Source organism: Zalophus californianus, chromosome 4 (assembly GCF_009762305.2).
Source record: "Zalophus californianus isolate mZalCal1 chromosome 4, mZalCal1.pri.v2, whole genome shotgun sequence".
Lineage (NCBI taxonomy): Eukaryota > Metazoa > Chordata > Mammalia > Carnivora > Otariidae > Zalophus > Zalophus californianus.
The window spans coordinates 45,329,402-45,473,580 of NC_045598.1; the positions used below are offsets into that span (position 1 = coordinate 45,329,402).

Here is a 144,179-nt window from a genome sequence, read left to right on the forward strand (position 1 = left end):
GTTCTAGCTCATGATATTCCTAGAATCTGTCCCTGCTTCTATATATCTCCTCTGGGTATGCCTTGGCAAAAAATCTTATCCTTCTCTTCTGGATTAGTAGAATAGCCAACCAATTGTCTCATTTTTTTTTCTTTCTCTCCTACTTAAGCCTCTATTCTGTACAATGTCCATAAGAGTGATCATTTAAAAAGTATTTTTAAATTGTAAAAGCAACACATTCATTCTAAAGATATGGAAAGTATAGAAAAAATGAAAAATTGAACAGAAATCATCAATAATCCTACTACACAAAGATAAGTCCAGTTATTTATTTATTTATAGTTTCTTCCCCCCTTCTTCCCTCCCTCTTTTCTTTCTTTCTTTCTTTTCCTCTCTCTCTCTCTTTCTTTCTTTCAAACCAAAACCAGAACCATCGTATTTAAGCTCTGTATTCTTCTTTTTGGGTTGACATTTTCTTATGAATGTTTCCTATATCTTTCATTGTTGTCAAATACATTCGGATGCTTTAAAATATTACATCAATTGGATGTATTATAGTGGATTTAATAATTTTCCAATTATTTAACATTTAGATTGTTTCTAATTTGATTATTATAAACGGTCTTCAATGTGCATTCTCACACATAAACTTTTGTCTTTATCTCTGATTATTTCCTTATGATAAATTCCTAAAAGTAAAATTATTAGATCAAATGATATGAATGTGCTTAAGTCTCTTGACACTTTTATCAAGTTGCCTCAGAGTAACTTTTAAAAAAATGCAAATCTAAACATATTCTCTTTATTTTTTAAGATTTTTAAAAAAAATTTTATTTACTTATTTGAGAGGTGAGTTCCAGCCCCATGTTAGGTGTTGAGATTACTAAAATAAAATAAAATAGAATGCTCCCCTTAAATATTTGCAGTGAGTCAGACCTTATGCTAAAAATTCATGTCATTGAATCATCAGCCCATTTCATATAGTTATATTGTCTCCAATGTCCAACTGAGGAAGTGGAGACTCCATTAGTGGGTGGCTTCTACTGTTAAGTGGCAGAATGGAGACTTAAACCCAACTCTCTCTGCTTCAAAGCCCACATTCCTTATCACTGTATATAATTTGCTTCCTCTCTGAACTTCTTGCCATTTGGATTCCCCTTCTCTGGGTTTCCATAGTATCCTGGGCTTACATCTGTCTTTCTGTTTGTCCATACATCAGTCTCTCTTGCTAGACTGTACATTCCTTGAGGGAAGGAACTATGTCTAAGCCATAGCATAGGAGCTCAGTGAATATCCATTGAATGAATGAGAAATGAATCAACAAACACTGGTTGTACTCTAATAACTCTGACCTCGGTTTTCCTTAATTTCCTTTGCTGTCACTGATGAGGACTTCATGAGCTTGTCTCCTTGGGGGATCACCACTCATTTCCTCTGATGTCTTGATTCATGCTGGGGTCCTCCAACTGTGCAGAGGTGACATCATGGTCATGGAACTCCTGCACCAATAAAGGTGGACCCCCAGACAGCATCCCATGAATCAAGGAGAAAGAAAGATGTCGAGTGGCAGCGCAGGTAGAAAGTTTCTGTTTGCCCACACATGCCAGAGTAATGAGAGGAAAAGACGCACAGAAATAGAAGGCAGAGGTTTAATGGGATGGAAAGAGGCCCCTGTGTGCGGCAGGAACTGGCCTCAAAGGATTAAAAAGAAAATGAAAAGTGAAAACCTGGCACATAAGTTTCAATCGGCATGAAAGAGATCAGGCCCACAGGAACCATTGTCCACCGAGGCTGTCCCATTGATGTCAAAACTCATTCCACCCCTCCTCCTAACACCCTAAATGCAAAAGCAATGCAGTGTTTGCTTAGGTAGAATGGATTCCACCCCCATAACAGGCACCTTCCATAGGGAGAGTTCTGACTGAGAGCTGCTCAGACCACATATTCCACAGTTTGGTCACCAAAGTGGCAATTATCCTTTATTTCCCTTCTCCACTGTCACCGCAAACATCACAGCATCTCCACAAATGCCACCTAACAGTTTGTGTCCCCCACTCATAAGAAGCAGTGTAAATATGGACATACACATATTTGGATGCACACACACATACTTGCATGCATATCCGGAAATATACAATAATGTATTTGCAAATACATATACATACTGGCTCATATAATCACCCCCCCCACACACACACAACTTCCACATAAATAAGCTAAAAGAGGGACTCTCTAGTCATCTATTCAATCAAAAATTATTTATGGAGTTTCTACTCTGTGCTGGCCTCCGTTCTCCATCCTAAGGAAAAAATAAGACATTGTCACTGCCCTCAAGTTCTCAGTCAATACGTGAGATAGAGAGACATATGGTCAGTTGCAGAACAAGAAGGCAGTTGGAAGGCCAGAGAAGCCATCCAACACAACCTCTGGGCTCAGAGTTTTTCCAGAGAGGGTAGAGGCAGATCCAATTCTTGAAGATGACTAGCTAAATATGTAGAAGCAAAGTAGTATGAGTTTAGGAGACTTGCAAGCAGTTCAGCATGGCTGGATTTTAGGGGACAAGGGAAGAAGTAAATACACATTGGAAAAAAAAATAGGGGTAGAGGGATAGGCAAGTCCCAGATCACGAAAGTCATCCCATGCTGAAATTCCAAATCTAGCAACATGGCAGACTTCACTAATATAGAACTATTTCCCCCAGAAAAAACACGTAGAAATACTGAATAAAATATACTACCTCTCTCCGGTGAATAAAGTATAATAGTTCCATGCCCCCATTAATCCATGGACCAGATCAGCAGAAGTTCCCTAAATCTGAAATGAAAGAAAAGTATAAAACCAAGGTAATACCTTGAGGCTGAAGTTGATTTGAAGAGGTAGATAGAGGTCAAATCCTGCAGTCTTGTGTATCTAAGAAGTCTCAACTCTTTCCTGCAATCCTTCTTTGGAAATTTTAAAAAGAAAATAATATGATTAGATTTGCATAGCCTAAGGCCTATGAAATCCTTGGGGCTCCCTCCCAGCAGGAGCAAAGACAAAACTACTTTTAAAGACCAGGGCACATGGGATCCCTACAGAAAACACAAGCCCTGCTATAGATAAGCTCAGCATAAAAAATTATAAACAACACAAGCTCAACCTATTAAGTATCCAAAATGAAAACTAAAATGCAAAGGGATTTTACTTATTTATACTTATCAGATTGTTAAAATTTAACAGTCCAACAATGCCAGTTGTTGAAGACGAAAATCAATTGGAATTCTCATGTGCTGCTAATAATAGTATAAGTTTGATACAACTACTTCTGAGAGTATTTTGGCAACGATGACGTTAAAGAAAGGATGTATATACTCTACTGTCCAGTGATTCCATTTCTGTGTATATCGGGACTCAAACTCACTTACTTGGACAAGGAGAGAGACATAAGGGCGTGCATTGCTGCACTGTATATAATAGTTAAAAACTGCAAACAACTTGAATGTCCTTCAACATCATAATGGATTAATAAGGAATGGTTTACCCATACAGTGATGCTACAGAGTGGCTAAAATGAACATTCTAGATTTGTGTTCCTTCATATATAAATTGCAAAAACACAATGTTGAGTATTTAGAGCAGATTATAAAAATATATACTATTTTGATAATTTTTACATACATACATATTTAAAACTCATAAAACAGTTCTATACATTACTCACGAATGCATCCATATATTGGGCCAACTAAGTTCTGATATGAAAGGACTAGCATTCAGGATAATGGTTACCTTTGGGACAGACTGGGGAAGAAAGGGACTGAATTTAAATTGTATCTTACAGTTTGTTTTTAAATTATAACAATATTTAATCTGGAATAGGGTAAAATGCAAATTTGTTATATCTGAGGGATAGTCATATGGTTTCTATGTAACACTGTATTACATTACATTTTTAAAACAAATTGAAATTTTGAAATAAGAATAAATAACAATAAAAAAATTTAAAGGAAAAAAAATAAAATAAGAATAAATGCCATGCAAAGGATTTTATTCCCTGAGCAGAGAGTGACATGGTTAGTTTTGTGCTTTGGAAAGCTCCCTCTGGCCCCTATGTGGAGGAATTTTTATGAGAATGTAGGCGGAGGCAGGGTTATTACAGGAGACGAAGAAAGAGTTAATGAGGCCTGGCCTAAGTTCATGGTCAGGGAGTGAAAGGAAGGGATGAGTTTAAAAGCTATTTAGGAAGTAAAATTACCAATATACTGTCAGTCTTTTTCTTTACTTTGGTATTTTTTGTTTGTTTTTACAAACTTTCCTTTTTCCCTTTAGAGTTGAATTATGACATAGCAATAGACAAATGCATAAATCATAAGTATACTGATTAATAAATTTTCACAGTGACCACCACCCAGGGCAAGTCCTCTCCCAGTCAATATAACCCCAAAGGTAATCACATAGCTGACTCTGTCACCAAAGATGAATTTCATCTGTGAATTGAATTTATTAAAATAACAGAGGCATTTAATTATCACACATCATGAGAGTCTAGATCCAGGTGATTTCAGAGCTAATCCATCCAAGGCATAGGGTCAATGGCTCTCTGAGGTTCTGGCTTTTTCCTTATGGCTGGCAAGTTGGCTGCCATAAACCCAAACATCATACCCCTCACTGGACAATGCCAAAGGAAGGAAGCAGCAATAACCAGGTTAATGAGATGTCTCAAGTGTCTTCCTGTTTTCTCAAATACACAGAACATGAGCAGCTGCAAGTTGGCTTGGAAAGCCAGTGGCCCTCTTTTTTAGACTCCATGTTGGAAGATAGGTTAAGAACAATCTTCTTAGGTTGGGTGCCATTATGACAGTCAAGTAATTTCCTTGGTTTCCAACCAGGCCAATTCAATGTTAGGAATCAAGTAGTACAAATATTTATTTTGGTTCGAGAGTCTTTTTCTAAGGTATAATCATTACTCTGGAATTTTCTGTTCTTGTTGAGCTCCTTGAAGTATTGTTTTTGTTAGGTTGGTTTTATTTTTTTGTTGCTGCTTTCCAGTTTTGAGATATAATTGACACACAGCACTGTGTAAGTTTAAGGTATACAACATAATGATTTGACTTACATGTATCGTGAAATAGTTACCACAGGAAGCTTAGTTAATATTTATCATCTCATAAAGACAGCAAAAAAAAAAGAAAGAAAAATATTTTTTTTTTCCTTGTGATGAGAACTCTTAGGATTTTCTTTAATAACTTTCAAATAAACCATACAGCAGTGTTAACTGTAGTCATCATTGCATCCCTAGTACTTTTTATCTTATAGCTGGAAGTCTGTGCCTTCCACCACCTTCATCCAATTCCTTCTCCTTCCACCTCCAGCCTTGTAACCACAAATCTGATCTCTTTTTCTATGTGTTTTCTTGCTTATTTTTTGACATTTCATATAGAAGTGAGATCATACAGTATTTTTTTTCCTCTGATTTATTTCACTCAGCCTAAAGCCCTCAAGGTACATCCATTTGTAGCAACAAATGGCAGAATTTCCTCCTTTTCTATGGCTGGACAATATTCCATTGTACATATATTCCACACCTTCTTCGTCCATTGACGACATTTAGGTTGTTTCCATGTTGACGACATTTAGGTTGTTTCCATGTCTTGGCTATTGGAAACATTGTGGCTCAAGACGAAACCCGAGAGGGAGACAAACCATAAGAGACTCTTAATCTCAGGAAACAAACTGAGGTTTGCTGGAGTGGTGGGGGGGGGGAGGGATGGGGTGGCGGGGGGGGTGGGAGGGATGGGGTGGCTGGGTGATGGACGTTGGGGAGGGTATGTGCTATGGTGAGCGCTGTGAATTGTGTAAGACTGATGAATCACAGACCTGTACCTCTGAAACAAATAATACATTATATGTTAATAAAAAAATTAAAAAACAAACAAAAACCATTGTGGCAGTGACATGAGGTGCAGATATCTCTTTGACATAGAGTTTTTGCTTCCTTCAGATATCTTCTCAGAAATGGAATTGTTGGATCATATGGTATTTCTATTTTTAATTTTCTGAGGAACCTCCATACTGTTTTCCACAGTGGTTGCACCAGTTTGCATTCCCACCAACAGTGTAAGAGGGCTCCTCTTTCTCCACATCCTCACCAGTGTTATCTCTTGTCTTTTTGATGCCATTCTAACAGGTATAAGTGATATCTCATTGTGGTTTTGGTTTGCATTTTCCTGATGATTAGTGATGCAGAGCATCTTTTCATATACCTGTTGGCCAATCATATATCTTCTTTGGAAAAATGTCTAGTGAGGTCCTTCGGTGTTTTTTTTTAAATTTTATTTTATTATGTTATGTTAGTCACCATACATTACATCATTAGTCGTTTTTTTTTTTTTTTAAGATTTTATTTGTTTGCAAGAGAGAGAATGAGAGACAGAGAGCATGAGAAGGAGAAGGGTCAGAGGGAGAAGCAGACTCCCCGCCGAGCAGGGAGCCCGATGTGGGACTCGATCCCGGGACTCCAGGATCATGACCTGAGCTGAAGGCAGTCACCCAACCAACTGAGCCACCTAGGCGCCCTACATCATTAGTCTTTGATGTAGTGTTCCATGATTCATTGTTTACATATAACACCCAGTGCTCCATTCAATATGTGCCCTCTTTAATACCCATCACCAGGCTGACCCATGCCCCCACCCCCCCTCCCCTCTAGAACCCTCAGTTTGTTTCTCAGGGTCCATAGTCTCTCATGGTTCATCTCCCCCTCCGATTTCCCCCCCTTCATTTTTCCCTTCCTACTTTTTTTTTTTTTTAACAAGCTGGGTTATTTGTTTTTTTACTGTTGACTTGTGTGAGTTCTTTATATAATTTTAAATATTAACCCCTTATCAGATATAGGATTTGCAAATATTTTTTCCCATTCCATTGGTTGTTTTTTCATTTTGTTGATCATTTCTTTCACTGTGAGTTTTGCCTATTTTGGACTTCATAAAAATGAACTCACACAGTGCATATTCTGATGGGCCTGGTTCCCTTCACTCTATAGTCTTTCTGTGAAATTCACTCATATTGCTATTCATAATGGGGGGTTGTTCATTTTCATTGTTAAGTAGTGTTCCTCGTGTGACTACTTAATTATCCACTTGATTGTTGATGAGAATTTGAGTTGTCTCCAGTCTTAGATAGTGCATCTGTAAGCATTTTTGTACATGTCTTTTGGTGAGCATACATACATCCTTCTGTTGGGTATATATTTAGGAGAGGAATTTCTGGGGGATATTAGTGGCTTTAGTAGATACTGCCAACATTTTCCAAAATGGTTGTGCCAATTTACCTCCACACTTGCAGTGCATGAGAGTTCTAGTTTTCATGTCTTCACCATGTTGTACTATCAGGTTGCTTTTTTTTTTTTAAGTTAGAAAGGTGGTCACAAGTATATAGTGATATCTCATTGTAATTTTAATGTGCCTTTCCCCATGACTAACAGAGTTCAGCATGCTTTTATGTTTATTTCCCATTTGTATATCCTCCATTATGAAGTTTTAAAAATGGGTTGTCTCTTTTTCTTTTTTTTTTAAAGATTTATTTTTAGTGAGAGAGAGTGTGTGTGTGTGCTTTTGTGTGCATGAGCACAAGTGTGGGGAGAGGGGGTAGGGGCAAAGGGAGAGGGAGAGAGAATCTTAAGCAGACTCCTTGCTGAGCACAGAGCCTGACACAGGGCTCGATCCCACGACCCTGAGATCATGACCTGAGCCAAAGCCAAGAGTCAGACACCCAACCGACTGAGCCACCCAGGTGCCCCTTTTTTTCTTCTTATTATCAACAAATTGTTTTGGTGTCAAAAGAAAACTACCAGGGCCTACCTGTTACTAACATTCATCTGTCATTTCTGGGGCCATTCCTTCCACGTCTTCATTTAAAAAGAGATGTGGGGAATCCAGTTGTGATTGTGTGCGCTCAAGTGTTTTTGAACAGCTTTGCAAAGGGGCTGTTAAAGGCCTGATTATCATCATTGGAAGGGTTCTCACAGAAGCTGGCTTTTTTTTTTTTTTTTTTTAGGATTGGATGTTCTAGAAGGGATGCTTATATGAGGTGGGGAGAGGGTCCACATGAAGGGCCTCAAAGTCTTTCTGATTCATTCATGTTCCCAGAACACTTTGTACAGGTCCCTCCGTCCCCTATCACACCACTGTCATTATTTGCTACTCATTTGTCTCTTCTAGACCTGCATTTGGCAGGGCTCTTCATTTTGTTGAGGCAGGGAGTGATGTAAACAGGCTTTGGCCCAGGGGAGCTTCCCACCCTCAGATAGGACCCCTCACAGCTTCCTCTACTTTCTTCGTAACACTCACTCATCTTGGGGTGTATGGGTGTCTCTGTCGTTTGAGCGTCTGATTCTTGATTTCGGCTCAGGTCATGATATCAGGGGCGTGAGATCGAGTCCCGCTCAGGCTTCATGCTGGGCGTGAAGCCTGCTTAAGATTCTCTCTCTGCCCCTCCCTCTGCCCCCCACCCCACTCTCTCTAAAAAACCAAAACAAAACCACTCACTTGTCGTAGTTCTTAATTACGAATGTGTGTGATTATTTGATTTTATAAATTCTCCTTTAGCCTATAAACCTCTTAAAACTGAGATCCTGTTCCTTTAAACCACTATCCTACCTTCTGTGTTTGCTAGTGCTCAGTGCACAGTAGGTAATGAATACTAGTTGACAAGTAATTGAAATGCTTTGGATCGGAATTCCAGAGTGGCCCGTACTATGGCATGGCTCCATTTTTCCTTAAGTCTCCGGGAAATCGGGTTATTTCTTCTTGAGACTGGTTGAGTCTATCAAGTGCTACTGGAAAGTTGTGATGGGAAGACTGGAGGATGAGCAGTATGGGGACATGGGGACACGTGGGGTCTGGTTTCCCAGTCCGTCCCCTAACTTGCCGTGTGTCCCCCTTCACCCCGCCCCCGCCCCAGCAAGTCATTGTGCCTATCTGGACCTTTGTTCCCCTCGATTTGAAGGGAAAATTTGGATTCTGACCTCAAGGATCTTCCTGGCTGCATCCTGGAGCCCAGTGAAACATTTCTGCTTACAGGAAAATGCTGGGCAAGTGCTAAGCTAGTGTCAGGGCCTGAGCGGGCTTGTCTAGAAGTGAAGAGCAGACTGACCTGGGCGGCAGGAGCTATGAGCCACATGGGCTTATTCCCGTGGCCTGAAACCAAATGAAGTTTGCCTAGTTGGATTTTGAAATTGCTTGTGATCCATGGCTCCTTTTTTTCCTTCCATTTTCTCTTTTGAACAAGAATGTCTGTTATTCTACCCCTGTCCCATCACTGAACTTTGGGAACAGCCGACTTGTTTCACAGGCTCACATGGAGAGTGATTATGTCTCAGACTGGATTAAACCCAGAACCTCATCCTTATCTAACTTAGATGATTTCGTTTCAATGATGAGATCTGAGACTCTGAAGTTAAGATTAGGTAAGATTTTGGATCTGAGTTGATGCTGCAATGTGTTGTAACTCTGTGGGATGTTGGGTTCCGGTGAAAGTATTCTGCATGTGTGCTGGATGTGAACCTCTGGGGCCTGGAGGGTGAACTGTGGTAGGCAGCAGGACCCGCCCTCCCCACAAGATGTCCATTTTTTTTTGTTTGTTTTTGTTTTTTTAATTTTATTTATTTATCTGACAGAGAGACACGGCGAGAGAGGGAACACAAGCAGGGGGAGCGGGAGAGGGAGAAGCAGGCTTCCCGCTGCGCAGGGAGCCCAATGCGGGACTCGATCGCAGGACCCTGGGACCATGACCTGAGCCGAAGGCAGACGCTTAACAACTGAGCCACCCAGGTGCCGCGAGATGTCCATGCTCTAATCCCTGGGGCCTACGCATGTGCTATGCAACGTGCCAAGGAGGAATTAAGGAGCACAGGGACCGAAGGTTGTGAATCAGCTGACCTTAACACAGGTAGAGAATCCTCGGTTATCCAGGTAGGCCCAACATAATCACCAGGGCCTAAATGGGGGAGAGGTGGCAGAAGCGGAGAATCAGAGAGGCAGAGTGAGCCGGACGTGGCCCAATGCTGCTGCCTTTGAAGATGGAGAAAGCAGGCCACAAACCAAGGATGCAGATGGTCTCGAGATGCTGGAAAAGACCAGGAAACAGCTTCTGCCCTAGAGCCTCCCAAACTGTCCGATACTAAAGTCTGTGCTGTTTCAAGCCACTACGTTTGTGGTAACTTGTTACAGCAGCAATAGGAAATGAACACAGGTCCCGGCCAGCAACTGACTCCTCCGGGATCTTAGACAAGTCATTTCATCTTTGCATTGCTACGTATTCCTCATTTCTCAAAATAAGAACAGCCGATGAAGGGGAGATTTCCAGCTTCCCGGCTTCTCCCAGGCTGGGCCGACACAGGGACAGAAAGCAAGGGCCAACTGCCATCCTCCCTGGAACGCCCTCCACCCTCCTTCCTTTGATGTATTAAGGGCTCCCTTGGGAGCCCCCCAAGCACACCTTATCTGGAGTCCTGCTCCTTATCTGCCTTTGGGGGACCCACAGCTCCTCCCTCCTCGACAAAACCCCTTTAGCATACAAAAGCTCTTTAGAACTGCCTGAGACAGAGCAGAGCCAGAGCCTCGCTGGGCCAACAGGCGTTCAGAGATGAAAGAGCCGCCCAGAGAGCCATGGCTATCCATGGCCACCATTTTTCCCACTGGAAGGATCGGTGGCGCCCTGAGGTGAGGATGGCCCATTCAAAGACCTCAGATCGCTCACAGTCCTCCTTCCTCCCACCACACACCTGACACAGCACATCCCTAGGAACATTCTAGGATTCCAACTCCTTCGTTAGTTGTGTTATGAGCTTTTATTTAAAAAGCACATTTAATACAAGGATAGTTTCGCAGATACAAGTTTTCACTTTGTATTCTACAAAAGTCTTTGAATATTATTCTCTTTACAAAAAATGGGAACCTTACAAAAATACTGACACTTTAATGTTTTTATACAGTTTTCTCTAGTTGCAGTTATTTCTTTCATTGTAAAACAAGGTCTACCACGGAACTACGATATTTTAGTTGATATTAAAAAAAATTAACTCAATGCTTTTTTTAAGCAGCTAATGTAAATAACACAGGTCGAGACACAGTTTATAATCATAGTGGATATAGCTACAATTGTTTCAGAAATAATATCTTACATAGTTAACTTTTAATGTTTTATACATTATTTATATAATATTTATATATAAAAATCATAGCTTGCTAGGAGTTGAAATGAAAGGACGACTTCTGTAGTGGGGATGTGCATGTGGTTGATCCATGTGGTTACATTTAGCCCTTTGAAAGGTCTGCATCCGCCATCGGAAAGCCTTTCTTCCTTCCTCCTTTCCTCAAAGGTTCAGTAGAAAGGATCCTTGTCTACTGCCTAGAGTGGGGCCTTGCTTAGAAGGACACTTATGGAGAGAGGATGAGAAAAACTCTACGGAGATTGAACCCATGTGTTCTGCCCAGCAGAACCTACCAAGAACTGCCCTAGAGATCAACCCCAAGACAATAGTGCTTTACACAGCTTAGCAAGAGCAGCCCCCACAGAGACCCTTGTCAGCTCCAAGATCTGGAAGGGTAGCCTGTCAGGCATGAGACCGTCTGCTACTCTGGCTCATTCTGACGTCGAGTAGCCAAAAAGTTGGTGGGTTTTTCATTCTTGCCCCTTCGCTCCCACGTCTCTTGTGCGTAAGGCTGCTTTCCATCAGCTGGTGGCAGAGCACGCCTTTGCTCTGTCGGGGCCCTCCCAGGAAACCCTGGTGGGCACACAGCAAGGGCTTCAAGGGAGAAGCAGTGAGCGAAGCTAACTAAGTGTTGCCGAGAGTGTGCGGGTGCTGGGTGACTGGTGAACACAACAGCGGCATCCCGCAGCCGACGTCCCCCCATCACAGCATGATGCGGCCAGAGAAGACCAGTGAGGGCCAGCACCCTCGATCTCTTCTGAAATTGTGCTATTTGTGAAATTCACTCATCCACAAAGAGTCTCCTAATCACTAAAGTGAGGGGCTGTGGTTGCTGGCCTGTGGGCCGGGGGCGTGAGGGCTGAGGCCTCAGGACGGGGAGCTTGGACTCAGGGTCAGATCACCTGGCTTAGAAAACTTGCTCCTTCCTTGTATTTAACTTCCTGAATGGAAGTCACAGTACAGAATAGAGTGGTGTGGACAGAGAGAAACGAGAGGAGCCCCCCAATGGCTATTTTCTTGATTCAGTGCTATTTCTGGCATTGCGTGCTACAGAGTGAATTTGAGCTTCTCCCACAGGCCTGGGATTCCTCGGGTCACAAAGCTGACTGGCAGACTCTACACAAATCATTTTAGTGTTTGTTCCAGAACAAGCCCGTGTTCACTAGAACATGAACACTTAAAACCAATTGCACATCCAGGATTTCGGCACTTGGTGTTAGTTTGCTGCTGTTTCCATATAGGTGAACGCTACCTATTTTGGAAGGCCACAAAGTAAGACTTTTTTTTTTTCCTTTTTAAAATTGGTCGGGCAAAAACTTTTCCCTACATTCTACTGTCTGATGAGATTGGAGAGCAGCAAGAACTTGCTGTCAGCAGTCATTTTATAAAACAGCTCAGGAGGTGGGCGGCACCTACACCATGTTGTGGTGATTGTTCCTGTCAATAATGTCCACAGGTGAAAGAATTTCCTTCCGGAGAGCCGGGGGAGGCAGGGACAGTGTCGTCTTGGTCTTGAAGAGGTCGGACACAAAGAAAACCTAGAAGCACAAAATCAGACATCCAAATCAACAGCCGACATCTGGGGTCTGGGGATAGGCAAAGGGAAGGTCATAGGAGCATGGACTTTGGGAAAAGGGGACCCCCAAACCATAGATCTTTGACTAGGAAAGGATCACATAAAAATCATGTGTGTGTGTATACACACACACACACACACACACACATATATATATTCCAACTTGTGTTATACAGATAGGGAAACTTGAGCCCAGGGAAGGACGGTGACATGCCCCAGGTTGCACAGCCGTGATAGGAGTAGAACTCAGTTCTCTGGACTCTCAGTCCAGTGCTCCATATCCGAAATCCTACTTCCTTTATTTCTCAAGGCAAAAGAATAGCGATGAAAAATAAGTTCCTAAACAAGGAAGCAAGTTGTAATTAGGCACACTCATTAATCCACGATACTTTCCCTTTCCTCATAAAGAAATCTAGGGTGTGACCACAAGAGATCAGCGGACATGAATTCCTATCAGCAGGACTGGAGAAGGAAGCAGTTGTGACCACGTTTTCCTGAAACCCAGGGAGCTCAACAATTTGATGGGGGTGAAGAAGCCGGGGTTTTGTAGTTGAGGGAGTCAGCAACTAACCCGGAGGAGAGGTCAATGAAAACTCCTATCACTCCTTCCCAAAGTCCTTCCTCCTGGTGAGCATTAGACCTCACCCAATCTTAGAATCACTGAGGAACATTTACTGAACACCCAACCTGCAAGGCTACGGGGATGGCTCGCACATATAGTTCCTGTCTCAATTAGCTGACGATGACAGATTCAAGAACTTGATGAGTTGGCAGAGTAAGAAAAATTTGTGCTTTGTATTAGATGGCAAAGTAAACATGCAGACATCCATTTGAGCCACTCAGCAACAGGAGTTTGTATTGAGTAAACCATAATAAGAGGCAGCTATCAGTCAGCTCTTTTAATAGGAAACACATGGCTAGAATGGAGACTAGAACACAATTCCAAATTTCCTTATGTCTAGCAGCTTTCTGGATTGAAAAGTCCTTGTCCCGCAGTGGGTCACACACTCACTAATAATGATGGTACTTTGACTTCATTCTGGACACAGCATAGGCTAGCAAGTGAAGTTCTTAATTTAATAAGACTTTGCCAACACCAAGGCTTGGAGAAGCCAAGGCCCAGCTGTAGTAGCAACTTGGATCACCTGTTGAACCAATTTCCAAAATGTCTTTTCTGTAGAAATACAGCAATCAACAAAAGGACCACAAAAATCACAGCAAGAAACTGGCAATGCTGGTTATTCAGGAGCTGAAGTGAATAGAAGACAAATGGGAAACAGAGACCTACCAGCCACTACAAAACCATGACACCTTTTACATTTTGTTCCCGTGCCATAGATCATCTACTCAAACATTTGCAGTCCAAGCTCTACTGAATATGCCATTTTACAAAGGAAAAAAATTAAGCCTTCTGTCCCTTGCTTTTCCAAGGAGGTATAAACAGTGAAAGAACTGAGAGCCAAGGCAAGAAAAGATTGGTACCCAACCCTGCTGGGAGGTGCCAGGCCCCCTGGCCGGGAATCCTTTATACACACTGGAGAAGAGGCTTTCAAGTGTTCCCGGGATAAGGAAATACTAATGAACATGATTAAAGTTAAACGTGGAGACAATTAAACTTTTCAAGTCTTGCCTGACAGGTGCAGAGCCAGTGTCCCCACCTCTACCTGGAAACCACCCTCCCCTTCCCCCTTAACTTTATATCGGAGGAAGGCGTTGATCAAGCCCTCCATGGCTGGCTCTCAGCTGCACTTATTCCTGCCCAGCAGCTGGCCGCACCAAATAAGGGCTCTTACTGCTCTCGTTTCTCAGAGATCTTTCTCCCAGCTTCATCCCACCTGCCGAAGACAAATATAGCAGGGGACAGGCCCCCAGCCCCTAACAAACATCTTCCCTTCAGAAAGATTCTGACACCACCTTAATCTATTGGCTTATTTCCCAGTTTAATTTTCTGAGCTCGTATCTATTGCATATTAGGGTTTCCGTTTCCCAGCTGCAAGACAGGGATAATATCGAGGTTCAAGGCAATAATGTACTTGAGGAGACCTAAACCTGCGTCTGGAACATACTTCAATAAAAAACGTTCCTTTCTGTGATGCTCTGGGCCCCAAAGGAATGACCTAACGGGCCTTGAATAAGCCACGCTCCTCATGTGTCCCAAACCTTGCTTGTCAGCTTTTCTTCCTAGATGGGAGGCCTCTTGGGGATGGAATCCGGGCCCTAATGATCCTACATCACCCACAACACTTAGCATTGAGCCTTGCCCACACGAGGGGCTCAGTAGGTGTTTGTTGTTGAATTTCTAAACTCCTCTCTACTGGAAGCAAGCACTCTAGCCTTCGATCTTATTGGCACAGGCAAATCCCCCGGACTTGAGGGGAACCATGTGCTCATACCCTGCATGTGCGCGACTGGGCAGCGGGATGAAAAGTTGAGTGAGGTCCAGCAGAATCCCCCTTTAAGCTGCATTTTCGCTTTCAGCATGAGCTTGAGCTCACACAAACACTTTTTTGGGATCATGAAACCCGATCCTATCAGGACTCAAAACAGGGCTCAGTCTTTCTAACACTTGAACAGCAGAACACAAAAAGGACTAGCAAAAGTGAAAATTTTGCTCGGAGGGCAGCTCCATTTCCTGCAGAAGGTGATCTCCACCCAAAAAGAAAACCTAGAGGCCCAGGCGGGGAAGGGTCTACTATACAAATGAGGTAGCTATCTGATGTCTAGGGGACTGCTCCCAGCCTGCAGCCCCGCGTCCACAGATTTCTGTGTAGGAAAGGGCACAGTAGATAATAAACAACAGTGTTGGCAAGCCAGACATCTATACCCTATGCAACAAGAACAGTTCTTGTTTGCACTGCCCGAAGCATTTGCCTTCAATTCCATTTCTCCGATTCTTCGCATTTTATAAACTGCTTTTTCACAATGAACACCTGCTCTGTGCCAAGCCCTGAGATTATAAAGATAAGTGTACGTAAGAGTCCTTTGTCCTCCAAAAGCTCACAGGGCAATGAGGAAGAGATCCAGGCAAACAGACAGACAGCTACAATGCAGTGTTAAAGATCATGATAGAGGGAAGCCAGGGTGTTCAAGCAGCCCAGAGAACGTGGCATCTAACCCAGACTGAAGGGGACGGGAGGGGGCTTTAGAAGGCTTCCCCCAAAGGAGGTCTATTAGATGAGCTCAATAAAGGTAAGTGGGAGTTAGCCAGGTGCTGAATGCCAGGAATGTTGTTCTAGGCAGAGGGGCACAGGAGTGAGGGAGGACAGCACGTTCAGGAGCTGCAGGAAGGAAGCTCAGTCTGGCTTTGGCCAAGCAGTCCGTAAGGCTGGAGAGGAGAGAGCCAGATCTTGAGAAGCCTCCCAGGACACGTTAAGGAATTCGGACCTTACCCTCATGGGCCTCAGGAACCACTGTCAAGGCTGTCGCAGGGAAGCAGCCTGTTGAGAAGACCGTATCTAAGAGGCAGAAGGAGTCTAAAAGAGAGCGGGAAACCCGAAGGCAAGGGCGCCAGGTAGGACCTGCAGCATCTAGGGGAGGGTGAGTCCATGGCCTGGCTCTAGCACAAGGGAAGACAACACAGATTTCTGAACCACTGAGAACGGACTGCGGTTGACAGAGGTGCTGTGTATGTGTGTAGGTGGTTATGTGTGCAGGGGAGGCGATGCTTTCCTTTCCAGTTCTGCATTTAACTCTAGAAATCTGTGCACTCGTTCCCACCAAAACTCTTGGGTAACCACACCCAGGGAAGAAAATTCTAGCTCTGCTTTCCTCTGCCTTCTAATATTTGGGGTCCCCCTAGCAGTATCGAGGACCCAAGCCCTCAGGACAGTGGAGTCGTTCGACCGAGAGCAAGACTACACGCAAACAAGGCAATTCTAGGCGAGAAATCCCATTCACGGTTATGAGGTTAGAAACATACAGTCTCCTTGCAAATGGTGACTATCCTTACTGGACCATTGTGTACTGGCAACCAGCTTTGCCCACTAGAGCAAGACAGACTGGTCTTCAAATCCAAGCTTTACCATTTTTAGTAAAATACCTAAATGAGGGACACAGTACCCACCTCCGAGCATTCCTCTAAGGATGTGCTGTAACAAAAGGCACAAGCGTGACAACGTGCCTGGGGCCCAGTGAGAGGTTAAGAAATGGGATCCACTGTCACTGGCTTGTGCGTTCAGTGCCTACCTATACAAAGTCCCTTCTCTTCTCCCGCCCCTTGTGGGGGAAGGCAAGAAACAAGGGAAGGAGCTAGAAAAAAGGAAAAGTACAGAGAAGGGGAAAGAAGAATGATTCAGAATTATAAGCCAACAGGTAGAAGTCAAGCCAGACAGGAAGACAATATGCAGGTGGGAGTTTTCCACAAGACAGATAGAATCTGATCTTGAAGTCCTGTAATTTCTGAGGCTATTTCGGGGAATGAGTCAGCACAATCAAAAAGGAAGATGCCTCTGATATCCTGTCGCCGGCACTCTCTGGCTCGAGACACCAGCCCCCTGGAGCCCACACAGTCCAGCGCTGCTGGGGTGCTGCCTGGCTGGAGCTCACCAAGAACCAAGCCAGCCAGGAACAAGCATTCTGGTCTGTCGCCAGGTTTCCACTCCTGTTGCTGGGAATGGCCAACTCAGCGAATTCTGAGGGTCATGTTGTTAAGGGTAGATTATGATGACAAAATTGTTCTTTACATGTTTCTGGAGTCCTTGAGTGCGTCAACTTCTGAGAATGCGTAAGTGAACGCCGTGAAAAGAGGAATCGCATCCTCATACATTGAGATTTTTATAAGCACCACCCCCCCCACTCCGAGCTTAGATGCCAGCACAGGGTGGATAAATATAAAAGGCGAAGAATGTTGGAATCCTACAACCAGAAGAAAATGGCAAGGTGTCCATTCTGGTATTTCTCAGAGTGTCATCCTCAGATCATCTATTTCAGAATCAGCTGGGGGCCTCTTGATAGAGCAGTGGCCTGGACCCGCCCGAGACCTACTAGAAGTGTGGCCTGGAGTCTGCCTTCAATAGCCCTGTAGGTATCTGCTATGCAGACTCAAGTGAGGAGAACCATCAGTGGCCACTACGTGCACATGAACAGATGGGCTCAAATCCTACATCTGCTATTTAATGGCTAAACGTCTTACACATCTTGTCATTGCTTTGAGAGCAGCTCCTTTATCTGTACCCTGGATTTCGTGATACCTTCCTCAAGCTGCCCGTATTTTCTCTTTGCTACCCACACAACTTTCAATGACCTTCCGTCTTAGCCCTAGGCATAGGCTTTCAGGCATAATGCTACACGGTATTTCCATTTTAGACTATGACCTACTCAAGCCCATGAACTACTCAGAGCCCAGCAACTGTAGCCCTCAATAAATTCGAATCCACCCCACGTGAGGATAGAGACCATGTGCTGGTTTGGGTTTTTTTTTTTTTAGGATTTTATTTTTAAGTAATCTCTACCCAACATGGGGCTTGAACCTACAACCCCGAGATTTAAGAGTCACATGCTCCACCGACTGAGCCAGCCAGGCGCCCCTGTGCTGCTGCTTTTGCAGACATCCCCATGCCTTGGCACCTGGATTTCCTTTTGGCATCCTGCTCTATCATAATAAACAAACTCATAGATTAAAGGAATCGTTTTCTTTGCAGGAGAAAGCCTTGGGACCTGGCTCAACCTCATGCCCTAAGTGTAAGTGCTGTCTAAAGAAAAGCCATCCTTGGCAGCCCTGTCTTTTGACTAAATGAGAGTGACCCAGTTGCAATCATCACTTTTTGACCTCAAAAAGGGCCTCCAGTGGCTTTTGGTACTGGGAACTTGCCAGCGTCTCTGTTGAATGATTTCCTGGTCTATCTGCGAGGGAACTTGACAGGGTGGAAAGAGTGTCACGCTCGGAGTCAGACAGCAGGATCTGGTCCCCAAACTGCTCCTGCTGTGTCACCCAGGCCAAGCCACACTCTTGTCGGGGCTTGAATTTATCCAAAGCAAAGAGGTTTGTGACTTCAGCTGATGGATCTGCCTTGTACTTGTGTGCAAACATTTTTAAAAATTCACCGTCGCATAATTATTGTCAGGCTTCCATGGAAGAATTTATGTGAAAACATTTTCTACCCATAAAGGGTCATTCATATGCTGCCTCAGTTACCATGGTTCACGGCCATCCTTGCTACCGAGGGATGTGGAGGAAGTTAGTCCCACAAAAATAAGGAGGGCTCGGAGCAGCAGAGTAGAGACGGTGGGTGCCGTTCTGGAGGAGGAGAGGGATCTGTGGCTGCCCAGGGGCCTTCCAGGAAGGCACTTCTAGGTTATGATGAAGGAGGGTTTCTGGGAAGGGGGTGCACCGGGTGGACAGCTCTATCCAGCAGGAGCCGGGGTTCAGGAACACCATACAGAGACACATGACAGAGGCTGGAAAGAGGCAAGGGCCCTCACTTCCAGAAGTCCTACCTTTTGAAGTTTTCTAGGATCAGAAGACACACCGGATTCTCACTGTTCTCATCCATCCCTGTGTCCCTGCAACATTCCTTCTGTGTGAAATGCCTTTCCTTCTCCTTTGTAGCTCATAGAAAATGTCCCCTCGTCAAGGTTCCGTCTCCTCGACAAATTCTCTCTAGCCTTCCAACACCCCCATGAAGAACTAACTATCCCCTCTTGTGTGTGCCTGCTGTCCTCACCAGATCAGTGTTTTTTAAACTGCACGTCACAAGTCATTAGTTAGTAAGTTACAAAATCCATTGACTGGGTGGTCACTACCAGCATCTTTAAAGGTTGAATAAAAAATATTAGAATGCATCACACACAGTAAGGGTAAGTCTTATCTGGTGAAATGTTTCAGTTACGTGTGGGTGCCTCTATTGGGTTATGATGGAAAATGTTCTTATCATGGATCATGGTCAAGTCTGGGGAAGCTCCTGCATGAAAGCTCTTTAAGGACCAACTCTTCTTAGCTCCAAATCTTTAAGACAAAATATAGTACTTCCCCATGACACACATTACATCTGTGTTGCACGTGCTAAGCATGAGCATCTTTTATTCATTGAATCCTCAATCCAAAGATCATGGGAGGTATGATCCTCCACACATCACACAGTGGCTGAGAGGAAGTGACATGCACAATATGCCTAATTAGCAGATGGCTAGTGAGACTCCCCTTTTGGAGTCTCTGCCTCATCATTCATCCCATTCATCTCAGCGGTGCAATGAGAAAGGAGATTTGAGAAGGACACTGCAGAGGGTGGAGGATACAGTCATCATCTGTTGGGGCCAAAGCTTGTCTCCACCTTAGCTTCCTTTTCTCAGGCATATCCACGGTCCTGGCACCCCTACCCACCTGAGAAGGCAAGGTCTCAGCCCCAGGGCCTACTGGGCAAAGAGCTAGACTCTTGCTGGGCCAGAAGAGACCTACAAGGTCATTTCATCCATTTCCCTGTGCCCAGGCAGCAGTGGGATAAATCCAGTGCAAATAGATGGGAATCTTCCATTAGAGAGGGAGATCTCACAGATTCCTGGCATAGACCAAGCATGTTTGGAGTTCACGGTCGTAGTCCTGTGAGAGAGAATTAAGAGGGCCGGGATCTGGTCCCAACTCTGCCCTGTGCGTCCTCGAGCGTATCACACCCTCTCTGCACCCATTTCCTCTCTAGGGGTGTCACCACGGAGCTCTTCTTCACACTCCTATTCTGCTTGTCTCTTCTCCCAAGGTCACCTCACTGGGGCAGAGACAAAGAACACCCTCACCCTTGCCTACATCCTGGAGGAAGACAGCAGCACACAGAAGAGCAACTGTTAGCGGGGCTACACCCCCAGGGAAGAGGAAAACCAGGAAAGCCTCTGCTGTGTGTTTATGACATTCGGGCGCAGCTGCTTCCTCTGCCGACCCGATGGCAAGGGCGGCCTGGCCCTGCCCTGCCCCGTAATTTGCCATCTGCCAGAGGGTCAGGGAGGAGGTGACCAGATAGGCAAGTTGTCACCAGACAGGAAATGAACTGATGTTTGTTGCCTTGTCTGAGTCCCTGGGTTACTCCAGGCGTGGGTCTGGTAAGCTCAGCTGTAGAGCTCCTGTGTTGGTGCTGTAGAGCTCCTGTGTTGGTAGGGATGACTCCGTGTGTGTGTGTGTGTGTGTGTGTGTGTGTGTGTGTGTGTGCAGAGCTCCTGTGTTGGTGCTGTAGAGCTCCTGTGTTGGTAGGGATGACTCCGTGTGTGTGTGTGTGTGTGTGTGTGTGTGTGTGTGTGGTTCTCAGTGCTGGTGAGAGAGAGAGAGAGAGAGAGAGAGAGAGAGAGGATGGCCATCTATGAGTCTGGGTGCTACTGGGTCTGTCCATGTGCCACTGGGTCTCCCTACCTCCGTTCACATGTATGAAGAAGTACATCAGTGCACAGGCCTATCCAACCCTACGTGCCCACGTTTCTGTTCAGTCCCTGATGCCACCACAGAGGCTTTCTGTTTGTGATGAGTGCCATCATCTTTCCTCTCTGGAAAGGGTTCAGCGAGTGAGCAGTTGCGGGGAGGAAACTGAATCGGTTCCTGCTTGGCACGTGGTTTTTGTCTAGACATATTTGCTTGCTGGGACAGGACTTACTCTCCACAGACCTGGGTGAAAGTGCTAAGCTGTCATGGCCTGTTGCCTGAGGCTCTGCAGTGACTCAGCCAACATTCTAGGGTGATGCACTGCACCCACCGGGGACTTAGAGACAAGTCCCCATCCCTGTGTAGAGGTCCCCTTCACGGGCACTGCAGGGAGACGGTTCCATCTGAGAAGGGAGGTCGAGCTTAGCTGCTACAAAGTCAGCCACACCTTTGAACTTCTGTGGGAGAAGGTCACAGAGCTACGGGGCCTGCAACACCCATTCGCCGGATAAGGAAACTAGGCTCAGAGGGGAAGTGTCTGGCCTGAGGTCACAAGCTCATTCATCACTCATTCTTCAACCAAGGCTCAGCAAGCGCCTATTGTGCCGGCCGCTGCACTAAGCCTGAGAAGGAATCAGCAGAAGGTGAAGCCATGGGTTCTGCTATTAAGACACTGGCCGTCTAGCTGGGGACATGGACATCTGGGCCGTCAACCACAATAAAACCAGGCTGAAGGCCACAGCAGGAAGACCATGCAAAGGGCCATGGGAGCAGGAGGAGAAAGCCAGACAATTCTGTCTTCAGGGAAGAGGGAGGGGGAGGTTTGGCAGGTGAACAATGGCCCCCGAAGATGTCTGTGTCCTAATCCCCAGGACCTGCCACTATGTCACCCTCCATGGCCAAACAGACTTGCAGATGCGATGAAGTTAAAGACCTCAAGATGGGCAGATTCTCCTGGATTCACTGGACAGACCCAATGAGTCACCAGAGCCCTAAGAGGGAGGCAGAGAGTTGGAACCTCAGAAGATGTGGTGATGGAAGCAGAGGCCAGAGAAAATGAAGGAAAGATCTGAAGAGGGAGGAAGGCGCCATTGGCTAAAGAATGCAGGTAGCCTCCAGAAGCTGGAAAAGTCAAGGAAACAAATTCTCCCTCGAGCCTCCAGAAGGAACACAGCCTGCCAACACCTTAATCTTAGCCCGGTGAGACCTATTTTGTAATTCCAAACTCAAGAACTGCAAGAAAGTAAATCTGTGTTGTTTTAAGCCACTAGGCTGGAGGTAATTTGTTGCAGCAACAACATGGGAAACACAGAAGGTTGCACCAGCGATGGGGTGAAACCGAAGCCATGCTCCATCAAAGGGGGACCGCCATCTAAAACAGGAGCTCAGGGTGTGGGAAATGTTGAGAAGTCTGGTGTGCTTGGAGGTGAGGCGTGTAGAGAGGAGGAGACCAGGCCCTGGGGTCTCACAGCACTGGCTCTGTCGACCACCTGCGGACAACCCTGTCTTCTCCACCCTCTCTGTGGCATGACATCCTTCGCGTCCCTTCCTCGTCTCTTGAGAGAGGATGATCACGGGTACACGGTAGAATGGGACTTTCAGGGGACTGAGGATGATCTGTGAAAAGCGCTTATCATCATGGCCAGCACACGGAGCTCTCAATACATGTTTCCAAATGTTACTTCTCTGTTAAGGTGATGGGGAGTCCAGGGAAGCCCGCTCAGATGATCAGGCAGAGGGGGAAATGGATTCTGGGGTTCTTGGCACCCGGGCAGTGGCCCTGTACCACCCTGTGCTACCTCCTCCAGCTGCTCCTCACCAACCCCAGGAGATGCTCCTGTGCTCTGTGTTTCAGGATCCACTCCATACAGCCACATTCAGAGAGGAGTGCTTGGCTTTTCCTGGGATTCGCTGGGACAGCCAGCCCTGGTTCTTGAGGGGAAGTTTCTGCCACAAGACACAAATAGAGGAGAGGCCGCGGGCTCTGGCCTAGGCCACGAACGCCACCACCGCACAGCTCCAGGAGAGCACTGAGGCACTGTGCCACCTGTGGGGCCACGGCCCACCACCTGGCCCCTCCCCCGGCGAACACAGGGTGCTCTCATGGCCTCTGGGTTGCCCAGACCCATTTCCAGCTCGGGCCGGGGTTGAGCTTTGCATGTCTTCCTCACATTCAAAGCCAGGATGACAGCTCTTGTGATGGGCAATCACCCACTGCCTTCTCTCCTCCATGCTGAGCACTCTTGAGCTCTTGGGCTGACTAGCCACCGCGTCTTGCCCTGGCCTCTCTGATGGTGTCTGTGAAGGGGATCGCTCCGTGTTGTGATGCCAAGCCTGTCAGGACCACAAGCTCCTGAGTACTAGGCCAGCTGTTAGGCATTTGGAGAAAAATAGTAAATAAGACCAAACCCCTGCCCTCATGTGTCCACAGCTAAGTAGGCCAAAAACAGGGAAAGGTATTTATCAACCCTTTCCAAACCATCTTTATATTGTCAAACAGGCTTTTAAACTTGAAGCAATGGGGGTTCCTGGGTGGTTCAGTCAGTTAAGTGTCTGACTTCGGCTCAGGTCATGATCCCAGGGTCCTGGCACACATCAGCCCCACACTGGGCTCCCTGCTCAGCAGGGAATCTGCTTCTCCCTCACCCTCTACCGCTCCCCCCGCTTGTGCTCTCTCTCTCTCTCTCTCTGTGTGTGTCAAATAAATATATAAAATCTTAACTTAAAACAAACAAACAAAAACCCAAAAAACTCAAAAGCAATGACCAGATCAGCCCAAAGGGTAGGGAAGGGCCCTGTGACACCCTTAAATGATGCTCTTTAGGCAGTTGTCTATGCTGTTCTGTCTCAGGTTAACCCTGGCTGGCCCTCAGCTCCAGCGACTACCCTTCCTTGCCCAGTGCACAGGGCAAAGCTCTGGAGTCAGGGGTCATGTGAGGACAGCCGTTGACCAGTTCTGACCTTGGACACCTTGGCTCATCTCTCTGGAGTCTCAGTTACCTCATCTGTAAAATGGCTCCGTGTGTCTAAAAGGATCCAGTAGGTAAATGATCTAAAATGGTGCCAGCACCGAGTCGGGGCTTTACAAACGCTAGGACCAAATTCCTATCCTGAGCTACAGTCAGCCAGAGCCAAACAGGACAGAAGTCAGACCCCTCGCTTCCCTCCTTGAAAACCAACCGGGTCCTCCCGGACACCGTCTCACTGCACACGGAGAGTGCTCTGGGGTATGCAAGAGGGCGGTTACGAAGGACGCCCTGCACCTCTTCCAGCTGGGGGTGCAGGAGACTAACGAAGGCAGCATAGCACAGAGAGGGGAACACAGCAGCGGGCCAGGGGGCCGACGGCCTGCCGAGAGCACGGCTCAGAAGGGCCCAGTCCGCAAAGGGTGACCTCTCCCTGCAAACACCGGACCCCTGCTGTCACCAGTGACAGATGCCCCCATGAACGGTTTGCTCCCACAATTTCGCTCCCCCCTGGCCTTGACTGGAACAAAAAGAAGAAGAAGAAGGAAGAAAGAAAGAAAGAAATGAATGAATAAAGCCATCGAAACAGGCAGTCCCTTGGCAAGAAGCTCCAGACGCGACCTTCTCCGTGGCGCCCGCTCGGATGGCCCTGGCCCCCCGCCCCCTCCCTTGCCTCCGCAGCCCGCACCCAGCCCCGGCCATGCTCTGTGTTCCAAGTGCTGTGCTGGCCGGCCATGCGAGCAACCAGACTGGGATGTCCTCGGGAGCAAGGGCCCTGCCTTACTCATCCCTCCGCCTTCAAAAGAATGTCTCTTGCAGTGCTCTCAAGGAAGACAGCCACCCATTGATTCTCGCTTTTTGTTGATTAAAACACACATTTACTTACTCTGAGCTAGACTGCCTGAGAGGCGCTGGTGAGACAGGGAGAGCAACACGTACGTCACCTATGGTCCCTGTCCCCGGGGGAACTTTACAGTCTCAAGGGAGACACACATCTGCTACATCAGCACAGGGTGACAAATGCCATTAGAAGGAGTGCGAGAGGCTATCGTTGGGAGACATGGGGCCGCAGTTAGGCTTAGAAGGGAGGAAAGGCCGAGGGTGCGTCTAGATCTCTGGATTGTTCAGGAGTCCTATAGTCAGTGGGACAAGGATTAAACAAACAACACAGCCCATGTGTGGGGTGCCTAAACATCCAGCCATTACTGTGCTCTGGGATTCCCACGGGCCTGGCGTGAGCTCCCCTGAGTGGGGCCCAGGGAGGCACAGGATCAGAGCAGGTGCTCCTCACGGTTGCTGAATAAGCCCCTCAGAACTTTTCACAGGCAAGTAAAACAGAGATTCTTGAGGAGATGGAGGCTCAGGGAGGTGAGATGCCTTATGCCGCACTCACTGAGAGTCAGGGATGAAGTGTGAGAAAAGGGTAACCCGGTTACCTGGGGCAAATGAGAACCTGGCCCATCCCAAAGCCATTCTCTAGGCCCTTCTCTTGATGGACAAGGCCCTTCGGGCCAGCCAGGGGATGGCTTAGCCTTGACCTAAGCCCCTCTTTTCTAGCCAACACCAGGTTTAGAGTCTGACCAAGTCACCCTAAGGGTCACAGTGGTTAGGGTAGAAGTTTCCCAAGAAGCCGAGTTCTAGTGAATTTAAGTGTCCACCAAAGCAGCATGTGAGCACCAGATGAGTCAGAGACCCAGACTCCGCTAGTCACTTGACATGTGACCTGGGGCAAGCTACTTCCCCTCTCAAACCCTAAATGTCCTCACCAGTAAAGTGAGCAAGGTGGACATCTAAGAACTCTTCCAGCTGCAATGTTTTATGAGCAGTGATTAGAGAGAAGAGGACTTTCAGATTCTGAAGGAAAACTCACAGGCTGGATGGAAACAGAAAGTACTGTCCTTTTACTGAAGGGGCCCTGGGGTGGGGTGACCTCTGATACACCGGGCAGAGAAAAGGATCGAGAGCTCGCTAGCTTTGGTTGCTGAGCTGGAAACATGGAACAAGCAAGCCATCCAGGGTGTCCGGGGCTTTGCTTGTGGACTGAGAACAAGATGCTACTCACTATGCAGCAGGCCACCAGGGCTCCTTGAGCAAATCCTGCCAGCACATCACTGGGATGGTGCTTGTGGTCGGACACACGCGACAGTCCCGTGTAGAAGGCCATCATGATCAGGGTGAACTGCAGGAGGGGCCGGAGCAGGCGGGCCCCTCGCCAAGTGAAGCGGGCCTGCAGGTACAGCTGGAGAGAGGAGAGAAAAGGAACAGAAACTAAGTGCATTAGAACACCAGGTCCGCCCCCACTCCATTTCCACTAAATGGAACCATCTGGACCGTCGGTGGCATGGTGCACAAAGAGCATTCAACCTGGATATGACCTCAAGTCAGTTACTTAAACCTGGAGCCTTAGTCCCCATATTAAAAAAAAAAAAAATTAGAAAAATGAGAAGAGCTGAGGAATGCCTTAGAGCCCACTGCCTGGCACATTCTAGACACTTCATAAACGTGCGTTCCCTTTTATCCTCTTCATGATTGAAACAAACGAAAGCATAGTAACCAGGGGAGTAAAGGTTTCTTTTCTGCAATCCATGACAACTCATGCACTGCATTTGTGTGTTTCCCTGGAGATCAGGGCAGCACCATCCCTACACTACGTGCTGCTTAGGACCTTCTTAGAAATAAAATACAGGATCGACAGGAGAGGTTCTCGTGATAGTCCCAAGGGGATGTTTCTGCTTCAACAGAAAGCACCTTTACCAAAGAACACGTTTCTAAGTCACCACTCCCAACTACGGATTTTTGCGTTCGAATATAAGGAAACACATAAACCAACCAGACAATGCCGGAGCGCTTTCACACAGAGGCTGACAGACACTGGGCTGGGTGGAGTAGAAGAGTAACCTGAAGAAAAATGGAAGAAAAAAAAAAAAAAACCACCTCTGGCAGAAGCAAAGAAGTTGAAATGACGTCAACTGAGCATTGTCCCTCAGAATTATCTTGCTGCAGTTTCCGTTCTAACCTCTGGGCACAACCTACTTCCCAGGTTCCTGTGGGAACTTGGGAAAGGAGGGGGAAAAGGCAACTGGACAAGGGGAACTTCCGACGACCAATCAAAGGCAGGCACTGGGGGAGACCAGGAGAAAGGGGAAGAGAGCGGAGGGGAGGAGCTGATGGCTGGAAGATAGACCTGGGACAGAGGCAGAGGCAGGCCTCAGCCCTTCCTGAGACAAAGGGACACCTTCCTTCTGGCGGACAGGAAGGAGCAAGTCAGTGACTGGTCCTGAGGCGAAAGACAAGTGGAAATTTCCGGAGCCACCCTTGCTAATCACGGCTCATAAAACATTGCAGCTGGAAGAGATCTTAGATGTCCACCTTGCTCACTTTACTGATGAAGACATTTAGGGTTTGAGAGGGGAAGAAACTTGCCCCAGGTCACATGTCAAGCGACTAGCTAGGGGGAAGACTGCGTAGCACTGACTCCTCAAACTACCTGGAAGACGATTTCCAAACCTAGGCCTACACAACAGCAGACAACTTTATAATCATTATGAAAGTCTATGAATGCATTCTTGGGCAATCTAAGAATAACAAATGAAAAATAATAATAAAGAATGCACTGATGTTAGCTGCTAAACAAGCGATAAAGGTCAACAGTTTCTCCCATGTAAAACATAACCGGTTAAAAATCTACAAGAAGAGGTAAAATCCTCACAGCAGCCGACGTGATTCTATAAACAGTAATTAGCTTACCAAGAACTACATGGGACCCTGTATGAAGTAAGGGACATAAAGGACAAGTTGAACAGACAGCTAGAATTTTTATTTATAAACATTCAACTTAAAAGCTCCTGAAGTTGATACATAAATCCCATCAGATTCCTAGGGACGTCCTAAAAAGATCTGGAGGAAAAGACTTGAAAGAAATTATGCTAAAAATCATCTAAAAGGCCAAAGCTGTACAACTAGCCAGAAAACCAACCAACCAACAAATAAGCCAGGCACTCCAACAGATGCTAAGGACACAGAAATGGGAAGCTGTAATTCCTGCCCTACAGAGCGTTCATTCATTGGGGGAATCCATGAAAACAAGCAAGGGCACTTACTGGTTTCCTAGGAATTACGAAGAAAATTGGGGAACCAAGGTCAGTCACAGGGGAACAGGCACGTGACTTGAGTCCTAAAGATGAATCTGCATTTGCTAGGAGTTGAGGGGACAGCAGTGAGGGGTGTGTATTCCAGGCAGAGCAATGGCCTAGAAAGAAGCCAGAGTTCTGGAGAACCTCACAGCTTTCATTACAGCTCTTCAGGGTGGGGGTGGGGGAACTGATAACCACAGGGCTACAGAGGCAAAGGGGGGCTCAGGAAGGGTGTGGATATCAAACTAAGGAACCTGGCTTTTACTTAGCAGGTCAGTCTTTCTCAAACCATACTCCATGGAACACTAACGGTCTTTTAACCAAAGATGGTAAATGCTCTATAGGAAATCCTTAATTTTACTACTGACAATACATGACGTTTACAGAGTATCTATCTATTGAATCACAATTGGGAAACGTTACTGTAAGCAGATGGTGAAAAATTAAAATGATTTTAAGCAAGGCCCTCAGTACTGTAAAAAATAACCTGTAGGTCAAAGGCTACCCCTCGTTTGTGCAGAAATGAGCCAGCAGTGGATTCTGCAATCGTGAATCAAAAGATCCTCTCCTTCCAGGAGCGGGGATGGGAGGATGCTGGCGTAGCTCCCGCTTAACACAAGTCTCGGGGCAAAAGCGACAGCCTGTTTGCATTGTGCCTACCATAATCTGGCCTTCCTCCAGCATTTTGGCAGCACGCAAGGGCCGGGTCGGGGACAGAAAGAACACCAGGTGCTCATCAGAAAAATCTCACTGAACCTTAGGTCTTCTCACAAATACAATAATCTGCAGATCCTCAGAAAAGGCTTGTTTGAAATCCCCCCCCCCCCCCCCCCCCCCCCCCCGCCGCCCCGCGCTGAGTTTAGGTCATGGGCCTTGGAAATCAGGGTGGGGCAGAGGAAGGGTGGGTTTCCCAACCGGACATGGCACACATCTCCCCTTCCACTGACTCAGATACTAAAGGCTGGAGCTTAAGAAAAGAAAAAAAATGAATACAGGAGAGGACCTTGAGGAGGGAGGAAGAGACCAGTCACCAGGAGAGCTTCAGGAAGGGAGTGCTTATGAATGAGAACGGAGCAGGGGCCACGGGCAAAGAATGCGCCGCAGAAGCCGTCAGATATGGAACGGCCAGCAGCACGCTGAAGCTTGCTCCTCACTACCCATCAGCAACCAACACGTTGATCCAGGTCAAGGTCTCAGGACTGACCTTGGCGTCTGCAGCCGGGGCTTCAGGGGGGAGCAGAGCAAGAGTAGCATGAATTTGGCGGGGGCGGGGGGGGGGGGGAAGCAGCCCTGACTCTATCACTTCCTAAGTGGGTGGTCCCTCAACTTCTCATCTGGGAAACAGGTACAAGAGTATCTCTTTCTCGGGGTTGCCAGGATCAAATGAGACTCACAGGACTGGGCATTCAAGGTGCTCTTAGGAAATCTGTATCACCCTTTGCCTTGGTGAATGAGATTTACTCATTGACTGTGTTTGATTTCACCAAAACAAGATTACTAAAGCAAAAGATTGCACAATGACCTTCCACATCGTGCCTACTTCTGATCTGAGAAGCTGGTCGCAATAGGCTTTGAGGTTGACCAAAGGATCTGGTAAGTCCTTCCATGCCCCACCAATCCTACTGCTAAATGGATTGGCTTTTGCTGGTTCATAGCTCAGTTCTTGTGAGGCTCTCCGTACCAGAGGCTTGGGCCTCACTATGACCGGAGATAACTTTCTGGAGCACCCTGCTCCCTTGGAAACCTGCACCTGGGGACAGGACAAGGGGCAGGAGACTGCATTCGTTCCCATTGCACAGGAGAAAGTCACGCTCCGGACCACAACTATACTGCGGCCCTTGTCCTGGACCAAATAGTAAGGAGACTTGCCTGGAGTCAGAATTTCTGCAGGGCCTCAGGAAAAGTCCTAGGCATCCTGCAAAGGGTGGTTAGGAAAGAGCTAAGCAGAGCTGGACAAAACCAGAAAGGCTGAGTTGCCTTGACCTCTCACAGAGGTCAACAGCCCTGCAGTCCTGACTTATCTGTCTTTACTTCCCCATCTGCCTGAAGGTCTCTGGGTTGGCAGAATCCACTTCTAAGCATCAGTGTGACATTGCAGAAAAGGGTCTGATTTAATCAGAGCAAAACTAAATTTGAATCTTTTCTCTGCTCCATGCCATCTGTAGGATGTCACCCTGCTTCTCTGAAGTTCTGCTTTCTCTTATGTAATGAGATTCATTCATTTAAAAAATAAACACAGGGGCGCCTGAGTGGCTCAGTCGTTGGGTGTCTGCCTTCAGCTCAGGTCATGATCTCAGGGTCCTGGGATCGAGCCCCGCATCGGGCTCCCTGCTCAGCAGGAAGCCTGCTTCTCCCTCTCCCACTCCCCCTGCTTGTGTTCCCTCTTTCGCTGTGTCTCTCTGTCAAATAAATAAATAAAATCTTTAAAAAAAAATAAAATAAAAAATAAACACCTGTCGCAAGCATCTATTCTGCTCAAAATTGTGAAAGACACACTTATAAAGTTAACTCCCTCCCTGAAAAAAAAAAAGAATATCAAAATTAAAAATGAAATCTCGTTCTTGTACTAAGATGTTTCTTCCAATTGCTGAAATAAAACGGCTGACTACAGACAGGAAGTTTACAACAGAAAGCTTCGTGTCCGCCCATGAGCCCCCATCCCCAAAAGGATGTATGTGAAAGTCCCCAGCACATGGAACTCACTCCATAAATGGAGTTCTCTCCTCCTTCCTGGTCCTAGCTTCAAAACTGGGGTCCTGTGGAATTCCAACAAAACCTCTTTGGAGAGGTCTGGCTGAACTCAGGCTGGCTCCTCTGGTCTGAACCAGCAAAGTCAGATGTGGGGTGAGTCACACCGGGTTCTTGCTAAGTCATTTGTGTTTCATTACATGATTTGCATACTGGCGAAACAGGTCCCTACTGTCCTCTTCATTTCCATTGCTCTTGGGACTGCTCTGCTCAGAGTGAAAAGGAGGCTTTTGTCCTTCCTTATGTCCCTGCCTGCTCTCTCCCGGGAAGTCTGTCCAGATCACTGACACCCACAGGGAGGAACTTTCTCTCTTTTCTCATCTCCGCCATGGCTCACGCTTGGTTCTGGTTCATGTGCCTGGTGTCTCGTCTACGTGGGGCAGAACTGGAATTTCTCTCTGGGAAGTTATTCAACTGCTTTCAGGACAAAAGAAGAATTTTTAGCCAACTTTTCTCCTCCTTCAGGAGGGAATCGGCTCTTGTTTTCTATCATGATCAGGGGGAGAAAAAGAAACTACCAGTTTGTTGAGCACTGTTCCAGACACTGTTCTAGGCGCTTTGCATGACCTTACCTGCAATTATCCAACCATCCTGTTGGGTAGACACCACTGTGCCCATTTTACAGATGGAAGAGATCAAAGCCAAAAGGCCATGTCACTTGCTCAAGGTAACAGAGAGCCATGTTTTACCCTGAGTAAGATGTGTCTTTTTCTAAGTATGAGCTCTAATCACAGAACCTGGCTTCCTTTGGAGGGAATTAGTGCTCTGCACACAAAGTATTGGTCTTACTGGTATTCTGCCTGAGGAGAAAAGCAATGTGAGGGGACTACGGGACAGTCGTGGACTACAGGACAGCCTGCAGGGGATGTCTGGGTGCGCGTGCTCCTGGAATCCATCTGTCACATGCTTTTGTAAGGCCCGCATCTAAAATGCAAGTGTGTAGCTTTTCTAAGAGTGAGAGCATTAGAATCTCTGCCCCGATTGTAAGCTAAGGAGAACCTGTGAACTGTGCAGTCAGTACCCCTCAGAGTGGAGTTAGCAGCCCTCCCCGCGGGGCCCTGTGCCTCAGTCCACCTGAGTTGGAGACCTCATCCACCTGTTCTGAGACTATTTACTTTTTAGGCTTTCCACGACAAATAGGAAGTTGTTTGGTGTCCCCGGGTGCTCACACAAGGGCTGGCTCAGAAACTGCCAGATGGATGGATGGACAGACAGATGGGTGGATGGATGATGGATGGATACAGGCGAGGGGAAAGACAAGGGAAAACATCTACATCTGATATGGTGGCTTATTCCCCATAGAAACCACAATCTTGTCCCTGCAGGGGGTTTCACCAGACACTCCCAGGATCTGTGGGCATGTCTCGTGGGCACACCAACCCCACCGCTCCAGGATTCTAACCATGCTGAACAAAACCTCAATGACTAACAACCACAGGCCAGGGAACATGGCTGTCAGAGGACAGCCACTTCCCTGTTTCCTTGGTATCCGACAAACCCTTTGACACATAAACAGTCCCCCCGGGCACCCCAGTAAAGAGTCAATACATCAAGAGTTCGGCAAAGAGGCGGCAAAGGCCCTCCCTACACCACCCAGGTCCTTTTCGATCGATCAATTCAGGGATGAGGGATGAACACAATTCTGACCGGAATGGGAAGGAGCATGGCTTGGGGATGTAGAAGACCTGCGATTGAGTCATTCATTCATTCACTCACTCACTCATCAAATATTCACTGCATACTTAACTAAGTGTCAGACCCTGTGTAGGATGGTGGGATACAGTGGTGAATCAAGAGACAAAAGCATCCCTCCTCACGAAGCTTACAATTTATCTGGTAGAGAAATGAATATAGACGTCAGACGGTGAGAAACTGGGTGGGGGGCGGGAATAAGGCTGCAAAGGGACTTAGGGAGTATCACAGGAGGGGCCAGGGAAGGCTTCTCTGACAAAGCACCCTGAAGAAGGCAGGGGGGCAAGGTGCTCGTTCCGGGAGGGAGGCGTGGTGGCAAAGGAGAGGCCTGGCCACCAACCAGCTGCTGCCTGATGTGAGCTGCAGGAGGAGGGGCTGGGGCGGCTGATCCTGAAAGTCCTCTCAGCTCTCACTGCACCCTCCACTCCTTGCTTCCTACTGGCCACCACAGCTGGACTAAACTGAAAACCTGCAGCTTGCAAATCACCGCCCTCCTTTTCACCTGCACATAGGCGGTTCTTCCAATCTGCCCATCGTCACCCTACTGGCAGCCTTCCCCAGCTTCCGCCACCCTCCACCCCAGGCTGGCTTAGGTGCCACGACTCTAAGTTTCCATAAGGACCTACACCTGCCCCGCCCCACCCCCTGCACAGTGTACCAAACTGCTGTCATCGTCTACTTGCTCCCCTAGACTGAGCACCCCAAGGCCTGTGCCCATGACTTCCCAATGTCTACATCCCCACCCCTAGAGTGCTGCTTGGTCTATCACAGTCACCCGTTAAATATGTGCTGATATTCCGAGTTTTGAACCCACGTTGAGCTCCTTGAGGGCCGGGCCCAGGGCTGATTCACGTTAGTAGCCCTGGGAGGTAGCAGAGTGCCTGGCACAACAGACAACACCAGGTAGGCCCCACAGACCGGGGCCTGTGCGGGTGTTGGCATTTTACCCAGAAAGCCAAGTCATCCTCGATCCCTGACCGTGGAGGCACAAGGCTGGTCCAGATGTGGTTCTCTGGGGCTTAGGCCAGGACTCAGGGCTAGAAAAGCAGCACGCATGCTTTTATCTGCTGTGGGTTTTTCTTATTAGCATCTGCATTAATCGCTAACATGACTTAACCTCATCTGTAAGCTTCTATGCCCGGAGATAATTTGGTGTTTGGGGCATGGTTTTTCCAAGCTAACCATTTTACAAATGAAAACCTAACGTGGAGTGTCCTTCAGAGCCACGGGAGGCTTCAGATGCAGATGTTGCCGACAGGCCTAGAGTAGTGGGGGCTGGTGCTTCCTGCCCGCCCCCTTTTGAACGCCAAGATAACGAGGGCATAAGTTTGTCTCTGACGGCTTCCCATCTTTTCTTGTACCGCTTGGGGTAGTTCAAACTTCCTTCAAATAGAACCGCAGAGATTGAGAAATAAGTAGATACCATCTAACTCCACTCTTTCATCTGACAGATGAAGAAAGTGGGGTCTAGAGATGAAAAGTAGCAGCAATCCTGCAAAAGAGACATGACTGTCTCCACTTGACAGAGGAGTAACTCTGAGGCGGGAAAGCTAAGTAAGCAACCCCAGGTTCCAGAGCTAGTCATGAGGTGGCGGAATCATCCAGGTCTGCCAGACCCTGAGGGCAAATGCCATCAATGCTACACCCAACTGGTTCAAAGGTGATTTTCCTCAAGGCCCCCAGGGAAGCTGCACTGGGGGAGGCCAGGGTCCCCTCCGCCCACCTCCACTTCCTGAAGCTCCACAGAGAAGCACTGGGGAACGGGCCGGGGGCTGCTCTGAGTGCAGCATTTCCCACAGACCCTGACAGGCAGCAACGGTGCTCTAAAGAAGCTTTGCACATTGGACATTCAGAGGGTTGAGATCTCTGCGTAGCATCACGTAGAAGCCAGCCTGCCGAAGAGCACTGTCCTCCCTGGAATCTAGCCTCAGGGGTTGTTTCAGGGCACGATAACCTGAGAGCTAAAAATAGAGCCCTATGTTTATATGTTGTATATATGGGTATCCGTGAGTTGTGCATGTTAAAATGTGTGCATTTGCAAGGCTTCTCCAGTGTATGGTGTGTGCACAGCTGTGTGTGCGTGTGCAGTTAAGATGCTAGGGCAATGGAGGACTAAGGAGGCTCTTCTCTTCCTCCCACCCTCTTCCCCTGCCTCCTTCCCTTCCTTCTTTCCAGAAACATACAGGCACTATAATTTTTATCTCCCTCAAAGATGCGAACAGACGTTCAGTCCGAATCTACCCCTCACTCCTCACCCCTGCAGAGGAAGTCTCTGGCTGTAATCACCGCTGGTAGGAGGTGGTCGTGGGGGTGGGGGCGAGCGGGCAGGTCCTCCATTAAAGCAGATCTGAAGAAAGGCAGGTTGCCGTTAGGGGAAATGGAAATTAGGGTTGGGAACTTATATTCTGTTTTGTTCTGTTTTTTTTCTAAGATTTTATTTATTTTGACACAGAGAGAGAGAGGGAGAGCGAGCATGAGCAGGGGAGCAGCAAGCAGAGGGAGAAGCAGGCTCCCCACTGAGCAGGGAGCCCGATGCAGGGGCTCGATCCCAGGACCCCGGCTTGACCAACTGAGCCACCCAGGCACCCTGGGAACTTATATTCTTTTAAGTTTATCCTGGTGGGGTTGTTTTTGTGTTTTGAAGAGCAGTACCACGAAAAGAACAGACAGTGATCCTGGTGTCATCAAGACGAGCCTTCAAATCCATTTTCTCCCTTTTACAGGAGATGGAACTTTTATTACCAAAATTCTTAAGATTCGGGTTGGTTGGTTGGTTTCCAGCTGAAAACGAGGTAATCAAAATGCATCTCATCGAGTTACTGAGAGAACCAAATGCTGTGGTGTGAACTTGCCCCAGTGCCTGCCTGGTACACAGAAGGCACCAGAAACAGGTCAGCACCTTTATCTTTTTGGCGGCTGTAGAGCATACAGTGCACAGAGTGGGTTTCAAAATTACCCAGTATTCTTCTCTTGGAAAATGAAGGAATGGGAGAAAAATGAACACAGACCCACTCCTCCAAGCACCTTTGCAAAACACCGAAATCACATTTGTAAAATTGCTTCCAGACCCAGGTAAACTATAAAAAAATGAAATAGGAAACTAAGTATCTTCGTTAAATTAGCTTTCTAAAAGCAAAGCAAAAGCAAAACAATAACAACAAACGAAGAAGGGAGGGGCACGCGATTTGTGAATAAATAAAATCCCCGCTTGAGGCTTTTCAGAGCCCACCTTTCAGCTCTGGATCCCAGGTAATGGGAAGCCCGGAGGCCTCCGGGCTTGGAAAGGACTGCAAGGGAAAACAAAACAAAACAAAACCCTTCTGCTAGTTTTTCCAAATCCTAATTATGTTTTTTAAGTAAGTCAAAATCAAAACGTTCTCTCTGCAAACAGCTTACGATCCCCTGAGCTACGTCTGACCTCTCTGCGCCTTCTTGCTCTTCATCAAAGGGGCCGAAAGCAGGAAGTGCCTTGGCACAGGGACCTCATTCAAGGGGAGAGGAAAGGCAGGGGACCGTATGTAACTCACAAAGAGAAACAGACCAGCCGCCCTCTGTGCTGCAGCTGGAGAGGTGGATCTACACTGTCCCAGCGCCTTTAGGAAGTCAGAACAGACATGGCCATGGGAGGGGTGACACAGGGGTTCAGATCATGGCCCCACCACTAGCTGAGGGACCCCCCCCCGACCCCCATCACACTGCTTAGACTCCCGGGGCTTTGGTCTCTGGATCCCAGCAGCAGGGATACACGTGTCGTGCCTCACCATGTTATTATGAGATCACGTGTGCTCACGGAGGCAGAATTTTTCTGTCACACTTGAAATCACTCTAAGTTATCAGATAATGATAATTTTTAAAGCCTTTCCCTCAGTAGGGAATGGAGGAGGGCTGGCATGGCGAACACCACAAGGAATTTGATGACCGGGCTTAGATGTGAGCAATAGTGCTAGTGTCCGTGTAAATTCTGACAGTTCACTTGAACTCTCCGAGCCTTACTTAGTAATCCCTTCCCACAAAAGAGATAATATTACTTCTAACCTAGGGTGCCTGGAAGGGTCAACTGAGTTAAACTGATGTTCAGAAAACAGGGCTTGTTACCATAAAGCGTGATAATGAGTGTCTTTGTCACTTTTTAACTTCAAAATGGGTGCACAATCCTTATCAAACAGCCACGATAAATATTAATTTTATTTGAAAGATGGGAAACACCTAGAAAATAAAACAACTTCTCACTGATGCTATGGCAGAGCTCAAAACAGAACCTCATTTTTCTAGCTAACTTCTCTTTCAAGGATTTCACAATGAAGTCTATCCCTAACCATCCCAAGGGCTTTCTGCACAGAAGAGACTTAAGCTGGGGCTTGGAATCAGAAGGAAGGTACTTACCACCAAATACAGCATAGTGTACATGGAGAAGGAGGCGTGGCCAGAGAAGAAGGACTTCCTGCAAGAGCAAGAGAGGGCCATGTAAGGGCCATATTCACACTCCTGACACTTATTTGCCTGTCTGTCTTCCCTCCCTAGACTGTGACCTTGACAGCAGCACTATCTTGTGTGGTTTTGCATCATTTGTCATGCTTTGGACACACTGTCTAGAACCTAGCAGGCACCCGTGGATGCGTGAGTAAGCAAAAGAATGGATGGATGGATGGATGGATGGATGGATGGATGGATGGATGGACTTACCAGTGTTCTACCGTAACTGCTTATTTATCTATGTATCTAAATCATTTGACCCTGAGTTCCTTAAGAATGGGGACTATGCCTTATTCACCCCTTGAAACCAAAGCTCAGCACTGAGCTTGGCACCTCATGTAGTGTTCCCTGAACTGCCTGTATCCGGAGCGTGCACACTGTGGCCATGGTAGGCGGTGACTCACCTGGCCTCCTGGACTTTGCTGTCGTCACCTCTGCATTTGTAGTTTTCAATGTAGCCCTCGGAGCAGTTGATCTGGCTGAAATCAGCGTTGCAGACACTCAGGAAGTGAGGACGCAGGCGCCCTATGGAGACTTTGGCAATGTCTGTGAAGGACTGGCTGATGGCACAGCCGAAGAGGAAGCAGCCCACCTGCTTATAGAGGGCAGCCACATAGGGGTTTTGAATCGTTGACCGGGACTTCTCCTTCAGGTAATAGATACGGTAGAACTCCCCAGTGATGATCTGAAAGGAAACCAACAGGGGAATTAGGCAGTATCGAGGCCTGTCATCCAAGCGGAGGTGGTAAAGGATATTTAGTGACATAAGAGAATGTTCACTATATAATGGCAGGCTATAATATAGAAAATCTCAATTTGCGGCACGCCTGGGTGGCTCAGTTGGTTAAGCATCTGCCTTTGGCTCAGGTCATAATTCCAGAGTCCTGGGATTGAGCCCCAAATTGACTCCCTCCTCAGCAGGGGGCCTGCTTCTCCCTCTCCCTCTGCCCCTCCCCCTCATGTACACGCTCACTCTGTCTCTCAAATAAAATCTTAAAAAAAAAAAAGAAAATCTCAATTTTCTATTTGAGAAATATATGGACAGAAATATGCATGGGAGGAAATACAGGACTGCTAACATGGCCATTTTTCCCTTTTTGAAAAAGTCCCACATGGCCATATGGTAACTTTGTAAAAACAAAAATATACAATCAAAAATATTTATACATAAACATATAATATTTAAAAAAATATATATATACGTTGGGGCTCCTGGGTGGCTCAGTTGGTTGCGGCTCGGGTCATGATCTCAGGGTCCTGGGATCGAGTCCCGTGTCAGGCTCCCTGCTTGGCGGGGAGCCTGCTTCTCCCTCTCCCACTCTCCCTGCTTGTGCTCTCTCTCTCTCTCTCTCTAATAAATAAAATCTTTAAAAATATATATATATGTATGTTATATATAACAGTTATATGTATTATTTTTAACAAAGAAAGAGACAAATAAAGACCCAGATATAGGAAAAAAGATTAGATGAACAATCAAGGACATGGTTAAGGCTTGGTGGCCAGAACGTCAGAGGATCTGAGCCAATCTCAGGATACTGGGCTTCAGAGTCAGGGATCACCAGCCTTGTGTCAACACTGAGCCATGGTAGGGGTTTCTATAGGAAGGTGAATGCCCAAGACCATGTCTTGGGTTTGAGTCCCGGCTCTGCCACCTGCCTGGTGTCGCTTAGCCATGACAACCTCTCCAAGCTCTGGTTTCCTTCTCCATGAAAGGAGGCTGCACACGCCCTTGCCAAGTCGTTGGTTTAAATCTGGTAACATGGATGAGAAATGACCTGGGTCACATAAAGTGATTCTTTCGTTTTTCCTTCTGAGAAGAATGCTGTGATGAGAACACTGGCCTACAAACCAAGGAACTTGTAACATCATGCCCTTTGGTGTTTGCAAATTTCCAAGTCTGCAGCCATTGTCTCCCATCTCCTCAATCCTAGAGGATAGCCAGTGAGTCTCGGCTTTCACACCCTTCCCCCATCCTACCGTGTTCACTCCTAACACTTAGGGGAGGCTTCTCAAGTCTGGGAAAAGAAAAGCCACCAGTTACTGTTTACCCACTGCATATCGGGGATCGCTCCTATAGGCTTTATTTCATGAAATCCTGACAACAGCCATGAGACAGGTGTGGCTGAAGCTCAGACAGGGGAAGCAGCTCAACCCAAACTGCCCGGTTTTACAGTAAGACCAGGGGTCCAGCTTGTTCTCCATAAGGCCACTGCCCGTGATGCCTACACGGCAGAGGGCTCTGGTCACGCCCAACCACACAGCCTGCTGCCCTTGTCTTAACTCCATCACACAGCCCTGGCCACTTCCTGATGGCAACCACAGTCCAGGGACAGCAACAGTCAACTCATCACGTACCACAGAGCTCCTTTTACAGTTTCTCACAGGGCAGGGTGATGAGCCACACTTGCTCTTTCAGGGAGCGCAGATCATGTTCCCAACCGTGAGGGAAGTAATAGACGGACATATCCGGGCACTCCTTTTCAAAGCTATATTGTTTTATAGCTGGGGAAGGGGTCAAGGCATGGGGTCTGGTCCAAGTTCTCAAGGGCTCCCAAGTGCAGCGGGGGGATGCCCAGGGACCAGCAGGTGTGGGAGTGAGAACAGCCACCAGCACTGCTAACGTGTATACAGCGATTCTGTGTTTATAAATACTTGATCATTTCTAAGAGCCACGCTTTGGTTCCCAGATTGCACTGAGTGTGATTCTACGTTACAGAGAGATGGTCAAAGACCAGTCCAGCGCAGTCCTGGCTTAGCCATTCTCTGGGAGAGCACCTGATCTCACAGATGTGCTCAGACATTACTGGTTGAATGAATGAATGAATGAATGAATGAATGAATGAAAGCAGGACCGTAGTCTTCATAGTTGTTTTATTACAAAACTGGAAATATCCTCTAAATATTGCCAAAAGCCCTTTGATAACATGTTGCAGAGATTAAAACCTGAGAAGCATAGCACGTCAGAAATGAAAGGGTCCATTATACATGGAAGAAACTGAGGTCCAAATTAACTCACAAGGAAAGATTGGACCCAGGTGTTCTAGCTCCCCACCCAGCATTCTTTCCTACCATTGCTGGTCTAATTCCCCTTTGAACCTGTTTATACTTTTACCCTGTGTAACCTTACAGGCTAACAAGTTCCAGATGTTCACTACCACCATCATGCTCTTTCTTCTTTATTTATAAATCATGCTCACATGACTTTGGAGGCAGGGACACAGCCACTCCACTCGGAGGCAGTGGCCAGGGTTCAAGTCCCTACTCACTGAGTGAATCTGAGATAAGCCAGTGTCTCCATTTGCAAAATGAGGGCGCTCAACCCTGTAATTTATCACTTCATAATTGCAATGACATTCATTTTCAACTCTCCTGTGCTACGTCCACCACTGGCCTCCCCACCAAGCAAAGGTAATAAGCAAAAGCAGAGGACAGTACTTCCTCAGAGATGATGCCACGGCTACAGGACAGAACCAAGGCCCCATGCACAGTCCCTGCCCTTGGATGGTTCCTGAGTCCCTTGATGTGTCACGGCCACAAATTAAGAAACTCTAAACTGACTTGGCTTGAGCCTGACTTCCTCTTTGATGCTGAAAAAGAACACGTGGCATTTCACTGCCAACCAGCATCTCGTACATGAATTTACTGATTAATCTCAGGTGAGTCACCTCTCTGCTTCGGCCACTTCAGGGAGAAAGGTTTGGATTACAACTCAAGGACACCTTTCAGCTCTAACATCCCTTCATTCTTAAAACTTTGGTTTCAGTGTCACAGGCCTGCACCCAGCAAACTGCCAGTTAAAATGCTTCCTGCTCTCACAGGAGGGGAAAGAGGTAAAGACGGCCAATAGTAAATAGCAGAAATAAAGCTCAACTTTTTAAAAAATTCAAGTAACCCGAAAACCTTTAGACTAAAATATCATGGCATCTCAAATTCCTAATAACAAAGCTATTAACAGCAGTAACCTTGTACATTTCTTTCGTAATTTACAGTTTCATTTGATCTGTGACTCTGTGAAGAACTTATACCCATTGTACAGCTGAGGATGGTAAGGCACTGAGGGACAGGCACTTAGCTGAAGGAATTGAGGCTTCTAAGTGACAGAGCCGAAGTAGAGCCCAGATAGTTCAAAGACACACAACAGACTATATCGACAGAATTTTTTGTTACAGATCTTCCTCGACTTACGGTGGGGTTACATCCTGATAAACGCATCCTAAGTGGAAAATATCTTAAGTGAAAGATGCACTGAATACGCTTAACCTCCTGAACATCATAGCTTCACCTAGCCTACCTTAAACACGCTCCGAACACGGACATTATCTTACAGTTGGGCACGATCAACTACCATAAAGCATTAAGTGTACAATAGCGCAGGTAATTTATTGAATACTGCACTGAAGGTGAAAAAGAGAATGGTTGTGTGGGTACAGAAAGGCTGTTTACCCTCGCGATCGCACGGCTTGACTGGGAGGTGCGGCTCACTGCTGCTGCCCAGCATCACGAGAAAGCACGTACTGTGGATCCTTAGCCCACGAAAAAAAAAATCAAAATTGAAAATCAAAGTATGGCTTCTACTGAATGCATATTGCTTGCACACCGTCGTAAAGTTGAAAGATCGTAACTCAAACCATCATAAATTGGGGATCAGCTGTATTTCTATCGTTATTAAAAACGATTTCCACCGCAGAACAGCAATTGCGTATTTTCAAGGACAGGGCCAGGCTGAAGCCATTTAGCAGACACATGACTCCAGGACCACATGGCTTCTGGGGCAGCCCTGACAGATCTCGCAGTTAATGAGCAACAAATTATGTATTTTCTCTATCCCCTTGTACAGAAGGGTCGGGGAGTCGGCAACACAGCCATAAATCATCATTATGAACCAGCCGGACTTGGCTTCTTGTAATCCTAACCCTTAAAAGACCATTGAATGAGATTCGGGCTGTGAGAGGCGGCCCGAATACCTCACCTCTGCGGAAGAGGCGAAGGTTTAAATTGTTCTCTGACACATTACACACCTAACGGCGGAGTTCCAGATTTACTGCTTTCGGACCTTATTCATTACTCACAATGTTTTTATTCCTGGGTAATAAAATCAGCTCTTCTCTCCCCCTGCAAAGGCTCGGGCCCTACCCAGGACTCCTGCCCCCCCTCCCCCCCAGCCCTCATTTCTGCTACAGTCAGCAAGGTTGTGATATGTAAATTTCACTACCCAGAAGAATGCCTTCAATGTTGATCCCTTTCGAGCGAGCGAGTGAGCGAGCAAGCGAGCGAGCAACAGATTCTGGGGCAAATGGCAAGCTGCCAGGCAGCAGAGAATTCTCCCTGACCTGCCTTTTAAAGCACTTGGCACAGAAATCTGGAAACTAATAAAGTGGGAAAGCATTGCAATTAAGCTCCAAGGGGACAGAAAGGGATCATTCCTTGCCTGAGAACGGTAACGGTTTGTCCCCATCTCCAAGAGAGCCCTTCTCTGCCTATCCTTTCTGGTGTCAAAGAGCTCCACTGCTCACATGTTCACAAATATCAAAGTGTTCTGGGGAGGAAATTCGGAGATCCTTGACTTTTTGGAAAGGAGAGAGCACGGGGTGGTCAAAGAGGCACTGATTTTGGAACTAGAAAAACCTCAGTCTGAATCCCATCTCTTACCTTAGGCAAGTGGCTTCACCTCTCTGGGCTTAGGTCTCCTCATCGATAAAAATAAGATGAATACCATCCACCTGGTGGGATTGCCAAGGGATGCAAGGAGGTGGTATGCCAAATGCCTGGTCCCCAGCAGAAGACCCCTCCAAAAGTTAATTTTTTTCTCTTTCCCTTAGAGAGGAGGAAACAAAAAATGAACACACACTTGTAGAATATATCTTTTCTAAGATCCTTCCAAAAGTTCCTTGGAAAAGAACATTCCAAATCGAAGAGTTTGGAAGTACCACCCCTCCAGAGTAGGACCAGAAAATATGTGTATGGATACGTTGGTTTTGACCATTGTATCTACAGGATGTCTTTCTTAGGGGAACAAAGCAGAAGAGAAATCTAAACCCCAGGCAGCAAGAGAAGGCCTACGGTACTGTTTATGTCATTTGTCACATTCCCCTCTATAAATGATCCCAAGAAAAGTTAAGACTTTTGCACAGCGTCCCAACAATTCCTCTTCGAGAGATTGCTGAGCTCGAAGGACAAACTTCCCTATTTTCTGATCTGCTTGAATAATAATATTTGCGTAGCACTTTACAACTTACAAAGCATTTTCACATCCACTGCGTTATCTGCTTCTCACAACACCCTAGGAATTACTAAATTATTGTCACCACTTTATAAGTCAGTATGGGGAAGGCCAGAGAGGCCGCTGAATCAGCCTTGATCAGAAATTCGGCGAGGGCAGGGCTGTTGCTGCAGTGTGGACCCCACTCCAGTCCCTGTGCCTTGTCCCATGGCATGAAGCCGACTCTCTCTGCCAAGTCCTGGCAGGCAGCAGGATCTGCGTTTCCAGGGAGACGGTTGCTCCTAGAGCACCTGGTAAGGTCACGTACTCATCAGGCACTTGCATACCTCAGTCCCTGCTAGCCACAGAGTGCCAAGCTGTTCTTTCACATCTCAGTTATGCATATTAATGAACTTCTTTCCATCCAGAACAGACTCATTCATTCAACAAACCCTGGATGATGGACAATAAAGAAGGGGGAATCATTTTTCTCAGTCCCAAGTGAAAGGAAAAATGTATCTGGGTCCTGCTTCTAAGGATGGAGCCAGGAGTATAGCTGTATTTTCTCTGAAGCTGGATGCTCTAGCTAGTACAACAAGATGCAGTATCTTTAATGACTAGAAAGAATTGATGAGAAATTTAATCTTCGTTTCTTCTCCCACTTGGTTGTCTTCAGCCTCTTGGCAGGGGATCAGCGCCCTGCAGATGGGGGCAGACGGGGAAAGGCAAGGAGGAGAGAGCTCTGTGCAAGGCCACCAATGGAGTTTCTGGGCCCTGAGGGTCAGTCAAAACTCCAATAGCTAGAGTACAGACAGCAGAGAGGCCGCAGAAGCTAGTTATGGCTGAAATCAGTGGTGGTTGCCCGAAGCTCATACGCTTTATGAAGAAGGCAGTCTGAAGCATGAAGCATCATTTTCCTAAAGGTCGGGGACTCAGAGCCACGGGTCTCCTAGATGACAGCCCTGCCTGTCCGTCAAGGGGCTCCTGAATGGGTTTTCTGTAGCACTGCCTGCTGCCCATCTCTTACTCTGTTTTGACACCAAATTCCCTGAACTTTCTGAGTATCACACCACGGTGCTTTTCTTCCTATTTCTCAAACACCTTTCTCCTTCCAGTGGCTCCCCCGTTCAGGGTTCTACCAGATCAATGTGGGTCTTCCTGGGCTGAAGCCATGCCTTTCTGCTGTGATCTCTGCTGCTTCAATTCAACCCAGTTTGAATTATTACCTCTGGGAAGATGACCACCCAAAGGACATCTCTCTCTCTCTCTCTCTCTCTCTCTCTCATTTCAGTGAACCCCTTATTCCAATCTTCTGCCACATCCCCCAACTACCTATCACCGATGACATGCACATGCCAACCATATGATCACACTCATTCCAACTTCCATCCCAAACCTCACTGCTCTTCCCTTCACCTCTGTCCAAGTCACCACCATACAGGTGGTGCAAAGACATGACCCTGCAGACCTCGCGTCCTTAATAACCACTGTCATCCGACTCTGGTCATCCTGCTTCTGCAAGCTGTCTCCCATCCATCTCTTCCTCTCTCTTCCCCTTGCGTTGTCTCTACCATGGTCCGGGCCTCATCCTCACCTTGGCTGCAAAACTGACAAAGCTAGCTTCAAATACTTTCATCAGTCTCTAGCCCATTAATTCGGGTAAAAAACTCCTTGACATTCAAGGCCTTTCACAATCTCACTGTGCTCTTTTTCTACCTTATCTCTATCTACTCCCTGATACCCTATTTCTCCAGCCAAACAGGTTTGTTTTACATTTCCCGAAAACACTCCATTGTTTGAGGTTCTCATCCCTGAAGCAATCCCTTCTGCCTGGAAGGCCAGGCTCTCTGATGAAAGTCCCACCTGCCCTTCAAAGGAGAGCTCCAGTGTCAACTTGCAGATGGGGTTAGAGTTCTGGCTCTTCTAACTTAGGGGTCTTGGACGACTGAGCACTCTAATTCTCAGTTTTCTTATGTGTAAAAAGGGGACGATGCCAGTATGAAGAGCTCCAGAGCCACTGTCATAATTAAGTGGGTCTAGTGCTCCATGGACGATGATAATGGCAATGATGATGGAATCTTCAGCAATGAAAATAAGTGATCTTCCTCTGAATTCCCATAGCAGCACTTTACTTATCCCTCATACCATCTACCGCCTTTGGCCTCTTTTGTCCTTGAAGCTCTCAGCTCTGGGGCCCACCACCAGCAGAGAGTGCTCTGGCACTCTCTGGCTCCCCTCAGGTTCTCTGACCAACTCCTCAGTCTCCCTGAGAGTAAGAGTGCAGTCGGTCTTCTCCTTGCCCTGCTTCCCCTTTAGACCATCGACTCCTGGGGGTAGCATCTGCATCTTGTACACCAGCTGCAGGCAGAGGTGTCTCCCACAATACCTGCTTGTTCTAAGGGAGGTCTCACCAAGCATCCACCTACAGCAGGCTACTGCCTTCTGCAAAAACCACTTTATACAAAACACTACTGCACACCGTCGGTCTTAGAATCTTAGGCAGTCATCTGCCCAGTGGTCTACGTGTGTTACCTTCCTCCATATGTTGAGCTCTCCAAGCAAGCCCAGGAACTACACATTTTTATAGCTCATGGAATAAAGGGAACTCTGCATAGCACCTAGCAAAGAGTAGGTCTTCCATAAATAGCAGTTCAAACACTGGGCTTTGAAGCCAGAGAGACCTGGGTTTTAATTCCTGCTCCCTCATTCACTAAACAGAGTAACCGTGCACCAGCAGCCTCATACCCTGCCTTATTTGTAAAAGAGGGTAATTAAGACGTACCTCATCTAATTGTTGAAGATGATTTAAGATAAGGCATGAGTCCCCTCACCATTGGATAGCTTGTAAATGTTATCAGATTCTCCACCCCATTCCCTAACATATACCCACTGACTCACAGAATGGATTTCTCAGCCTCCAGAGCATTATCACTTAAAATGGATTAATTAAAAACCACTTTCATACTGGATACATTTTCCAAATAGTCATTAACCCCTAAGAGCTACACAGAACGAAGGAAGAACTGCTGCAACTCTCACTTCTGCCAGGGGCTAGATGTGGGGTGTGTGTGTGTGTGTGTGTGTGTGTGTGTGTGTGTGTGTGTGTACAAACTAAATCCTAATCCCAATGCCTGTGTCTGGCATATAGATAGATTTGCCATAAATGGCAAATAGATGCCCCATCCCACCAGCCCCTCGGGGATAAGAAGGTCTCAGAAGAACTCTGTAGCCATCTGATCAGGGAACGACCCAGCTGAAGGATTCATGTGGCCACTCTCCGTGGGTGGTCTGGTAATTGCACAGATGTAGTGGATTGTAAACTGGAGGACCCGGTCTCCTACCAAGGCACCGCTGGGCCAGCCCGACTTCACTGTTTTCAGAGTTGAAAACTTGCCCTAACCTTTAATGAGGAGGCAATCTTGGGGAACCTTGTTTTCTTGGCAGTGGTCTCTCAGATAAAGGGGGCTGGGGGGTGGGGAGGAAGTAATGAAGTCCAGATGTGGGCACACTGAAGCCCGATCCTGAATAAACAAGTCTTGGAGGTATTAAGCTCTTCTTCTTGTCTCTCCAGTGAGAAATCTGCGTGTCCTATGGAGCATGTTCCCATGTGCATCATGGGCTGTATTTAAGATTTTAGGGAAGCAGATGGGATACTCTTCCCTGCTGCATAGGTCCTCTGACATCTCCTGGCCTAATGCTTTTGATTTGCTGCCCAAAATATATGGCTTTTGATTTCTACAAACACATACTGAGCACCGCAGTCTGTGCCCTGCACGAGCAATTCAAAACCAGACCAGGCCGGTCCCTGTACCTGTTGCAGTCACTTAATATCCTGTTGCAGCTCATGGGTAACTGAAAAATAAACAAGTAAACACACAGGACAGTTCCACACAGTAACTGCAAAGTCAGAGGCCAGCCCAGGGAATCTCTGGGACCTTTGAAAGGTGGGGGAGGAGGCAACCAAGGAATGTTTCCTGGAGAGAGAGATGTCTGCCGGGGGTTTATTTAGTACCTACCATGGGCAAGAGGGAAGGCCTGGTCTCGGCCTGCTAGGAACCTGTTATCTAGCTGGGGAGACAAGACCCGGACACAGATCATATTACTAGGACAGAAGTATGGAAGGTGCCATTTGTCTGTCTGAGATGCAACTAGGGCAGAGGTATACCACTGGGTCCCCAGCACCTGCTACCTTTGGGGGTGCCTGAGAAGTACCTGGGGAGGGCAGGCAGGCAGGCTTTACAAAGCAGCAGTGGTGCCATTATTTAGGAAAAAAGAAAAAAAAGAAAGGAAAGAAAAAGGTGCCTTTGAATCAGAGGACCCCTGGTCTGGCCCTGCCACTAATTAGTTATGGGAAAGTCACTGAATATTCTTGATCCCCAGTTGCCTTAGCTGTAACAATCCACCTCCCAGGACCACCACCAGGTGCAAATCAGGGAATGTGCACATAATGTGCACTTGGTTAACCGTAGGACACTACAGAAATGAAAAGGATGATTCTCGCTGACGACACGCATAATGTCACTTGATTTGACCTCCAGAAAAAACCTACGGAGTTGGTGAACTACTATTACCAATTTACAGAAAAGGAAGGTATAGTTCTTTTCCAAAGGGGTCTGATAATGAATAAGCACAAAAGTTAGGACGCGAACCTAAACCAGATGATGCCAAAGTCTAAGCTTCTTCTCCAGTGAGGAATATTATTACAGAAGTCACATTCAACAGGATCTGTGAGCAAAAGTAGAATTTATATGGCCAGAGGGAGAAGGGGATGCACCCATGACTCATCCATGCTTCAACTCCTAGATATTAAGAATCTATACAAACCACTTTCAAGCACTGAGCCCATGTTTATTTGAAATGAATCCTGAGCATTTTTTCCATATTAAAATCTTCGCCCATAATACTCTTCACAGTGTAGAGCAAGGCAAACTGAGAGGAGGCTAGGTAGGGGGTGATACTTTACTGTTTTTGCTCCTAATCTCACTGCTGCTAGAGTCATTAAACCTTTACAAGGCAGGGATAGGAACCACTGCTTTGTGGATTTGGAAAGAATTCCTATTATGCTATAATTCCAGAATCTGAGATACATCTGAAAAAGAAGTCAAAACGACTAGATTTTTCCATATCTCCTGCCATAAAAAGGTGTCTGCTTTCTCTATAACTGCTGATGATCTGCATGTCCACATCACACTCTAAAACCGCACCGGCCCCCCACTCCTTTGTTGTGGGGACACTCAAACTGGAGCGAGGGCATCCAAATCAGTCAAGGCTTCTCTTGTTGTTTTAAACAAACTCAAGGTCGGCAGGAGAAAGCCCCGAGCAGCAGGTTGCAGGATGATTAGATTTCCAGCCCTGGGTCCCCCTCCACCCTCCCTGACTGTCATTCACGCCCCTTGATCAGAAGCAGATCCTGGAGGGAGCCAGCCAGGCTCTACGACCAGTCATAATGGGAAAGGGGGAAATGTGTTGTTGTTGTTAATTTAGGCCATATATAGCTTTTCCAGAATTGAGTATACTAAAGTGAATTATTCATTTTTCCTCTGAGGTCTCTGCTTCAGCTTGTTTCCATGAGGACTCTAGTACTTAATGGCAGGTAAGTGGGTAAGCAGAACTCATGATGAGCCCACATCTCACATATGCCTCCAGCTGAAGTGCAGGGGTAGCTGGACCCGGAGGTAAAGTCCTCCTGCAAAGAGCACTGGAGGGCGAGTCCAGAGATCTGGGTTTTAATGAATTAACTACAAGGGAAGAGTGGGAGACAGGATGGGTCCCAAGGCTGGAGCTCCTTCCCGGATTCTATGCTTATTAGACATGAGGTCTCGGCAAAGTCACTTCACCACTTTTTGACTGTTTCCTCATCTACAAAGAAAACAGTTAACATTTATTGAGTATACTATAGGTGCCAAGCACTGAGTTACTTTACATACATCATGTCCATTTAATAGACGAGCCTACTGAAGCTCACCGGGGTTAATTAGCTTGCTACACATTCCACAGCAGGAGTTCAGATGTGCTCGTACCTTCAACCCCTATGCTAAATGGAGATCTTTAAGATTACCTAGCTGTTGGGGCTTCTGCAAGGATGAAATGCTTAAACATGGTTCACAGGTTTCTGTGGCACATAACAGCCCCTAACAAAGGACACCAATTATTGTGGTATTTTCTTGCTTTTTTTTTCCCCCTTTGGAACTATAGGAAAGCACTCTCCAAACCTCTTCTGTTGACACCGTATGGGATAAAGAAGCAATGCTCTTGCTCATCCTATATCCAAGGCCGTGGCACGTGACTGCCTGTTTCAAGGAAACCTGAGAGGTCAAGGAGCACTTTAATTAAAACACCAACATGACATGAGGAGAAAAGCAAGTCAAACTAAACTCCTTGAAGCAGATCTTTCTCAGAAATGCTAGCATTTCAAGAGGAAGAAGGGGCTGGTCTTGGCCAACAGCAGGGCAAGAGCTGCTGAGCAGGAGTTTTGCTTGAGGAAGGAAGCACCGGAGAGAGGGGCAGCCCTCAGAGAAGCTTCTTTAGCACCCTGTGTCCATCTAACCCAGCGCAACAAAGTCCGTTCCCTCGAACAATGGCATTTGAGTCTCAAAGCCGACCCCATGAGTGAATGCAGACACAGATGAGGAAAATGAGGGCTGCACTGCAGGGAGCGGCGGTTCGCCGGGTTCACGTGCCTCTGAGGAGTGCCACTGTCCACTGCACCGGGCCGGGGAGCTGCCCCACCACGCAAGCCCACGTTAACTGCATGCGGAGAGAGCAAAGGGCACGTGACACCCCGTCCCCGTGCTATTCTTATCTTAACCACTCCTGGGCTATAGTCGGCTTCCTAGAAGCACTCAATTAACTGATCCTCCAAGTGTCAAAAACACCTGTTCAAACCTTAGTACAAGATACTGTACAACTCTTTGCCTTCCGTGACAAACTTCCTTTCCACGAAAAGCCATTCTTCCTACAGAACTCACCCTACACTGTCAATTTGGAGCAAATAATAAAATTAGATTTTATATCTCTCAGTTTCTGAACACAAAGATCCTCAGTCCACCTTTAAGAAACTACTAGAGTTGCCAAATGGACTGTTTTTATTTTAAAGGTTGGAAAGAATTCTACTAGTCCCCATCCCCCTTCCCAATTTCAAACTGTTGATTGTGTGCCTGGTTTACGATGTTATTAAAAAACAAAGAGGGGTCTCAAAGTTTACAACCAACCCCCAGAGTGGGGAAGTCAAAAGAAAAACTTCATGAAGTGTGGTTCAGTACCATCAGCAGCTTGCATTTGATCCAGAATAGGCAAGAGTAGCCAACTGCCTATCCCTTGAGCAGTTAATTTGGATAGGACAGTCACTCTCAGTTTGAAATCAAGTCTGCAAAATGGAAAGAGGGCTATCAAATAAGCTAGGGATAGGCTTGAGCCCCAATTTTTATTTGCTGTAGACTTTGAGCATATCATTTAACCCCTTTTGAGCTTCTGGTTTTCCATTTGTATAATGGGGATATTAGAACTTAACTTGCCTGTAGTATTCTTAGCTTTAGCTTCCTTCCTTCTTGGCTTCTAATACAGGTCAAAGATAAGCTTCCAGGTTCTGGCTAATATAAACATGACTCAAGGATCTGAGAGGAAGAATTTATGACCTTGGTGGACAGGACGCCTGTCCCTTATGCCCACATGGCTGGGGTTCAAGGGCAGAGAACAAACAGAAAATTCTGCAGGTGGAGCACGGACAGCTGTGAAAATGTAGGACTCACAAATTACAAGACCGGATTACCGTCGGGTTACCACCGGATTACTCTCCCCACCCCTGCCCCAAATGGGCACATCTAAAACAGGGTGGCCAGACTCCAATTGCCACGAGGTGACCATTGCTCAAAATAATTCTGGAGTTGGTCCCAAAGTCTGTGGTACATTTTTGCATCCTCAATGAGGACTTCACCCTTTAAGGGAAGATCTATATATTTATACTTGCACGTGAGTAACCTGTTCAGCAATTGAGAGTTTGCAAAGTATTTCAATATTCATGACCTCTCTTACTCTTCATCGTAATAGTATGAAGCAAGATGGTCATTCCTGGTTTTAAGAATGTACAGCTTGTCAGCAGAGTGCCAGCTCTAGAACCTCGGTCTCTCAATTCCAAGTCCCATTTTATCTTCACTTTGCCACCTGGATGTGAGAAGTGAATGATATGCCAGAGAACACCAGTGGCATGACCACTGTTCCAGCAGCACAGCCATGGTGTGAAGACAACCCAGAAAATGCCTGTGACATCTGATGGCATCCCCTCCCCCTCTTCTGGGGCTCAGCATCATGGCTCAGAGCTCAGACTCTGAGCTAAGGGGCACCTGGGTTCAAATCATAACTCTGCCGTTCCAAGTGAACTTGAGCAAATTATTTTTACTCCTGCAGACCTCAGTTTCTTAACTTGTAGAATAAAGATAAGAACAGTATCTAGACTTCACCAGATGGTTGTGAGGATCATGCAGGCAAAGTATTTTAAGGGGGACTTTGAGTACTTTCATGATACTTTTAGTATATACGTGCATATATAGATTATACTTCTGGTGTATATGTATATACATATATATTTAGTATTTGAAAATACTTTTTTTTAAGATTTTATATATTTGTCAGAGAGAAAGAACACAAGCTGGGGGAGGGACAGGCAGAGGGAGAAGCAGGCTCCCTGCTGAGCAAGGACCACTCCCACCCCACCTCCCCCGTCCGGGACTCGATCCCAGGACCCCGGGATCATGACCTGAGCCGAAGGCAGATGCTTAACCGACTGAGCCACCCAGGTGCCCTGGAAAATACTTTTAGAAATAGTATTAACCACATGAAGTAAATAGTATTAATCAAATCAAATTCTACTTGATCTGCCCACTGCGCTGGCTCAGATATTCTGAAATGGGATCCAGGGGCGGTGAGCAGGGTTGAGCACGGTGGCCCGGACGCTTACCGCGAGGATGGCGATGACAATCCCCACGGCGCAGAGCACGGCATCGTTTATCGTCTCACTGGTTTTCACGGGATACTTGATGCTCTCATCATTGCAGTAAAACCCTCGGTGGTAAGGCTTGATGGTGCTTGTCTCAATGATGAGGAAGGGCAGGCCAGCTGCTCAAGATGGAGCCACCACAGGGACCAGGAAAAAAAAAGAGAGAAAGAGAGAGAAAGGGAAAACATCAACAAAAGGAGGTCAGACAAGCACTGACCGACAGCAAAGACCACCCTGAGTAACAGCATTGACAGGGATAGTAATTCCTTGCATTTGTAGCGACATCGGGACCACAGAGAGCACTCAGGACACGCATGCCCTTCCTTCCTGGTCACCCCCAACAGGAGCACAGAATGACCCTCTTGTCTTGTCCAAGAGCACCGTGGGAGGCAGCAGAAGAGCTGGGGCAGGAGCCTTGCCCCTGCACACAACACCTTGCTAAAGTTAGGCCCAATTTGTAATAATGACCAACAGAGCCTCAAGGCTAATGACGTCTCGTTCTCCAAGTGCGTCAGCCGTCACCATTCCCCCTTGGAGAAGCTCATCCCAAGGCTCTGCTGCTTGGAGCAGGGAACCTTGGAGTCACAGAACCTGAATCTGAATCTCAGATCCACCACTCCCTAGCAACGTGGCCTTTGGTTCTAATTCTGTCTTCCTGCGCCTCAGTTTCCTCACAAATGAGTTGTGTGGACGAGGAGGGGAGAACGAAGCCCACAGAACTTCTAGCGTGGTGCCTGGTACATAGTAGCTGCTCAGTGGTGCCCTTTTCAACCTCTTTCTTCCACTGAAGAGTCACTAACAAGACTTACGCAAGCTCAGTGGGGCCCTGCCGCCTGTAGCCCTGGAGCAGAGCCCAAGGGCATCTGGGAGCGCCAGGCCACCCTCGCAGCTGCTGCCAGTTTATCGGTGTTAGCTCAGATGCCGTTCTCTTAAAGGTCATGGCAAATGGATTCCATCACCTGCCAGGAAAAGCTCCTCATAACATACAGCAAAAAGCGAAGGCCTACAGTATCTCCTGTCTGATCATTGCAATGGCCTCCACATCGGTCTCCCGGCCTTCACTGTCTCTCACACATATCTACCAGTTCACTTCCTGACCACGAGTATGTCACTGCCTTGCTTAAGTCTCTTCAATGGCTCCCCATTGCACAGGACAAGATAAGTCCCTAAGTCTGACCTCTGGGGTTCCCTGTGTCCTGGACCTCCTCTCTCTTGATTCATGGTCTGCTGCCCTCCTGGACACGGCCTCCAAGGAGACAGTACACAAAGACCATGTTTTGGTTCATACTCTTCTCTCAGACTGGAAGACCTCTTCTTCCCCTACCACCCAAGTTCAACAGCGAGCTGCCATGCCACTTCACAAAGTCAAAGGTGAGCCGCTAAGTGTTAGGACTGGGGAAGACCAAGAAAAATATCTTGTTAACAGCCAGCAATGTGGAAGGTACTTTATACCCATTTTTGCATTGAATCTTCCAACAACCCGAAGCGGTCACATTAAATCATCAATGTAAGCACCCGTCGTTCATCTTCAAGCGAAGAGAACAGAGACTAAGAATATTTTGCTCATTCAGAGTTTCTCAGTCTACCCCCAAATGCCCGAATCCCCTAATTTAACTTTGCAAATTGGTTTCATCCAACTGTGAATTTCATTAGCTGAAAAATCCCAAGATAAGCGGTTGTTTAAAAGATAAAATTCCATTTTCATGTTTCTCAAAAAGGAATTAAATTCACGTCACGTTGCTCGCAGCCCCAGACCGCCTCTTAAAAAAAAATGTACCATGAACTCCACAATTTTTCAATTACTTTGGTCCAGACCAGCAGCGATAAAAATGCTCACTTTCTAAAAAGTGTATTTAGGTATCATTGTGCATACACACATGGATTTATTTGGTTTTATTCTTTGGATTTATTTGAATTCTACGGCTATTTATTTTGTGACCCCTAACTGCTTCCTGCTAGAACAACAATTTACTTTATCAAATTCATACTGGTGCTTTGAAAAGAAAGAAACAGCAACACACCACAGCATTGTGCCTGACCTTCTCAAAGTAAACACAGAGGGGCCCTGGAAGGCAGTAACCATTAGCTCTTGAGACTCTGTCTCTGTGAAGGAGTGAAGCAGGCAACGGGGGGGCAGTGGGTAAGCATAGTGGCATAGAAATGACAAGAGTAGGCAGCCGATCTTCGGGAGTAGGGGGGCTGGGAGAGAAAAACTATCATATGGGCCTGAACCATCTTCATTCTACTACTCAACGTTTTGAAATGTGGCCAAGTTGGCTATGGAAAGTAGCTGAGAAGCCAGCAGTATATTAATAGTCCCCTTTTAAAGTTCCACACATCGTGATAAAACGTTGAGCTCCACGTCTGAGCCCGGCCATAGCCTCTGTGGTGCCTGGGAGCCAAAGCGTTGCTAATAAACCCAGGAAGGGAAAAGACCCCGAGTGCCTTACATTTGTGCTACGCTCTTAAGCCCCAGCTTCTATTTTTAATAGTGTTCACATGATAGGCCTGTAAAACATATGTTTCTAAGGACAATAAAACACATATAAAAGAGCTGTGGAGTTAGACAGAACTGGGTTAATGACCTCAACTCTGCTCCCTGCTACTTGAGCGAGTTATTTCACATCTCCCCAACACCCTTCTCATCTGTGCAATGGGAAGAACGAGATCTAGTCTGGGGATTGCCAAGATGATGTAATATGCCACTACCCTGACCCATTCATTTATTCAACAAATATTTATTCAGTCTTCACTATGTGCACGGAAGTACAAGCAATACAAAGACGGCATAAACCCTGCCCTCAGGGAGCTTACCATCTAGTAGAGGAAGACGTAATGGAATAAAATCAGCACAGGAAGTTGCTTTAGTTAAAAGAAATCGAGCAACAGCACTGGGTAATGTCAGCACGGCATCTGGCGCACACTATGGACACTCAATAGATGTTAAAAGGACGAGTGGTGGGGGGGCAATCCCACAGAGAAGGCTAGTAAAGAAAATCTGTTTATTCCGTTCCTTTGCTCTCTCTTAACCTGGGAACACTCCAAATCCTTTCTCTTCCTCCTTTGCCTAAGGCTCGGGGAGTTTCCGGTTCTGATTATATGGATGATGACCACAAACAGACAAGAAGCTGGATCTGAATGTGTTCTGTTTATTTTCTTGAAAGGCATGGAGATGGCATTTAGAAAACCCAATGGCTTTTTCTGTCTCCCCTACACACTTGTGGTATGATTGGGGGGGATGCCAGTCAAGTCTTGACTTTGCTCCAGAAGAGAGTAACCTCAGATTCCCTTCAGTTGATGGGAAAAGCAGAAACATTTTCTCAACGGGGCAGCTAGTCCTCAAGAGACAGAGCACGATGCCTTGCCTCTTTAGGACACAGGGAAGAGGCTGTTCTTTTCCATAGCAGGATCTCCATTTCCAACACTGGCACTGTCTTTATTACCAACCACTATAGTCCCCAATCCCTTCATTTCAAAAAAAATTCCCAGTGCTGGTGCCTGGGAATCTTGAGGTGAACACATCATACATAGTACCTGCCCTCAACAGGCTCACGGTATTTTAAGGAAATTACAAAAACGAGTGCATTAAAGTATTTCTAAACGTGAGGACTGACATATGGGAGTACAGGGAGGGTCTAGCAAGACTACTTTACCAGGAACACCAGAGATGGCCCAAGGAGGATGGGAGGCTTGAGGGAACTCTTATGTGAGTAGGAGGTGTTTTGGATCTAGAGACTAAGTACACTCAAGAAACTCAACGTAGTGTAGGGATTTCAGTAAGGCAGTCATTAAAACTGATGGCCATTGCAAGAATACGATTCTAAATTTGGCTACAGAGCTGGAAGAGACACACAAGTAGACAATGAAAGGAAGAAAGGGAAAGTAACACAGATACAACACAGCTAACATTTACTGAACGACTATTATGTGCCCAAACCATGCTGAGGAACCCCACATGAACGTCTGCCATTTGACAAACCTGGATGCCTATTATGTTCTCAGCACTGACCAGGCCACTGTGCTGACGGAAGTCCCGACCTTCAAGTGGCCCAAGGGCTAACGGGAGAACAGTCATATAATGAATACATGCAGTCACCCTAAGATTCAAGGGGATTAAAGTGACTTACCAGAGACACGGGGACTTTTGAGTGCTTTCTAAAGTCAGTGAGTCACTTAAAACAGAGAAGGAAGCCCCTATGAATATTGATAAATTAGCTACAGCTCAGCAAATTTTATGGCCTTTGAAGAAAAAGATGCTATGGCAATAGCATGGGTGATTATTCACTGAATATTTACCACGTACCAAACATGGGCTCAGTATCTAATTTAACCAACACTCTGAAGCCAATATCCTGGACTTCAGATTTATCTGTAATGAAAGGTAATAAGTTTTGGAAAGCAAAACAAAAAAGTGTGTGTGTGTGTGTGTGTGTGTGTGGTGTGTGTGTACATACCATCTGGTGATTTAGACCCCAACTCAAAGCACTTCTCCTCCTTTTAATCAAGGATCAATTAACTTCCTATACCTCCAGGGACCTCTTGGTCTGTGTAGGCTGCAGAGGAGGCGAAATACGAACTCACTGACAAACACTTAATGGGCAGAAAATCAAAGCATGAAGAAAGGCCCCTGTGTTGGGTTCGGGCCTTTGAAACTTCTTGGGCTTTGAAAAACTAACACTTGAGCAGGTTGGGTGGTTTGGGGGGTGGGGTGTAAAAAAACACAGGATAAGTTTTTGTGGCCCACCCATTGATAAAGTCATGTGGGAAGTGTTACCAAAGTGACCCAGCCCCAGAACCCTGCTCCCTTCAGCCCCAGCTTCACATTTGCACAAAATTAAACACAGCCTCCTGCTCTCACAGTGCTTTTTAGAAAGCCCGTGCTGTGCGTCAGGGAAAGAGTGGGGGTGGGAGAGTAAGAAATCTCCACACTTTGGCAGGATCCAACTCAGGGCATCAAGGAGGGGCTGCCCATGGCTCCAATAGACCAAGGCCTTCGAGTGCTTTCTCAGAGTTGTCCGGCTTTCTACTTCATCCAATCTGTAGTTACCTTAAAATAAGCAGAGTCCAGGATCTGTACTAATTAAACAAACACCTACCCACAGAAGAAGAGTCGGTGCAGAATCCCTGTGTGGGTATCAAGCGCAGACTCGCTGCTCCAATCAGTGAACTCCACAACAGCACTTTAGACATCAGTACAGTAAAGACTCTACTGTTCTGCTCATTTTACAAATGATAGACTGAGGCTCCGAAAATTTAAGCAGCTCATCCAAAGTGCAAAGCTAGCAAAGGGTGCCAATATGGACCAGATGGTAGAAATGGAAGGCGTGGGGCTCTGATTTCATTCAAACTTAGAGTCCAATTAGGAATTAATGTATCTGAACTTCCCCAAGAGCTGTGAAAAGGTATGTTACTATTTTCATTTGTAGCCAACAGAAAGCTGAGGCCAGAAGTTTTGTAACATGGCCAGGGTTCCCACATGAGTCAGGTGATCACTGGGATTTGAACCCAGGTCTGTCTGTCTTTTGGTTCGTGTTTTCGTACTCCATGACCTGACCCTCCCTTTCTTTATAAATGTATTCCCTGTTAAAATACAACCAACTGCTTTTTTTTTTAATCACTTAAGGCCAGAATGGTCAACCCAACTACTACTTAGAGGTTCAAAATACAAATATTTATGTTGCTTGTAAGTGACAGGGTTTCTATTTAAAGTAATTAACTGCTACTGGTCTTAGAAGTGTGCAAACTTTCTTTGGTTTACGATATTTGTCCAGATTTTTATACTGGACACAATCCAGATGAGACAAAACTAAGTTTACTATGAAGGCGTTTCTCACCTTTGAAACGGGGTGCCATGAAAAACACTTGCTGTTGGCTGGTGTGAACAGGCAATATTCTGGGTCTAGGGGTTTTCTTTGACAAATGCTCATTCTTCAAAACTGCAAAGTCCAGTCCCTTTCTTCACAAAAAGAAGATTGTCAGAACCGAAAGCAACTCCGTGCTAGAAGTTAAGAAATTAGTGGCAGATTTAGTCCTGGTACCTGGGTTTCCTGAGCCCAGGTCCAGGGTCCTCAGTGTAATTCCACAAACATGTAGGACAGTTCCTGAGTATGGGGCACTATTAGGTGCTGGGGACACACAATATCAAGATCCTGCACCATTTCTGAGTTTCTCAACTTTGGAAAGTCTCAGGTTCCATGACAAAGGGACACCTGTCTTTAGTCTAATCATGGGTGTCAAAAAGAACTTTGGATGGCCTTTCTTATTGGAAAGTGCTTAAGGAGAAAACATTTTATTCTCCAAAATGACATGGGCCACCTTAAAACTCTTAGCTGGGCCTTTTCAGTTGGATTTTGAAAGGGTTGTCAGCAGAGCCACTAGGGACTTAAAAAACAAACCGGCCAACAACGCATGATTCAGACCTTTTCACAAAGAGAACCCCGGCCCTCTTGTGTAGACATGATAATACACAACTACCAGAGCTAACACACTTACAATTCCTCTATCCCAGGTCAAACTGGGTTACCTCCCTCCTCTTTTGACCCCTCTTTTAAATAAGGATTAAATTTGCATTCATTGGGTACCTACTCTATGTGCCAGGAGCTCTGGATACATCAACTGATGTAACTCAAAACAATCCTCTAAAATAATTATTAGCATACAGCCAAAGAATTGAGAGTCAGACTGTATTTCACCACTGTTGATAAGAGCAGTGTAACCAGGATATATAATAGAATACCGAGACCTTTGAAGTTCATTCAGAGATGGGGCCAGTTAGCCTTTCTTGCTAAGTACACATAGGAACTAGGTCTATATGCAGATATTAGCAAAGCTACAAAGCTCTGGGAAAGTGTATGCTGACCTTGAGCAGGGATAAAAAGCAAGGCTCTTCCTTAGATGATGCTGAGATGGATGTATACAGATCCAGCTACTCTCCTGCCTCAGTCTCCCTGATGACCCAAATGTGTTTATTTCCAATATGGCCGCCCAGAGCTAGGACATAAGAAGAATCTTGATGTGTGCGTGGGGTTTAATGGCTCTTACATAATCACATTTGATCTTCCTAACAACCCCATGAAGTAATGTCTTAACATTTAGATTAAAGTACCCCTGGCAAACTCCTATATGTCTTTCAAGACTTAAATCTCTCTCCTAGAAAGGATTCACTGAGCCACATTAGCCACTCTGACAGAGTGACTTTATCCAATTTATCCATAAACTCCAGAGTCAGGCAGACAGGATTTTACATCCTACTGCTATTACCTGCTGTGCTTACCATATGACCTTGGGCAAGTCACTTTACCTCTCTGGGCTTCATCAATATACAATAGGACTTTGTACAATAATTCCCAATGTACAGAGTTGATTGTGAGGACTGAGACGACACAGTTTATAAAATATCCAATTGCCTGGCTCCATAAATGTTAGCTTCTGCTCCTGCATGTGACAGGAAGCCACCGAAAGCTTTTAAGCAGGTATAAGATGTGATCGGAGTTCAGTCAAAAGCTCCCTCAAGCAGCTGGGGCCTGCCAACTCCTTCCCAAATGCAATCTGATCCCACGGGAAAAGCACGCTCATAAAATCCTCTAATTCCAGGGACTTCTCAGGATTGTATAAATAGAAGGGGCTTCGACAGTGGTTAGCAGGACCTGGCACCCCGATGCAGAGAAGAAATATCGTGGCAGGAACCCTGCCACACACTGTCAAAAGATCATACGAGGCTGAATGGGAGGTAAGTCTATAAAGGTGAAAAAAATTCTCTTTTCATTTTCCCAAAGAATGAAACATACACAATTCTCTTTTCACTTCCCCAAAGAGTGAAACATACATTCGTCAGCATGCACACTCCCACCCAAGCTATGCTGCTCAGGTGTACACAAAGCACCAGGTTCACATGGCGGTAAGACAAACAACACGGGAGTGGCAGGACATCAGACACCTGGGAGGGCCAAAGTTCGAGATAGTCCAAAGGCAAGACTGGAGCCAGACGCAGTGCCAAAAGTGAGGAGTTGGAGCACTATCGGAGACGCTGTGAGAACCAATTTATGCTGGTGGGCAATGCAAGGCCACCAGGGCACCGAGCTGCATGGGCTAATCTAGCTCAAAGGTCACACGCTGGCAGCCCAGCACTGAGTCTGACCCGCAGAGATGTTCTGTTTGGCCACCCACGGCTTAAATTTCTCAGCATCGGTTGTTACCACTTCATGACAGCAGGTCTCACGCAATGTCCAGAGTTCCAGCTATAACTGTGGCTGTATGTGCCCTCCACCATTCCTACCGTCTCCCTGACATCCAGGCTGCCGGTCAGTCGTCACTGTCCCTAAGCACGAACTGTCAATTCTCCTATACCTGGTCTGCGTCAGTCATTTATGTTACCCACCCAGCCCCTGTAGACATTTCGCTTTTTCCACCAACTGCTCTTGAAAATATGAGGTCCTTGGATGAACCCATAAAAATAGAAATAACTAACTCTTGGTTCAACCATGCCCTCCGCGGTAGGTAATGGCCTCATGAGACAAGTGTGTATGTGTAGGAGTACACGTATGAGTTTACATATCCGTTCTAACCTGAAGCCTATCTGTGTTCAACTATAAAGCCAGTATGATTTATCCAGCATACTCTAGCATGGCAATTATTCCTTTTTCTGTAAGTCCCCTACACTGAGAGTCTCTTCAGAAAAGGGTCCATATTTTATTCATCTCTATATGCCCAGCACAAAGAGTAATTCCTAGTACTAAGTGAGCGCTTCACAAATGGATATTGGATAAATGTATATAGGACACAAACTAAAATCCAGACGATATGGCTCTGCCCCAAATACAGCGTATAGCTTATCGATCCCTTTTCCCCCCACCTTTCTGAATTTTCATCTGAACTCTCTCACATCTCAACTCCTGTTTTTCTAACACGATCCCCCAAAACAACACACCAACACACCACCAGACGTCCTCATGAAGAGCCGACAAATCCATGAGGAATTATTTACGGGGCACCTGACCAAGTCTCAGATGCGTGGCTATTGGGCTGGATGACTGCTAAGACCCTGAATTTTCAGCTTCCCGGTCTTTGTCAGGTAGTGAAACTATGAGGAAATACTTTGTAGGGTACCCCCAGGTAAGCTGAGCAGGCTGTTCAGTGGCCCCACTCCACGCTGCCCAGCTGTCCCGGGGGCCTAGAGATCCACTTTGGCACACCCCTGGCCCACTTCCTGTGATCCTCCTGGGAATGGCTGCCCAGGAGAAAGCGCCCAGTCAGAGGAAGAGCACAAATCTCAGGAATGCAGCTCTGATCTGGGTTTGAAAACCAGTTTTGCCACTTAAAAACATTTATGGAACCATCAGCAGGCTGCTTCACTTCTCAGAGCCCCCACTGTACAAAGAGGACGCCGATACCCCGATACCCATTTTCAAGAGCTATGAAGATGACCCATCCCAGGGCAGGGATTTAATGAAGGTGAGTCCTCTGCCCTCCCAGCCTGAAAATCTACTCTCCAGCTGTTTACATGATGCCAATCAGCCTGCCTGACCGGTTTCCTCTGGTTTCCTCAAGAAGGTGGCCAGACTAAGCTGGACAAGGCTGTATCAGCTCCGACAAGGACTGTCACTCCAGTCAAGTGATGCTGGAGCCATTCCAGGGTGCCAGGGATAAGACGACCCTCACGCCAGGAGCACACTCCCCACTCCCAACCTGTCAACGTCCCTTCTGTAGAACCCAGAAACCTTCTTCCAATCTGACAGCTCTCACCTGCACAAGTAATTCCCCAATGCAATTTTGTAACTGAATACAGGACCTGAAAGCTGGAAAGTCTGAAGTCCAAAATAATCCCTCTGACCTTCTGCCTAAATGCTCACTAATCGCTTTTTAATTTGTCGTTTATTTCCTCTCTCGGTGCTGTATTCACGGGCTACATTTTTGTTTTAGAAGTATCCAGGGAGGGAATGGCGTTACAGGACACCTGGTTAAAGTACAAGTCAAACTTCTCTTCTCCAAATCCGAGGCCTGTTGTATGCCCCACCAGGATTTCCAGAATGCACTGGGTGGCCAGAAAGTGAAGGAGAAAAAAGGGGCTTTGAAGCTGAGTCCTCACTGGGAGAATTATGGGCTACAGGAATTAATAGGATGTCTTCCCTGCCCTCTAAAAATGCAGACTCTCGGGACAGCTACCCATGATGCAATGGGACAGGACCAGCCAGGGAAGCCTTTCTAAATTGCTCAGGGAGCAAGGAGGCATGACTGGGCCGCCAGCAGGGATGTAATACCAGCTTATTGACTAACCCAGTAAATGCATTTCAAAGATTCCTTGCTGTCATTTGAATGCCAACGACAGAGTTAAGGCTATACAAATTTTTTTAAAAAATAAAAGTAATTAAAAAAAAAAATCCAGACTGGAAAGATCCGCCCCCCGCAAAACAGTTAACAAAACTGCTGTCGTAACCCACCCTCATCCCCTACCCAGCTTTTAACCCCGAGGAAAAATAAGAAAAGGAGTTTGAGGGAGGCCATCAAATTCCTAAAACACAGATGCTGAAAAGATGCTAAAAAGGAAACACTGGCAGCTAAAAATGTTGTTCACTCCAGAAGAAATGTCTTACTTGGAGACAAAGGTTTCTAGTTTAATCATCACTAGCATTACTACAAACTGAAATAAGTTGAATCCAAATAGATGGACTAGGGTCATTCCACATTGTATGTTTATCCTAGCGAATTAGGCAACCTTTCACCGACTGAATAATGAAGTCTCAAGTAGTCAGAGCTGGGTCAGCTCAGCCAATGTCTTAGAGAAGAAAATGATTTCCACACTAGTTTCTGATTCAGTGAAGAGACGCCTGCTATCCATAAGAAGACAACACAAGTGAGTTTGGGAGTATTAGTTAAGTTTCTCTTGGCAAGGCGACCTCAAAAAACAAATACCAACCCATACTAACTGACGATCCTAATGACTCGTCTTCATCAGTGTTAGTGAGGTTATCTAACTATATAGTCACACTTGTGCTCTCTCAGGCTCTGTTTCTTCATGTGCAAAATGAAAGGGATGGTTTTATCAGGTGTCTTAGGGACATTTCTAATTCAGGCGTTTTCGCCTTTAGCCTAGATGTTTTATAAACAAACTGCAGGCTTCCTTCCTGTGCAGGGAAGACAAATGGGCATCGCCACCCGCCCACTATCCCCGCTGGGGTAACAGGGGCACACTACGTTCTTTTAAGTCTGGGAAGAGACACTGGCCGAGCAGCACCCTCCAGAATTCAAAGGTGCTCATTTATAAAAGAACAGCTCCAGCAAACATCCCCGAATCTGCAGACCTTCAGATGCAAACTGAATTCATGACTGGCAGCTCTTGGCTCTGTCAAAGGAGGAGGTTAACAGCAGAAATGCCCTGTGGAGTGGAGGCAGGTGGGAATGAGCATCAGCTCCTGCAGCAGACTGGGTACTATTCTAGGCGCTTGAGAGTGGGGCCTCCTTCATTCCTCCTAGTCATCCCTTCCAGGGAAGCAGCACCAGCTAGGTTTTGCAAAGGCCCAGACTGAAGATCAGAAACAAGGTCGCGGAGCAGCAGGGCACGAATGCCACTGGACCAGGCCGGCTCTCCACAGTTCTGGGCAGCCAGCACTTGTCCTAACTGTAGGTGCTCTTGCCCAGACTGAGAAGGGGTGCCTCTGGCAAACTGGTTGGGTCCCCAGAGTTAGAAATCCCTGTGCTCTGGGGCCACCCTCAGCTGCTCGGGCAGCCCTCCCCTTCCCCCCACCAGGATGGGGATAACAAAATGTGGGCATTCAGATACAGGAGAATGGGCTGCAGTAAAAAACCCCTGTGGTTTGCTATAGGAACCCTATTGTTCCAGAGGGAAGCTCTTTTGCCAAAACTCTCCAGGAAGCCACGCTCTGTGATGCATTTTTCAGCTGTTGAGAGAAAAGGGTAGTTCCTGGGATGTTTCTTCAATGGTACTGGAAGCCAGGCCCTTAATCCCTGAAAAGCAGCAAGGAGCCAGCTTCCCTCAGAGGGACAGAATGTCTAGTGTCCTTCTTCCAAATAAAAACATAAAAACTCATCTTCCCCCTTACAACCTCCCCAAATGTGTGACTCAGGCAGAGGGGGAGAAGAAGGTAGTGAAGCCCAAGGGGGGGGGGTTCAGGCCTTCTCTGCACCCCTCCTCCCCTCATGGCCCTGCCCACCTGACCTCTCTATAGCAGTAAATTACAAAGCCCCCACTGTTCTCTCTGCCCATCCTCCCCACATCCTCCCTAACCATCCCCCCCCACACACACACATACATTTTTTTTAAGGGCGAAATGCCAAATAACATTATTCCCCTTCACCATGGTATTGCCATGAGAGCTGCCTGGTATGTTTGCCTGAAAATTGGAAGGTCTTCACGGAAATCTCGGCCTCCACTACAGCTCTCCCTTTGTGGAAGTGGACTTGGAAAGAAATGGAAGGCCCCTAACTGGAACCTAATTGGGCAGAGAAGAGCAGAGAGCAAGGCCCCTGGGACTGCTCAGAGGCTGGAGGGGTACGCGACCGTGCCTTTGGCAGCCTGGAACGGGCCCCTTCTGCCGCGGCTCGTCCCTCTGCACAATGTGGCTCTCTGTACTGGGCAGCCTCCCCTCAGACCAGGGACCCTATTATGCAATTGCAGGGGGCGGGGGAGCACAGGCAGCGCATATATTACCACCCAAGGGTGCAACACAAGTATCCCCGGCGCATGGAGGTCAACGGCAGGAAACGGTTTCACAGCCCATCTGAATCAGCGGAGCACCAAGAAAAATCAAAAATGGTTTTCTGAGTTTGGTCAGGTTTTGTGACCGTTTGGAAGGAGCAGACCTCGCACATCTCCCGAGCTAGGGTGTATGGGGGGGGGGGGGTCACACAGCCGGGCACGCACGCAGCGCACGCACTCAGGTTCTCCCTCCCCCGCCACAGCACGAGGGGGGCGGGGGGCAGGCTGCCGGGCGCAAGACCGGATCCGTGAGAAATCATCTCTCCTATCCTGTTCCCTGTACCACTGAGAGCAAAACTGTGGATGTGGGCTCCTGCTTGTCCGTCAAGATGACAAAATGGGTCTCGGGCAATTCATTATTCAACAAACTGGCCCTTCACAAATCCCATCCAAAGGAATGGTTTGATGCCTTTCAGTACACTGACTATACAAAATACTGAAAGACCAGCGCACTTCAAAAGCTTCACAAAAACCCAGGCCTGGGTTTGGCAGGAGTTCCTCAGCCACTGGGTTTTTCTGTGTGTGGTTTATAATAACATGCAAACCTGATGCCAACTCCTAATCTATTAAGGGACTGCCAATTAGCAGGGGGCTTAGAGCTGCAGGTTTGAGAACTGGGGAGCAGGTCTAATTAGGGTTCCAAGTCATTTCTCTCTATCACCCCCTCTCAATCTGACACCAGGTATACTGGCCTATTGTTCTGCCTAGAACCCTCTGTATTTCTCAGCACGCTTTGTTTGTTTCAAGGTTCCAGGCCTGAAGGCTAGTGCTGATTTTCATGTCTGTCTTGCAGGGTAAAATTGGGCACTGAACGAAGTTATTCTCTGGCTAGTGACGTTCAGATTTGGCCAATCATCAAAATCATCAGGGACACTCATTAAAAAACACATGCCAAGCACTACCCAGACCTGCTTAATAACTCAATCAGAATTCCCAGGACAAGGGCCTGAGAAGTTGAGCTTAATAACTCAATCAGAATTCCCAGGACAAGGGCCTGAGAAGTCTCAACTGTCACAAGCCTTTGAAGTGATTCTATTCCCAGGTGATTTGGGAGTCATTGCTCTAAAAAGTAAAAACAATTTCATTTTTGAACTCAAGGGCTTTTAAAAAAAAATGGATGCATAATATACATAAAATGGAACTTTTATATGCATACACCAAATCAACACAATTTTAAACCACAATGAATATCAAATGTTTGGAGTGCCTGGGGGGGGGGGGCGGGCTCAGTCTGTTAAGTGTCTGCCTTCTGCTCAGGTCATGATCCCAGGGTCCTGGGATCGAGCCCCGCATGAGGCTCCCTGCTCAGCGGGGAGCCTGCTTCTCCCTCTCTCTCTGCTGCTCCCCCTGCTTGTGCTCTCTTTTTGTCAAATAAATAAATAAAACCTTTAAACATATATATCAAATGTCTGCCATTGCACCTATGTGTGCTGGAGACAGGAAATACTGAGATGAATAAAACAGGGTTCCCGCCCTCAGAAGAGCTCCCTGTCCAGGGATGTAGCAACATCCCAGCAGAAGGACCAGTCTTTCTTACCTAGGGATCCTGTGATATTGCAAACCTGCAGCTCTTTTTCCTCCTTTCTCTTCTGCCTCATGGTGGACTTTGCTTTCCAATATCTTTGCCAAGACAGCACCAAAAAGGAAACAGAATGAGTTCAGACACCCAACTTCAGAGGCCTATCTTAGAAGGGCCGAAAAAGCCAGAGAAACATATGGCTTCAAGAGACAGGAGAAATATGGGCCTTAGGACTGCCTAGGCTGAAGACAGAAACAGAGTGGGTCCCTGCCAGCAGACAAAGCCCTGGGCTGGGTTTTGGAGCCCAAGCCTGGATAACTTTCTCCACTGAGAGTCCCTGTTCTTCACTGAGCCTCCTTAGCTATAAAAGAGAGGAAACTGGGACTGTGTGGTCATATTCCAAAGCATGTGTAGCATAAGCCTCTTCCCCGGAGTCTTCAAAGTTCACTGCTGAGTCTCAAAGGGAGATGTACAAACTCGAAGAACCGGAACTCTCCAGAACACTCTCTCAAGAAAAGTGAGCCTAACCGATCTCTCACTGGCTCTAAAATCATGTTTCATGTATATGGCTTTCAAACAAGACTCGTTATCACCCGGCAGAAACAGTGTTTATTTACCCTCTGCAATGCTGGATGCATAGCAGAGACTCGACGTTAAAGAATCCGTCTAGGGGGCGCGCCTGGGTGGCTCAGTCGTTAAGCATCTGCCTTCGGCTCAGGTCCTGATCCCAGGGTCCTGGGATCGAGCCCCGCATCAGGCTCTCTGCTCTGCGGGAAGCCTGCTTCACCCTCTCCCACTCTCCCTGCTTGTGTTCCCTCTCTCGCTGTGTCTCTCTCTGTCAAATAAATAAGTAAAATCTTTAAAAAAAGAATCCGTCTAGGGTAGACAGTGTCACGGCCAGGCCGCTTTACAAAGATGACTCTGGCAGCCATGTGGAGGACAGCCTGGAGCACAGGGTCCTCAGAACTCAAGCTCCCTGCTAACTGAGGCATGACCAACCACCTTCCCGAGGAAAAGCCTTCTGCATTTTGTAGACACATCCTCATCAACCCCGAATGCAATGTATGAAGGCCTCCCACAGCCTTGACGCCACGCTAGGTCCTGGCCAGCACAACTCAAATAAACACTGCCTGCTCTCCAGGAGAGTCTGGGGCTACTTCCCTTCTTGCTTTAAACACCTCTCTGGAACCGACTGCAGCAGCCGCCCTGTTAGACTCTCGGGTTATCTGAATACACAGCACTCTTCAGGAGCGTACCTCGGTGCAGGTTAGAAGCAAACGGCTCGAGAGGGCAACCCATCTATTGGCAACTGAAGTACAACAGCTTGGTGTGGCTCTAAGCACGGGGATTTTGGAGTCAGACACACCTGGGTCTCGTCTCCACCTTCACCACGTCAGTTCACCTCACGGGGATGTAAGAGGGATGGGAGCCTAGGAGCAAAGTTGCTAAGACAACGCCTGGCACCCAGAAATGCTCGGTAACTCTCAACTATGATGACGACGGGATGGTGTGTCTTCTGCAGCAAGGACAGAGAGAGGTGTTATCTTGGCCCACAGAGAAACCCAATGTTTACCTCATGCGCAGTTACTGAATAGGTACCATGAAAGTCACCAAGCCTTTGGCTGTTTCATGAGACATGAGTGAGTGACACTATGGATTATCAGAATAGAAACACAGGCCTGGGGGTCGATTCCATTTGCATTTGAAGCTCGGATCTGCCTCTTTTTAGTCCTATGACGTCACGCGAGCAGCTAGCGTCCTGAAGGCCATCTGTGGAATGGGGCTAGTTGAGCCCATCTTGAGGGGTTACTGTGAAATTGAGAGATACAGTACGACATATAAAGTACACTCAATCCATGGGAGTGGTTGCTGTCGCTCATGGTCTTCCCTACAATAGACATCAACACGAAGGAAGGCGATTAGGGCAGCCCTTTGCCCCGACGTGGGAGCTCTTCACTTCCTTTAAAGCAGCCAAGGGCAACAATAAAAGTAGAGTTTTCTAAAATACCAGTGTCTTTTCAATGTTTGATTATTTCCAGCTAAAGGAAAATAAGTGGGGATTTTCGTAGCATTTCTTGCTGGTCTGAATGGAATGTCCCTTGGGACTTCCTTGGACCTTCACTTCGTATTGATAGTCTCCATCTCTATGGAGACTGTTTGTTCACTTTCTCTTCATTCACTTTTTTCCAATAAATATTTATGATGCGTCCACAATGAACAAAGGACAGACGTGAGAGCAACTGGGGAATATGCAGTGATTATAGGTCAAACCCTTTTTTAAAATTCCTGCGAGGGGGGCACCTGGGTGGCTCAGTTGTTAAGTGTCTGCCTTCGGCTCGGGTCATGATCCCAGAGTCCTGGGATGGAGCCCCACATCGGGCTCCCTGCTCGGCGGGAAGCCTGCTTCAGCCTCTCCCACTCCCCCTGCTTGTGTTCCCTCTCTCGCTGTCTCTGTCATATAAATAAATAAAAAATCTTAAAAAAATAAATAAATTCCTGTGAGGAAGTTAAGAAAAAGAGTACGGGGCGGTGGGGCACCTGGGTGGCTCAGTTGGTTAAGCGACTGCCTTCGGCTCAGGTCATGATCCTGGAGTCCTGGGATCTAGTCCCACATCAGGTTCCCTGCTTGACAGGGAGTCCGCTTCTCCCTCTGACCCTCCCCCCTCACATGCTCTCTCTCTCTCTAATAAATAAATAAAATCTTAAAAAAAAAAAAAAAAAGAGTAGGGGTCGGCCCAAGTGCACTCAGTGAAAAAGAGACACAGGGATCTACGTACTGCACAATGCCAGAGGTCACTACTTCTAGGCTTCGGTTCCAGCCAGGACTGAAACTCAGTGCCATTCCCACTCCTGCTTCACAAAGAAGGCTGAGCAGGCCCCATACAACCTCCTCCACTCAAGAGCTGCACCGGGGACCTTGTATTTGCTGTGAACATCACACCCTACGCACCACGGCCTGGCTGACTACCTTAGCTGGGTATTGTCTGGTTCTGGCCTTCCCTGGGGTCTACTGGTGTGTATGTGCCATTCACGCCAAACTTATCTCACTGAATTAGCAATAAGGAAACAGAAACACCCAAAGTGTGGGACATACTGTAAAATAATTGGCCAGAACACTTCAATAAATGCAACGTTATATATATATATATCTATATATAGAGATATATATATAAAAGATGAGAATCTGTTGCAGATAAAGGAGACTAAAGAGACTGTATCAAATATGAGTGAAACTTGATTAGATCTTGGATCCAAAAAAAAATCTATAAAAGAGATATTGGGACAATTGTACAATTTTGCATATGAACCTTATATGAGATATTATTGAATGTTACTTTTCTTGTAAAAAAAATGTGCATGGGGGGTGTAGTTGGCACATGTCTGTGTATATGTAGCTTGCCATAATCCCTCAGGAGAAGAACAAAAAACTAAAGGGAATCTACATACAAGATAAGGAAACAAGATGAAAACTGATGAGCCATATGCAATATTGGTTGGTTTTACTATAAAACGTGATCCAACTGCCAGGGAATCATTGGGATGCCCCAGAGCCTATGGGGTGCTGTATTACCCCGTACTTCCAGTAAGAATGGGGCAATCTGTGCAACAGGCTTAGCAAATACTTTAGAACAATGAGAAGTTTTAACAAAGCATAGTGTACTTAACTTCATTTTTAAATAACATGATTACACTGGTTTCAACTGGCCAAACAGTTAAATTTAGCAATTAATAACCATCATCAAACATTGTCTCACACTAATCAAATTCAAATCAAGGAAGTAATTTTTTTTTTCTTTGTTCACGGTATTTTCAATTCATGGGTAGAAAACAGGATGTGATGGTAATGCACATTTCAGAGTCACAGAAGCCTAAATTCAAATCTCAAACTACCTGCCTGGGGCCTCATTTTCCTTGCATATAAATGGAGGGGTGCTATGGCTTGGAGTGTCCCCTCCCCCCCAAAAAAAATTCATAGTTGAAGTTCTAGCCCCAGGACCTCAGGGTGTGACCTGATTTGGAGATGGGGTCTTTACAGAGGTAGGTAAGTTACAATGATGTCATTAGAGTAGATCCTAATCCAATATGACAAGTGACCTGCAAAAATGGGGATATTTGGATGTAGAGATGCCCGTACAGGGCATACAGAGGGGATGCCATATTCACATGAAGACCACCGTCTTCGGCCAAGAAGAGAGACATGCAACACCTCTTCCCTCACAACCTTCAGAAGGAACCACCTTGCATCACCTTTGATCTTCAACTTGTAGCCACCAGAGTTGTAAGATAATAATTTCTGCCATTTAAGCCACTCATTTCGTGGTACTTCGTTACAGTAGCCCTAGCAAGCAGGGGCAATAGGACCTACCCCAGGGAGTTTTAATTTGGGGGAGTAAGGCAAGGAAAGCAAAAGGAAATGAAGAGAAATCTGTGTGATTAAAGGGTAATCCTTAATTCTGAATGACTGTAAAGAGAAATAACTTTAATTATGGCAGTTAGTAGCAACAAAGAAAATCGTATGAATATATATGTATGTATATATACCTACTAAATAACTGAAAGAAAATCAAATAAAAATGACTAAAAGGAAATATGCCAAATGGTAATAACATCTGTGTTAGGTAGCAGATTATGGGTGATTTTCTCTCTTTTCCCAAATTTTGGGTAGTTTAAAACATTAGTGATGAAAAACAAAGTCACAGATTTTTTAAAAAGGCTAAAAATTTATGCTAGTGTCAAAATACTTGGGTTTTTCCATTTTTTTTTAAAGATTTTATTTGTTTATTCATGAGAGACAGAGGGAGAGAGAGAGGGAGAGAGAGAGAGAGAGAGAGCAGCAGAGGGAGAAGCAGGCTCCCAAGGAGCAGGGAGCCCGATGCAAGACTCGATCCCAGGACCCTGGGATCATGACCCAAGCTGAAGGCAGACGCTCAACCATGTGAGCCACCCAGGCGCCCTCCATTTTTTCTGAAAAACTTCTAATATGTATCAGGCCCCAAGTTAGGCACGAGGAATATGGAAGTAAAAAGAGAACATCCTTGCCTCAGATTTCACTATCAGGGTTCTACATAAACCAGTATCTATCCTTTACACCTCTCCAAATACATGTAGGCATGCAATATTTCCTCCAAATTTCAATCTCCTGTGCAAAATGCTCTAATTCAAAGAGGGAAATACCGATAAACACATCAGAAACTTTTCTTCTAAACGTCGGGTTGTTCAATAACCCAATCAGCTGTTATCACTTCTCTGATTAAGTCCAGTTGTCAAAAACACCACCTGCAAGTGGGAATCAAAAGAGGGAGACAAGCTGTCCCTTCATCTCATGACAACATCTAACTGATATTAGGGTAACCTAACCTGTCTGCAGATTCAAGGCCCTGGCCCCTCTGAATTCAAGTGTGCTTGCATTTGCTGGTTGAGCAGCACATCCCTAAAACTATGTAGGAACAATAGCAGTTAACTGCCGCATAAACAATGCTAACGGTAGAGGCTGGATACCCTTAGATCTTGTCTCTCAAAAGCCAGGCAGCATGGGCTACATTCTTGATGCACATGGGGGGCAAAGAGCACGCATTTAAGATCACTCATCTATGACAAACTGTCCCTTCTGGCTCACAGCTAGGAGTCTCATCAGTTCCAGAAAACTCAAGTTTTCCAAATGTGTGCCCCAGAGTCACTGCACCCCAGAGTCACTGCACCTCTTCTAGGTGGTGGTCCCAGCTGACCCAGGCCCTCCCAGCCTCAGTTCTGTGGTCAGTGGTTCTGCCAAACCCTCTCATTTCCTTCTGTTGTCGCCACTGTTCTATTTCACCCCCTGCCCCCTGCCCCAATCTTACCCAGCAGTTGACAGGAAGTGGGTCTTTACTGCTTATGGAAGTGTTTGCTTAGTAGGTACAGTTTAGATACATAAAAATGAAGAACAGGGGGAAAAAAAAATGGAGAACAGAACCCGCCAGAACTTATTTTCTCCTCCTTGAGTTATATCCCTGAGTCTTCTCCATGTTTGTCACTCTTCTCTAACCAACCTGTGCCCGCAGGGCTCCATCTATTGGGTCGGTTTGCTGCTGTTCATCTGTGAAGATGAGTATTAGAAGCGTGACTTTAGGGAAGGTCAAATTTAAAAACCTGTTGGGGGGGGGGGTGCGGGGAGGAGGGTCACGCGTACGTGAACACAGCGGTGGGTACTTATGAAGGGCAGTCTCCTTCCCTTCAAACCTTCAAGTCTGACCTCCTTGAACAGACACCATACCCTTTCAACTCCACTCCTAGCAGAGAGCAGGCGATGAGTAAATGTTGCACGAATACACGGGTGAATAAGTGAATTCATGAGCATAGCTGCTTCGGGTCTTGAAAGAAAACCTTTGGTCTCAGGTCAGACAGCCTTGCTAGAATGGTCACGTCTGTGTGTACCACCTTCGTGGATCATTTCCCTCTTCTGCAAAAAGACATACAAGAGTGGTAAGTCCATATTCTACAGGCATGCTGATTAAGCAGACAGAGGAAAGATAACAGCTCCTGAAACCAACTTTCGAGGGTTTTGGAATAAACTCTTGCTTTATGGAGAAAGTTTATACTTCCTCCATCGATCTCAGAGTCCCTCTCCTCATCGGCAAGTCCCGGGGCGCTGTTCCAATCCCACACTGCTCTGTGCTGAGGCCAAAGCCCCGTTTCCTGCCTCAAAAGGTCCTTTGTTTGGGCTCTCTTTCCAAATCAGCGTATCCTGAGCTTGAACCCTCCTGCTTTTGAGAACTCGGATGCCTTGGCAGCAGAAGGCCTTGCCAGCAGGTTTGTAGTCCTAACAGCTTTCAAAAACCTCAATGTGAGGGCATGTCTATAGCTAAGAAACTCTTTTCACGGGAGGGGGGGAGAGAGAGTATTATTTTAAGAGTTGCAAAAACAACTTCAAATTGACTCTTTAGTCTTTAATTGCTACCAGAAGACTGAGAACTTCTTGTTCTCTTGTATTTAATTAAGATGATAGTTTTAATCAACTTTAAATGATATTGGTTAATATGCTCGGCTTAATCTCTGAGGCAAGTTTTGCCTCAGGACACTGGAATGCATTAAAGATGAACTCCCAGCGTGCACTCTCCCAACTGGAAAACACCTTCCTTCAGCGAGAGCCGATGGAAAGGTAGCTGCATGGTGCAGCTGCTATAGGGTTCTCTGGAAGGACTCCAGAGCTACTTTTCAAAGATCAGATAGGTTACGTCTAATCCATGCTTTGTATACTACACATGCAGCACTCTTACACGCTTATTTGTTCTGAAGCTTGCCAATTATCTCGGACAGATAACAGTTCCTGAACAAAAAGTTTTGAGGGGGCAGGGCAGAGATTAAGGCGGAAGAGCCTATGGTCTGCCAGGCATCTTCCAATCTTGGGACAACCTCTAAGACAGGAATTATTGTCCCCAATCCTGGGACAACCTCTAAGATAGGAATTATTATCCCCATCTGCCAGATGAGGAAACTGAATTTCAGAGAGATTACGACCCTTGCCTTGGGTTGTGAGCTAGCAAAATGGTGGAACCAAGATTTGAGCCCAGAACTACCCTAAGACACATCCTTTTTCCATTCTTAGAATGGAACACTTTAGGCAAGACTTAAGTTGGGGGAACTTGGTAGGTGAACCTCTTCATCTCTCCTCTTATGTTGAAATCCTGTGACAGGGTTCAGGCATTCAGTACGGTCAAGACTCCCAACTAACTGAGCACTGTGCTAGGTTCAGCCTTTTGTATTTTATGGCCACAAGCAGATCTTAAAGACCATCTAATTATACAGCCCATTATTTAGGTGAGGAGTATTAGACCAACAGAGGGCAAGTGATCTGCTTAAGGTCGCTAACTAGTGCCAGAGCGGAGATGACTTGAGATGGGCGGGGGGATGGAAATACCCCAAGGCAGACATAGTGAGCGAGTGGGATGAGCAGAAACCAGCCATTAGAATGGATTCTCTCTCCCACAGGCAGAGAGGAAGAGGACGGTGCTCTGAAGAGGGAAGACATGATCAAAGGCCAGAAGGCAGACATCTGTGGGGTGTGTCTAGGAAACAATGAGAGCAACACGGCTGAAGGTGGGTATCAATGAGAATACCTGTGCCTTCAGAATAAGGCTGGCAGGAACTCGAAACTGTTAACAGTAGATGCCTCTGGGGATTAGAATTTAGAGGGCTGACAGGTGAGAGGGTTATTCCCTTTAAGCATAATCGTATTTTTGGAATTTTTTTACTATAAGAATATATTACTACGCTTTGGGATGTTGTGTTAAGGTTTAAAAGGCTTTGTAGATTACTGACACATGGGGCCAAGATCTGGTTTGCAGAATAACCAAATCCATAGTATACAGGGATGCTTTAAAATATGGTACTTACTGGATTTAAACTTGAACTTGCACAAGACAAGGGTTTCATTTCTTCTGGATTTTACCCATTTTCCAAGACAGTTAACTTCTCTGAGCCTAGTCTTCCCATCCATAAAATAGGAGTAGGCAGGGGAAAAACTTGATGGTCAGGTCCCCCCACCTCCTGCATTCTAAGATTTTTCTAAAGCGTGGTCATCAGTACTGGTCAGAGCTGAGACAGAAGAACCACTCTGCTACTGGAATGCCTTACTTGAAAACGGTGCCAAACAGCATTCTCCCGATTCGCCATCCAAACAACTGTGATATTACTACCCTCAGCCCCCCAAATCAATTCTGCTACCTCTCTCTGTACGATGTCCGTGCTGTACTTCTAGAGTCGGATCTACCAATGTCTACTCTAGAATACTCACGGGCAGGGACCACAACCAATTCATCATTAGATCCTGACACCAAGCACAGTACCTGGTACATTAAAGATGCTCAAGGAATATTTGTTGAATGACAGATCACGACCACTTATTCTGGGGCTTTTAATGATAAAACTAATTAATATTATTAATAATGATAATAATTACTTGAAGACACAGTACCAAACATAATTGATGCTGCGTTACAATTATAGGAAGACAGATTTCATATTAATATACTCTTTGAGGCCAACAGTCACAGGCAGGGAAAGCTACCTGGCTAAGGTGACCCAGTAAGTTAGAGAGAAAGGCAAAGAAAGTTAGGACAGAAACCCAGATTTCTTATTCCCAGTTTGGGCAACTTTCTTCTGCAGAAGGCTTCTGCTCTCTCCCTGAAGAACCTCACCTAAGGCAGGACCAGATGAGAAAAACCTCTCACTCCAAACACAGGCCTAGCTTTTAAGGTAAGTTAAACTTTTTTTTTTTCCCCCAATGGCAGCTATCATCCTTAGTACAAATTCAGTCTGTTGACCAAGTTCAAAACACTGTACGAATACAAAGTTGAACTCAAAATATCTAACTGCATTTCATTTTGTTACATACCCAAGTCTCTCAAGTTAGTTAGTACTTGATGGGCTGTTACAAACTCTAGCAGCAAAGGGTTTTTTTGGGTTTTTTTGTTTTGTTTTTTTTCCATTTCATCACACTGCCTCGCAGGAAGTATGTGTTAAGTATCCACTGTTTAGCTTTATAATTATACTTAATAATAATGTAGCTATTTATAGAAAGAAGACATACCGTGCCAGGCTACCTTACCATTGCGGTTGTAGAGGCAGAAAAAGTGTTGTTTTTCTTCTTGCTTCTTGTATCTATTTTCTAAAATAACTTTTTCTTGGCATTTTCTTTAATAAAAAAATTTTTTGAAAGCATCTTTCTTTTTTTAAAAAAATATTTTATTTCAATTTGATTTGGTTAACGGCTGGTATATTATTAGTTTCAGAGGCAGAGTTCAGTGATTCATCAGTTGCATACAACACCCAGTGCTCATCACATCAAGTGCCCTCCTTAATGCCCATCCCCCAGTTAACCCCATCCCCCCACCTCCCCCATTTTCTTTAATAAAAATTGTTAAGCATCTATTATATACCAGGAAGTCATACCCTATTAAGATGGAACTGTACAAAACTGAAAACAAACCAGAGTTCCCACCTAAGAAAGATCAATACAAAGGACCCAAAGAAGGTCTAATTCCGCCCAGAGGAAATCAGGAAAGGCTCCACAGAAGGGGCTGCACTTGAACTGACTGAGTATCATGAGGTAAGTAGCACATATCGAATGAAGAGAAATGACAGTAGGAAAGCACATGGATTGGCCACAAGATGGAGATGTCTGGGACAAGAGTATGGAGCAACGGAGGAGGGGGGGACAGGAAGCAAGGGAATGAGGAGCAGGAAAGACTGGCTGGAGTCTGATTCTGAAGGGTCTCAAATATATTTAAAAGTTTATTTTGTAGTCAATGCGAGGTCATAAAAGTCCTGGTCTTAAGAGAAGGACCTATGTGATCAGAATTGCAGTTTTAAGAAACGACTCTGTACGCTTAATGCATAAAGGATATATGGGGGAGAGCAGACACTATCACTCTAGAAATAAACCTCTAAAGAAATATTTTCAGCCACAGGTATGTGACAGCATGCACCTAAAATGAGAAACAGAGAGAATGCAGAGAACAAAATCAGAAGATAAAATATATATATTCATCGCACAACACAGATACAGCTTTACAGCCTACAACAGCATTTCCCTACATATTTGGGACACTATACCCTTGGGTCTCAATAGCTCTATAAGGCAGAGAGGGAATGAATCGTCACCCCCACTGTATCATTCCTAAAGTAGCAATGACTTGCCAGGGGTCCCCCAGCCAATACAGCAAAGCAGGGAACAGAGCCCAAGATCAGCAAAGAGCTGCCTCCTAGACTCCATACTGGAAGTTTTTCATTTAATTTTCCACTACCTGGCTTTGTTTTCTCCATCAACTGACTGTGTGTCTTATCTCCTCATCTTCTCACCTGCCCCTTAAGGGCAGGATCCACCTCTTGTTAAAAAAAAGGAAAAAAAAAGCCTTTGCATGTATCTCAATACTGAAGGATAGATCAGATAGACAACGGGGTCCCAGGAATGTTCTCATCTGCAGTTTTGGTCAACAGCCAAGAATGCACTTTCCCCTTGGTCTTGTGGGCATCTCCCATCCATCACTGACCAGTCCACAGTAGAGAAGCAGCCCTCGCTATGACTCTATGATCCGAGGGGCCTCTTGCCAGATGCTTTGCCTCTCTGCACTCTGAGTGCGAAGGAGCTGTACAAAATGGGTCTGCTCTGAGTCCTAGCTAACTTTTCCATGGGTCTGTGTTTGTCAAAGCTTCATGCCAACTCTGTCAGAAAAAGAAACGCCACAAAACTTCTTTTAGGAAGAGGAGAGAAAGACCTACTTTATGCACTTGCTCTCATGCTAATCACACCACCATTCAAATCCCAGATGAATAGGAAACCTACAATAGCCTGGGAAATACACAGAGCCTGTAACCAAAACGTAGGCTACTTCACTCAAAATGTTGCATTTCCCTGCCTTTTTAGCTCCTTTGGAGAAGACTGATAAAAGGAAGGGTCAACAGAATGTGAAGCTGCCATCCCTCTGCAGAAAAAGTCAATCCATTTCTGTATGAAATCCGCAAAATATTCTCTTGCCCCGGCCTGTCCTTCTCTAATGCTCTACAGAAGTGGAGCTTCTCCCACATATTTTCAATAAAAGTGGCTGCATGGCATGAGTGACCAGCTCCAAGCAGATTCCAGCAAAGCACTTCCCCCGGAATCTTAGTAAATGATCTCTGCTAGTGATTAACTAGCTGAATTATTAATACAGCGTGTCACCACCCACCAAAAGGAGTTGAGAAAGGCATTGCTGACTAGGTTCAGAGAAAACTAAAATGAACTCCAACCTCCTCCATCATAGGGTTGTTGTGAAATTCAAGTCAGTTAATAATGCCTGTAAAGTCCCTTGCATTACTGCCTGCCAGAGAAGGATTCACCGAAGTGCATGCCCTTCCCCCTTCCAGCCTGAAGGCTGTCAGTCTAATCTCTGTCCTCCAGGAATTTTACAAAGAAACGGGCAAAACTAAAATGGGCAAAAGGCTTTAAATCCCAAATCACACTTGGAACACTTTACAAGGCCTGATAATTTCATTTCAAAACTTTCTGGCTGACTTGCTTGCTTCATAAGCTTATTATTGAAAATAGAAGTCAGTGCAAATTCCAACGCCAGTCTTCACTGCTGGAGGAAAGAGCAAAGGTGTTGACTGATTCTTATCCTAGGCACTCGACCACTTTTCCAGTCGCAGGATCCCCAGCAAGCCACTCGACCTCTCCAAAGGGCAACTGCTTCATCTGTAAAAATCAGCTCTAGCAGTATCTCCCCTTTGGCATTATACCTATTTGGTGGCGCTCAAAAGCATTCTTTTCCTAGCCTCTTTCCAGTTGGCATTTGGAGAACGACATCCTGGGCGTAGTGTGGTATTTGTGTTTTATTAGCTTTCAGGGTTTAGGCAGCTAGAGATCTAGAATGAGAGAAACTGAGGCAAAAAAGGATATTTACACTCTAATTCTCAGATGCACACTTTATCATTTGATGGAACTATTCACTGAAAGATTATAATTAATAATAACTGGATTTCACAGCTGAGGCCAGCAGAACCGCAAACATCCAATTTAAGGCAAAATCATAATTAAAGGTTCTTCAACCATCAATGGCCCTAGGAAAATTAAACCAAAAATCAAGACGGCTTATTTCCCTCATGGGATTGAAAGCACCCAGTATTTTTAATGTTTTGACCCAAGAAGTATATTTTAATTTCCCAGCCAGCCCCTGGGAGTCATGCATTCACCCAATGCCTATGATCAGATCTTCCAAAGCAATGATTTACTAGGATGAGTGGAGCCCATCATCCCTTCTGCCTAGGTATTGGAGTTACTCTCTCCAAATGGATTTAAGCAAGAAGCCCACTAAACAAAAGACTCAGGTAAGGTGGTAACACCCTTGGAAATACCTTAAAAAAATCTCAGCCTGCTAGAAGTTCTTCCCTATAATCACAGTATGTGCAGTTGCTTCAAAAGACAACACTCCGTATTTAATCAAAATGTCCATCAAGGCCAAGATGACAGCAAGACAAACGCAATGTAAGAACTAACGTATTCGGCCATTCTTCCCCAGAAACCTATGGAGGCCAAATTGACCAAAACAGCTACTTTGGGCAAGTGTCTAATGAAATCCACCGTGTGGCTGACAAGCATTATCTGCCACTTCCTGTTAGCGGTTGCAAACTCCACAACAATGTGGGTCATTTGTGGGGAAGAGGCTACTAGTAGAAGTTCTATTCACCACATTTAATGAAGGTGCTGCGCCCACAGCCACTAACCAGAGAAGCTCACAATTTCTCAATGTGACCCAAAGGTTATGACAAACCACAAGGACAGCAGATCAAGCCCACGGTACAAAAAAGGTCACTAACAGAGCAACCCGTTACTGCTGCCTGATGTGAGTGACAAAGGCCTAGTTCAAGTCCCTCTTCCCATGACACGGTGTCTTCCTCTCCTCTAAATTCACAGAGCGGCGTATCTATTTCAGGATGTCCAAACTTTTCACCACCAAAGATGCCTACCACTTCCTTCTTGACCCTCTGTGACGTCAGGAAGATGTCTTCATTTACCAAGGAAACTGTACTTTAAATCACTTCTCTCCTTTTTTTAATCAAAGCATAGAAAGTGGTAAGCCCATCTCCTTATTAGTGGAAATAAACAGCAAGATCAGAGTGAGTGGACAGGTGTCCTTCCACATTCAAATCATAGCACAGAATGCCAGTGCTTGGACTAGTCGAGGCAGAGGCTGATGCTCTGAGTTAGTCTAGACTAGCTGCACACTGGTAAATGTGTTACAGTACAGGTTAGCTATTTTTGAAGTGCTGAAAAGAGCATAAAATGCCCCATAATTGTCCTAATACACCTTTACAGGTCCAGAGAGCCCAGGGTGAGAATCCTAAGTCTAACTCATTTTGGACAAATTATCACGTGTCACCCATGTGAGAGCCAGCACGGAGGGGTGCAGACAAAGGGGGCTTCAGAAGCCTCGGAGAACAAAAGCAGTAGAGCCCAGTGGTGAAGGATGGCCCAAAGGGTCAGACGGCTTAGGTCTGCACCCCAATATTGCAAAAGTCACTTGCCACAGAACCTCTGAGAAGTGATTTTTTAACTCTCTGAACCTTATTTCTATAAAACGGAGATAAGAGTAATAAGGACTCCACAGACTCAGTGGGGGGACGAAATGAGAGAATGAGTGCACCCTGCTCCAACCAGGGAGAGGCACAGAGTGGGTACTTGATAAATGTCAGCAACTGCCATTATTTTGGCAGGCCTGAGTCTCAGCCCAGCCCCCACAAACATTACCTGTGTGAACCTGGGCAAATCATTTACCCTCTCTGAGTTGCAAAACCAGGTGACTGACATCTACCTTATTCTGTTATTGGAAAGATGAAGCAAGACAGTGTCTAATGCTCCTGATAATAAAGATGTCTTTTCCTCACCCTTTTGTCATATTGGTGGTTTCATTTTTTAAGCACTTACAGTTTAATTTTTAGAATACATCCAACGTGATGCTTCTACTAATTCCTAAAGATGTGTGTCTGGGTTAACAGTCTTTACCATCTCCGGCATCTGACACGTGAGTCCAAAAGATACACGGTAATTCTGAGACTTCTGAGTTGATCATTATGTACACAGCCATACATCTAGCAGGGAAAAGGTTAAATGATCAACCTCATCAGAAACTACAGTTCTACTGCATGGTCTTAAAAAATACTGCAAAACAGATCCTAGGAATATGAAGGTCTTAATATTAGGATCTGTACTTTCAACTGTTTTCGAGAGACTCTGAAGATCTGAGGCTTGTTTTCACTTTGCTGAGGCAGAAATCTGCTTGTGACATCCCCAGGTCTGTGGAAGTATGTTACTCAGCGGGTGAGCGGGTCTAGCTGACCACCCAGCATCTTTTTCTCAGTCAGCTTCATTGTTCTCTGCTCACTCATCTTAAACCCAGTGACAGTAGTGAACTGATTAAAAACTTTGCTTCTTTGTGGAAAATGGCTCAAAGAACAAAGTGACAGTAGAGTGGTTTCATGAATATGTTAATTCCAAAGGTCTTTGGTAAAACTTTTGTGTTTTCTCCTTACATATTTTAATTAATCTTAGGCTATTTCTAAAATGGCGCAGCCACTGTGCAAAACAGTTTGGCAGTTTCCTCAAGAAGTTAAACACAGAGTTACCACGTGATCTGGCAATTCCACTCCTAGGCATAGATACCCAAGAGAACTGAAAATGTGTGCACACATAAAAAACCTATACATGGATGTTCACAGCAGCATTATTCATAATGGCCAGAAAGTGGAAAACACCAGATGTCTGTCAACTGGTAAGTGTATAAAATAAATGTGGTATGCCCATACAAGGGAATATTATCTGGCAATAAAAGTCAATGAAGTACTAATACATGCTCAACAAACACACCGTACATACGTGATACAGTATGGATGAACCTCACAAACAATATCTCGAGTGAAAGAAGCCATTCACAAAGACCACATATTCTATGATTTCACTTACATGAAATGTGGACAATAGGCAATAGGCAAATGTACAGACCCAAAGAGTTGATCAGTGGTTGCCATGGGACGGCGGGACCAGAGGGTAAATGGAGACTGACTGCCAACAGGTTTGAGTTTCTTTTTGCAGCGATGAAAATGTTCTAAAATTGATAATGGGGATGGTTGCCCAACTCTGTAGAATATACCGAAAGCCTGTGAACTGTACATTTTATATATGTAATACATATGTATGTAATGTTTATATAATTCAGGTATTATATCTCAACAACACTGTTTTAAAAATACCATTACAACCCAAGAAAAACTGTTTCTCTAAACCAGGAGGATTTCCAATGGCCCATTTATTTTAAGGGGCGTTTGAGGAACTAAGAAATTCCAGAGTGGGGGAAGAAAGAGAACTTATAGCTTCATCTGCCTAGTAAGGCTATGACCATGAAGCATTTCAGTAATCCTACAAGATGGATGTCATTAAGCCTTCTATAAACACTGCACTGAAAGCGTTTGTGAGGGAATGGCAGCACCACCGTTCAGAGGCTCCCACCTAGGAGATCAGGAGCTACCTGTCATCCCCCTTACGCACTCTTCTCTTCTCTGTCTCCGGTGCTTACGGTCCAGCTCTGCCTCCCTGTTACTGGTCTCCCTCCTCTCTCCCATTTCCCTCTCCTCAAACCCTGCACAGCTAAAACACAACTCAGAGCAGATTAATTCTCTCTTCAAAACTATTCATGAATATGTTAATTCCAAATATTGTCTATAAAACTTTTCATTTTTTTCCTTACCTATTTTAACTAATGTCACGCGATTTCTAAAATATGGTGCAGCCGCTATGGAAAAACCATTTGGCAGTTCCTCAAAAAGTGAAACACGGAGTTACCCTATGACCTAGCAATTCCACGCCTAGGTATATATGGTGTTCGGTTTCTATATGACATTTTCCATAATAAAAAGGAAAACGAAAACAAAAATAAAATTTCATTGGCTCAGCTGGTCCTCCAAAATACAGTTCAAGTTCCTCGGCTGCCTGCCTTTTACAGCCCCCCCTTCGTAACCTGGCTCCAACTATCTCTCTCCAGCCTCATCTCCAACATCCCCCTTCCGTCGCCCAATACAAACACACAATGCTATACCACACTGCGGCCTCGCACACTCACCCTTCCCAGACTCGTTCACGTGCACCCTGCTCAGCACCTGTTGCCCCCTTTGCTGGATTACCCTCTCCCCTCTCTTGGCACGTGAGCTAGGATTTCTCTTGTAGGACCCAGCACCATGCCCTCAGTCTTCACTCGCCTGCTAAAGCTCCTCCTCTACCACCCCACATCAGCAACACTTAGCTTGTTTAATTCCCCAAGTCTGTTTCCCACTCACCAGCCTGAGAATTCGTAAATGTCAAGAAACCCTGGGGGGCCCAGCACACAGTAGGTGCTCCAGAAACAACCACAGAAGACAGGATGGATACTTGAAAGACAGGTACAAACCTAGACTTAAACAGGCTCTCTAGAAATTACACTGATTGATACCGCAAACTCATTTGGGGGCCTGATATAAAGAAACCATCAATGAGAACTGCTTCCTTCGTGTCAATATAATTATGTGTATTATGTGCTTTGGGGGTACATAAACAGGAACCAAAGCATACTGCTTATTATGACAAGGCGCTTATACTGATTTGCATTTCTCTGCAAAACTCTCGAGGCATATAATTTTGTTAATTTGTTACAAACCTCAAAAACACACTCACCACCAATATTCTGATTGCAACGTATACTTTCAAAGCACATAGAAATCAACAAGTTCCTTTCAAAAGTTTCCAACTGGATCCTATGTGTGTTGTTTGGTTTGGTTTTAAATTGGGGAATTTTAATGCAGATTCTGATTTATAAAACTGGATCTAAAAGAAGGATAGTTCCACAAGGATGTTTGAGAACCTGACCTAGCTTTCTTTTCACTGTTGGCCCCACCAATTAATGCCTGACCTTGAGAAAATTATTTAATCTGAGACTCCGTTTCCTCCTTGGTCAAACGAGAAGAGTTTCTACCTCAAGAGGCTTTTAAAAAGCAAAAACTTCGAAAACTTGGGTTTCTCTTTCTTCTCTCCTGTGATACATCATTTGCAAAAGCAGGTGCCTATTCAAGCTCAAATCAGTCAGCAGTGATCTTGGGTAATAAGCACTTTCTAGAACAAGTGCCAGTTGGAAGAACAGTGGCATCCCAAAACTCCCCCGTCCTTCAGATTTTCCTCATGTCTCTCTGGCCTCACTCAACTATTACCCGAGGAATCAGGATTAAAAGTTAACCTGTTTGTCTTGTTCCCTTTTCTTTTTTTTTTTTTTTTTTTTTTTAAGATTTTATTTATTGGGCGCCTGGGTGGCTCAGTCGGTTAAGCGACTGCCTTCGGCTCAGGTCATGATCCTGGAGTCCCGGGATCGAGTCCCGCATCGGGCTCCCTGCTCAGCGGGGAGTCTGCTTCTCCCTCTGACCCTCTTCCCTCTCGTGCTCTCTGTCTCTCATTCTCTCTCTCTCAAATAAATAAAATCTTAAAAAAAAAAGATTTTATTTATTTATTTGTCAGAGAGAGTAGAAAGCAAGCACAAGCAGGGGGAGCGGGAGAGGGAGAGGGAGAAGCAGGCTCCCCCTGAGCAGGGAGCCCAATGTGGGGCTCGATCCCAGGACCCCGGGATCATGACCCGAGCCGAAGGCAAACGTTTAACCGACTGAGCCACCCAGGTGTCCCATCTTGTTCCTTTTTTTAAGGAACACAGACAAGAGAAAGAAGAGAGGACCTTCTCCCGCCGGAGAACCGGACCTCCCAGACAATACCAATCTCAAACTGACAATAAACACTACCAGAAAAGCAAAATGGTATAAAGGCAAGACATGGGTTGTAGGCCCTGATCTTTCAGCCTCACCGGACCCCTGCAGCCTCTCATACTCACCCTTCCCAGACTCGTTCACGTGTGCCCTGCTCAGCACCTGGAGAACCGGACCTCCCGGACATTTCTCTTGTAGGACCCCACCACCCAGTGCAGGCCTCGGGCTCGTCTTGTCACGTTGAGAGCACAGAGTAGGGTGTGGTGACAAAGGTGACAGGGGCTGCCACCACCTGTGGAGCGCCCAACACCACGTACCATACCTGGCATAGCCCTCACACCTCCACGACGCCCGTACTATCCGACTTTACAACGCAGAAAACGGGGGCCTCAGAGACACTCAGTGACTTGTCTAAGGCAATAGACAATAACAGCAGGCAAGCCCCCATCTGTCAGACTCAAAAGCCCGTGCTCCCCCACTCCCACCTCCTGCCCTGGCCTGCCCCAAGAGGCCTGGGTTTCTGACGGAAATAAAAAATGACCTTGATGTTGTTGATAATGACAACTCCGAGAGCTACTGTCAAATCTTGAAGATGCCATGAATCTAGGCAGTGAAGAACTGTTCTAACAGCATTTTCGTTATTTACGCTGTCCACAGCAACACACTCTGAGCTGTTTTGCAATTATTTATCTATACCTAGCTCCTCACTGCCCAACGAGGTCCTCAAGACTCATATTTGTGTCAGGGCGCCTGGGTTGCTCAGTGGGTTCAGCGTCCGACTCTTGATTTCAACTCAGGTCATGATCTCAGGGTCGTGAGGTCAAGCCCCATGTAGGGCTCTGCACTTGGCGCGAAGTCCGCTTGAGATTCACTCTCTCCCTCTCCCTCTGCCACTCCCCCCGCCCCGTGCTTATGCGCTCGCTCACTCTCTCTCAAATAAATAAATCTTAAAAAAAAAAAAAGACTCCTATTTGTGTCCTAGATTAGGCCCTGTAAAACATCGTACACATTCCAACTCAATAAAATTGAAATTAATAAAATGGAAGGAACTAGAAAAGAGCGAGTCTTCGCTGCATTAACTGCATTGAAAAATGGGCAGCAAGACAGATTAAAGGTGACAAGAGCCCTGGAAAACTGAAGACTACTGACCAGCTGGGGCCCATGGGCAAGTCCCTGAACCGCCCTGAGCTATGAAACGAGTCTGGTACCTATACCACATGGCTGGCCTGAATAATCAACATGGTAACAAATACAGCTACTCCCTCCCTTTCTCCAGAAATGTGGACATGGCCCTAGATGACGAGCATTTTGATCGCTTTCAATCCCGACTGTTCTCTTCAGTTAGATTTTTCCCGGGGCTGTCAAAAGACACAGAGAAGAGTTGACCCTAAGACAGACCATTTGTCCCAATTCCCTCCCAGCTCTCCTAAGGTGTGTCTGTCCTTCTCTTAAGATGATATGGCCAAGTCCCTTCCAAAGGGGAAGAAGAAAGCAACCACCAGAGACTACCGAGGTCCCTGCATTGTGACTTTCCCAGATGGGGTCATCTCTCCTCCACTGCTTTTCTTCGGCTAAACGAAAACATTTGTGTTCCCTCTGCCTGGTTTTTGCTTAGGATTCTCTTCACAATTGCTCCCCCACCCCCCCCCATATATTTCCGGAAACTTTGCTGCCAAATAAATGAGCAGATTTCACAGCACCACTGAGGAGTAAGAACACTGGGAAGGGAGAGAAAATACTACTATTACCATGAGTAATAATAGCAACATGAGACCTGATAATCACGATAGAGTGCTCTTCTAACTTCCCAAAGCGCTTTCAGAGTCACGACTTCACCACAGCTTCACCATATCAGGGTGTCGCCGGGTCTCTTGCTTCTTTTCCAGATGAGGACACCTTTCCGCCTGGAAAGGTGAAATACTTTTCGCCCAAGTCGCACCCAGATTGGAGGGAACCCAAAGCTGGTATTGTTTCCACACGACTTTGCCAAGCTAACTTTGATCTTTTTAAGGGCTCTATTCCGAATCTCGTTTATTCATTTCACTTTTCACTCAGACACAAACTTCAATATCTCAAAAGAAAATATTTACAGAGTTAACACCTCATTTTTCCAAAGTGGTCACTAGGCCGGCAACTTCCACTACACAGAGCTCAGTTTAGGACCCAGAAAAAAATAAAAATCCCAGCCTCTCAACAATTAGGAGACACCACCACGTCCCTACACTAAAAAAAAAATCACCGGAGACCTTCAGGCCTGCACCCAGAGGTAATTTTTCCTTTTGAACGAATTCTAACAAGTTTCATTATCTTTGCTGAAAAGATAGGTGTGCTGGCCACAAATGAAAAAAACCTAACAATGTGAAAAGTGCCAGAACATTCAGTCCAGGGACAAAAAGCCCCAGACGTAGCCAACTGCCCTTAAGACACCAGCTGTTAAACAACACAGCTGATTCTCTGATTGGCTGATGAGAATCACCAGAAGCTTTTAAAAAATACAGACTCCCAGGCCCTGGCCCAAAGCCTGCTGAATTTGAATCTCCTGAGAAGGAGCCTGAGAATCTCTATTTCTCACCAGATGGGTCTCCTTACTAGGTGAGTCCGTGAGATGTTGATGTTGTAGACATTCCCCCAAATGAGTGATTATTCCTCCAATAATGTATACTGGTTGAACTGACCACTCGGTAGGGTGTTTCCATAAATATAACTGCCTACATAGAGAAGTCCTTGACTATGACTACGGTCTCATTAGCAACATGCTTTGACCAACTGGGCTTGCCAGCCCAGACAACTGCACAGGAAGGGGAAAGAAAGAATCCAAAACTGACGGGAAATCAAAAAGGGCTCAAAGTGAAAAAGGCCACCAACTCTGGCCTTAACAGTCTCCCACAAAGACAGCTATACCCTCATGGTGTATCTCTTAAGTATGCAAGAAAGCTAGGGAAAAAAACCCAAAAAACCAAAAAGCAAAAACAAAAGACCCTAACTGTTCAGGATAATGAGGAAATAGAGGTTTTCAACCATTCTGGAAAAGGCAGCATGGCTTACCTACAAAACAGAGGTTCCCTTCTTTACTTCAACCCATGCAAGATGCTTGGCTGGACAGTTCGCCAGTTGACTAATGAAAATCTGTTTCTATATTCTGTGGTTCACATGGTAGATTAAGTTATCAAAACCTAATGAGTTATTAAAAACACATACTTAGTGAATATAATAAGAGTAACAAAAAAAAAGGGAAAGTTACCTATTGTGCTTGTGACTACAACTGACCCTTGAACACAGATGTGAACCACACAGGTCCACTTACACACAGATTTTTTTTTTCAACACAGGACAGTACTATAAACGCATTCTCTCATCCTTATGATTTTCCTAAGAACATTTTCTTTTCTCTAGCTCACTTTATTGTAAGGACATAGCTTATAAGACATGTAACACACAAAATATGTGATAATTGGTGTTTATGTTAATGGGAAGATTTCTGGTCAACGGGAGACTGTTAGGTTTTTGGGAAGTCCAGTCATATGCATTGTTCAAGGGTCAACTGTCCTATAAATTTCAGGAGGGCAGGTTAAAGGACACATCTGGCCAAGGAAAAATCTAGCTGGTTTCTCAGCGTATTGGGTTAACTTTAGTAACAGTGCTGCTTTTCCCTCCAGAATGAATACCAATATAAGCTAATTGTCAGCATTAAGTCTTTGGTTAAAAAATGTAACAATTCAATCGATGATGAATACTCTAACAGAAGGAATGACGGAATGACTGGGTTTCTACATCACAGTATGTATCTACCAGTACAGAATCCTAAAATTGTTAGTGCTAGAAGAGGTCTGAGAAGATGTTCTAGGCCCTTCCCTCTCTTTGCAATAATGAAGAAACCGAGGCCCGGAAAAGTCAAGTGCATTTCTCCGAAGTTACATAGCATCGAAGCAGCAGTCCAAGGCCAGAACTCCTATTTCTAGGCTCGTCACTGAGGTAATGTACAATGAAGAGCTAAGCAAAATGCATGCATGAGGGAGACATTCAACAAATGGGTCATTCCTCTCAGCGAGAAATCTGTCACAGAACATTGCATGGCAGCTTTATGCATTAGATGTGATCCTGCCCATTTTACCAATGGAACAAAAAAAAAAAAAAAAAAAACCCTGAGATCCATAGAACACCAACTTGTCCACACCACACAACTGGATGGTGGCGTTGGCCAGCCTGGAACCTGAAGCTTCTGGGTCTAAGTCTCTTGTTCCCTTCCCTATACCACACTACCTCTCTTCTAGGATGAAAAGTGAATAATTTAATAATAGCACAAGATGATGTTACATAGCCCATATATGGAACAAGTTCTAGGAATTTTATCTGAACCATTTAACTGAAAATCAAAAAAGGACAAGAACATTCTGGAACCGCTAAATTACACAGCATGGTTGCTGAGCATCCAAATTCTAAATTTTTACCTGTTTGAGCTTCTTTCCCTGTGCTTCATGATACTCCACCCTTTGACTGCATTTCCTGGTGGGGACTGGCACAGGAGTCCGGCCTTTCAGACTAACCCTGACCAAGCACCTGCTTCTTCAAACGTCTCCCACCCCTCCTGGTATAAGTTCAGCTCACCTACCTTCTGGTATCAAAAGCCAAATGAGGAACAGTTTTTGTTTGAACAAAATAACCTTCTCTAAAGAGGGCTCAGCGTACCCTGTGAAGATCAGTTGGCTCAAGAGTTCTGCTCAGTTTTAGGGGCTGCCTTCTCAGCGTTAAGTTTCGAGTCAAAATGAATGGAAATCATCTGTCTTCAACTTACTGGGCAAATATGACATTCTCTTATTTGAAGCGCAGCTTTATGATCTTCACTGTAATATTACTGAGTATTAATTTCATGGTCTCATCTACCTATGATTCTGAGACATGTATGAAGACAACCACAAAGCCTTCGTCCAGGGCTCCAGGTTATAAATCTCCTGCATTTGCCCTTGTGTTTGCCCAAGTTCTTGAGAGATTAAAAAAAAAAAAAAAAAAAACTGTCACATTCAAGATTTCTTCTGATCCTGACAGCCACATAATGAAGTGGCCATTCTGCTCACCGTTTTGCAGATGAACTAACTGAACTCAAAGGATGAAGGGCCTTGAGCGAAGTCCACGCAGAAAAAGCTGGACCTGCCTAAAACTGCCTAGCCCTCCAAGTGCATGGGTTGGAAGGAGGCAATCAGTAAATAGCTGGGATGAGGGACAGGAGAGAGGGAAAGCTGGGGCCCAGACACTCAGCATGGATTTACCAAATCTCTGCATTTTGCTCCAGCCACTAGCTGCTGGTGTTCTTTCTGTGGAACCACGGTCTCATGGGGTAAAAAGGTGCCCTCAAAAATCTGTGAACTACTTAGTCTCGGAACCAGCTCCATATCCAAACAATGCCGTGGAGCAAGACAGCATCACTGACCAGAAGAGTTCAACCACCTCTCTCCACTTGCTTTGGCGCAAATGGGTAACTTGGAAATGTGGAGAGGCAGGGCTTTCTGCAAACAGCTTCAGGTTTTTTGGATAAGAGCCTTGAGTCTGAAAGGGAGACGGACTCCAGTCATGCTCACTGAAAATGAGGCATCGACCCAAATCGACTTCAGGGTTCATCTCAGAACTTCCACATGGTTTTCTCACCTATGAAATGGAGATAATCTCTTCATGAAGGTTACAGCGAAGAGTACACACATTTATATTAAGAGGCTAACAAAGCTTAGAAAGAAAGCTGTTCCTCCCTTCTTGCCTGGGAACAGCCTCCACCGCTCTCCTGTCACCCGGTACACCAGAACCAGTGCTTGGAAAACATAAGGCAGGACATATTATGTAACTGAAAGGAAAACAAAATCAATTTCAGAAAAACTAGGGCACAAAGATTCTTAACTGTATTTATAAAAGCAGTAAGTTGGCAAAGACAGCTGTTCAATGGGCAGTAAACTCCCTTCGGGGTTCTCGGACACCAGATTCTTTTGGCCTTCAAACAAGAGGGGACTTTTGTTTTTTTGCTAAGAATTTCACATTCCAAGAAGGTACGTGAAACAAGCTCAACTGCTCACATATTTCCACTCACATAACACTTATGTAGCACATCAGCTTTTATTTTTTCCAGATACAAGGAGATGAAGCTTGGTATATATTCCTGTGAGAGAATAAACAGAAAACTATGTTTCTCTTTTTTACTATATTAGTGTCCTGTAATCCAGACCATATGATCCATAAACTATATAAAAATTAAACCATACTGACAATCTTAGGCAAAAAGTGAACCAAGAAGAAATCATTTTTTTTAGGGCTGTTGTGTAGGGGATATTAAAATCACATGTTGTGTTATTCATTTTCTTTTGGAAGCCAAATAGAGTTCTCCTGCGCAAATTTCTCAAGTATTTACCTTACAGTTTTTCCTCTTAAAGGCAGGTGAGGCATTAAACTAGTGATGTTGTATTTTGGTCTATGCATAGGGGAGACATGGATAAGTCACTTTGAAAATGACTTTGTTGGCATGTTTGTTTTTTCTTTTTTTAACAGCAGGGCAAATACTCCTTAATAGATAGCTATGTGCCTCAGAATAAAATGCAGGCTCCAGTTATCACCTTTTTTTGGTAAACAAAATCATTTATTCCAACAGACCAACCGTGAGTAAACATAATCAAAAGCTAGGTAGAGAATATTAGCTTTCGGGGGACACAGGGAGAGTTGGGGCAGATGAAGTGAAATGTGCAAACATTCACCTTACTTGCACTGTCAATGCACAACACTGTCTCTGGCTAAACTGCAGCTGATAGGTGTGTCTTCCGGCAAATTCCTTCACACTTCTTTCCCCTTTAATAAGAATGCACCACCTATCGGGACTGCCTTCTGAAATCAGAAGACTGGAAGAGGGGAGGAGAACAATGAAACTCTCCAAAGGCTGTCAGGCGTGTTTCTAGCTTTGCTTTCCTAATCACAAAGTAGGAGGTAGGAGGGTACTCAGCACAGGCTGTCTGGGAAGAGTTTACCTTACCACCAACAAAACACACCAGTAAACACTGGGAAGCCCCAGACAAGTTTACAGCAAACAGTTTCAATGTGTTTAGTGTTCTCCTTGTACTCCCCCAGGACCAGGGAGGGCCTTTTAAAAATTCAACAGCTTGGCAGCGGACTTTAAATACTAATCTTCCCACTGTGCAGGATAATAAGCCTGCGCGGCCCACAGGAAGGCAGGCCCCCCAGTGACAATTCCTTTACATAGCATCTTAAAACGTCCAATTTCTATGAAGAGGTGGGAAGGGAATTTGCCACCTGAACTAGTCACCTCTCTGGCCTTCCACAGAGCACAATTTTACCCACAGCTATCTCCCGGTACCCAAAGGGAACAATTCTTATGTTTTAATAATTCTAAGTATCCCATCTTCCTTTGACTCCCAAACGTACTACGGACAGTCAAGCCACGGGCAGACGGACCTCAGTGAGGACCTTGCTGCAGAAAAGATTCACGAAACACGAGAGAAGTGTAACTCCAGCCCACTAAGTCTCTGGTTTGCACAGTCTGCACGGACAAATCCATTTCAAAGGGGACTTACGTCTCCGTGCAGGAGTTCTATTTTAAGGGAACTGAATTGGGAACACAGATGTTTCTTCAGTTAGCAGAGTTGGCAGAACAGCTCCTGGACCAAATCCGAGTTCTTAATGCAGGAAGGGGCCTTAGGAGAGCATCTAATTCAACCCACTCACTCAACTGATGAGGAAACCGAGGCCCAGGAGGCAAGGAGGTGGCACGCCCAGCAAGTGGCAGAGTAGCAGTGTTCTGATGACAAGTCCTGTGCGCTTTCCATTACACCATGAATCGCTTTAAAAAAAATGACTTCAACCTTGGAACTCCTGTAGATTCATGTCAATAGCTTTCTCCCCGCCCCCGCCAAGTTTATAAATCTCCTCACTCCCCGCTCCATTTTTTTTTTTTTTTTAGTGCCCACCGCTCTTCGGGCTGGGGAATCCAACTAGTTTGGAAAACAGAAATGGACCATCGCCTTAACTTTCTGAGACTGCAGTTAATCGTGGTCCCCAAACGCGATCCTGATCTTGGATTGCTTTCCGGGTGCCTCAGTTTCCTACTCGGTGAAATGGGGCTCCTCACCCAACCCGCACAGAGTCGGGGCGAGGGGTGGTCGAAACTAAGTCGGTGACACCTCCTACCGCCGGCACACAGTAGGCGCCTAACAAGTGATAGCTAAATGGGTGCCCGCATCGAGCCCCCGGGGCGCACCTTCCAGCCCCACCGGGGGAGGGGGGCGCGGACGTGAGGTCGGGGGCTGGGGGGAAAGCCAGGGAAAGGCCAGCTCGAGTCCGGCCGGGCCGAGCCGGCGGCAGCGGAAGGGTTGGGTGTTTACACACAGCCAGCGAGCGAGGAGGCTGCGCGGCTGCAGGCAGGGGCCCCAGGAGATCCATCTTACTCGGATCGGGGGCACCAAGCTCCGCGCGGGCTCGCGGTCACGGTTCCGCCCACAGCCCTGCGCTACGAGGCCGAACCCCACACTTCCGCGGGAGCCTGCCTGAGCCTGCGGCCGGAGGCGGCTTCTAAGGGGCCGGGCTCCAGTGGCCCGGGAGAGCCTGAGCGCGCCCCACGCCCGCTGCCAGGCCGGGAAGTCGGCGGCCCGGGGAAGGGCGGGCTCGGGGCGGCGCGAGGGCTCCGGGACAGGGCTGGCGGGGGGTGGGGAGGCTCGGGGCTGACGGCGCGGGGGCGCGGGGCGGGGGCCCAGGCTCACCCATGAAGAGGCAGAAGAGGTCGAGGCAGATGAGCAGCACCCGCTTACTGCCGCCCTTCCTCGGGTTGTTGTTGAGCGCCGGGCTGCCGCCGTTCTTGCTCTCCGGAGCGATCGCCTTGTCGTACTTGTAGTTTTGCATGGCGCTGGCTGCGGCGCGAGCCTTCGGCCCCGCGAAGACGCCCGGCGGCGGCAGCCACACACCCGCGCGCCCGGCCCGCCTCCCGGCCGCGGCTGCTCGGGGACGCGGAGGGTCGGGCCCCGGCTCGCTGCGCGGCGGCGGCGACGGTGCAGCCCGCCGCGCGCTTCCCACTGCAGCCCGGGCTGTTTTCTGCTCCCCGCTGCTCCTCTGCGCTCCTCTCTCAGCCCCAAACCGTCCGCAGGTCCAGGGGGAGGAGAGCCGGCTGCCGAGCAGACCCTGCTGCAGAGCTGTGCTGCTCGGGGCGCGCTGGGCTGGCGCGTGTCCGGCTGCGCTAGCGGGTGAGTGGGCAGCGCGGGCGCCTGGCCGCCTTCTTCGGCTGCTGCGTACTTAATGAATGGGAGCCGCTCCGAGCCCCGCCGCTCCGCAGCGCCTGCCCCAACTCCAACTTTCCCTCCTCCTCCTCTTCCTCCTCCTGCTGTCGCCGCGGCTGCTGTTGTGGTCGCCTGGGTTTGTTTCTGCACTTTTATCGCACGAGGTCCTTTTAAAAAGAGAGAGAGAGAGGCAGAGGGAAAGAGAGGGACCTCCTTACTTGGCTCTGAAGAGATCCCGAAAGCACAGCCCCTTCCTTAAGCTGCCTAAGACGTAGGATAATTAAGGCCACATTTTCCCCCACCCCCTTCAAAAAAAAAAAAAAAAATCCTAAAAGGAAAAGTTACTCTCAAACCAGAGAATCCGGGAGCCCCTAGCGTTCAGAAACACCAAGTTGTCACAAAAAGAAAACTATAAAATAAAAAGAAACATTTTCTTGCTGGCCTTGGGTCGGGCAAAAGTTGAGGCTGTAGAGCGAACATGCATTTGCATTTCTCCTCCTTTATAGATTTGGGGCTTTCAAGTATTTGTTTCGCTTTGAATCGTATTATCCTGAAAATACTCAGGGAAAAACGCTCAGCACCCGATACTGGGCTGGAGTCTGAGAATTTGAATTTGAGACACGACTCTGGAGCCAGACCTTGTAGATTTGAATTCTGGCTGTGGCTCTGTGCCTCAGTTTCCCTATATGTAAATGGAGATATTAACTGTTTCTCCCAAATACAGTAATTGTGAAGACTGAATTAGTTAATCCATGTAAGCATCTAGAACAGTTCCAGGTACCTACAAGTGCTATATAAGGTTTAGCCGTGACCTTTATGCCGGTTTCTGAGGTGAAGGCGTCCCAAGCCCTCAAGCCTCTCTGCTGCTTCAGCTGGCCTCAAGCCTGCCCATACCACTATTTTAGGGGTTGGGGGGAGCCCAGGACGGCAGGAGCGCTCTCTGGAGGTATCATCTTTAGCTTGAGTTCTGGGGCAATCTAATGCTTTGCTTTAGAAGCTGTAATATTATTTCACTTTATTTTATGTGAGTTCATCTTTCTTCCAGACAGAATGCTAATATAAACATTCCCAGGGCATGGGTCTTCCCCTGTACCTTCTATATGTCTAGCAGAGCACTGGGCACTCAGTGGACGATGAATGGATATTTATTCCAGGTGTCTCTTTTTGTGCATCCAGAAATAGAAATAGTTGTAGGTTTTGATACATTTACACTGACTTGTGATGGGGTTCAGTAACCACTATATCCAGCCACCATCAACCACTTGTCCTTTCTGGAACACTCCTTTAACACTTCACATCCCTGCCCTCCTACTCCCTCTGCTTATGATGCACCTCTATCCCTTCTCTAGCTAGCAAAATGCTTCTCTTGCTCTAGAGTCCCCTGAAATGTCACCTTCTGTCTGAGCCCTTTCTTGACCCTCAGACAGAATTAACTTTACCTTCAACACTTTGTTTATAACACTCTTGTGGCACTTATCACAGTCTGATTTGGCGTTATAGTTAGTAAGACCAGTCAGCTCTGTGGATTATCAGCTCCACAGCATCTCCCCAGTACCCAGCACAGGGTTTGCTGTCTGTTGAATTAAGTTCAGGTCCAGACTGGTCAACAGATGGGGCTGGCAAAGAAAGGCAAAATCGCTGTCTTCTGGAATCTCCAAGACAGTTCTGGAGCTGAGCATCAGATGCCTGTCAGACACCACACTCTCAATTCAAATAGCATCAGGTAAAACTAAGCCAGGATAACTAAGAGAACAAAGTCCTTAGATAGCTTTTTAGCGACAAACACCTCTTGAAATGTTAAAATAGCAGAAACAATACAATGTGATTATTGACATTTTGAAAGGAATTCAGGGATTCCAGTGTCTTTCCCTTGCCCACCCAACCCTCTTTGTAATTATAATCATCCTTGAAGTTCTAAGTCACCAGACCCTATCTTCGGAATTCTAAGCTAAAAGCAAATCCAAGTCTTCTTGAAACTGCGGACCCCTCTCATCTCCCCCCTTCCTTGGGCACCTGTGCCACTCAGGTGGCTGCTTATATTCCTTGATATACTACTCTGTTCTATCATTAGAAGTTTAGCATTTCCTCCCTTTACATTTCCTGTCTGCTTTTCCTTATCTGTGAAATGACTTTTATTAATTTAAGAATAAACATTTTTAAAAGCCAGGCTTTTACCCTAGCTCAATGGTATTACGACTCCTCAATCTAGTTGGTCCCTAAAGCCATTGGGTAAGACTGTTAACTTTAGCTGGCACTAGATTGAATGCTAGGAACCTAATACTCAGGTCCCCTGGATTGAACTCAGCCACTTAATAAGAAGGCTAAAGTCTGGTGTTCCAGGAGCAGATAAGGGGGGAAATTAATGGATGTTTAAATAAGTTTTATATTTCCATTCACAGGGCTCTGTGGGCTATTGTTTTTTCAGAACAAAAAGATCATAATGTTAATTGATGCATGTAGTTGTATGCAAACAAGTATTATATTTGGATTATTCTTCAAGGGAACAGAATACTACATATACTCATTAAAATTGACTTGAACAAGTCATAAGCACAGTGTCAATATCGTTCTTCAGATAATAGGAAGTTAAACCATCTAACCAGATGCATAAACTGGAAGGCCTCTTTGCTTTAACCCTAAAATGGAACAATCTAACTAGTAAGTTAAATGCAATGGAACAGACTTCCATAGTTTAGAATGGTGTCATTTCAAAGTAATTAAGTAATTAAAATTCCTGGTACACATAGCTGACCAAAATTCACACCTGAAAATGGCATCCGGGTCACTAAACTAGTCTGTAGAAAAACTGTAACATCAGCGGGGATAAATGCCTTTTTAAGATTAACTTATTATGTACGGTAACAACAGCGCATTGGTTTTTAAACAACTGATGCCTCCCAACAGATTTAAATGGCTTTCATTTCACAGATCTCGTTACCTCATAATTTTATTTCTCTTTCTCTTTAACGCCTAACATTTAATAATTAATCATTTTTTATTTTTTGAAAAGGCCTGAATTGGCTCTGGAAATATTTAGGGGAAAGATAACTGAGTGCCTTTCTGGGAGAGTGTATAGTCCAAAGGTCAAAGCAAGCCATTGAAATTCACATAAAAAGACAGGTAAGTTTTGGCTCTGAAGTACCCATTTATTCAGTTTCCTTAAAACCCATTTGCCCTACACCTCTGGTTATACTAAACAAAAGTTGCTGGCTTGCTTTCTTAAGTGCTGGTTGCAGTATCCGGAGCGCTGCATGGGAGTGAAGAGAAGCCTCCACAGTAACGCACCTAAGAAAAGACAGGAAGGAGCAGGGGATTTGAAGTCTGAGTATCTTGGATCATGCTGTTTGACCCCCGAGGCAAGCTGAGCAACTTCTCTGAATCTCAGTTTTCTCAACTTTTCATTTCAATTTTCATTAAATTTCAATTAAATTTCCATTTCTCTCTGGTTTTGAGGACTAAAACATTAAAAATGAAAGAATACTTTTTAAAATAGTTGCTACAAAATAGGCAGTTGACGAATGTTAGTTGAATGTTAAGATTTTAAGCGAAGACATTTATTTCTACAATACACCTAGTTTAAATGCAGATATTCAAGAAGTGTTTATCAACTAACTCTGCATATTTAATTTTATTTATCCTTTCCTAAATGCAATGATACCTTGAGGTTCTTTATTCCTATCTTTTTTTTTAATGTGCAATTTCCTGAGATTCTGAAGTAAATCAAACATGCTTATTTTTTAAAAAACTATTTAGTTACATATTGCTTCCTTCAGGATTGTTTGTGAAACTCAAGAAAAGCCATTTGTTTAAACTAATAATCTTGTACAAGTGAGAGTATGTTCATTTTAAATGCACTTTCACATCTATTATCTTGTTCTATCCTTACAACTCACCAAAGTAGGTGGGGTTGCTTTCATTAGCCCATTTTATAGTTGAGAAAACTGAGGCAAGCCCATTTAACTGGCTAGAACTGGTTTTCCCCGTTGGTAAAATGGAAATGATTCTAACCTTAGCTCATATGGTATAAGAGCCCTTTACAGTTTCTAAAGGTATTTACATTCACTGATCTCATTTCAAGGAGGTAAGGCAGAGATTGTTATCTTTGTTTTAGAAATAAAGATACTGAATTCTGGAAAGAAAGGTACTTAGCTTAAAGTTGGAAGTAAGGAGATTCCTTGAAGCACCACTGGAATGCCAGGTCTTTTCATTTCTAAACCAAGATTCTTTTCTTTACACCACAAGGTCTCACCCTCAAAGGTGCCCAGAAATTTCTGCTTCTCAACAGTGTTTTCGCAGAGTAAGTTAGAAGGACTGCAGAATTAGCCTCTTGTCTTTGTTTAGAAAGCAGAGAAGTTTGATTTTGTTTTGTCTTTTCTTATAGACTTGGAAAGGAACAACATTGTTGCACCTTGTGTAGCTCATTATTTGCCAAGCAGTTATTTGTTACAACGCCAGAGCTTTAAGAACATAAAACAGGAGTGGTACTGTAAGGCAGCTTGGATTAATGTCAGTATTTTTATCTATTTACAGGCAGTCATCTTTTCTTTAGCTAGAAATTAGGGCAGTTAAGAGCTAACCTTATAGTGATTCGGTTAATGTTGTTATTTAAAATAACAGAATCTAGAATGGATGGAGGAACTTGCAAATGGAGACCGTGCAGGGTTTGTCTCTAGAACCTGCAAAACTGGTGCTGTTGATGGCTCAAAAGGAGACTGATGCTGCCACCTTGTGTCACTGTCGAAAACTGCTATGATTCCCAAGGAGTGAAATTGTCATCAACGGGGCACATGGGAAATGGCTAGAAACGGAATGTAGAGATTTTACAGAGATTTTCCCTGATCCAGGGATTGGTCATTCATGCAACAGATGTGTTTAATGGGTATCTACTATGTACCAAACACTCTTCTAGGAAATGGAGTACCTCAATAAACAAAGCAGACAAAAATTCCTGTCCTCATTGAGCTTTTTAGACCTCTGATTATTTTATATGTATGTACTCATTTAATATTCTAAATAACTCTACAAGGAAGGTTTTACCATTTTACGGATGAGGTTACTGGGGCACAGGAAGATGAAGTAACTGGTCTAAGATTACGCAGCCACTGGGTGATAGAGCTTGGATTTGCACAGAGGCAGTCTAATACAAGAGTCACCAGGACTTTAATCATGAATCTTTACCATGTAAACTTTTCCTCTGACTAAAGTACACAGAGATTAGTGGTTGCCCAAGAGGTACTTTAGCTTGTGTGTCTGGGAGGAAGAGGTAGAAGGTTGTATGTGTGTGTGTATGTACACATAGGTACATTCATGCATGTTATTCACTGAATTCATATATGTACATATTCTGTATACATAGGCACTGTATGAATATATGTGTATTTGTTTATTGTATATGTATGACTATTTATTCACTCATTTAATCACCCATCAAATTTTCATTAACACCTATTCTATACTAAAGTTCATGGGAGGTGCTAGAGATAACCAAGTCAAAGCCTATGGTTCCTTTCTTCAAATGACTCAATTTTAGTAGGAGAAAAATATAAACAAATACTTGCAATATTATCATGGCACTTATCACATTTTATTGTAGGGACTTAGTTGTTTTTTCAAAAGACTATAATCTCCTTCAGACAAAAGCCAAACCTTTGTGTCTAGCATGGTACATAATAAGCCTTTTGAAAGTAGTTGTTGAACGAATAACTAGCTGACAGGCGTAAGCTCCACATTCGGCCATCAGGGAGAGTTTCACGGAGCGGAGAAGTCATAGCTGCATGATAAGGTTGGAAAAGGTCTATGAGAACTCCAATACATAGAAACAAAAGCATAAAGTCTCTACTTCACATCATACACGAAACATAATCCTAGATGGATCATTGACATAAAAGTGAATGATAAAATGCAGCTTTTAGGATAAAACAAAGGAGAGCATATTCAGGAACTTGGGATAGGCAAATATTTCTTATATAGGAATAAAACGCATTAATGACAAAAAAAAGGGATATAAATGGAAACTCATGAAAATTAAGAACTTAATATGTGTAAAATACAGCTGAGGTCACCAAACTATGGCCGACGTACTGAATTTATTCTGCTGCATGGCTTTGTACAGCCTGTGTGCTCAAAATGGTTTTTACATTTTCATATGGTTGAAAAAAAGTCAAAGGAAGACTACTATGTAATGATATGTGAAATGTACATGAAATTTAAAATTTCAGTGTCCATAAATAAAGTTTTATTGGAATACAGCCATGCTTACTCATTTACTGTATGGCTGTCTACAGCTGCTTTTGTGTCTCAGCGGCAGAGTTGAGTACCAGCAGCAGACATCACCAAGGCCTGCAAAGTCTAAAATAATTGCCATCTGGTCCTTTATGGAAAAGGCTGCTGATGGCTAAAATACACAAGTGAGGAAATGAAAAGGCAATTAGGGCAGATTAGGAAAAGACATATATTTACAAAGAGAACTCATATCCAGGATATATAAAAAACTATAAATCAGTTGGAAAAATACAGACAACCCCAATTTTTTTTAAAGTGAAGGGGAAGGGGCACCTGGGTGGCTCAGCCGATTAAGCATCTGACTCTTAATCTCAGCTCAGGTCTTGATATCAGGGTCATGAGTTCAAGCTTCGTGTTGGGCTCCATGCTGGGCCTGGAGCCTATTTAAAAAAAAAAAGTTGGGGGGAGGAAGAAAAAGCCTTCAATAAGCACTTTGCAAGAGGATATGCAAGTGGCCAATAAGCACAGGACAAAATACTCAATGTCATTAGTCATTAGGGAAATGCAAATTAAGACCCAATGAAACACCACTATCTACCTATCAGAATAACTACAATGAAAAATCCTGACACTGTCAAGTGTTGGTGAGGATGGGGACTAGCTGGAGTGAAAATTGGTATAGCTACTTTGGCAAAGTCTTTGGCAATATCTGCTAACACTAAACATATGCCTATCCTGTGGCCCAGCAATTCTACTCCTAGGGATGTGCCCAAAAAAGACAAGGGCATATGTCCACCAAAAGACTTGTGCAAGATGATTCCTAGCAGCTTTATTCATGATAACTCACAAATGGCAGTAACAAAAGCACCCATCCAAAACAGAATGACTAAATTATATAATACACAGTGGAATACTATGCAGCCTTAAAAAAGAATGAACTGCCTCTACACTGAGGAGCATGGATGAATCTCTCAAATATAATGTTTAAAAAAAGAAATTGACACAAAAATGCCTAGTATATTGCTTTATAAGAAGTATGCCAACAGGTAACTTGTCTATGATGATAGAACTCAGAATAGTGGTCACCTTTGGGGAGGGGTTATTAACTGGGCAGAGGTATGTGAAAGCTTTCTGGGTGCTTGATTTGGGTGGTGCTTACATGCATATAAACATATGTAAAATTTAATAGTGTGAAATCAATATGTGGACATAAATTTTTATACTTAATTGCTTGTATGTTATGCCATAATAGAGACTTAAACTGTAAAAGGGTACCCAAAGTAGGAGTGAAATATGACTAAGGAAGAGAACAGCTCTGTATGGTATGGATGGGAAAAGGGAGAAATGGAAGAATTTCTTCAATTTTCCAGACTTTATCATTGACTAAATTTATCTATTTGATAGTTGGCCAACAGGCAATTAATAACTCTTCTAAAAATTTAACTTACCTAATCGTCCCAACTCCAAAACAGATGCCAGCCCCACCTTACCCTTGGACCACATTAATGGCTATGGCCATATGAACATCTCTCCCTCTGCTAATTCTTACTCATCTACCTCACTTAGTCCTGCATAGGCATTGCCTTCCCAAAATACACACCTACAAAACAACCTTTCAACCTGAAGAAAAAAAGATGGGGAATGTGAGGGAGTCCATAACAAGGGCAAAGTAGAACTAAGACACCTTTACTGAGTATAGTGGACTGAATGGTCACCTCTCAAAAGATATGTTTATGTCCTAATTGTCAGAAACTCTGAATGTGACCTTATTTGGAGGAAGGATCTTTGCAGATGTAATGAAGGATCTTAAGATGAGGGGTGCCTGGGTGGCTCAGTCGGTTGAGCGTCTGCCTTCGGCTCAGGTCATGATCCCAGGGTCTGGGGATCGAGTCCGGCATCGGGCTTCCTGCTCAGCAGGGAGCCTGCTTCTCCCTCTCCCTCTCCCCCTGCTTGTGCATGCGAGCTCTGACAAGTAAATAAATAAAATCTTTAAAAAAAAAAAGGATCTTGAATATGAGATCATCCTGAATGATGCAGGTGGGACCTGAATCCAAAGACAAGTATCCTTATAGGACATCGAAGAAGAGACATGGGCACACACAGGAGAAGACCCCATGACGATGGAGGCAGAGATGGCAAACACGGAGGCAGCCACCGGAAGCTGGAAGAGGCGACAAAGGGACTCTTCAGAAGCCCCCACAGGAAGCACAGTCCTGCTGGATTTTGAATACCTGGCCTCCAAAACTGTGAGAGAACACATTTTTGTTGTTTTAAGCCACCCAGTTTGTAGTAATTTGTTGAAGTAGCCCTTACAAATTCATACGCTGTCGTTCATGTACCCATTTGGTGACATTGGGTTGCTTCCGCTTCTTAGTTGTTAGGAGTGATGCTGCTATAAGCATTTGAAGGGACTTTAACTTTGACAAGAAGGAACATGAAAGTTGACTTTAGAGCTGGGGTCAGAGGAGTGGTGACCTGACTTAAGTGTTAAAAGAATCATTCTGGTTGTTTTGAGAATAGACTGGGCAGAAGCAGAGTCTGGTTTGGAGACCATTGCAGTAATCTGGGAGAGGGACAGGGGTGGACTGATTTAAGGCGGTGGTGCTAGAGAAGGTGATGAGAGACAGCAGATTCTGGAGATATTTTGAAGGTAGAACCAATCAGATTTGTTGATAAAATGGATATGTGGTGGGAGAAAGACATCAATAATGGCTCCAAGGTTTTTAGCCTGAGTAACTGCACAGATAACAGTGCTATCAATAGAAAGGAAAGGGGTGCCTGGGTGGCTCAGTCGGTTGTCTGTCTGCCTTTGGCTCAGGTCATGATCCCACGGTCCTGGGATCGAGTCCCGCATTGGGCTCCTTACTCGGTGGGGAGCCTGCTTCTCCCTCTCCCTCTGCTGCTACCCCTGCTTGTGCTCTCTCTCTCTGACAAATAAATAAATGAAATCTTAAAAAAAATTTTTTGTAAAAATAGAAAGGAGAAAGACAGAGTGAAGCATACCTGTGGAGGGAAGATCAGGAGCTCAGTTTTAGACATGTAAAAATCAAAACATCTCTTAGTTATTGAGGATGCTAAGTAGACACACAAGCACTTATTATAATTTTATTACATCAAATAGCATATTACTAATTTAATTTTTGCATTTATTCAGTAAATAATTAGTGAATCCCTATTATATGTCAGGCACTGTGGAGAGCCCATGAAGATAATCCAACACTGGTTATGTCTCAGACAGTATTCTTTTTTTTTTTATTTTTTTTATTGTTATGTTAATCACCATACATTACATCATTAGTTCTTGATGTAGTGTTCCATGATTCATTGTTTCTGCATAACACCCAGTGCTGCACGCGGAACGTGCCCTCCTTAATACTCATCACCAGGCTAACCCATCACCCCACCCCCCTCCCCTCTAGAACCCTCAGTTTGTTTTTCAGAGTCCATCGTCTCTCATGGTTCATCTCCCCCTCCGATTTACTCCCCTTCATTCTTCTCCTCCTGCTATCTTCTTCTTTTTCTTTTTTCTTAACATATCTTGCATTATTTGTTTCAGAAGTACAGGTCTGTGATTCAACAGTCTTGCACAATTCACAGCGCTCACCATAGCACATACCCTACCCAATGTCTATCACCTAGCCACCCCATCCCTTCCACCCCCACCACTAGCAACACTCAGTTTGTTTCCTGAGATTAAGAATTCCTCATATCAGTGAGGTCATATGATACATGTCTTTCTCTGATTTACTTATTTCACTCAGCATAACAGCCTCCATTTCCATCCACATCGTTGCAAATGGCAAGATCTCATTCCTTTTGATGGCTGCATAATATTCCATTGTGTATATATACCACCTCTTCTTTATCCATTCATCTCTCGATGGACATCTTGGCTCTTTCCACAGTTTGGCTATTGTGGACATTGCTGCTATAAACATTGGGGTGCACGTACCCATTCGGGTCCCTACATTTGTATCTTTGGGGTAAATACCCAGTAGTGCAATTCCTGGATTGTATGGTAGCTCTATTTTCAACTGTTTGAGGAACCTCCATACTGTTTTCCAGAGTGGCTGCACTAGCTTGCAATTCCCACCAACAGTGTAGGAGGGTTCGCCTTTCTCCACATCCCCGCCAACATCTGTCGTTTCCTGACTTGTTCATTTTAGCCATTCTGACTGGTGTGAGGTGGTATCTCATTGAGGTTTTGATGTGGATTTCCCTGATGCCGAGCGATGTTGAGCACTTTTTCATGTGTCTCTTGGCCATTTGGATGTCTTCTTTGGAAAAATGTCTGTTCATGTCTTCTGCCCATTTCTTGATTGGATTATTAGTTCTTTGGGTGTTGAGTTTGATAAGTTCTTTATAGATTTTGGATACTAGCCCTTTATCTGATATGTCATTGGCAAATATTTTCTCCCATTCTGTCGGTTGTCTTTTGGTTTTGTGGACTGTTTCTTTTGCTGTGCAAAAGCTTTTTATCTTGATGAAATCCCAATAGTTCATTTTTGCCCTTGCTTCCCTTGCTTTTGGTGATATTTCTAGGAAGAAGTTGCTGCAGCTGAGGTTGAAGAGGTTGCTACCTGTGTTCTCCTTTAGGATTTTGATGGACTCCTGTCTCACGTTTAGGTCTTTCAACCATTTGGAGTCTATTTTTGTGTGTGGTGTAAGGAAATGGTCCAGTTTCATTCTTCTGCATGTGGCTGTCCAATTTCCCCAACACCATTTGTTGAAGAGACTGTCTTTTTTCCATTGGACATTCTTTCCTGCTTTGTCAAAGATGAGTTGACCATCAAGTTGAGGGTCCATTTCTGGGCTCTCGATTCTGTTCCATTGATCTATGTGTCTGTTTTTGTGCCAGTACCATACTGTCTTGATGATGACAGCTTTGTAATAGAGCTGGAAGTCTGGAATTGTGATGCAGCCAGCTTTGCTTTTCTTTTTCAATACTCCTCTGGCTACTCGGGCTCTCTTCTGGTTCTATACAAATTTTAGGATTATTTGTTCCATTTCTTTGAAAAAAGTGGATGGTATTTTGATGGGGATTGCATTGAATGTGTAGATTGCTCTAGGTAGCATTGACATCTTCACAAAGTTTTTTCTTCCAATCCATGAGCATGGAACGTTTTTCCATTTCTTTGTGTCTTCCATTTCTTTCATGAGTATTTTATAGTTTTCTGAGTACAGATCCTTTGCCTCTTTGGTTAAATTTATCCCTAGGTATCTTATGGTTTTGGGTGCAGTTGTAAATGGGATCAAATCCTTAATTGGTCTCTCTTCTGTCTTGTTGTTGGTGTATAGGAATGCCACTGATTTCTGTGCATTGATTTTATATCCTGCTACTTTACTGAATTCCTGTATGAGTTCTGGCAGTTTTGGGGTGGAGTCTTTTGGGTTTCCCACATACAGTATCATATCATCTGCAAAGAGTGAGAATTTGACTTCCTCTTTGCCAATTTGGATGCCTTTGATTTCTTTTTGTTGTCTGATTGCTGTGGCTAGGACTTCTAATACTATGTTGAATAGCAGTGGTGATAGTGGACATCCCTGCCGCGTTCCTGACCTTAGGGGAAAAGCTCTCAGCTTTTCCCCATTGAGAATGATATTGCCTGTAGGTTTTTCATAGATGACATTTATGATATTGAGTTATGTACCCTCTATCCCTATCCTCTGAAGAGTTTTGATCAAGAAAGGATGCTGTACTTTGTCAAATGCTTTTTCTGCATCTATTGAGAGGATCATATGATTCTTGTTCTTTCTTTTGTTAATGTATTGTATCACGTTGATTGATTTGCGGATGTTGAACCAGCCTTGCAGCCCAGGGATAAATCCCACTTGGTCATGGTGAATAATCCTTTTAATGTACTGTTGGACCCTATTGGCTAGTATTTTGGTGAGAATTTTTGCATCCCTGTTCATCAAGGAAATTGGTCTGTAATTCTCCTTTTTGATGGGGTCTTTGTCTGGTTTTGGGATCAAGGTAATGGTGGCCTCATAAAATGAGTTTGGAAGTTTTCCTTCCATTTCTATTTTTTGGAACAGTTTCAGGAGAATAGGTATTAATTCTTCTTTAAATGTTTGGTAGTATTCCCCTGGGAAGCCATCTGGCCCTGGGCTTTTGTTTGTTGGGAGATTTTTGAGGACTGCTTCAATTTCCTTAGTGGTTATAGGTCTGTTCAGGTTTTCTATTTCTTCCTGGTTCAATTTTGGTAGTTGATACATCTCTAGGAATGCACCCATTTCTTCCAGGTTATCTAATTTGCTGGCATAGAGTTGCTCCTAATATGTTCTTATAATTGTTTGTATGTCTTTGGTGTTGGTTGTGATCTCTCCTCTTTCATTCATGATTTTGTTGATTTGGGTCATTTCTCTTTTCTTTTTGATCAGTCTGGCCAGGGGTTTATCCATCTTGTGAATTCTTTCAAAGAACCAGCTCCTAGTTTCATTGATCTGTTCTATTGTTCTTTTGGTTTCTATTTCATTGATTTCTGCTCTGATCTTTATTATTTCTCTTCTCCTGCTGGGTTTAGGCTTTATTTGCTGTTATTTTCTAGCTCCTTTAGGTGTAGGGTTAGGTTGTGTATTTCAGACCTTTCTTGTTTCTTGAGAAAGGCTTGTATTGCTATATACTTTCCTCTTAGGACTGCCTTTGCTGTATCCCAAAGATTTTGAACAGTTGTGTTTTCATTTTCATTGGTTTCCATGAATTTTTTTAAATCTTCTTTAATTTCCTGGTTGACCCATTCATTCTTTAGTAGGATGCTCTTTAGCCTCCATGTATTTGAGTTCTTTCCAACTTTCCTCTTGTGATTGAGTTCTAGTTTCAAAGCATTGTGGTCTGAAAATATGCAGGGAATAATCCCAATCTTTTGGTACCGGTTGAGACCTGATTTGTGACCTAGGATGTGATCAGTTCTGGAGAATGTTCCATGGGCACTAGAGAAGAATGTGTATTCCATTGCTTTGGGATGGAATGTTCTGAATATGTCTGTGAAGTCCATTTGGTCCAGTGTGTCATTTGAAGTCTTTATTTCCTTGTTGATCTTTTGCTTAGATGATCTGTCCATTTCAGTCAGGGGCGTGTTAAAGTCCCCCACTATTATTGTATTGCTGTCAATGTGTTTCTTTGCTTTTGTTATTAATTGCCTTATATAATTGGCTGCTCCCATGTTTGGGGCATAGATATTTACAATTGTTAGATTTTCTTGTTGGATAGACACTTTAAGTAGGATATAGTGTCCTTCTTCATCTCTTATTACAGTCTTTGGTTTAAAATCTAATTTGTCTGATATAAGGATTGCCACCCCAGCTTTCTTTTGGTGTCCATTAGCATGGTGAATTGTTTTCCACCCCCTCACTTTCAATGTGGGCGTGTCTTTGGGTCTAAAATGAGTCTCTTGCAGACAGCATATCGATGCGTCTTGTTTTTTAATCCAATCTGATAGCCTGTGTCTTTTGATTGGGGCATTGAGCCCATTTACATTCAGGGTAACTATTGAAAGGTATGAATTTAGTGCCATTGTATTGCCTGTAAGGTGACTGTTATTGTATATTGTCTCTGTTCCTTTCTGATCTGTGCTGCTTTTTGTCTCTCTCTTTGCTTAGAGGACCCCTTTCAATATTTCTTGTAGGGCTGGTTTCGTGTTTGCAAACTCCTTTAGTTTTTGTTTGTCCTGGAAGCTTTTTATCTCTCCTTCAATTTTCAATGAGAGCCTAGCTGGATATAGTATTCTTGGCTGCATATTTTTCTCGTTTAGTGCTCTGAAGATATCATGCCAGTCCTTTCTGGCCTGCCAGGTCTCTGTGGAGAGGTCTGTTGCCAATCTAATGTTTCTACCATTGTAGGTTACATATCTCTTCTCCCGAGCTGCTTTCAGGATTTTCTCTTTGTCTCTGAGACTCGTAAGTTTTACTATTAGATGTCGGGGTGTTGACCTATTTTTATTCATTTTGAGAGGGGTTCTCTGTGCCTCCTGGATTTTGATGCCTGTTTCCTTCCTCACATTAGGGAAGTTCTCTGCTATTATTTGCTCCAATATACCTTCTGCCCCCCTCTCTCTTTCTTCTTCTTCTGGGATGCCAATTATTCTAATGTTGTTTCATCTTATCGTATCGCTTATCTCTCGAATTCTGCCCTCGTGATCCTGTAGTTGTTTCTCTCTCTTTTTCTCAGCCTCTTTATTTTTCCATCATTTGGTCTTCTATATCGCTGATTCTCTCTTCTGCCTCATTTATCCTCGCAGTTAGTGTCCCCATTTTTGATTGCACCTCATTAATAGCCTTTTTGATTTCGACTTGGTTAGATTTTAGTTCTTTTATTTCTCCAGAAAGGGTTTCTCTAATAACTTTTACGCTTTTTTCCAGCCCAGCTAGTATCTTTAAAGTCATGATTCTGAACTCTAGGTCCGACATCGTACTAATGTCAGTATTGAGTAGGTCCCTGGCAGACGGTACCACCTCTTGTTCTTTTTGCTGAGGTGATTTTTTTCATCTTGTCATTTTGTCCAGAGGAGAATAGATGAATGAGAGAACAAAATGCTAACAGGTTAACAATGTCCCCAGAAAATATGCTCTATACAAATCAGAAAAGACCTGAAACCAGGGGAAAAAAAGGGAAAGAAAGAAAAAGAAAGAAAGAAAAAAAAAGTAAAAGATTAAAAACAAAAACAGAACAATACAAAAAAAAAACCGAATATGATCAAATATGATCAGGCTAGTGCATAGATCAGTGCCACACACTAGATTTTGGGTGTATTTTGGTCTGTTATAAGAACGTGCCTCCTAAAATTTTAAAGGAAGAAAGACTTATATATGTACAAAATAAGGGTTGATACAATGAAGGGATGGAAGATGACTGTAAAGATGAAAATTATAAAAGATTTTATAAAAGGAATTCATACGATAAGAAGTTGTTTGAAAAAAGAAAGAAGAAGATTTAAAAAAAAAAAAGGGAGAGAATGTGATCAGGCAGGAGACTAGAACAAAGCCATACACTAGTGATTTAGGGTATATTTTGATCTGTTAGAAGAAACCGTATCTCAAAATTTTAAAGAGAGAACAACTTATATATATGTGCCAAAAATAAGGGTAACTACTATGAAGGGATAAAATATGATTCCAAAAATGAAAAATAAAAAATGTTTTTTAAAAAAAGGGATTGATAAGATGTTGGTTGAAAAAGGGGAAAAGAGAAATTAAAAAAACAGTTAAAAAATTAACTTTGAAAAACTAATGAATCATGGTAAAAAAGCCATGAATTCTATGTGCAGTATTCCCCTAGCGCTGGAGTTCTCCCTTTCCCCTTGATCAGTAAACTTGGTCTTGGCTTGCTGGCTGTTCGTGCTGATCTTCTGGGGGAGGGGCCTGTTGCCGTGGTTCCCAAATGTCTTTGCCGGAGGCAGAACTGCCCCGCCCTTGTGGGTCCCAGCTAAGCAAGCTGCTCGGGTTTGCTCTCGGGAGCTTTTGTTCCCTGCAAGCTCTGGTACAGCTTTGGAGGAGGACAGTGAAAATGGCAGCCTCCCAATCTCTGCCCCAGAGGAGCTGAGAACTCGGGGCTCCGCTCCTCAGTGCGCCCCCAGAGAAAAGCAGCCAGTCACTCCCTTGTCCCCGGTCTCCAGCCGCACTCCGTGCTCACCCGGCCTGTGACCGAGCGTTTCTATCTCTGGCACCCGACCCCGTGTGGAGTCTCCAAACCCAGCAGATACCTGCAGCGCGCTCCCGCGCCGCTCCTCCCGGGGGAGGAAGGGGAGTCTCCCCGGATCTGCCGCTTGTCAGGTCCCTGCTGGAGGAGCAGTGGCCCAACTATGCCGCGGATCACAGTTTATGGCAACCCCGAGCTGAGAGCCCGCGCCTCCGCTCCGTCTCCACAGCTGGCTTCCCCGCTCCGAAACCTGGGAGCTCTGCCGCACTCAGACATCCCCGGTCTTTCTGTGACCCTGAGGGTCCTGAGACCACACTGTCCCGCGAGGATTCCACCACCCGCTTAGCCACTGGAGCGACGTCCCTCCGCGGATCCGACTTCTAAAAGTTCCGATTTTGTGCTCCGCGGCTCTATCACTTGCCAGAAGTGGCCCACGGAGGCCCCCCTCCCCCGCCGTCTATCCTCCCGAATATCGCCTCGGATTCACTTCTCCGCACGTCCTTCCTTCCAGTAAGTGGTCGCTTCTCTGTTCAGAGTGTTGTTACTCTTCTTATCTTTGATCTCCTGTTGAGTTCATAGGTGTTCAGAATGGTTTGATCCCCGTTCAGCTGAATTCCTGAGACCAGACGAAATCCAGGTCTCCTACTCCTCCGCCATCTTGCTCCGCCCCCTTTCAGACAGTATTCTACATATTGCCAATCATCAGCAAAAGCAGTGTGGAGTCCAGAGACATGAATATTAGTTCTGTCTCTGTTCCAACTGGTTACCTGATCTTGGGCAAGTATCTTCACTCATCTGTGCCTCAGTTTCTTCAACTTTAAAGTGGGGGGTTATGCAAGATGATAGTCAAGATACCCCCATCCAACCTTAAAAATTCTTCAGTTCACTCATCTGAAATCAAGTCTATTTTTCCTCAGGTGATATCATTTCCTTGGAACTTTGCTGCGGAAGGCAGCTATTTTTCCTTCTTCCGGTAATTCACTGGACAAAGAAAAAGTTGGTTTATATACAGACAGTCCCAACTTACAATGGTTCAACTTACGATTTTCCAACTTCACACTGGGGTGAGAGTGATAGGTGTTCAGTAGAAACCATAGTTCAAATTTTGAATTTTGATCTTTTCCTGGGCTAGCAGTACGTGGTATGATGTGTGCTCATGATGCTGGGCAGGGACGGTGAGCCACAGGTCCCGGTCAGCCCCGGGATCACAGGGATGAATACCCAATACTCTTACAACCATTCTGTACCCATAAAACCATGCTATTTTTCCTTTCTGTATGGTATTCAATAAATTACATGAGATATTCAACACTTTCTTTATAAACTAGGCTTTATGTTAGATGATTATGTCCAGCTGTAGGCTGGTGTAAGAGTCTGAGCATGTTGAAGATAGGCAAGGCTAAGCTGTGATGTTCGGTAGGTTAGGTGTATTATATGCATTTTTAAAAAAGATTTTATTTCTTTATTTGAGAGAGAGGGAGAGAGAGCACAAGCAGGGGGGAGTGGCAGACAGAGGGAGAAACAGACTCCCTGCTGAGCAGGGACCCGATATGGGACTCGATCCTGGGACTCCGGGATCATGACCTGAGCTGAAGGCAGACACTTAACCAACTGAGCCACCCAGGTGCCCCTTAAGTGCATTTTCGACTTGCGATTTTTCATTTTACAATAACTGATCAGGGTGTAATCCCGTTGTAAATTGTGGAAGACCTGTATTTCTGACTTACCATGGCCACTTCCATACCTTTGTTTCTCTTCCATAAATGTAATGCTCTCTCTTCTTTAAAAATTAAATGACTCTTTTAAAATTATTTTAAAAGTAATATGTATTTAATGTAGACAAAAATGAAAATTATGTTGCCTCTGCTAATTTCTCATAACCCTATGCTCATGTGTCAGCGATGGCATTTGTAACATCCTGCCCATTATAATTATTTGTGTCCTTAGAGATGATATATTTCAGGAGGTCAGTAATTGTGTCCTACTCATTTTTACAGTTCTCATAGTGTTCAGTTCAGTGCCTCATCAATAACAGACACCCCAGAAATGTATACTGAATTAATGAGCGAGTCAACAAACCATCTATAATAAGTTTTTAAAAATCTAATATGCAAAAGAATAAAATAAAATTTCCTTTCTGGTGTTTGTGGGTGGTTTTTCTGCTCTTTTGAGCTTTTACAGTGTTGTTTATGCATTGTTTATGTAATACCCCCTTTGATTTTATACACATGTATAAGGTCATTGAATTCTCTCTGGCACAGGCAAGATATTTCTGATTTTTCTAAAAAATAGATAGTGGAAATATTATAGCATTTAGAATCAGAGTTTTGAATCCCGAGTCTGTCACACAATTATGTATGTACTTTTGGTCAAGTTGCTCTGTCTCCCTAAACCTCAGTTCCAAATTTGATACAGTAAGAATCACAGACCTTATACCCTGGGTTGGTATGGGAATACAATGGGATAATGAATGTGGAAATTCTTTGTAGATTGAAATGACTCTATTTATTTTATTTTACTTTTATTTTTTTTTAAAGATTTCATTTATTTGAGAGAGAGAGAGTGTGTGTGCATGAGAGGGGGGAGGATCAGAGGGAGAAGCAGACTCCCCATTGAGCCGGGAGCCTGATGGGGGGCTCGACCCTGAGATTCTAGGATCATGACCTGAGATAAAGGCAGACACTTAACTGACTGAGTCACTCAGGCGCCCCAAAAGATTTGTTTATTTATTTGAGAGAGAAAGAGAGAGAAGGGGGTGCAGAGGGAAAGGGAAAGAATCAAGTGGACTCAGTGCTGAACGTAGAGCCAACACAGGGCTTGGGGCTTGATCCCAGGACCTTGAGATCATAACCTGAGATGAAATCAAGAGTCAGAGGCTCAACCAACTGAGCTACCCAGGCGCCCCTGAAATGACTCTATTAAAAAATCATGTTTAAAAAAATTCTGAGAAGATATGGGTGGCTCAGTCAGTTACGTGTCTGCCTTCGGTTCAAGTCATGATCTGGGGTCATGGGATCAAGCCCTGCATTGGGTTCCCTGCTCACTGGGGAGCCTGTTTCTCCCTCTCCCTCTGCTGCTCCCCCTGCTTGTGCTCTCTCCCCCTCTCTCTCACATAAATAAATAAAATCTTTTAAGAAATTCTGAGAAGATATACTATTATTATTACATTATTTTTACTGTTAAAATTATCAAAATTCTTCAGTGGAAGAGTTTAGGAGACTCCTAGTTCAATGCTAAGACTTGATAGGGATTTGGCTTGAGAGGCATGCTCTGTCGTTTCCAAAGAAGCCAGAGAAATATGCCGGTAAAACTTTTGGAAATGTATGTAATCTTAGGGCCACTATGTGTGGCTACACAATTCCAGGATCCCCATTCACGTGGGTATCTGTGAAGCCCCCGGCCCTATATAGCAGGGGGATCGTGGTCCACCATGCAGTTACAAAATGAATGGAAAGCCTAACTATGGAACACCTAATAAGTTCTGTGTTTTAGGAGAAATATTTATAATGAATTCTTAAGCTGTATATGTCACTCTTTATCATTACTAATAGTAAAAACATGAAGAAAAAGTGTTGAGACAAATACAAGACATTACGTTGAGAGGATACAGCCAACCAGAGATAAAGAGTTACGGGTTTAGATACAGATGCATCCTTCCTTGGCCTAAGTGCTTCCCATCATTTTATTAATGTAAGTCTGGGTTTCATTCTTCAATAAGAAGTGTTTCAAAACAAAAGTACAGTTATACTTTGTTAAAAATTATATATCCCCCTGCTGTACTTTTCATCTCCATGACTTACTTATTTTGTAACTGGAAGTTTGTATCTCTTAATCCCCTCTCTATCTATTTCACCCATCTCCCCACCCATCTCCCTTCTGGTAACCACCAGTTTGTTCTCTGTATTTAAGTCTGTTTTTGTTGTTGTCTCTTTTTTCTCTTTGTTCGTTCATTTGTTTTTTTTCTTAAACTCCAAATATGAGTGAAATCATATTGTATTTGTCTTTCTCTGTCTGACTTACTTCACTTAGCATAATGCCTTCTAGGTCCATCCATGTTGTTGCAAATGGCCAGATCTCATTAAGATTGCAATAATGTTTTTGGTGTCAGATGGTGACTGCACTTATTGTGGTGAGCACTGAGTAATGCATAGATTTGTTGAATCATTATGTTTATACCTGAAACTAACCTAACATTGTACATTAATTATACCTCAATAAAAATTATATATCCCAACAAACAAATCATAATATCTAAAAAATACATGCAAATAGATTACATAGGTACTTTTAAATACATAAACACTCCATTACACATTTTTTCTTATGTACCATAACTGTTATGCTTACTTAATAGCATTGTCTCACCAAGGTAGCCATTCATGGAAATAAACATCAATTGACTGTTGACTCCTGTTAAGTCCTAAGAACAAAAACTGTCCTCAAGATGCTCACAGATATTCACTGTGGGTCCTAAGGCTCCCAAGAAAGCATGAAGTAAACTGTAAATGGGATTATGTGGAACCCAGCATGGGGGTGTTTAAGCCTCAAGAATAAGAAAAAGGGAGGGAGAAGAAAGAAAGAAGAAAGAAAGAAAGAAAGAAAGAAAAAGAAAGAAAGAAAGAAAGAAGAAAGAAGAAAGAAAGAAAGAAAGAAAGAAAGAAAGAAAGAAAGAAAGAAAGAAAGAAAGAAAGAAAGAAAGAAAGAAAGAAAGAAAGAAAAGAAAGAAAGAAAGGAAGGAAGAAACATCATCCCTAATTTCATGGGGTAAAATCATCTTCAAGTAGGAAAGAATTAGGACACAGGAGTCAATTTGGGGCTTAAGCTGATCTTTCCACAAAAGGAATTGTTTCAAGTAGGACTTTGACTCACTATCAAATGTGTTTCATTCCAGCCAACAGGGAAGAATTCATAAAGCTCTTTGTGAGCCAAATACAAAGCTATGGCTGCTGGAAGGAGAGACCCATTTCCATTCCTGGTCATAACCAGTGGTATCAGGAGGGGATGAAGCAGCAGTTTGGGAATGAGCCCAGCAAAGTGCCAAAGCACTGGGGGACACCTGGAGCCACAGTACCACTGAGAAAAAAACTTCATCCCAGAGCCTATGGAAACAGGTGTACGCTTGCAGGATTGGGATCCTAGTGACTTTACTAGGAAAAGATAATAATATGAAAAGTACTCCTATAGTAACAAGAAGAAACAGGTACACAAAGGGACTTTGTTGTCCCTCAATCTCTTACAAGAATGATAAGCCTATTTGCCTTAATAAAATAAAAGGTCTTCCTTTTTAATATTATTTAAACTCAATTTTTCCACTTTTTTAACCCAGTTGGTATGATAGTAATAAAGAAGCCATTATTTTGTAGTTGAGTCTGGGCAAAGTATTTTGTCTGATGTCCTAAACTTTGGGTTGGAGTGGAGATAACTATCCCAAGGTAATCACACAAAAAAGTTTATGTACGCCTTTGAGCATTCTTTCTTGGTCATTCTCCTAGGATAATTAGTAGTTGTTCAGATTCTAGGATTTGATAAAGAAACTCTCTCTTAAAATAGGGAAGGAAACACAGGACAAAATATTAGGGCTAATGTCTGAGGAAGTTTCTTAACCCCTAATAGGCATGTCTCTGAATTTTTATTTTTGGAGGAAAGTGGGTGTCTTCCTTGAATTACATTTGATATTGTAATTGTGGAGTCAGATAGGCCGTACTACTTGCTAGCATTGTGTGATCATTGTCAGATTACCCCAGCTCCCTGTCCTTGAGTTTCCTGATTTGCAAAATAAGGAGAATTAGGTCTGTTTTATAGTGTTACAGCACAGAATAAATAATGTACATTGAAATAAAATGCTCCATTCATGGTAACTGTTTTATAGTTCAGTGATAGAATGAGACTACTCCTTATAAACTGCATTCTGTTATGGAGGATTCATGTTTCATGTTTGGCAACTAACTGAAATACTCAAATTTCTAAAATGTATAGACAAATGAGGAAAAGACATTTATTATTCTGTATCAGGCAAATAGATACTTCCAAACAAAAAGAGTGAAAGACAAAAGCACAACCCTCAGAGCTCATGTAAGCCAGTAAAACTCTTCATCTGAAAAAGCTTGGGAGGCCATCTAAATTCTCCCTAGGCTTTGTCATCTGACCTCTAGATCATTCGATTGCATCTAAACAGGAGGAAGGGTGATAGAATCTAAACCCCTCCCCTTTGTAATGTACAAGTTGCAAAACTGGTCTGAGGCCTGGGATTGGGAGGCCATATACCCAAGGACAATGGAATTAGCTATTTGCTATGAAGTTGTATCTTACAGATCCTCTTCTTACAGAGGGATAATGAAAAACTGAGGGCAATTAACAATAGAAAATTCACTATGAAGACCAGAGAGCCTCTTTGGTATCCTAAAGGTCCCTTTTCTCTTGTAGTGAGAAGCAGAAACAAGTTTAAACCAAACTCAGAATTGAATAGAGTTTCTAGCTTAAAAGGCAATTGAACACATAACCCAAGAAGCTCTATTACGCCGATGTCAAGGCCCTGGTTAGGAAACCCAGGAATCCTGACACATGGGATATCTGCATATTTCTTGAAGATTTTTGTTTCACAGACTTACTTAAATCCTCAGAGCCTGCAAAGGTGACGTATTCTTCCTCACTAAGAGTAATACTGTCTTCATAGAGGAAGATACTCTAGAGACCTCTGCTCCACAGTGCAACTGGGCCCAAACCACCAAGTTAATAGGCATGTGGAATGACAGCCAGGGTCATGTTGAGCCTGATAAGGGAGGACAGGGCCTGTACCCCACAGGATCTGTGGGAGTTAGTCAGCATTTTCCACAAGGAACCAGGAGGTACCTGAGGGACTGGATCTTGAGAACATTTTATCAAACGGGCTGAAACTTAAGACTGAATAAGGTAGAGTTTATTGACTTGGGAGAACTCTCTCTCTCTCTTTGTTAAGATTTTATTTATTTATCTGACAGAGAGAGAGCGCACAAGCAGGGGAAGCGGCAGGCAGAGGGAGAAACAGGGTCCCCGCTGAGCAGAGAGCCCCATGCGGGACTCTATCCCAAGACACTGGGATCATGACCTGAGCCGAAGGTAGATGCTTAACCAACTGAGCCACTCAGGTGTCCCTTGGAGGAACTCTCTTGAGATACTAGGTTTAGCACCCTCCCAAGAAACTCAGGGAACAGTAAAAACTCAATGCAAGAGTGGCTAAAGAAAGCAATGGCTATGCTGAGCTAAATTGAAATGCTCGAATTTTTGTAGCATATGATGAACAGAAAGAATAAAAAGCTCAGGCAATGAGCACACTTGAGTGGACATATCCTGTAAGGCTGAAAACCCCATCAGAGGATTTTGTTCCATGGAAGTCTCATAGATCACACGATTTACCCCGGTCATCAGGTATATGCCAGTGAGAAGCATCACATCACTAAGAAGTCTAGGGGTGGCTCTCATCTGACAGTAGTAGAGTAGGAGAACTTGGCCCATTGATAGGAGGGCATGAAGACAAATGGTAGTGCCTAACCAGTGGTTCACAACAATCATCATGATGGGCAAAGGTGATGTGGCATCCAAGAAGAATTGACCTGCAGGATTGTAGAGATGGTTAGTAAAACACAGTGTCCCTAGGGGCAAAATAGGTAGGCAAAAAAAAGTGCTGCTTTATGTCTCTAATTAAAAGAAAGCAAGAATGGATATGGGGCACTGGGGTGGTTCAGTCGATTAAGTATGCAACCCTTGATTTCAGTTCAAGTCATAATCTCATGGTCATGAGATCGAGACCCGTGTCAGGCTCTGCGCTCAGCACAGAGTCTGCTTGAGATTCTCTCTCTCCCTCTCCCTTTGCCCCACCCCTGGCTCACACACTCTCCTTCTCTAAATAAATAAATAGGGCGCCTGGGTGGCTCAGTTGGTTAAGTGACTGCCTTCGGCTCAGGTCATGATCCCGGAGTCCCAGGATCGAGTCCCACATCGGGCTCCCTGCTCGGCAGGGAGTCTGCTCCTCCCTCTGACCCTCTTCCCTCTCGTGCTCTCTATCTCTCATTCTCTCTCTCTCAAATAAATAAATAAAATCTTTAAAAAAAAATAAAAATAAATAAATAAATAAATAAATAAATAAATTTTTTTTAAAGATTTTACTTATCCATTTGATAGAGAGAGCAAGAGAGCACAAGCAGGGGGAACAGTAGAGGGAGAGGGGAAATGCAGGGCTCTATCCCAGGACCCCGGGATCATGACCCGAGCCAAAGGCAGATGCTTTACCATCTGAGCCACCCAGGCACCCCTAAATAAATATCTTTAAAAAATAATAATAAAATAAAATAAAGAAAGAATGGATAAACAGAGGGCTGCAGAAAGTTGTCTTAATAAAAATTCAAGATTCCTTGCTCAGTTTCTGGACCCGTGCCAGGTACAAAATTTGGAGTCCATTTTAATATAGGTCCAGTCAGAAGATAGAAACTCCACTGTGATTTAAACAAGGGAAGCTCAATGTAAAAAATTATCAAGCTATGATAGAAGCATAACTATAAGATATAAATAGATCTTGGGGCTGAGGGAGAGGAACCAAGTCAGGACAAACATGGACAGGAATTCAGACCTCACTGGAGAAGGTGTAGTTGTAGTCCACTGGATGGTGAAAAATTGTCTGACTTTCCAGACCAAGATGGTCTACAGTCCCCAGGAAAGCAGGAAGCAGCCCTTTGGGTCACAAGCAAGCCACAACCAGTAGATGTACGCAGGGTATAGGAGAAAGCTACTTCCATAATGGAGCTGAAAATTAATGGGCTTCAGTGTATCTTTTTTTTCTCTATAAGTGCTGAAGTGCTTTCAAAAGGATCCATCCCATGCCACAGTCCTTATAGACAGCCATAATTGTCAAACACCATAGCCACTTAAGTTTCTAAGGCACTTGCTTTATCTGGTACTTCATCACAATCAGCCACAATTTGATTAATTGTGGTGCCATTGCATGCAATGAATTACTAGTCTCCTGCTTCCCATTAGCAATGTGCTCAGCACTGCACTGAAGACCAGGGGATGACCAATCTAATTCCCAACTCCTAACTTTCTGGGGCCATTCCCATTCTGTATCAGTCTGAATCCAATCAAGAGACAGAAACCACACCATGATTTAAGAAGAGTAAGTACAGTATTAAGAATAGTTAGGCTAGGGGTGCCTGGGTGGCTCAGTCAGTTAAGCATCTTCCTTCAACTCAGATCATGATCCCAGGGTCCTGGAATCAAGCCCTGCATCGGGCTCCCTGCTCAGCGGGGAGCCTGCTTCTCTCTTTCCCACTCCCCCTGCTTGTGCTCTCTCTTTCTGTCAAATAAATAAAATATTAAAAAAAAAGAATAATTAGGCTATTATAAAAGAGTAAGTGTAAGATATAAAGGTACACTAGGGCTAAGGGAAAATATCCAAGGAAGGACAAACTTCTGTTGAGGGAGTTCTCCTCCAAGGCTGGGGTTCAGACCTTATTGGAGAAGGTATGGTTGCAACCCACTGAATGACAAAGAAGTGTGCTGGTTTTCCCAGGCCAAAGCTGCTCTAGTTTCCGGATAAGCAGGGAGATAATCATTGTAGGGGAGGGTTGCCCACAGTGGCCAGTGCAGATGAGATGCCTGGAGAGCACAGTGTCCATGTCAGGAAGGCCATACCATTGTCAGGGATGTAGGAGACAAACCTCTGGGGGAGAGGTAGTGGCCAGCAGAAGGAGGTGAGGTTGTCTTTGACCTCAGCCGCAGCAACTTCTTCCTAGAAACATCGCCAAAGGCAAGGGAAGCAAGGGCAAAAATGAACTATTGGGATTTCATCAAGATAAAAAGCTTATGCACAGCAAAGGAAACAGTCCACAAAACCAAAAGACAACGGACAGAATGGGAGAAGATATTTGCCAATGACATATCAGATAAAGGGCTAGTATCCAAAATCTATAAAGAACTCATCAAACTCAACACCTGAAGAACAAATAATCCAATCAAGAAATGGGCAGAAGACATGAACAGACATTTTTCCAAAGAAGACATCCAAATGGCCAAGAGACACATGAAAAAGTGCTCAACATCGCTCGGTATCAGGGAAATTCAAATCAAAACCTCAATGAGATACCACCTCACACCAGTCAGAATGGCTAAAATGAACAAGTCAGGAAACGACAGATGTTGGTGAGGATGCGGGGAAAGGGGAACCCTCCTACACTGTTGGTGGGAATGCAAGCTGGTGCAGCCACTCTGGAAAGCAGTATGGAGGTTCCTCAAACAGTTGAAAATAGAGCTACCATACGATCCAGCAATTGCACTACTGGGTATTTACCCCAAAGATACAAATGTAGGGATCCAAAGGGGTACATGCACCCCAATGTTTATAGCAGCAATGTCCACAATAGCCAAACTATGGAAGGAGCCAAGATGTTCATCAGTGGATGAATGGATAAAGAAGATGTGGTATATATATATATATATATATATATATATATATATATATATATATACAATGGAATATTATGCAGCCATCAAAAAACCCCACGGAATCTTGCCATTTGCAACAACATGGATGGATCTAGAGGGCATTATGCTAAGCGAAATAAGTCAATCAGAGAAAGACATGTATCATATGATCTCACTGATATGAGGAATTCTTAATCTCAGGAAACAAACAGCGTTGCTGGAGTGGTGGGGGGTGGGCGGGACGGGGTGGCTGGGTGATAGACATTGGGGAGGGTATGTGCTATGGTGAGCACTGTGAAGTGTGCAAGACTGTTGAATCACAGATCTGTACCTCTGAAACAAATAATACATTATATGTTAAAAAAAAAAGAAGTAGGAAGGGAAAAATGAAGGGGGGGAAATTGGAGGGGGAGACAAACCATGAGAGACTATGGACTCTGAGAAAGAAAATGAAAGTTCTAGAGGGGAGAGGGGTGGGGGGGGTGGGTTAGCCTGGTGATGGGTATTAAAGAGGGCACGTACTGAATGGAGCACTGGGTGTTATACGCAAACAATGAATCATGGAACACTACATCAAAAACTAATGATGTAATGTATGGTGATTAACATAACATAATAAAATAAAATAAAATACAAAAAGGAGGTGAAGTTGTAGGGTTTGGAGGTGAGGGGCTTGGAGGGCACAATATCTGTATTGAGAGGGTTATGGGAAGATTGTTGGGCTAGGCTGGGAGCATTCTGGGAACAAGGCTAGGTTAGCACCATTGACCACATCACTGATTGACAGCACAGCAGCCAGAAGGAGTGGAAGAAGCGCCTTCCTCCTGTAATATTTCTCTAGCACCTGCCATTGAGAAAGCTTAGCATTTTGCTCACTGTAAAGGATAAATCCTTAGAAGAATTTCATCCATTATCATAGAATAAGTACTGAAGGGTAAATTTGGAGCTGCGGGGTAATAAATTCATAATTAGGGGATCACTGAATAAAGAGGTGGTTTGTCTCCAGGAAGAAGGGCCCTGAAATAACCTAGCAAATATATACTCAATTCTCCTTGTTCTTTCCCAAGGGATGAATGGCCATTGGCTTGGGTGACTCTACAATGGGGAAAGAGAAATACCACTACATTTTGAAAACTATTGGAACAGGGTCTAATATTTGACATTGATACTGTGAAGGTTAATTTCATGTGTCAGCTTGGCTAGGCTATGGTGCCCAGATATTTGGTATAATACCAGTCTAGATGGTATGGTGAAGATATTTTTCAGATGTGGCTAACATTTAAATAAATAGACTTTGAGTCCAGCAGATTACCCTCCATAATTCTGAGTGGGCCTCATCCAATCAGTTGAAGGGCTTAAGAATGAAGACTGAGGTCCTCTTTAAGAAAAAGGAATTCTGCCTCCAGACTGCCTTTTGACCTGAATTACAATATCAACTCTTCCCTGGGTCTCCAGCCTGCCAGCCTTCCTTGCAGATGTGCCAGTTCCTTAAAATCTCTCTTTCCATACATACACACACACACACACACACTATTATTTTGTTTCCCTGAAAAACATCAACAAATACAGATACCTAGAAGCCCAGTGCCATCATAACCCTCTGTAGAGTGGATGCAAAAGTGAACCAGGCAATAAGGAGATTTGTGGCCAAAGTATGGCTTAAAATCAATATACTAGGTCTGTGCACTGACCCTGTGGTTCCCCACCCCCCCCAATTCCTGAATCTACAACTGAGTTTGAATTACTTGGCATTTGGAGTAACCCTTGGCCTGCAGGGGTAAGAAATACAATAGTAGCTAGGCCAAGTAAAAACCTTTGAACCTGCCCCATCCTCATCCCTAATAAAGATAGAAGAAACATTGTATCCAAGGGAAGATGGAATGTGTTAATATCAACCTTAAGGATCTCAAGGATCAGGGATGGTGGCCACTACCATATCTCCATGTTTCCAACCAGTCTAGCCTCTATAGAAACCAGATGCTAGATTCTAGAGAATGACAGTAGACTACTGCAGGTTCAACCAGGTAATATCCTCAGTTGCAGCTAACATGCTAAACATGGTATCTTTTTGTTTTTTTCAGTAGGCTCCACATCCAACGTGGAGCCCAACGTGGGGTCCAAATTCACAACCCCAAGATCAAGATGTGAGCTGAGATCAAGAGTCAGATGTTAAACTGACTGAACCACTCAGGCGCCCCCTCAACATGGTAGCTTACTTAGATTAATTATGGTCTTAGGTACACGGTATATGGCCATTAATATAAAGGATGTATTCTTTTTTATCCCAATCAAGATAAAGGACCAGAATCAGTTTACATGAAATGGACCACTATATACATTCACAGTTTTGTCATTGTGCTATGTTAACTCTTCTGCTATCTGACAGTAATACAGTCCAAAGAGATCTGAACTTTCTAGATGTTCCACAAAACATCACATTAAATCATTACAGCGAAAACATCATTCTGGTTTGGCAGGATGAGCAAGCATTGGCTAGCACACTGGAAGCCTTGATAAAGCACATGCTTGTAAGTAGACAATGTATCCTGTGATAATTCAGGGGCCTGCCATTTCAGTCACGTTTTTAAAGCTCCAGTGGTCAGGCAAATCCCAGAACATTTCCTCCAAACCAAAAGACAAACTGATGCATCTTGCATCTTTCCATTTTCAGTGCCTTCAGAATCACTTTGGTTTAACTGAAACCTTACTCTTTCCAGGCAATCCCAAGCCAATGGCTAAGCACAGTGGATGTATGTTATGGATTAAATGTTTGTGTCCCCATCCCACCAATTTATATATTAAAGCCCTAACCCCTAAGGTGATGGTGCTATGGTCTGAGTATTTGTGTCCCTGCCGAATTCATCTGTTCAAATACTAATGCCCAATGGGATGGTAGTATGTAGGGCCTTTGGGAGGTCATGAAGGGGAGGTATTTAGGTCAAGAGGGTGGAACTCTCACAAATGGAATTCGTGCTCTTATAAAAGAGAGCCGACAGAATTCCCTGGCCCTTTCTGTCACGTGAGGACACAGCATGAGGTCTGTGACCCAGAAGAGGGTCCTCATCTGACCATACCAGCATCCTGATCTCAGGCTTCCAGCCACAAGAACTGGGAGAGAAAGATAAATTTCTGTTGTTTATAAGCCATTCAGTCTGTGGTATTTTGTGATAGCAGCCTGCACAGACTAAGACAGATGATAATTGGAGATGGGGACTTTGACACTAATTAGGGTTAGATCAGGTCATGACCATGGGGCCCTGATAATGCGATTAGTGGCCTTCTGAGAAGAGGAAGAGGGAGATCTCTCTTTTTCTCCTCATGAACATAGAGGAAAGGCCATGTGAGGACACTGAGAGAAGGCAGCCACCTGCAAGCCAGGAAGGAGTTCTTACCAGGAACTGGATGCTGTCAGACTTGGATCTTGGACCTCCCGGCCTCCAAAACTGTGAGAAAAATAAGTGTCTGTTGTTCAAGCCCCCCAGTCTACGACAGTGTGTTACAGCAACCCGAACAGACGAAATCAGTGTACTGGCCATGAATACCCAACCAGAATGCTTAGTCTTTGCCCTAGAGTTCCTCATTAGGCTGATGAAGACTTAGTCAGATCTGCATTGCCGTCTGATGCCCTCCCTTGGTTGGTAACCATTCAACATATCTGTGGTTTGTCATTTTGTTTTTTTTAATATGAGCAAATAGGCATAGATACTTGAATCTTCTCCTCCCTTTCTTAGATAAATGGTAATATACTATGTATGCTTTCTCCTCCTTGCTTTTTACACTTAATAGTATATTCTAAAGATAACTCCATCGTAATATATAGAAAACTTTACTCCTCTTTTACATCTGCTTGGTACTCTATTATATGAAGATGTACAGCAATTTCCTCTAATCCCCTATTGATGACAGTGGGTTGTTTTCAGCATTTTGTCATCAGTTCACCTTGAGGATGGAGTCTCAGAAGTGTAACTGCTAAGTCAAAGTGCAAATGCATATGTAATTTTGCTAGGTGTAAACTGGCATTCACCCTTTCATTTGCCATGTAGCCTATTTCTACTCTTAAATTTGCCATTTTCCTTCAAGGCATCTCTCTCCATCCAGTCAAACAAGTCAGACATTTGGAAATTTTCTCCAACGTTCCTTTTATTCCTTGCCTCCATCAAAGTAGACATAAAGTTAAAATAATTTTGCCTTCTAGGGGTTGGGTTCTGCCTTTAGCCCTGAAGTCCATGGCTTCAATTCAAACTCTTGTAAACTCTTTGGACATGCTTTCTTACACACTATATTATTAGTATCTTGGGGCACACACACATTAGAGTGTATAATAGGAATTGGATTGGGTAGAAGGCCAGGGAATGCTTGCATTTAAAAAAAAAAAATGATTCCTGAACTTATACCTGAAGACTGAACAGACATGAACTAGAGAAAGGGCTTTCGAGGGGGTGGGAAACATACCCTAAGGAGATGTAAGGTACTGTGGTAGGAGGGTGCGTGAAGAGTAGGAGGAACTGAAAGAAAGCTAATGAATTCAAAGCACAAAGTAAAAGAAAGCAAACTGGAGAGACAGAGGCCAGAACATGCAAGGTTGGTAGACCAGATGAAGGATTCCCTATTTTATTCTAAAAATTTATAGAAACCATTTCAAAAATTTAAGCAACAGGGTGACACAATCAGATTTGGGGATTGAAATCATCATTCTGGACACTGTGTAAACAAAAATTAGAGTAATCCAGGCAAAAGATGCTGACAGCGTGATGGCAGTGGTGGTGGCAAAGCAGACAGATTCAAGAAATCTTTAAAAATGGGTTTAACATAGGGGCGCCTGGGTGGCTCAATGTGTTGGGCATCTGCCTTCGGCTCAGGCCGTGATCCCAGGGTCCTGGGATGGAGTCCCACTTCGGGCTCCCCTGCTCAGCAGAGAACCCACCTCTCCCTCTCCCTCTGCTGTTCCCCTGTTTGTGTTCTCTCTCTCTCTCTCAAATGAATAAATAAAATCTTATTTTATCTATTTGAGAGAGACAGTGAGCGAGAGAGAGTACAAGGGGGGCTGGGAGTTGAGGGCCAGAGGGAAAAGCAGATCCCCCCGCTGCTGATCAGGGAGCCCGATGCGGGGCTCCATCCCAGGACCCCAGGATCATGGCCTGAGCCGAAGGCAGATGCTTAACCAGCTGAGCCGCCCAGGCACCCCTGAATAAAATCTTTTAAAATAATAGATTTAACATAAATGAAACTAATTAAAATATTTTAGAATCTCTACAAATAGATAGGGCTTAGTGATGGGTTGGTTAAAGGAGTGTTTCCCTTAACTTTTTTCCTGCTCCTGTGACTTCATGAACAATGATCTGACAATGAACTAGGGAACCTGAAAGACAACCAGGTTGGGCTGAATGGAAAGGAGTGTAGAAATCGTGAGTTGGATTTTGGACATGCTGAATCTGAAGTTCATTTGATGTTCTTTTTTTCTTTTTTCAGTGCAAAAATGTGTTTTTATAAAAGCACAGGGACAGGACCCATGGGCAGAAAGAGCTGCCTACAGTGCATTTAAAAATCTAAGATAAGACAGTAAGCACTAGGTGGGAAATAAAGGTCAGCTGGAAAGGTCGGGTTGATGACATACATTTCTGAGTCATCGGCAAATGACATAATTTGGAGTCACAGGTCTATATGAGAATGCCATATATGTATGTGTATAATGTAATGAGGAGAGGGCAGGCCTAGATCAAGTCTTGAGGACTGGTGACATTCACCACCACCAGAAAGAGGAAGAACAGCACACAAATGTAGTCCAGAAAGAGCGGTGTGTGGTGGGTGGGGGCAAGGGGGGTGTTAAAAGGAAGCCAGGGAAGGAGTAAAGGAGAGAATGCTTGGTTGTGTTGATTGCTGCTTGAGGTTGGGTTAAAATGAAGCCATAAAAAATATGATTATTAGATTGAGCAAGAGTCATTAGTAACCTCCATGAGGTCAGTGTCAGCGAGGTGGTGCAGGTGGAAGGCTCATTACAGTTTACTGAGGAGACAATAGAAGGTGAGGAAGGTGAGACAGCTTTTGCTTCAGAGAAGTTTGACTGGGAAAGCAAGTTCAGAAGTGTAGAAGGAGCTGGAGTCCAGTGTGCAGTAAAGGGAAGTCTTTTAAAGGTAGGAGAGTGCTTGAATGCAGATGGGAACAGAGCAAGAGGGATTATTGCTTCAAGAAGGAGGGGAATAGGGGCGCCTGGATGGCTCAGTCAGTCCGTTAAGGTCATGTTCTCAGGGTCCTGGGAGCCAGGTGTCTGGCTTCCTGCTGGGCGGGGAGTCTGCTTCTCTTTCTGCCTCGGCCCCTCTCCCCCACCCCCGCCTCCGCTCATGCACTCTCTCCCTCTCTCTGAAATAAATAAAATCTTAAAAAGAAGAAGAAGAAGACGAAGAAGAAGGAGGGGAAGAAGAAACCAAGCCCCAGGGAAGGCCCAAGGGAATCAGATCTATGCTGAGGAATTGGCTGGCGATAGGAGAAGGAACACTTCACCAGCTGGAACAGGAGGGAAGGAGACGAGGGCAGGTGCAGATGGGCTTGTGGATCCAGTGTTACGATGATCAAAGTGTGCCCATCTGATGGTGTCTATTTTCCCAATCAAATTGGAAGAGAGTTTGTCAGGTGCAGATAGTCACGGTAGGGATAGAAGTTTGAGGCTAGAGGGTCTACAAGACAGATACCAGAGAATTCGAAAGTGAGCTTCTAAGAGAAAGGTAGTATGATGGTCACACAACGTTGACAGCCCACTTTCACTTGTCAGTTGGCCTTACCATTCTTCTGTATTTAACATCCTGTCTCGTAAATTAATCCAAACTGATCTCTGCAAGAGTTTAGTCTGAATTAAGCAGATGACGGTTTCAATTCTTCACTTACGTCTGAGTCTGGATCTCTCAAAAGCAGAGCCCGAGGCAGAGGGTTTATGTGCTCTTCTTATTTTATTAAGGAGTACAATCCTGGGGTAGGAGAGCGAAGAACAAGGACAACAGCGCAAGGGTGGCGGGAAAGCCAAAGTGAAACGGTGCGTGCTCGTTGTTGCAACATGCTATTGATGGCTGGATTCAAAGACTGGGCCCTTAGGAACTAGGACATGCTCTATGTCAAGACTGCTCACTTAGCAGGGAAGGGGGTAGAAAGGAGGAAGATTTTATCCACTGGCTATGCTCTGTGAGATCATGGATTCACCCCCTGCACCTCTGGGTGCGCCTGGGCCCCTAGTAGGAAGCTCTGGGGTGGGAGGAGAGACGTGCGAGGCGGGGCCGGAGGTGAATGAAGTGCTTTCAGCTTTGGCCGGTGTGAACTTGGTCAGAGCTCAGAAAGAGCTGGCCTGCCCAGCAGTAATGTAAGAGATAGATACACCCAAAGAAGTATCTTAGATAACTTACAATTGGCAATATGACTTACTGATTTCACTGAAGTCAAGTAACACTTGAGAAACACAGGCAAAAATGGAAATGAACTCGCTGTTTCTAAAGTCATTAAGAGAAGTCCTCTCACCTGGCTCGTGAGCTGACCCGAGATTTTAAGACGCTCCGCACCCAGCAGGAGAATTTCAGATTTGCTTTGGGCAGGCTTACGCAGGAAACAATTTTAAAATTGTTTCATTTCAAAACTTGTTATTATTTTAAAAATACTTAATTTTTTATTTAAATTTTAAAATTATTTAAATTATTATTTAAAATTATTTTAACAGGGCAGAAGAATCTCGTGGATTTTGAATGCTGACTTCTTTTCCTTAATCTTAAAGCTTCCCTGTCCTGCCATCTAGTGTTCAGTGGTTTCTCAGAGGGACAGCCGCACAAGGAGTTGCTTTATCTGTTTCTCAGTGGCAGCACCACCAACGTTTTGTGGCAAGGCAATTTCTAGTTGAGGGAAGCATTTGGGGATATTTATATCCCTGTCCCTCGCCCACATCCCTCTGGGCATTGTGGGCTGAAAACACTCCCACACGTTTTCAAATGTGCCCCAGCACCCCGACCTTTGAAAACCACTGCCGGAAGGGTTGATGGTGAGCCCCTACTTTACAGATGAGGAAACCAGGGCTTGGAGAAGCAAAGAAACAAGAAACTACAGACACGCCTTGGAGTAGGTGCTCCATAAACAGAAGTCCTTTCTTAATGTCCCTCTGCAGAGGGTGTTTAAGTAACTTAGTGCATTTGTAATAGGACACAATTTACAAAATATTCTATTTTCACAGAGCTGTATATCATAAAGTGAGGTTCGCTTGTCGGAGCGCCATGCTAACAAAAACAGAAGAAATGATAGATCAGAAAGAAGTCACGAAACCCGAAGAGTGTTAAGAATTCGAGAAAAGATTGTAGGAAGAAATTATAAATAAAGCAGGCTATTCAGCTTAGAAATTGGAATGAGGATTTGATAGTGGCCTTCTAGCGTGTGAAAGATTTTTCACACAGAGAATGGAGTATATTTGTGACATGCTATATAGTCAGAGATAATGTGAGTTAATGGTATTTGCATCAGGGTAGTGTTTGTACAGAGCTTGAAAGCTTACCAAACACTTTCATATACATTATCTCATCTTAATAATTTGTATAGCATTGATTGAGTTTAAAATGGCAATTATATGTATCTTGTTATGTACATATGTAAAAGATGAAGGAAAAACAATCATTACTGATAAAAATGGGAGAAAGGACTACTGGATATAAACATATTCAATGATTCAGGTTTTTATTTTTTTTTAAGATTTTATTTATTTATTTGACAGAGAGAGAGAGAGAGAGAGAGAGAGACAGCGAGAGAGGGAACACAGGCAGGGAGAGTGGGAGAGGGAGAAGCAGGCTTCCCGCTGAGCAGGGAGCCCGATGCAGGGCTCGATCCCAGGACCCTGGGACCATGACCTGAGCCAAAGGCAGACACTTAACGACTGAGCCACCCAGGTGCCCCTCAGGTTTTTAATTTTTTTTAAAGATTTTTATTTATTTAAGAGAGAGAGAGCATGAGCTGGGGGAGGGGCAGAGGCAGAGGGAGAGGGAGAAACAGACTCTCCTCGAGCAGGGAGCCTGATTCAAGGCTCAGTTCCAGTACCCCAAGATCCTGACCCTAGCCAAAGGCAGACACTTAACCAACTGAGGCTCCCAGGCACCCCAATGATTCAGGTTTTAATTAGGTAGGAAGATGGAAGTTCATATGGGCAGGCCCATGCCTGACCACCTGACATCTGGGAAATGCAGGGAATTGGTTAATTTAGTTGAATATATAGAAGATAGATGATAGATAGATAGATATTAGAAGACATGGCTTGCTGAGTAAACCAACAAACCATCAATCAAAGTGAAATCAAATTCAAAGAGAAAGCACATATGCATGACATATCACAGACTATCACTGAAAACAAACCCCAAATTTTAGAAAACAATAAAGTTAGGAACCAAGATTATTGGGAATGCATGAGGCACAATGAAAACACAGGACGAAAAAGATGATATAAGAGAAAACCCTGGGAGAAAGAGAGTTTTGAGAAGAACTCCTTATGAGAAAACAATTGCATGCAAGCTGCAATCATCTAATTCACTATTCATGAGGAATTGTTCATGCTATTACCTACATACGTTAGCTCAAATAACTAGAAATGGCATAAGTTCTAAGAACAATTGACTATGTACAGTGCCTGAATATGTGTTTTCATAGTTACATTATCTGACCAACTTTTAAAGATTCCATTTATTTAGTTATTTAGAGGGTGCAAGCTGGGTCAGGGGCCGAGGCAGAGAGAATCTCCAGGAGACACCACGCTGTCACAGAGCCTGACATGGGGCTCGATCCCACAACCCTGAGATTGTGACTTGAACAGAAACCAAGAGTCTGACGCCTAACCGGCTGAGCCCCCCAGGAGCCCCCTGACCAACTTTTAAATCCAAGAATTATCTCCAGTGATGGGCTGTTATGCCTTCCTCTTTGACATTATTCATTCAACAGATAGCGCGCCTACTGTGTGCCAGGCACTCTTTAGGCACTGGGGATCCAGTCGAGGACAGAATAAACATATTCTTGCTCTCGTGGAGATTACTTTCTTGAATGTGTGTAGGGGGTGGGGAGGGGAGGAACAACAGACGAGCAAAATAAAGTAAAAACATTGCAGTATGTCAAGGGTGGTAGGGAGACGGTAAAGCAGGGAAGGAGGGTAGGGACTGCTGGGGCATCAATAAAAAAATAACATTTGTTGCTCAGGATAAAATATTAAGTGAAAAGAACAAAACTGAGGGGCGCCTGGGTGGCTCAGTCCGTTAAGTGACTGACTTGATTTTGGCTCAGGTCATGATCACAGGGTTGTGAGATTGAGCCCCCCTGTTCGGCTCCAGGCTCAGCAGGGAGTCTACTTAAGTCTCTCTCTCTCTCTCTCTCTCTCCTTCTCTCTCTGCCCCTCCCCCTTCTCTAAAATAAATAAATGCATCTTTAACAAAAACAAGACTGAAAACTGCATATAAGTATATTGCCTATTTTCATGTAAAAATAGATTGAACACAATGTGCACAGAAAAGAGAATCAAAGGAAATATTCCTCTTTATTCAAGTGATTATCTTCTTGGTTGATGAAACTAGGAGTGATTTTTTTCAAAGTGCTTTTCTTTATATTTTGCTATTTTGTTAGTTTTCTATGTTAGCATGTATTACTTTTATAAATCAGAAGTGATAAAAAGTTTTAATCATTTTTCTCAGTATGTTCTTCTTCTTCACCAAATGGAACGGTTCATACCCAGCATAATATATTTGTGTTAGATGTATAGAGGAATCATTTTCTAGAAAGATAAAATAAAACCTTCTTGAAATGCTCAATAATATTCTTGTCACGATTCACTGTTCTTTCTACTAAAATGTTACGTTTTTTAAACTCTGGGCCCTATGCCCTGATTTCTCTCCCCTCATTCCCTAACTGCTTAGACCACTTATAAAATGCTTACCATCTATTGTTTTGCATTAGTAACCCCCCTTCAAGAGGCACTGGCTAAGAACATGGATTCCAGAGACAGGCAGCTTGAGTTTGAATTCCATTTTGCTACTCACTGGCTGTGTAACTTTGGCCAAGTGGCCTAATCTTCCTGTGTTGCCCCTTCCTCACACAGAAAACAGGATGTGCATAATTCCTATCTCGTAGGTTATTGTGAAGAAGAGTGAGTCCATCCATGTAATAGTGCTTAGGACAATGCTTGGTATATATTAAATGTTACTCATTATGACTCTAAATTTAATTTTCCAGAAGAAGAGGACAATGTGGAGGACAATATCAAATGTGTGATATTTCTCTATATTCTTAGCTCCAACTAAACACAGTGCTTAGGAAATGCATCCTACCCATTTTGTATCCCTAGGACCTAACATGTGGGGAACAGGTGAGATTTGATGTGGGGTAGGAGAGAATAAAATGTCAAGCAGTTTGGTATGTTATGTTTGTAATCCACTCTGTCATTCTTCAAGGTAAACAGCAGATATGAAAGCGAAGGCTCTGAGAATTTAAACAACCTGCCCAAGATCACCCCGCTGTTAAGTGCAAATTAAACCCATGTTTGTTTGATTCTGTTCATTGTACTATGTGTTGGAAATAAACGTGAATAAATGGATGAGTGAATTTGAGAAGGATCTGGAATTGTCCTTTGAGCTCCTCCTGTGTTTATTTATTTACCGCTGTATTCCCAGAACTTAGCACAGTGCCTACTTCACAGGAAGAGCTCAATAAATATTTATTGTTAAGTGAATGAATAAATAAATGAAGAAAAGGACAAAGGAACAAATTAAGGAATGAGTAGGCAAAACACCCTCTCAAAACATTATTTTCAGCCTTAATATCCAGGCTCCTACATTCAGTATATGACAGATTCATGATAAATGCATCTATTCAGTACCTAGAGAAAGTAGAGGAAATAATCCATTACTTATTTGCTACATGTACAAATTCAGACCAACTGGTACACAATCACCTGTGGTTTTATTTTTATAAAATGAAGAAGTAATAAGTCTCCAGCTGAGCAACCATAAGCTCCACTTGTTTGGCTGTGGGTTCATGTGGAACAGGCAAAGGGATTCAAACAAATTCATATAGTTCATCCCAAACATATTTTCTCTTTCGATTCAAGGAACTCTGGGAAAATATTTTTGTTTATATTTTAAATGATTTCATTTCCCCTGTTCTGTTCTACCATTCCCCCCACCGCTCCTCGGCCTCAAATCAGCCTCAAGCTGGCAAAGGTTTAGAGGGACTACTGGAGGGACTATTATAGATGCTTCTTTTGATTCAAACTAGTCCCCCACCTCCTCTTAATATAAGCATGGGAGAAACACCGTAAGTTTAACATAAAATGGATTTATTTATAATAACATGTCAACATGATAAAAACATTAATATATCTACAGGGTACGATGAAAAACTGCTACAAAAATCAGCTGTAAAAATAATTTTCATTTAGATGAAAAATAGCAGAGAGTTCAGGAATGAGCCAATATGTATTTTTGTGAAGAAAGTTTATATCCCACTGGTGCTTACAAGACATTTCTCAATTTATAAAAATATGCTTTCCTGCATGATTTTAGAGTTTATAAAAATACTCATGCTGGAAATGGCATAATATCATTGTGTTTTATATGCTTACATTCTCTCCACCCACACATACAAATCTTCAACATTAGAACTAATTTTGGAACAGGGAGGTTGCTTTGAAATAGCCAAATAACTATAATATGCAAATACCGTAGAGCAGAAAAATAAACAAGATGAGTGTTAGTCACAGATGATTTTAAAATTTTGAGATCTACTACTAATGCACAGTATTGAGATCTACTACTAATGCACAGTATTGAATAAGAAATCTTTCTCAGTGGTAGAACTAGAAGCTTGCTACAAATGAGGATATACTTATGTTTGATGTTATTATTTTTAGTACCACACGTATCTGGGGGTATAGTTATATAGTTAAACACCATTGTAGGCATACGACATGGTTTCTTTCCTTTATTTCATTTTGTGTGGCCATTAGTGGATAGTGAAAACTGTCTGAAGCATTTCATAAGCCTAAATTTCTATTTTATTAGGATAAAACTCTTTTTCTTCATGTCAGTTTCTTCATTGAATTGGATTATGAGCAATAAGTTTTATTGTAAAAATGAATCCTTTTAAATTTTATAACATATGGGGAATCATGACAGATACATAACTATTAAAGATTAATACAAACATACAGACACATAGACATACCTGTAGATTATTGTCTGGCTCCTAAATATTTGCATCCCATGCACACATTTTGGTACAAAAAGGTAGACATTGTGTTAAGACTGATAGAAATAGAGCATACCCCACAATCTACGTATAGTCTTTGCTTCTTTGTTCCTGCCCTTTGTTTATATTGCTTATGGTTTTTCACACAAGTGTGCTAAGTTTGACTCTTGTATCAGTCATTTTTTGCTGCAGTAACAAGCAACCCCAACATTTCAGGAACTTATACTAATATAGATTTATTTCATGCTCATAGAGCTTCGATGGGCTCTATGTGCTTTTTTTGCTTTTTGTTTTTCAGTTCAGGAGTATCTGAGGAAGGCTCTTCTTTTGGCAGAGATCAGAAGCCCAAGAAGCCAAACCAAACCATGCAAGCATATTTAATACCTCTTCCAGGATAGGGTGTATGTCACATCTACTCACATTCCATTGGTCGAAGCAAGTCACATGTCCTAGCCCCCTGTCAATGTGATAGGGAAGTATATGCCCCTCCTCCCCCTCCCAGGGAGGATGCAGGTAGGAGGGGTAGTAAATACTAGTTGAAAGGTAATACAGTCTGTCTTGATTACAGATTAAAAAGCCAAGTCATACCAGTGAGTTAAAAAAAGAGTTAAATACTAAAATATCATTGCAGATTTAAGTAAAATTTTTCTATTTCTTTGGAGAACTACTTACAAAGGACATGACTGTTTGGGAGCCAAAGTGGAAGTTTAGAGAAAGCAATCAGATGTATTAATTAAATCTAAGAAAAGACAAAACAAAACATATTAATTTCTTTCTGGGGCTTCCTTAAGCACCTAAGCTTACCTCTGTCATTTTACTTATTACTGTGTTTTCCAATCATTCATTTCCGAAGACAGAGTAGTATCTATTATCTTTGCATATCCAGGGCCCAGTAAAATCCCTGGCATGAAGTAAGCACTCAATGAATCCATGCATACATAATCCAGAATATGTTGTTCTTATTCTTTCTTTCTTTCTTTCTTTCTTTCTTTCTTTCTTTCTTTCTTTCTTTCTTTCTTTCTTTCTTTCTTTCTTTCTTTCTTTCTTTCTTTCTTTTTCTTTCTTTTTCTTTCTTTCCTTCCTTCCTTTTCCTTTCTTTTCTTTCCTTCTTTCTTTCTTTCTTTCTTTCGAGCCTGGGAGTCATGGGGGGAGGGGCAGAGGGGGACGGAGAAGGACAGACAGACTCCATGCTGAGTGTGGAACCCCTAGGAGGCTGGACTCCATCTTACCACTCTGAGATCATGACCTAAGCAGAAACCAAGAGTTGAACACTTAACCTGCTGAGTTAGCCTAGAGCTCCTTATTGTTTCTTTTTCAATGCTAAAACTATTTATATTTATAACATAGGAGAACAAACACATTTGCTTTTCTCTTTCCCATTTTCTTTTTCTACATGGGACTTTTCACTTTTCCTTCACTCAGTGAGGTGAACTTATTTTGAATAAAATAAGTTGAACACACTACGTTTAATATACCTCAAGTATTTTCCTGCAGATAAGCTTTGTGCACATGCACACACACGCCAGTGTGGGCATATGTGTGTGTGTGTGTGAGAGAGAGAGAGAGAGAATGATCTGTACAAATAGTTTTTATACCTTTACCAGATATCTTTAGGGTAGTCACTATTCATTTACTATACTACTGATAAAAATCAGTTCTTGAGCCGGCTTCTTTCCACATTTATTTCTTTTGTGATTTGTTTACTGGGAAAACCTTCAGAGATTCACATTATGCAGTTCCAAGCCTGTCAGGAGGACCATTACCATACTAGCACAGTTAAAAAGATTTCAAATAGGTTATATAATGCAGTCCCCTCACAGTAAATAGCAGACAACAATATAAAGGAATGAGAAAGTGATGATAATTCAAAAAAAATGAAAATGGAAAGAGTAGAATGCAAACTGGTTTCTATTACCATTCAACACATATAATAAACTGTTCAATTTTTATAAAATTATTGTTAAACTCACTTGGCTCAGTTGTGCATTTTTCGTGATTTAAACTTCACACTGAAGTCATGAAGTATTTTTAAATGAAGTTCATATGAAATTGCATCTTTGCAAGTCATCCAGAAATAATATAGAGATATCATCTCTGCAATTCCCTCTGCTTCTTCAAACCATGACTTTCCAATTCTGTAGCTGATATTAGAAAGACGAAGTATGTGACCAGAGTAGAAAATATTATCTTTATGTAGCTACACAAAAGGAAACAGAATTTGCTCATGATTTTTACGTATGCATATCATCTTACTACAGGAAACTTAATTGTTCATGAAACTTTTGAAGATTCAAATGGATAGGATTTCTTAGTACAAATGAACTTGGCTTTTGTTTTTTCTTATAGGAGTGATGACAGTTTAGCGACTAAATGAATTATCCAATGGGCTCCTGGGTGGCTCAGGTCATGATCCCAGGGTCCCAAGACTGAGCCCCACATCGGGGCTCTCTGCTCAGCGGGAAGCCTGCTTCTTCCTCTCCCACTCACCCTGCTTATGTTCCCTCTCTCACTGTCTATCAAATAAATAAATAAAATCTTCTAAAAAAATGAATTATCCAAAAATCACAGCTTCATGAAATATCAGATTTATAATGAATATTCAGAAGATTTTAATTTAGAGACCCACACATTTCGTGGCAGAAATAGTAAAGTGATTCAAAATAGTTAACATTTGAAACCTCAAAATTCCTGGGGTGCCTGGATGGCTCAGTTGGTTAAGCAACTGCCTTCAGCTCAGGTCATGATCCCAGGGTCCTGGGATCGAGCCCCATGTTGGGCTCCCTGCTCAGCGGGGAGTCTGCTTCTCCCTCTCCCTCTGCTGCTCCCCCTGCTTGTGCTCTCTCTCTCTCTCACTCACTCTCTCTCAAATAAATGAAAAAAAAATCTTAAAAAAAAGAAATCTCAAAATTCTTGGCTTAATGCTGAAAAATATTTGCAATACAATAAGATCAAGCTGCTTTTATCTGATGCTTGTTTCTGTGCTAAGGATTCTATCAGATACAAACTTAGCTAAGACTTATGACAGAAAGCTATGATCTAGAACACCCAGCAGCAAAGGAGTGAGAACATAAAATTCTTGTAGGGATTTATTTTTTAATTTGTATTTGAAAAATGTTCTTAACAGATGAGAAAAAGTAAGGAGTTATTCATAAAACCTTTGGATTATTTCCACAAAAATGTTCCATTTATTGAACAGGAAATAAGGTGTAGAATGTACTTTTAACCAAACTAAGAATTCATTTCTCCAATTTATAAAAGCTATTCATTCCTTCTACTACGAATCCAAACATTTCCTCATCTGTACCCCTCAAGAGACTTGACTCTTTAAATGAGACTCAAGAATAAGTGTTTATGGCACTCTTTTTCATGAAAAAAGAGGAAAAAACAGTCCCTTTTCAATGTTGACAAATTCTAGCGGGTAAGAAAGTTGGGGGTTACTCGGTGTGACAGGAAACTTGTCAGAGGGGCATATGTCCAGTGTATTTGATACCATGGCAACCTTTCTCAGGTGAAAGCCTGGAGTTTGCCGCGGCGCATCCAAAATTTGTAGAGTAAGTTTCGCAGTGGGGCGGGAGAAGGATGTTGTTGAGACTTTCAGACTCTGGATGGAGGAGTCATAGAAAACAGGTAAATATACAAATGCAGAACAGATTTAACCAGCAAACTGGTTAAAGAGCAAAAAGGGAACAACTGGTGAGAGTTAACAACAGGTGTCTTTATGACTGATGCAGAGAGCCTTTGCAGCAGGAATTCAGGGTTGAAGCTGACTTTGGGCTTCAAGAAACATAGTCAATGTTGGGACTTAGAAACATGGGATTTATTAAAGACAAGTTTGGTTAATTCTCTCTCTCTCTCTCTCAAAAAACCAAAACCCCAGAAACCAAACTTCCTTGCCTTCAGGTTGTTTACTTTAAGCTATCACCACTTGATTTAGCTTTTTCCCTGTAGGCATCATAAAGATACATTAGATTTTCAAATGAGGGAGTAAAGGGCAGGAAGGGTGTATAATCAGGCTCTTTTTTTTTTTTACAAGGCCATGTTTCTAAGAGTATTTATATCATAGGCAATGAAAACTGGAAACAAAAATCAAGTACTTTCTTTCCTATGCAACTAAAGAGAGTTTGGTGGGAAAAAAAGGAGGTGCCATTTCACTTCAATGAGTTAAAAAAGAATAAGTCAAAAAGTTAACGACTTGTTTTTAAATTGTTTCATGGGTACAAGTGTTCTTGAGAGCCTAAGGGCATTGTTCGTGCGATACTTCTTTTGTATGTAGCATGGTAGACGCTGGAAAATTCTTGAGGCTTGAATGACTTTCTGCCAAATTAGCATTTAACTTACCAAAAGAATTCCTCCAATGATTCACCTTTACAGTAAACCTAATAATAGTAGTTACCTGAAAAAAAGCCATAGTAAATGTGGTTCTAAATTTTTTTAAATATTTTATTATTTATTCATGAGAGACAGAGAGAGAGAGAGGTGGAGGCAGAGGGAGAAGCAGGCTCCCCGCTGAGCAGGGAGCCCAATATGGGATTCGATCCCAGGACCCCGGGATCATGACCTGAGCGGAAGGGAGATGCTTAACCATCTGAGCCACCCAGTGGCCCTCTAAGTTTTATAAAAGAGAATTAGAATCAGATCTAAAACAAAAAAATGAATGCCTTCAAATTTATTTTTATGTTTTGTTGTTTCCAAAATGATACTTGAAAAAGATCTTAAAAGGCTGGAAATATACATTTTTTTTTTAAAAAAAGAGGATGATACTAACTTAAGGTGATTTCCTCCTGAGGAAAAGTTGTAAAGCCCTATTTCCAAGAATATAGCTGAAGATTGCTTTGAATTTTTTTTTTTATTTTTTTTCCTGGAAAAACTCATGAGAGATGCTATGGTAAGTTTCTCATTATACATTATGATTTTTAAGTATTTCCCTATTCTATGTTTGTAGCCAAGTATGCCTGACGTTCCGTACATTTTATTACATAATCTATGTGAGACATCAAGTGGATCACATAATGAAAGAGTTTCAGAGCAGGATCACTGTGGGGATGCCAACCACATGCTCACTTTCTGAACACGGGCAAGGGAACCAAAGTGTCGAATTTGTACATTGTTGTCCTCCCTACCTGCCTTCTCCCTTTGCCCAGTGACAGGAGAAGCTTTCTAGAACACTAGGATGATCACACAAAGAGGAAAAACGAAGTGGGGGAAATAAAAGCTGCCTCCAGCAAAAATGGAAGACGTTCCCCGAGAAGGTGAGAATTACCCTTGAGGTGGAAGCCGCAGAGAGACCGGCACACGGGAGCTGGGCTACTCAGTTACGGTTTGCAGGCGTAACCGCTTCCGGCTGCATATGGATGATACCTTCCACATGGCACTCAGTCCTTCTCCTGAGACATTGGTTTCAAGTTCTGCATCGTACGATGTTAACCAAAAGAACCAAATCACCTTTCCCACTGTTAAAGAGTTGTAGTCACTGGGAGGAGAACATTAAAAAATAATCCCACCTTTTCAATTTTGAAGATCATGAAGGCAGCAAAAAGCACCGGGTGGAAAAGCCGTGCTGGGGAGCATGGTAAATGGTAATTGACATAGGAAAGACGTTAGGGTTCGAAGCCTTTCTTTCTAAGAAAGAATTCTCGAGACATCTTTGGTGCACAAAGGTGGTTTTATTAAAGCCCGGGGACAGGACCCTGGGGGCCGAATGAGCTGCACTGGGGTCATGAGGAGTGGCCGATTATATACTTTCAAGTTGGGAGGGGGTTAGGGATAGCGTTAGGTCTCTAAGGAATTTTGCAAGCAAGGTTTCAAGGACCTTGAGGGAGTTAGCTATTGTTGGGAAAAGGTCATTTATTACCGTCTAATAAAACTTGAGTCATGGGACCCTTCAGATGTTTATCAGTGGGTCATGTGCTTGGGGGATGATTGCCAACACGTATCTTGGGGGGTTTAGAGATAAAGGAAGTTTCCAAAGGAATTTTTATATGTTAAAGTAAACTTATGGGATCCTGGATGTCGGGCTAACTTTGCCTTTTGCCCTTAGCAAAGTATTAACATTGAGGCAGCTGAGCTCCTAGAGGAATGTCACTCTGCCTGTTTGAAGGACTTGTCAATGGGCTGCAAGTAGTAAGGAAATTTAATAATTTTTCTTCTGCCTTTGTTTCCCACGAAAGGAATGAGCAGGGGTTACTTGAGTTCCACAGAGAATGGAGAGGTCAGAACGTACTAAAACCTCAGGAGAACTCAGTTCCTGTAACATTTCTATTTGTTTCCAAGGTTAGCATGGCCTGGGAAAAGAAGCATAATTTTTTGAAGTAAAACCATTATTTTATTTCAAGTTTAGTTTATAAGGGACAATACTATCTTCCTCTAGCCCATACAAATAAATGATTTCTGGCTCTAAGCAGTAATAGATTAAATAAGCAGACTAATTTTGTACAAAAGGTAAAGTCTGAATTGTCTCTGAACTTGGTAATGGAAATAGTAGTCCTTCCTTCCTTTATTCATTCATCAAACATTCAAAGAATGCCTTCAAAGTAAAGGCTCAAGGGGACAAGAGATCGTCATAAATAGTTACTAATAATAGTACAAATGCAGTTTATAAGTGTTTATTTTAACAAAATAAATCATATCAGATTCTGGAGTGTTGCTTGTATAGCTCTCTCCCTTGGGAAAGGGTAGAATTATGCCTACCCTTGGTGTAGGGGTGTGTGCTACTCAAGTATATAGTACTGCACAAAAAGAAGAGTTGAGAATTACAACTGTACGGTAATATAATGAAGAGTTTTCTTGTTCTGAGGCTTTTGTAGTCACTTTATACCAATTACTGTCCTAGAAAGTGATAATTACACAAAAGAGATACAGCTACAGGTTAACAGAATGCAGAGCAAGAGATGAATTCTAGCTAAGAGTGATCAGGGAATCCTTTGTGACAGTGGAAAAAGATGGGCATGATTATGAGATATAAGACTTTAAAAGGTAAGATAGCTCTTTAATTATTAAACAATACAGTCTTAAAACATTTATTGAGAACCTAGGTGATTGGAATACAAAGATAAGCAGGATAAAATCCTTGCCCTTGAATATTTCAGGAAGGGACATATGCACCAAAAAAGGGAGAAAAAAAACAATGCAAGAGAGCAAATATAATGTTCTAGCACAACACGATGCTAGAACAGCAGTGATAAAGGACCTTGCAGGGGCAAACAGAAGAACCCTTTAGTGTTGCCTGTGAGAGGATAGGGGAATTGAGATAATGTTATGTCTGAAATGAGATATTATGGATTATGTCTGTTACTCATTTGTTCAACTAACATGTATTAAGTACATGAATTAACTTATAGTAAGTACAATTAACATGTACTATGTACGCAGCTTGCCCTCAAGGGATTAATAGTCAAATGGTGAACCAGACATATAAATGGATAAGTACAATGATGGATTTAATTAAGTATAAAGCACATGGCATTATTAAAGACAAGGTGGTCAAATATATCTGGGAGGTTGCAGAATGGCTGCAAAAAGGAGGTGAATTTTGAGACACGGAGGTCTTTGTTAGGCAGATTGTGATTGGGAATACCGAGGGCTAAAGGAGTTCTAGACAATGAAAACAATGAGAGTAGAAGAACAGTGTTCTGCTACAGTGTGGTGTGTACACAGAATGGAAAGAGCTTTGGGTAAGGAAGATGAAGCAAGAAATGGGGTTGGCAATGACCAGATTATAGAAGGCCTTGAATGCAGACTTAAAGACTGAATTTTACTCTGTAGACCAGTACTTTTCAAACTGGATTCCAGTTCTTTAGTTCCAAGAAGTACCTAAGGAAGGTACTGGGCATACCAAAAAAGCAGATTTTAGGAGTCCATGAATTCTAGAGTCTGGAGTTTTAAACATTAATCTTTAGGCAATGTAAAGTGTTTGAATGTTTTTTTTTCTTGCTGGAACAAGTGTTTATTATTCTTTGTATTTAGTATTTACTTAACATTTAGTATCTGCCATTATTATTCATGTCATTCCGTCATTTTATAGATGGCTACCTGTTCATTTGTGTAAAACCAACCAAAAACCTTAAAACCCAAGGAATTAATCAGGCCTAAGACTCCATCTATCAATTAAATTTTCTCTAGGCAGGCTCTTTTCAAAGCCAGGAGTCTCAAAGCATGATTTCCCTCATGCATTTTTGAAATCCTGTTAACTTAAAGAAGAAATGCATGAGTGTTTGAACATTTTTAAGGAAGGAAGTGATAGGCTAAGAACTGCTCTAGGAAGATTCGTCCATCTACAATACCATGCTAGAAGTCTGGAAGTCATCCAAAATTTCTCCCTTTCTATCCTAATTCATAAATAAGCAGTCACTAAATCCTATTCATTCTTCCTTTTAAATATCACTCAAATCTATACTTTCCCCTCCTTTCCTACTGAAACTGCCAGTGGTTCAAGTCTTACACTTTTTTCCCCTGGTCAAATACAAGAGCCTTCTAACTTACTCTTCCATGCTCTTCAGTCACTTCTATCCATAACTTTGTCATACCACTTATTGCACCATTTTTGAAATTTATTAAAATGTATATGATTTCCATTAGAGTATAAGTCCCTTGAAAGCCGGTATGGGAGGTCCTGAAGGACTGCGAAATCAGGATTCACTGCTAAATGTCACACAGTCAGTCATTCTGTCTTACTCCATCATTCCCCACCCCCTCTCTTTTGGATCATTCCCATTAGCACATAAGCATGTTGTATTTTTCCTTGTCCTAAAAAATCTACTCTTGTCTCCACATTCTCCAGTTGCTACTGCTCCCTTCATAGCAAACCTCATACATTTCTCTGCTCCCTATCACAGCAAAGAATTGTATAGAATCATCTTTTCTATTTCTTCACTTTAATTTTCTCAACTCACTCCATTCTGACTTTTATCTCCATTATTCCACTATAAAGTCATTTGTCAAGGTTATCAAATCCAATAGTCAACTCTTCATCCTCATCTCACTTGACCCCTTGGTAGCATTAGACATGGCTGATAATAGTGTCTTGAAAAGTCGATACTTTCTTAAATTTCCTCCTATCTTAGTGGATATTCCTTCTTAGTATCTTTTGCTAATTCCTCTTCCTTTTATAGTTCTGTAAATCTGAGATATCTCCATGTAAGCATCTCTTCCTTTTATTGTTTATATTTATTTCCTAAGGGATCTCTAGTTCCATCGCATATACACTGATGATTTTGAAACTTGCACTTCCAGTCTGGACCTATGCCCTGAAGTTCACACTTTGTGGTCGACTACCTACTGGACATGTCCTTTTGAATTTCTATTAAACATCTCACACTTACCATGGTCAAAACAGAATTTTGTTCCTCTCATCCTTCCCTTCCTCCCAACTTATTTCTCATGAAGACTTTTGCATTTCAGTCTATGACACCCTTGTCCATCTACTTGTACGGGCCAAAAAAATCTAAGTCTGTCATTCCTTTTTTGTGATTCTTCTCACACCTCACATCCAACCATTGGCAAGTCCTCTTGGATTTGCTAAAATCAAAGTGTATGTTAAATTTGAATGGCTCTCCCCATCTTCACTGCTACCACCCTGGTGTAAGCTACTATTAACCCTCACCTGTTCTACTACAGTAGACTCTTAGTTTCTCTGCCTCCACTCTTGTCCCTTTAGATTCTTTTCCACACCGTCATCTAGAGAGGTCCTTTAAATTTATAATTTGTATCATGCCACTCTCCTGTTCAAAAATCTTCCAAAAATATGATTACACTTTTTTAAAAAAGATTTTATTTATTTGAGAGAGAGAGGGAATGAGAAACAGCATGAGAGGGGAGAGGGTCAGAGGGAGAAGCAGGCTACCCAATGAGCCGGGAGCCCATTGCAGGACTTGATCCCAGGACTCCGGGATCATGACCTGAGCCGAAGGCAGTCACTTAACCAACTGAGCCACCCAGGCGCCCCATAATATGGTTATACTTTTTAAGAAGTCCAGAGTTTTTAACATAGTCTACTCAATATGGTCTGGCTCTAGGCATTCTGACTGCAAACCCCTGCATTCTCATTCTTGTACTCACCACTCTGGACACATTGTTCTTCTTGCTATATCTCCTATATGTTATTTGTACTGTGTCTTGCACTTGCTCTTCTTTCTGTGTGGAATGCTCTAATCTCAGATATTTCAATGGCTCCTTCCTCCACATAATTCTCAGGTCTCTGCTAAAATGCTACATTCTTAGAAAGACTTCCTCTGACAACCTATACAAAATGCCTGTTCAACCCTCCGCCCCTTTCATCTGTGTATCCATTTACTCTGCTCATTTTTCTTTATAGCACTTGTCACTAATATTACATTATATTATATATTTGTTTGCTTGTTTATTGCCTGGCTTTTCTACTAGAATGTGACAAAGATTCTCTCCTTGACCTGATTCTTGTCAGACTCCTCTGAGCCCAATTAAGCCCTATCCTTGGGCATATCCTCAAGAGCCCAGTTTTAGCAAGAATCCTACTAAGTTAGTTCAGCCAGAGTAATCGTTCTCACTACCCAACAAAATTCCTTGTCTTTACCATCACCTTGGCTTGTTAGGAATTCCATGGAATTGGGG

General features: G+C 44.1%; 1 protein-coding gene across 1 annotated transcript; it reads right to left on the reverse strand.

The window, feature by feature from the left end:
• Positions 1 to 10,788: 10,788 nt before the first annotated feature.
• On the reverse strand, positions 10,789 to 94,311 carry PLPP3 (phospholipid phosphatase 3). Its single transcript, XM_027606840.2, has 6 exons — positions 93,542 to 94,311; positions 52,249 to 52,406; positions 37,498 to 37,778; positions 37,004 to 37,061; positions 26,110 to 26,286; positions 10,789 to 12,708 (listed from the first exon to the last, which is right to left on the reverse strand). The coding sequence occupies exons 1-6, from the start codon at positions 93,678 to 93,680 to the stop codon at positions 12,583 to 12,585; spliced, it is 939 nt and encodes a 312-aa protein (XP_027462641.1). The 5' UTR covers positions 93,681 to 94,311; the 3' UTR covers positions 10,789 to 12,582.
• Positions 94,312 to 144,179: the final 49,868 nt, after the last annotated feature.

Excerpts from the sequence above, each read along its gene's own strand:
- PLPP3 (XM_027606840.2), bottom strand. The coding sequence starts at position 93,680 with ATGCAAAACTACAAGTACGACAAGGCGATCGCTCCGGAGAGCAAGAAC. Across the intron at positions 52,407-93,541 it reads CCTCTTCTGCCTCTTCATGG|CTGGCCTGCCCTTCCTCATC; the intron begins GTGAGCCTGGGC and ends CATCTTGAGCAG. Across the intron at positions 37,779-52,248 it reads TTGTCATCGCCATCCTCGCG|ATCATCACTGGGGAGTTCTA; the intron begins GTAAGCGTCCGG and ends GTTTCCTTTCAG.